The sequence below is a fragment of the Pararge aegeria genome, chromosome 9 (genome assembly GCF_905163445.1).
Source record: "Pararge aegeria chromosome 9, ilParAegt1.1, whole genome shotgun sequence".
Taxonomy (NCBI): domain Eukaryota; kingdom Metazoa; phylum Arthropoda; class Insecta; order Lepidoptera; family Nymphalidae; genus Pararge; species Pararge aegeria.
Genome location: NC_053188.1, coordinates 11,347,822 through 11,464,731, shown reverse-complemented (window position 1 = coordinate 11,464,731; position 116,910 = coordinate 11,347,822). Strand labels below are relative to the sequence as shown.

General features: G+C 35.3%; 1 protein-coding gene across 4 annotated transcripts; it reads right to left on the bottom strand.

Annotated features, from left to right (window-relative positions):
• Window positions 1–2,489: 2,489 nt before the first annotated feature.
• On the bottom strand, window positions 2,490–114,239 carry LOC120626479 (forkhead box protein O). Of its 4 annotated transcripts, XM_039894005.1 has the most exons (10): window positions 113,213–114,239; window positions 109,258–109,463; window positions 28,697–28,879; window positions 28,110–28,210; window positions 26,918–27,169; window positions 26,281–26,495; window positions 25,194–25,387; window positions 23,614–24,152; window positions 12,650–12,804; window positions 2,490–5,702 (listed from the first exon to the last, which is right to left on the bottom strand). In XM_039894005.1, exons 1-8 carry the CDS (start codon window positions 113,439–113,441, stop codon window positions 23,970–23,972), a joined length of 1,563 nt encoding a protein of 520 aa, XP_039749939.1. In that variant the 5' UTR covers window positions 113,442–114,239; the 3' UTR covers window positions 2,490–5,702; window positions 12,650–12,804; window positions 23,614–23,969. The 4 variants fall into 4 exon arrangements, with proteins under 4 accessions (XP_039749939.1, XP_039749938.1, XP_039749941.1 ...); XM_039894004.1 differs by lacking the exon at window positions 12,650–12,804; XM_039894007.1 differs by lacking the exon at window positions 12,650–12,804 and having other exon boundaries at window positions 26,918–27,166; window positions 113,213–114,238.
• Window positions 114,240–116,910: the final 2,671 nt, after the last annotated feature.

The following is a 116,910-nucleotide window of genomic DNA, read 5'->3' as shown; positions in this document are numbered from 1 at the left end:
AAGGAAGGTTCAAAACTTGCGAAAAAGGATGGAAATAATACTGCTGATGAAATTTTGAAAACAATATCAAATTTAATACATAAATAATATTTATGTATTTCTACATACATGTTTTCATCTATATATTTACATTTAAACACATAATTTTCCTATCTTAACTAATTCTTTGACATTTTGTATTAAAATCGTTACATTAAAATTAAGCAACCAAAAAGAAAGTGACGTCGTTAACATAATAATGAAAACATATAAAACTTTAACATTTTACAAAATAAATTAGGTACTAGATGTCTGAGGGGTTTATTGGCCCCAATCTTAACGTATCCTATTCGCTTAAACAATTAAAAGCACTGTTTAGGTTTCTAATGGTTTTTATAATAACAAAATTACTCAAAATTTCATCGATTATTTTGAATAGATATGGCTGTCAAATGGTAACATATTTAAATAAAACAAAATTTTGAAATGTGTCTAGGGGCTAGGTAGATAATAATTTTCAAACTGCAGATCAAGGCCCATTTATATCAAACTAAACAAGAATCCTATAATAGATAAGAAGCTTCAAAGTATTATGAAGCTGACAGAAAATAGAACTAAAAAAAACTTCATAGTGGTACCTAAGTAGGTCATACCGATAGGTACCATAAAAAAATAAAATAATAAATCTTCTCGTAAACAGATATAAATTCGGAAGCGTTTTAAAAATAAATATCTAGAAAATAAGTCAGTAACATAAAAGATATGAACGGACCTACATGTGCAACTTTTCATAAAATATGTACGAATTCATAGTTTCATGATGAACATGAAAATTAAAGTTGGTCGTACATTAACCGAGCCATAAGCCACCGTCGTCTGATTTTTTTAGGTTTGTGTATTCCGTGCCAATAGAGACATCTTTATTGAATGGAAATGAAATGGCTTATGCTTCAGGTGGTATCAACTTGCTAATAATATTTTATATTCAATCTATCCGTAAATTATAACAAAAACGAATTTTTTGCAGTAAAATAATTCTTACAATTGTCAACAAAATATCACAACTCACTGACAAATTACCAATAATTAAGTATTAAGGAGTTTAAATTTCCAACTAGAAAACTTAACAAAATATACAACGTCTTATTTAGACATCTATATAAATAGCTTTGTCACTAAACTGGTATAGAGTCAATTATTTTGTCTAAAAGTTTGCTCAGTGTTTTATTATTTCTTTGTTCATCAAAAAGAGTGCTTAGGTACATACAACAATTATCTAATCCTTAGGTAAATGTTCGACAAATACCTATCGAATTCCTTACGAAAAGCTTAAGACTAAAAAGCACGAAGACATTGTGCATCTACCGACCTACTAGTGACTTTTGTTTGCGCAACTGTTTTGTCTTCTACTATGAGCCCTGCACGGCTAGCATCAGGAGGAGATAAAAACAATATCTCCAAATTATATCCACTGATCGGGGATACGTTTTACTTGTTCACCTGCCAAAGCACGGCACGGGAAAAAGAAGAATTTTTTGTTCGAAAACTCAACGGTTGCGGAGACAAAAGTTGCTCTTGTGCGTCCTTATATCCAAATTTGAACATAGACGGCCCATGCTAATTGACCACAAGGCTTGACATCCCTTGCTTGCTTATAAAGTAGGTTTTAACTTAATATTAAACAATGTTAACAACCATATGATATTTATAATTAACTAACTTCATTTCTACTATGCGATACCTACCGCCAAAATTGGCTGGTCATTCTGTACGTCGTACTTGTCGATCCGGTAAGCACAGAGCTGGATCTAAAGCACCTATTGAGTCTAGGGTAGGGTCTATATCCCTCTTTCCTTAGACAGAGAAGGCGTATTCACAGCAGTCGGATAAACTAATTAGATCCCTCGATATTCATTCATAAGGCTAAATAGGAAATAGGTAGGTAAATAAAAACTTTTAAGATAATCTTTGATATTGATATCGTAACTTCTGTTCGTTATTGGAATCTGTGACGTAAAATTGGACACCTCTGGGTACAGGAACTTTAAAAATTTATGCCCGTTTTCACATACGGCGATCAAGGAAATGCTTAAGTAACGCCTAATCAACGAAGATTCTTAGGCATACATGTACCTTTCACCAATCGATTTTCACTAGCCAACATATATAACTCAACTTGTCTCTGGTTCTTGCCACAAGGTGTTGTATTTTGTGTTTTTATTATCATATTTTTCATTATCCGTGTGAATTTAAGGTTGGTGTGTACGAGTTTCTTAACTTTTTTTACGATTTACCGAATCGGTGTAGTTGGCGCCAAACATCGTTAGTTACATAAGCGTTTTTTTTTCTCGGAATCACCGAGATCACTAGGCATCAGATTAGGGCTATTCCTAGGTTTAGTGAAAACGGGCATGACTTGCGTTAATATTTAATATCAGTAACCTAAAAGAATAATTAATTGCGTAGTAACTAATACGGGCGCGTTATTTTAAATTGTATGTTAGTTAAAAAAAGCAACGCAAGGGTTTAACTGATGCCACTTTTTTAACTTGCCGATGCTTGTGGGTATCAAGGAGACTTCTGCAGAATTAAGAACATAAAAAAACCTGATTCGGCCATTACTGCATGCAGTGCATTATATCCAAAAACAGAGAAAACGCCCCGCGCGCATATAACTTCAAATCTGTTTATCAACATTGTCTTTGTTATAATACGTAGATCTAGGGTACCAAGTCATAGTTCTGATCCATTACCAGATCAACTTGTGTACAGACTACAGGTACAATTATTTCAACACGACCATTAACTTTTATTTTACCATTAAACAATATTAGATACAAATTAATTATATACATAAACCAACGAGTAGGTTACATAATTACACGTTTCTTTTGGCAATGGTTATTACGAATATAAAAATTTAAGAAAACAAAATTACGACGAAGGTGACTTTAAGTCAGCTAAGAAAAAAATATAAAAAGCTATGGATTTACTACCTACTTTGAGGTGTCTTTACAGACCGACTGCATGCGAGCTGCTTACTACGCAGCCGCAATATAAAAGCAGTTCATCTGTATAGACTATAATATTTTATATAAAAATAAAAACAATATTATATCATGCACACGATGTCCCAATATTTTTTCTAATTTATTTATCTATATTTATATATATAGATAGCATTTAAAAATGGTTACAGCACACCGCAATGCCACTTCGTAATTTAATAGCAAGTAAGTTTTACGAATTTTAGTTAACATAATGACTTAAAAGCACGCTTTTTAGAATGGTTTCGGAGTACATTATCTTATTATAGCACCAATATCAGCTGCATATATAATATGTGAGTAATATTAGAATGTAAAATATGGTTTACATATGCGGATCTATGCCCTAACCCTCCAAAACATGCAATCGTATCACACTCTTCAACAGTTATTTGTGAGATTTTGTCAGTTCTAGTGTGTCGAATTCCACGTGCTTTACGATTGCAATATTATAGAGAATTTGTGCTTTTGTGAGATATAAAATATAAAATTTAAGATACGCAACAATGGAGTTACGACGCAAAATCAATTAATGTTTTCTTAAAGTTCGTAGGTATATGGACGTCAAATATTACAAGAATTGACTTATTCACTAAATTGAACACTTAATGGATAAATATATCACAAACAGTACGCCTATTACGAGGTTTTTATGGAGTTCGATGTCGTGATCATTGCATAATAGGTAGGTACCTTAATTTTGTTAAAAAATTAACTTAGTATAAGTTGAATACGTTAGGCGCTAGCAGACCGTCCCGTATAAAACAGGTAGGAATCAGAGTTTACGAATTTTAAAATAAGAAGGTATTGTTCATATTCTGACTTTATTATATAAAAAAATTAGGTTTTAGAGATGTATAAAATCGTAGTAGGGGTACTATTTACTGACATAATTTACAAGTTAGCTCGCTTTGTCCGAGTAGTTTTATGGTTAGCCTTCGCATTTAACTATTAGTAACTACCTACTGTTCTTAGTTGACGAAGTAGCTTATTCGAAATATTTAACATCTGGGACTAGACATCTGACTATAAAGGATTTTGCTTATGCTCCATAAGATTGTTCTATAGATTTCAAAATGATGGTGCCGATTTTGGTTCATCTAAAAAATAACAATCAATTCAAATAAAATCGATTATTTGATTTCTAAGTGGGAATGACGTACCAAACAAGCGCATTCCTTGTGTAGGTAATACAAGGCATGCACAAGTTTTATATAATTTTTCGGGAATAGGGAGTGCACTGCAATAATTTACGACTTTAAAAATCACGGCTTGGCAATTAATTGTACATACCTAGTATACCTGACAACAAGCCGGTTTAATGCTGTACCTAAGATTGTGAAATTGCTTTTAAGCAATCGCACGATCTACCTGGCGCTGCGGTGAGCGCTATGATTTCAAGTTGGAAGTTCTGGGTTCCATTCCAGGCAGGGGCAATTTGGGAATTAATAATTTCTGAGTTTTCTCTGGTCTGGTCTGGGGGAGGCTTCGGTCGTGGCTAGTTACCACCCTACCGACGAAAACGTGCCGCTATGCGATTAAGCGATCGGGCGCGATGCCGCGTAGATACCGATAAGGGGTATGGGTTTAATGATACTCCCCAACAGGTAAGCTGGCTACCATCTTAGACTGCATCTTTACTTACCACGTTAGATTGCAGTCACGGGCTAACTTGTAATGGAATAGAATAAAAGAAGCCATCTTTTACACTAAACGCGCCCAGCTTTTCAAGATAACAGAATAAGATGACAGATGTCGACCAATTTAAGTATTTAACGACTGCAAGTTGCCGCGTTTCAAAAGATACAGCTTAAACTTGCAGGATTTATTGAGCAATGTGTAATTTTAATTAATTAAATTACCTACTGGCATTATATTTTAATTACACGGATACAACTATTACATTGAGTCTCTACTATTGAGTCGCTGCATTATAAGAAATTGTATGAGTAACAGTTTTCTTATATAAATAAATGTTGGCCTACTATTTATTTACTTAACAAAATGAGGGTAAAATAATTTTAAAACTAAAACTTCTCGTTTTACATAATTACGCAAGTTGTACTTGATGACATTTATACAAATATTTTACTCTAATTATAAACGATTTACTTTAATATAAATAACATTGGCCCGCACGAAATCGTTTAAGAGGCATTGAAGTACACTGATTTTTAGTTAATAGTTATATAAAATAATAATGGCAATTATAGGTACAGAGCCTTTGACTCCTTGGTTTAGTTAGGTACCTATATCTTACGACAATCATTCCAACATTGGGAATAAAATCAGTCTAAGTATACTGCACTCATTAATTTTAAATCTGTGTAGGTATACATAATTGCTTAATATATATTTTGCTGATTCATGAAAAGCTAGAAACAAAGTCCATTTAGCACTGCTTTGATATTTTTATCTAAACGCTTTCTTAAAAACATAATATGCGAGGTTACCAAATATTTGAATGTTTTTTTCCAAAAATCTCAAAATCTCAACATCGCACTTAATTTTTTCCATAAATAAAACTTTTTAAGAAGCAGTCTCTTTATTTGCAGTGTTGATTCGCACACTGCGGTCCAACGGACATTCTCGTGTTGAGAGAATTGAATCCGCTTTTCAACAACGAATGGTTCAATATAATTCCAAATCTTCAGCGAAGATATATCTTCTCTATATCTGAAACAAAAAAAAACATTGGTTAGAATATTCAAGCACCAATCTTCTGTATCTGTACATAACCTATATAAATACCTATAATTTACGTGTATGATCTATAGCCACCGTGCTACCATAAAAAAACCCTTTATTCTGAATGTTTTACTTAAATTTCATTTATATGCTTTCATATACTTTGATAGATAATGTTAATAAAGGTTAAAAGTTTAATAATTATGATTAATTACATTTGCTGTAAATTTTCAGTACGTCCTGTCGAGTTCGAACATGTAGTCACTAGACTAACCTATACCTATACCTTTGTAAAAATAAAATATACAACCTACGACGTATTTAGATGGTGAACTACTTAAAACTCCGGGTTCTACTTCTCCACCATCTATATCGTGACACCATCTATATTGAAGACTATGTACACGGTGACTTTTTTTTCGCCTAACAACAGTGACCTCTGTCCAATGGCTAGGTATAGCCCAATAGGGAAACAAAAAAATAACCAAATACGAAAGATAAATACAAAAACTGATAGATTGGTGTATAAGAAGGTTACAAAATCGAGTGTTAATGGCAAGATGCGGCGACGGTATAAATTCAATAAATTGCAGTCATTTAATGCAGTATCTGATCTAATCTACATATTGTCTGCGAAAGGTGCAGAAGTCATTTGTGGGATTGAGTATACGCTTTTATAATATGATTCCTAACGTAATTATTTTTGACCTACCAATGCATAAGTTTAAAGAATGTGTTAAAACACATTTATTCATCATCATCACAATGTTTTTTTCTCTCACAAGATAGAAAAATGAATTTTAAAATGTAAAATGTAAATTTTTGATATTGGAAAAGAGCAACTGCTGAGTTTCTTGCCGGGTTCTTCTCCGTAGAATCTGCCTTCCGAACCGGTGGTAGAGTAACTACACACAGACAGACTTCACGTTTCAAAAGTGCTTATATTAGGCCTATATTTTATTTCAAGTAATAAATTAATTTTTAATTTTGAATTTTTTTGAAGTAGAATTTAATTTGATCAGCTGATTATGAATTTCTAAATGCAGATATAAGTTTTTTTATTTTTATCACTATTGTAGTAAACTTCAATTATATTTTTGAGTAAATTTCTCTTGTAAAAAAGTGTACATAAAAATATAACATATTTAAAAAGAAAGTGGACTGTAATAAAATTAATATTAGAAGTAAAAATAAACTTGTAGTGCGATTTACGAGGCAATAGGCATAAAATTAGTAATTCATCCAAGGGTAATTGTATATTGTTTTATAACAAATTAGGTACCAGATGAAATATAAAATTAGGGTTATATGTATAATAAGAAAGCTTGAATTGCTCTAACTTCATAGCGAGACATTAACTCGACTGTAAGATGGCGATAACAAAAAAAAACCTGGCTAAGTTTGATGTGGGCTCTTCTTAGAACAGGGCGCGTTTGCAACCCTCCTAGCTTTCGTTTCAAGTTACCGAATGAAGCTATCACCATCACCTAACATTAGTGTTAACATGTTAAATGTATAAACGCTTCATAAGTGTATGTGACAAGGTCTACAAGAATAAAACATTTTTGAATTTGAGTTGAATTCGAATTTGAGTGAATAGTATAGCTACTATTAACAGTACAAACTTATAACGGTACAATTAACAGAGTAGTTTATATCTGACAAGTTTCATTTCATAGTAATCCCGATATAATTCTCACGCAGCGTCTGTGAGATGTGGATTATCAGCGTTTCTCGCAGAGTTTCTGCTGAGTTGGTTGAGTGTAAATCGTAACCTGCCCGCCACAGCGACGCCGAGTCTGCGCGCCCCTCACCCCTCGTCCCAGGTGACGACCTCATAGTGTTGGACTCGCTATCGATACCATTTAATATCGATAATACTAGGCATACCCCATATTAATAAACCAGGCATAACACTGGTCTAGTTATGTATTTTTTGTCACACTTAAACTGACAGCTCTTTCAAAGGTCAAGAGTGTGTAAAACACTGTGGACTAATTAAAGCTACTTTCGCGGTACTTTTCAAATATTGGAATAATATTACTCTAGATTCATCCTCGTCATCATATCTTTTACTGGACCACTACTGGGCAGAGTTCTCCTTCCACAGTGAGAAGGGATTAAGTCCACCACGCTGGCCCAGTGGACTCCACGTACCTTTCAGAACATTATGTAGAATTCTCAGGCATGCCGGTTTCCTCACGATTTTTTCCTTCACCATTGAAACAAGTAATATTTTAATTACTTAAAACACACGTAAGTTAGAAGTGCGTGCTGGGATTCGAACTCGGCCCCCCGAAAGTTAAGTCGAGCTCCTACCCACTGCGCTATAACCGCTTCTAACTATCATCGTTTCTCAGACTCAGTGTCTAGATTCAGACAGACTTAAAAATCTTGTTTTAATGTATCTTAATTGAAATTCCGTACATCAAAATTTTAATACCATATATAAGTGTGACAATTCGTGCTACTACATGTTAAATTAGAGCTTGTTTGTTACCAACAAACAATAAAAAAAAAAAGTTTAACAGAAACTATTAAAGGCTATTGATGCTAATAAATTGTGCAGACAAATACTACAATCTATAAACACGACTCAATTAAAAACTTATCGATATATTTTTCGATAAAATATTATTATAAAGTCGCATCCCCAACACTCGCGATAAATCTGTCGCATATTCAGCAATGTAACGGACTTTCTCCGTTCATTGCTCAGAATAAAGTGCGCGCTCTTAATATGTGATGTGGATAATTGGCTTTTCCCGAAATAAAACCGACATAAACCATGTCTAGGCGAAGGCTTAATGTATGATATTGCGAATGAAAGCAAGGTAGGTAAAACTTTGGTTAACTTTGCTCTTTTTGATTTGTCGACGACCATATACTTACTATATCAGCGGATAGTTCGGAGATCGATATTCCCTTATCTATAAATATCTGTATCCCACTGCTAGATACTGGCTTGCTCAAAGGAGAGATGGATAGATCTTGGAACATGTGAATACGGTTTGTTGGGATTTCACGATAATACAAGATCGAGGCTTGAGGGAGTATAATAGAGGACGGGCACCAGAGTCCTGTCTACTACTAAAAGCTATTGCAATAAGCAACCCGTTTGCCCAGCACGGTGTTTATGGGCAAACCCTCATGTTAGGAGAGGCCTTTTGTCCAGCAGTGGACTGCTATAGACTGTTGATGATGATGATGATGAATTATCACATTATGTTTGTGATATACTCGTAGTTCATAAAATTATACCAATATAGTTAACAATGTAATTTAGGTAATTTATAGCCTGACCTGAGATCGAATTAGAATATCCGAACTCTGAGCTATTCGAAATACCTTGACGGTAAAAAACGTTTAAATAGCTAACATAATTTTCCCGACATGAGAACAGAAATCATTTGAAACCCTGATTTAATAACCAAGATCTTTTGACAACGAGGCGAAGTCGGACCATATAAATGATTTAAATTATTGTTAAACTGTTTCTTGATGATTTCATTACGTTTTTTAAGTAAAACTTCTTAAGGCGCGACTAGGGAGTAACTCAGATTTTTTTCTGACGGAAGTAACTTTTACGTCAGACGTCTGTGTAGTTTCCGCTATTTAAAAATAATAATTTGGATTGGTTGTAAGTATTGTAAGTATATGTCATATACTCCACGCTTCTTAACTTATACGCCAGCTAGTGGCAAATATCATAATTAATAAGGATTACTTATTTCCAATATTTTCAAACGGATAAATTGTGAATAGCAAAGTGAATAAAAATTTTAGTTTAAAAAAAATTAAATTGCTAAGTTTTTTTTATTAATATCTAAATATACTTGTTTATTTATTACAATAGTAATTAAATTTAAACTTAAGTAAATTATTAATATATATTCTAACTATTGCGACATTCTATAATATTCAATGACAAAGACATGATTTGACATTGACTCTCATTTATTCTATTTTACAAATGAATATATTTTAAATCAAAATATGAAAGTGATATTAATGAATTTTAAATAGAATATAAAATGAAATAGTGAATATTAAATGAAATGGCGGAGTCCCAGGAACATTTTACTCTTTCATCAATAAATAATAATAAAAGTTTTTCTTCAATCGCGCGTAAAGGTTACACACACACACACTTTTTTCTTTTTTCTCAAATGTGTTAAAATTTAATCAATGTTCAATTCACGGAAATGTCACATATTACATACTTTACACACTATCGAAATGTACTACTGATTTAAATTAGATAATTTGATTGACGTTTAAATGGTTACTATTTATTTAATGATTAAATAGGTATATTAGAAATGTATAAAGATTCTGTGGGAATATTTTTAATGATTATTAATATTTCTTATGATATCCGATCATCTTCTCCGTACGTCAATATGTAAATTATTCTTAAAGATAAATAAATAATTCTTTAATTCCTAAAGATTGGAAAGAAAAAAGTAGGCCATAGGCATTTTGCATAAATTCCATAAATAGGTCTTTTCTCCGCCTTTTTATTCAGATTGTGTGACGATAAATCTATTACCGGAAGTCACGGGTTATAAAGCATAGGCGCCGTTGGTTATCGAGTGGTTCCGGTGAGGGGGCGTTGGCGTAAATTTATTCATACTGAAATGTCTCTTTACTCCCGCGTTATTTAGAACGCGCTTCCTTTATGGCGATTGCAAAAGGATTTAGATATAGTATTTGGGTCAAAGTTATAGTTTTGGTAAAATTTCTTAATTTTTCTTTTGTTCCACTACAAGTTAGCCCTTGAGTACAATCTCAACTGCTGAGTGATTATGCAGTCTAAGATGGTAACGAGCTTACCTGTATGGTTATTATTTTAAGTCCATAATCCAATTGATGAATCTAACGTAAGTTGTAGGTACCTAACTGAGTTTAATTTCGTTTACAACTCGTACTGAAGATTTTCTTCACTTTATATCATCTGCATACACTGTGCATATTCTCAGTGCATGCCACTGGCTACGAGTAATTTTTGTATAAGAAACTCATTAAAAGCACAAGTTCTAAAAGCATAACGAAATGCACGTTTTAAAATGACCACAGTGCTTATATAGTCTAAGGCACTCTAAGGAAATACTAGAAGTAACTCCTTTGTAGATAAAGAATATGGACCAAGTGAAAATAAAACTGTTTGCTATGATACTGGAGGTAATTTTCCCTGATATATTGTGACAATAACCGTTATTGCTCGCCAGCCCGCATTGTAGCATCTTGGTGGGTAAAGGCCCTTACTGTATCTGAGAATATGCTTGTAATGTCAGAATAGTCGTCGGAATAGTATTAGGATAATGATTAAAAATTTTACTGCAAAACCCTTTTAACTTCTATTAGGCGCCTATATCTAGTGGTGGTTCAGTAAAATCTTACTTCCGAACCAGTGGAATCACTAAAACAGAAATACTTGACCTTTCAAAAGTGAAGAACTTCACTAGCAAACGGCCTGAACTGCCAGCAGCAGCGTGGCGTGCATATAGTTTTTGACCAGGGTAGGCAGGAAGATGGCATAAAGTGGAAAGTAATGTCAAAAAAATTGGGTAGGCAGTGCTTTTAGGAATGTATGAAGTGCAAGCCAATTCCCACCAGACCTTTTTGGAATTAGGATTTTGAATTACACACCAGAAATTTGATTTTACAATAAATGTTGCATTTTTCTCGATTAAGTTGAGATCCGTTTTCTTAGTTATGGCAGAAAATATGCCGATAACAGTATTCTTCTAAGATTCGTTTCCGTAAGGTTTAATACACGTGATATAAAAGGGTTTATTTCCTGTTCCCTGTAAAAGTGTTTTCAAATATGTACGCGATATGGTAGTTTAGCCGACGAAAAGCGAGTCAGGTCGGCCTGAGAGGCGTGCGGTGTAAGTACCTGTTGCATGTAGGCGGAGCGTAACGCCCCACGCCCTGTTCGCATTTCGCCACGTGGACACTTTCACGAGCAACAAAGACGCTTTTCATGCATAACGCTATTAACAGGATGTGTTATACCAGAAACGTTAGTAACATTGGGGTCAACCATATTCATCGTAGGTCGGTAAGTAAGCAGTATTTGCAGAGCAGAACTTTGTAGTTGAAAGGCAGTCGGTTTATTTGTAGACAATATCTACCACCATCATCTTTTTTACAAGCTTTATAGCTTCATTAGTATGTTTGTATGTTTGTAACCGACTTCTTTGGACGCTATTTTGACCCACTTTAAACGGTCAGATTTCGTTCAAACTTTGTAGACATATCGAGGACCGATGAAAATACACTAATTTGAGAAGATTATTTTAATAAAAATGTTTAATAGTAATCGAATATCGGACGTTAATTATCGCATTACGACTAAAGCGTAGAACTTTGTAGATTGAATTTGAAGCATACCAATGAGCTTTTAGCATTTTATTTATTTCTTTCATATATAGCACGCAATATTTTTTAGCATGTGAACATGAAACCCCGTCAGTGCATTGCGATAACGTCAAAATTATTTCAAAACAGGTTTTTTATTTCATTTATTTGGTGTGTTCAGAACCGATAAATTTATTAATTTATAAAGATGTTAAAAAAATTTATAAATCCCATTTATTGTAACAGATTCCTTAGGAAAATTAATATTAAAAATTGTTAAGTGACTTTAACAACACTGAACAATTAATTATTCATTGTAAAGTCAACATCTCCTGAGGATGCTCCGGTTTTGGAGCGAAACGTATAAGGATTGAAGAAATTGTAAATTACACCATACTCTTGCTTTTCGCGGAGTATAGTAAATTAAGCTTAATTTTCATAACATACTATCCGCAAAGTAACGCCTGCTTCTATCCAATATCTAACAGATTCCTATTTTAACGAAGATATAAAATTAAAATTAGAATATGCCAAGTGATGTCGTATGTGGCCACTAAGGATATACTAACGGATTATGGGGAGCAGCGACCTCAATGATTCTACTACCATCTACTGCAATCACTAACAAGTCTGCTCAGCGCGATGATTGATGATGATGAAGTCAACATTTCCTGGGGATGCTCCGGTGTCTGAGCGAAACATGTGGGAGTGGGATGCCGAAGATCTGTTTGGTGTGGAGCATAAAGATTGAAGAAATTAGGTCACGTATTTTTATGTTAATTAAAAATTATAGCATAAGTTGGTAAATGGGAGGAAAGTCTGCTACGATAATAGTATATCATAAAGTTTTCTTCTCATAACAATTACAAACAAAAATTAATATTTATAATAAATATAAGCCGTCTAACTGTTCACTTATGGGCATGGTACCCAAAATGCTGGCGCTATTGTCCCTTTACATAGCTAGACTTAGCCGTTGGGCTAAATAAGCGCCAGCTCTTGGGTCACCAGACGTAAGGATCAATTTTTGTGACACTATGTTAATAAAATTTTTCGTGTCCGAAGACCATGGCCCTAGAGTCTCAAACGCAACCGCCGCAAAAATGAAGTCATTACAAATAACGGAGTATATACGGCGCTTAAGCATTTGAGCAGATTCGGCAGCTGCTGCCGCTTTTTGGGACGTACTCGGCAAGTGAGAAGCTGCCAACGTATCAACGCAATTCGCATACCACACCAGCGCACGCTCCATCGACCACGGTACTATAGTCATACCGTCTGGTCTCTTGCCATCATCCCTGAACAAAACTGAATACTGATTCTCCTGCTTTACGCGGAGTATAGTATTTAATGACTAAATCATATCTTGTTTATTATGCCATAGTAACGCCATTTATTGATCTCTACCGAAAATTAATCCAAAACGTCTGCAAGCTAACTGGAGAGTTCTCGTGCTGTTCCAATCAAAAAAAAAATCAGTTACTTTTTTTAAATTGAAAACAAAACTAATATCAGTCGATAGAAACCTGATCTGTGTCCTGAGTACACTAACTAGCTATTGCAATATATGCAATCTAATTCGATATATACTCGTTTTTAAGTTCCTACTGATACAGTTTCTCGTCCCTCAAAATTAAGATTACCCAAATTTGTGTATCATTATCTAAACATTTGGCATATTTTAATATCATCAAATCGTAAGCAGTGAAGGCGTCAGTACAGGCGTAATCCAATTTGCCGCCGACACAACGGAAGATTTCGAATGCTGCGTTTACTAAATTAAGCAAACACCCTTAGGAGTTTTGTCATTTATTTCGTCACAGAACACAAATTACTTCGTAGATATTAAGATTACATTACGCTTGTCGAGAACATCAAACACAACCTACCTATAAGTATTGTTTAGCTGATGAGTGTTTTATGAAATTGAAATATTACCTACAGGAAAAACATTTTGTGACGTTAAAATAAAAACAAGAAATCCTCTCTCAACCTCTTCAAACAAGAATCAGACTAACTTTTACACCGAATAGTGTTGCTTCAATCAGCTTACCTATCCGTATCCCGAGTCAGTATAGAATTCACTATTTTATTAACCGTATTCGTAAACTCTAACCAATAAACCAACGGGGCACTGGATAGCGAGAAACCCCGATGCATATAATAATAAGAATATTAGATAGAGCGATATCCCAGCTTTAAAAGATGCCTAATTGTTAACAGAATAGGGTAATCCAATTTCATATAGAATATTCCATTACAATAATATCTTCATATTCTCTTAAGTATGCGCTTTTATAATAAATAATAATAAATATATATACCTACTAAGACAATACACACATCGCCATCTAGCCCCAAAGTAAGCGTTTCTTGTGTTATGGGTACTGAGATGACTGATGAATATTTTGATGAATATTATACATAAATACTTAATAGATAAACACCCAGACAATGAAAAATATTCATGTTCGTCACAAAAAAAAAATCGGGAGTGGGATTCGAACCCACGGCCTTGTCTCAGAAAGCAAGTTGCGGCGCCAATCGGCCGTCAATAATATATTTATTTTATTTATTTATTTAAACAATTTTATTGCATAATAAAGGAAACACACACAGGAACACTTACATTAACATTAATTATATGCAAAAGGCGGCCTTATCACTAACAGTGATTTCTTCCAGGCTACCTTAACTATTGGAATAAGGCAATGAGAGACGGGAAATCGCAATTATATATATAAAAAATATATATATACATAAATGTATATATGTCGTCAATGGTAGGTGCGGCTGCTTCCAGTGCCGAGCAGGCCAAGAGGCGTAAATATGAAAACCTGGATAGCAGCTTCATTTTTGTGCCTTTTGGAGTAGAGACATTGGGACCGTGGGGTCCGGAGGCAAGAGCCCTTTTCAAAGAATTATCGAAAAGGGTTATCGAGTCTACCGGTGATCCTAGAGCGGGCAGTTACCTTGGCCAACGAATTAGTTTGGCCATCCAAAGGGGCAATGCTGCCAGCATCTTAGGAACTGTGCCTCGCTGCGGTGGTTTCGAGGACGTTTTAGATTTTATTTACTTTTTAAATAGTTTATTTTAGGTTATAGTTATTGATTAATAAAAAATATATTTTAGAGTTAAAAGAAATACAAATACATAAATAATTAAATAAAATAATAAATGTAATAATATAATATATATAAATATGCATAAATACACACACATATACATATAATATTAACATGTTTATAGTGACAAATAGTGCCTCCTTACACGACTTTTAAAAATCGCAAGGGATTTAGAGCGCCGAATGTCATCAGGGAGTTCATTCCATAGCATTGCCGCTTTTATTGTAAAGGACTCCGAATAACTGCTAGAGTTACACTTCACCATTCTGAGCACATTTTCTCGGGTGGATCGCTGAGAGCCTTGGGATGTGCACGGGCCAAGAAAATTGAATCTTTCTTTAAGGTAGGGTGGTGTCCAAGGAAGAAAAAGAGTAGAGTAGAGGATAAATAATACATGCAGATTACGCCGATGCCTTATAGAAAGCCATTTTAGTTAGTTCCGATACACTGAAGTCTGAAATGTGATCAAATTTCCGGAGGCCAAATATAAATAAATATAATGACTGAAGAAGATTTTGCACTACTGCTTAGTGCATGGAAACAATGGATTCAAATTCATTTAGGTACAATTTTTTTTTATTAAATGAATAAAATGGTACGTTGGAAAAAAGATCAGATTATCCGCTGAATCTGTCTTCCAAACTTGTGGTTGTCGTTGCGAACGGACCAAGTTAACCTTGTAAAAGTTAGTATGTAATATATGTGCGTTACACGTCAACATCTCCATAAGTAACTGGTGCTTTCTTTTCCACAGACTAGAGTCGATTAATGAGTAGGACAATGTTATAAATTCAGTGCGTTTTTTACTTGGTCGTAACCGCCGTTGCTTGGCCGACTTGTTTAGTATTTTTTTTTCGGTAAGGCATGCTCCTGAATAAAGCGAAATTTAGTTATATCTGTTGCCAAATAGGCCAAAATAATATATATAAAATGCTCTTATTTCTTCTTCTTAATATTTTGGTGATTAAGGTATTTTAATAGCGTAGGTAAAGTTTAAAGCATTTAAATTATATAATTTTACAAATATCTACTTATAACAAAATTACGTCAATAAAATATACATCGGCTAAACTGGATAGGCAAGTCTTATTTAACGCCGGTCCAATTTATAAAAAGGCTATGGAAAACGCCGCGCGCATATAAATCTGTAATATTGACAGCCATAACTGCGTTGCCTTCATTTAAATAACCGATCAAAGTCGTTACTAAGCTGTCAAACAATAAAGAGCCAACTTGTTGGATATGCGGCTCTCATCCCTCAGACTTGGTTAGAATGCGAAACATAAGTCGCAACTTTTAAATAAACATCAACATGTAAAGTTGAGTGTAGGATGCAGCCTGATCGTGAACCTGATTGGCTTTCAGATTAAGATCTCGCAACTTTTAATAATGTAACTAAATTAAAAGTTTCCCAATAATAATAAGCTTGCGCAGAATATTTTAATATGCGAGAATTTTAGATAAGGATGTACCTACTTACGCCTGCTAGTTTTGTATCCCTTTACTCTACCTCTGACAGCCTAATATGAAAAATACATGATTGATAACAGATCACGAAAGTTTGATTTCCGAAACTTGTTTGTTATTGAGTTTATCTGTTTAGTAGAGACTATTATTGTCACAATAATAGGCGGGAAAATATTAGGCGGTGTGGGACAGATGTCCCATAGTCCCAATCTTTTATAGGAAAGAGGAATTTAGAGCGTCTCTCCACGCTGGACACTATTTCATATTTAATTTACAAACTATAGCCGAGAATATATAATAACTAAAATAGGCAAGACATAAGAGCTACCTTTTTATTTGTTGTTTGTGAAAGATTTTCGTTTTGTTTTGTGATTATTATCCTTAAGGAGTTTCGTGTTAGAGCGATTTAGTATTTCTAACGATTATATTAGGTACTCCGTAGTTAATTTTACACACAGATAACTTTTTGTAACATTCAAGTTCATCCCTATCTACAATCTATCACCATCAGTTGATTCATTATTTTTCATTAAAAAAATAATAATAATGAAAACATACGGATGTATAATTTCAGATTGCACGAGTTAAATATTAAAAGAAACTTAAGTAGAAGGGGACACTAAGGGAAGAGGAAATAAAAAGAGCAAAGGAGCGTTTTATTAAGTAGGGGGTATTGGGGGGTTTCCTAGAATATAATGAATAAATTCTGTATAAAGGCCCCCTCGTAACGCAATTGAAAACTTTTAACAAGTGCCGTGAAATCGTGTGTAAAGGTGGGGCCCTACCTAATTAAGCCGCTAGCCGACCGGAATACACGATGAGTTCAGAAATTTAAACGACGCTTTATGAAATCAGCTTGTTAATATAAAAAAGTATGTTGACCAATGTAATGATTTGCGTCACGATTTGCCACACTTTATACATAATTTTATAACAAATTACCGGATTAAATCCCTGTGATGTCGCTCCATAAGTTCAAAGTTTAAATAAAACATAAGCTTATAGAAAAATCCTATTAAAATATCAAGGATTACATGTATAATAAAAAAGTGGGGGTATGAATTGCTCTAACTTCATAGCTAAATATAACTGTGAGATTGGGATGGCAAAAAAAAACCAGGCTTAGTTTGATGTTGGCTCTTCCTTAGACCAGGGCGCGTCTGGAATCCTCCTAGCTTTAGTTTTAAGTTAATGAATGCAGTTATCACCATTACCTAACATGTTATATCTATGAACGCTTCACAAGTGCCTGTGATAAGTTCTGAATGAACAAAACATTTTTTAACTTTAGTTTGAAAGTGAGTGAGTGATTAAGATGTACGTTCATTCAATCAATCTGGTGAAATGGACAATCCATTTCATCAGATTGATTGAATGGATACCTAAATAGGTACAGCTAGTGGTTAATCAAAATTAACACTAAATATCACCCGATTTTTTAATAGTAATGAAAACCTGAAAACCAACTCATCAAGTTATTTAAATTATAATGACACAGGTTTGGTAAAAAAATATTCCAAGGCGGGCGATTAGCTAAACTATTTAATTGCTAACCACCGAACGCTCAACTGGCCGACGTTCCCCCCATTAACTTCTAGCTTTAAAAGTATTAAAAGATTAACAAAAAACCTGCTAAAGACGTATTCTTTGCAACCCTAAAAAACAAGTCATTAACGAAGCGGGTTTAATCTACCGTCGTATTCTGGATTTTTTCGTGATATTCCATTATTTGAAGGCGATCGCTCGACACCAAGCGGCGGGCACCGTTTACGCTGAAATGATATGATTAATTACTAAGGTTTCCCTCATTAGTGAACAAATAGGAGCATTCAGTGGTGAAATTGATTCACGGGTGCAGCTACCGAGCCACATTCAGTGGAGATCTAATTATAATTATTGTTCATACCAGTGCACAAATGACAAATGGCATCCACGGAAGTTAGGGGTGCATTGTTTGATTGTTTTAGGTAGAGAATCAATAGTGTTTATTTTTAATTAAACAATATACTATAACTTATTGTACGAATCTCGAGTTCTAAGGATATTAATTTTAGTCATCTATCGAATGATGCTATAAGATGTACAGGGTTGGAAGTTTTTACCAAAAGCAAGTCCCAAACTTAAAACGTAAATATTATGTTCATTTATATTTATTGAATCGATATAAGAATTATTTGTTATTATAATTACAGGGTAATATTACACATACGTAACATACGTTTAGTGTTTACCTAATTAAGTAAAGTTATATCTAATGAGATAAAGCCGTTTAAAACAACACCCTTCCGAAACAGCCACTATAACTGTATATTTGTTAATGTTTATTAAAGATAAAACTGCTCTTATTGGCTAGTATAAGGGTGGCCCTTAAATATTTTTTGATTTATAAATTATAGGGCTACCGACAAATGAAAATTTGACTGATTTTTATCCATCACAAAATACTTAGTTTTCTCGAAGCACGCCAAAAAATGAATTTTAAAGGCAAACTTTTGCTACTTTGGGTTGGATTATTGAAATTACATAAGGATATACAATAAAAAAATAAATTATAACCTACTTTAGCTTTTACAAAAAAGTGTTGCCTCGTTAAAGAAAACAAGCAATACTTAAGAAAATAGCAAAACAAAAACCAACCAAATGTTTCGAAAGAAAACTTTAAGAATCCTTACAGGTAATTCCGAGATTTTACAGTTCAAATGATTTTGTAACTGCTTTGAACTTATTTAAGTTTTACCTACGCGATAATACTGCTTTAAATAACTGTATCACGCCGGTTAAAATAACCCCCACTACTAAATGAGAAGTTTTCTGGATCTAATTAAAACTCATTACATAGCTTGTCTCAGAGTTAAATACCTAAAAACGTTAAATACCTACAAACCATAGAAGTTATTCATTGTAAAGTCAACATCTCCTGAGGATGCTGCGGTTTCGGAGGGAAACGTGCGTAGAGGGTACATTGCCGAAGATCTGTTTGGTGTGGAATGTAAGGATTGAAGAAATTATAAATTACACCATACAGATTCTGCTGCTTTTCGCGGACTATAGCAAATTAAGCTTAATTTTCATACTACACAAATTTTAAATTTAATATTTCTGAAAATTAACAATTCTTTACTCCAATTATTATAAACGTTTTTGTATGGTATTATATTCAAATTGCATGTTTTTTTTAAATTATTTATTCAACACTTCGCAGTGTATGCAAGAAACACGCAACGTGCCGCTGTGTTCCTCAATCAATCTGAGGCGTAGGTGTTAAGCCAGAAAACAGGCATCAACAGCATTTTGGAGAAGAAATAGTTAAAATCGGTCAAAGTCTCTCGGAGTCTGTTCGGTACAGACAAACAAAAAATATCTTTATAATAGTAGTATAAATATATATATAGTAAATCTTTACTGAGGATGTATACTAACGACTACTATATTCAAGAGTGGTACCGTGGATCTATTTATTATTCATTCAGAACCCAATATAATTTGCACTCTACGTCTATAGCAAGGTAAAGGTCAGGACTGACTATGTATTTTTTGCTGTATTACAACGTTTTCGAAAATAGAAGGTGCAGAAATTATATATTTTCGCCATGATTTGTTACGTGAAACTTCTTTTCTTGATTTCTGAAATCAAGTTCAAAACTTATGGGTCCGCGTGATTGACTTTTTGGATAGATTATATTTTTTTACGCGTTTTAAATTACGCGTCACCGACTTTTTCAATTGTTTTCAGTTCCCACTTCTATCGGCAGCCCTTATAACCGAATTATGTTTTTTTATATTCCGCTTCTCCTAAAGTTCTTGTTTAAAGTAGCAAACTAAAAATGTTATTTATTAAACCTTTTTTATATTCTTGTGCATCGGTTCATTCGTTCGGGTTATACGATGCCATAAACACACACACACACACAAACACATCAAACTCACAGCCAGAGCGGTTACACTTATCATTGATTTAATGTGGTAGGTCCTAATTTATAAGCTTACTCACTCTTATAGCAGCACCCTTTTTTTTGCTTCTAGGGTTATTAACGCAACATAGGCAGTCTAATGTGTGTACTACGCTTTTTAAACTATGTTGGTCGATGTTCGTCTCCACCGCGCCAGGAGCTAACATTCGCGACCCGTTTATCTCTTTTTTTTTTCTTTTTCTTACACACATTTGCTCATAAATTAAGGAGATCGCGTGTCATAATCCACGTACAAAGAGATGGAGCAAAAAGTGAAGCATTTTTCTGTAATACGACCGGCATAAAATGGAATGGGAGACAGCGTGAGCGTAAATTTTTGTATATTTTCTACGAGGATTTTCTTACTTTTACCCGATTATCTAAAGCGAAAATACAAGTTGCGAAGGTCTGTGGGTTATGTTTTTTGATCGAAAGCCAATCCGTACTGGGCTAGCGTGGGGGACTACGGCCTTCTCATTGTGTTGGAAGAGACCCGTGCCCTGTAGTGGGCCGGTAATGGGTTGATATCATATGATAATGATAATAGTATGTAAAGACAGGTAGGTAAAAATACTAATAAAACTTATAATAATAATAGTATGTAGTTTAAAACTACATTGCTTTACCATCATTATCACATTACATTACATTGCACAAGTCTCCTCCCTTCAACCATCAAAGAGTAAAATGTATTGGAAAATATTATAAAAGACTGGAAAGTAAAATGCAAGTTTCAAATTTTCTTATCTCGGTCTTAAATACTCGAAAACGGGGTCAGATTACCGTCCGTTGTTTTCACGAAACAAGTTAGTTATAGTTGATACCGGGTCTGAGTTATTGGACACTCAACCGGAAAACTTTTGGAGGATTAACGCTGATATTACAGGAATTTATTGCATTTCTATTGTACGTTAACGTTCTCATAGTTACTTTAAAAATGTATGTGAACGCTTTATATATTATTAGACATGATACTGTAATTTAAAAAAGGTTTTCATAAAAGACATTTTTTTAATTTTAAAAATGTTTTTTTTTAATTATTTTATGTCAGCTAACGCCGTATGGTGGAGGACGACAGATCAGAATAAGATTGTCCCTCCCGTTGGGAGACGCTTTCTGGCTAAAATAAACAAACCAAAACACAAATAAAAATAACTACACAAAGATAGGTCCCTAATCTGACCGGTGGAATTAATTTACTTTCCGAAAATTATTATGCTTAATAATAATGCTGTATAAAAGATTTTCTGTCGCCTCTCCACAGAAAACTGACGAGTCGGGTTTATGTACTTTTAATTTATTCCATTAAAAAATACCATTAAACAGAAGATATGTTAATCTCAAAAACTGCCATGAAAAATTATTAAAATTGTACATCATATAAAATAAATTATGAACTGCATTTTTTCCACATAACTTGCCTTTGGACTTAATTCTTAATAAAGCTCAATAAGGGTTATTTTATTACAAACTTCTGTTGACGCTCATTTAATATATGTGTTAAACCGTAGGCGGCAATCTGCCGCTGTCCAGAGCAGACCTGTACCGAATTTCATCAGTCGCTGGTGTCTAAAAAGATCGCAGTACGTACACGGATGGATGAGATTAAATTGATTCACATTCACGTACATGCAGTACGTGAATGTGAATCAATTTGAAAGATATTTACCTATTTATGGTTGTAACCTGAAGGTGACCTTCGAAGCCTTCCTCTGGTTGGTACTGGAACTTCTAGATATAAAGTGCTGGGTATATCTAGTTTGAACACACTTTTAAAGTTACAATGAGACCCTACCTGGGGATTCTTTTGAAATTTAAGATGGCCGCTGTGTAAAGTTGACAATTTAAAAATATTGATGTAGTTTTCGAAGTATACAAGTGTATAAGACCGAATATGATATAATTTTTGAATACCAAGATGGCTGCCGGGCCAAATGGTCAATTTAACAATATGGGTGTCATTTTCAAGGTTTATTGGGTGTATAAGAACGAATATTCTAATAATTTTGAAATCCAAGAAAGCCACCTGGTCAGATTATAAATTTAACAACATGGGTGTCATTTTCAAGGATTGTATGTAAATAAGGTATTGTATTGTCCTCCTCCTCAAAAGCCTCCGCGTAAGTCGGTTGACTTAAAAAAAAGGAGGAGGTCAATTTAACTGTATTTTATTATCTATAAGTATACTCTGCTAATTATTAACCGATTTTGATGGTTTTTTTTTTTGGTACATTATACCTTAGAGGTGAAAACATTTTTTTACATAAAAAGCCGACTTTGTTTAAAAGCAAGAAATAAACATTTTTAGGTCGGTGCCAAGAAAAATTTAGAAAATGACTAGGGACTTTCCTTCTTATGAACGTATTTACCGTAGGAAACCGTATACACAGTATATGTAGACTGAGTCATTTTACATTTTACTTGGTACAAACTTTAAAATGTTGTAGAAAATATTTATTTCTTACTTTTTAGTTGTTCAACAAAGGCAGTATTTTTGTTTGAAATAATTTTCTTTTTTCTTTTAGTGGGGTTTTTGTCAAAATGTTTTTTTTATCATAATCTCAGTCATAGGATGTCCACTGTTGGACATATTAGGTCTTTTGTAGGAATTTAAACACGCTACAGTTACAATTCGTCCAGCTTTAGCAATAAGATAGTAATAAATATTAACAACCATGTTTCGAATCATCGGACAACACGCACTGTTTGGTTTTTTTTGTGTTCAGTATAAAAAAAAAAATTCTAATCGATAGATCGGAATCCTGTACAGGAAAAAAAACTTCACGTTTATTTAAGATCCCTAAACGGATGAAGAGTTTCATAACTTAATGCTATTTTTCACTATCAAATAATATAATGGAGTTTAATGCTTTATTTTTGAATTTAATGTGTCTTGTTTTTAAGTTAAGCAACTTTTTTAGAGTCAATGTATAAATTGAATAATCTTATTAGCTTAAATCAAGAATGATGATGAACTTCATGATAATTACCTTTTCTAGCCATTCAAAAACTCCATCCTCATGCCCCCTCTCGGTCCTTAGAACTGATAAATAAACTACTTGAATATCACAAGCTTCCACCTAGCTTAATACTAAAGCCTACACTAACACAATTGACACTTTAACAACGATCGGTAACGTTCCGCTTAGCACTAACACTAAATACAATTTTAATATTAACATCGTAAAGAAAAATAACATCTGCAGTGGTAGTCAAAGTACAGCAAGTAACTTGAACAGATTCTGTTTGCGTCATATTTAAATTATTTATATAACATAAAATAAACACTGAATTATGACGGCTAATGTTTAAACGCGCACGTAAGTAGTTGATTGTAAACTACGGTTCAGTGGACCCAAGAGGGGGCTGCGGAGTAAGGTGTGTGTGGAGTCCCACCACCAGAGAGAGTGGTGGGGACAGGTGGGGCTGGGGCCACGAACTGGTTCTCTGCTTCTGCCGCCATCGAGGTGTTCTGTTGTTGGAAATTGAAGTCCAAAGCGCCGCCCATGCTGAGTTCGTGGTTGATTACCTACAGAATTTTTTTTTATTTATCAAACTAAGTCAATTATTAATAATAATAATGGGCAGTTACATAAATATATAAAACACTATTTAGAAATATTAAAAGCTATTTTAAGTTTTGAAAAAAAGGAAAAAATTTCATTCTCACTAAACACAGTTAAATGAAAAATATGCAATTTCCTTCCCACCCATTACAGTATAACATGGGCATTGTTTTGGTATTGAAAAGCACATACAATTAATTGGTCCAGTAGTCTGAGGACAATGCCAACAGACTTAGATACAAACAAACAGACAAATGAATTTACTCGTTTCAGGAACTTTTAGTGGACCAAACAAAATTTAAAAATAAGCAAATAACAAAAAGAACATTGAAGCAAAGAGTCGGTCACACAAATAGGACCAAAATAGGTTTATTTTTTTCTAAGTCAGAGTTGCAGATATTAGTTTATTAGAATATTATTCCTTACAAAAATAATTATTTATCTAGACGACGTTACGAAGAAGATCTTGGACCTTTCTAGCAGGCTATGTTGACATACAGTTTAGTTAAATTAAAGTATCGAGCGTCTGTGACTACTAATAAATTAATATAGCTAAGGTACCAGCGCGATTTATACTAAAATAAAACTTTTTGTGGCAACCCGGAACTGACGCGGATGAAATAAGAGACGAAAAAAAATCTTCTTTTTATAGTTTTAAAAGATGGGACACCTTCTTACGTCACAATCGCCTTTATGAACGCAGTGTTTTAGCCTTGTTTCCCGGGCGCCTTCTATGTCATTTGGGGATGTGGACTGGCTCTCTAGGTCACCTGACTTGGTTTTTACACGACAACACCCCTACTTTAAACTAGCCTAAGGATGCAATAAGAGCATTTTTACGGTAGCATTCTGGACGAACTAGCTACAGACTTGTGAAGACCACATGCTCCAGCTACTTTTGAAATGAAATGACACTTTGAAATGTCCTGGGTAAAATAGAAAAACATATTTTCTATTTTTGGCACTATTCTCATAACCCGACCTGTAATTAAAATGTAACTTACGTCATCCACATTACAATCAAAACCGTGTTCCAATGTTTCTATATTCAAGTTCAAGTCTTCTGCGAGTCCCGGGTTTAGAGCACCCATAATTTGGCCCATCACCGTAGTGGGCACCATAGCCCCAGTTTGCACCATTAAGCCCCCGTTCAGTAACCCAGCATCTGATGTCGCCACCATTTCCATTTGGCTGCTTTCTGCATACACAAAAAGAAATACTGAAAACATATAATAATAAATAATATAGGATACTAAAATCAATGTCTATTATTTTTGACAATATCAGTGGTTTATCCACTGGTCAATTTATAGGATTTTAAATTTGATCCCACCTGGAAATCATACATAGTCTCAAATTAAAGTACGCAGTATCGTAGTAAGTAAGCACTAACGTTACAAAGTTATTGCAGTTTACAAAACCCTTAGGTACCTACCAGATCAGTATCTAAGCGTAAGATCCCAGGGCGTCATTGTTGTTTGCTTGGTTAGATTATTTAAAAATATACTACGACAATACACACATCGCCATCTAGCACCAAAGTAAGCGTAGCGTGGGGGTACTAAGATGACCGTTACATTTTTTTATGAATAATATACATAGACACTATATGTATATTATTTATAATATACATACGTAGCAAAATGGTATAGGTTCGGACTCCAAAAGATGACCATGCCGTTTTTAATCAAATAATGAAAAGTTCGTGAAGGTCACACTATGTTGTAAATAACACTCTTTCAATATTATTATATTTAAAAAAGTTTTATTTAATTTTATTACTAATTAGTAATATATTATATATATTTTTTTTTAATATACTACAACTATACACACATCGCCATCTAGCAATGTAAGCTTAGCTTGTGTTATGGGTATTAAGATAGCTGACTAATTTCCAGTTCTGGGAATCGAACACACAGCCTTGGACTCAGAAAGAAGGGTCGCCGTCCACTGCTTGTGCCCAATCGACCGTCACTAAAATAAGAAAATTTAAAAGTATTATCCTACTATTAAGGTCAGTGAATAATCTTCTAAGATTTTTAAATGATACTTACCTACTTACAATAATTGTGACTAAAAGCAACTTACCGGTTTGCATAATATCAGCAGGGTCTGCAGGCGGTGGTGGTCGAACGAAATGATTAAGTGCGTGCTGGTGTGGGTGCGCTGGGTGAGCTGGGTGCGCCGGGTGCGCGGGAAACAGTGACGGGCAGTTGCACCCACCATGCGGATGTCGAGGACACGACCCATACGAATAACGGTAATTCCCAGTCGCTGTAGATGACGATGTAGTTGGAACGTACCTACCAATGGAATAAAACACTCTTAAAGACATACCTAACTACTAAACTATTTCATAGCTGAGCTACGTATGAGACCATAGTCTTAAATTTAAAATTCTACTCGCATCTAAATCAAATCAAGCTTTCTAGTGCTAGGCATTTACTTTGGTAATGGTATTGTGTAATAGGTAGCAACTATTCAAAATGATTTTAACTAGAGCAAAGATATTAAAATTTATTTTCGCGCTTTAATTTCGCGTTATAAAAATACGTCTACCGTAAACTAAGTGATCTTAGTAATTATTCATTATAACTTATCAACTGCTGCAGATAGAATAATGTCTAGAAGTTTCTCCTACCACTGGACATTAAAAATGTAAACGGGATATCTGGATTTCATACCTAACAATCCAAATCTTAAACATAAACTTATAAAGTCTTACGTATTTAAGTATGGATCTGCTCCATGTAGCTTCATTGAGTCTGCAAGTGTTCCAGCTAACACGTCGTCTTGAGTATTAGGGTATTCGGTTTGGCAATAGTCATTGCTCGGAGTATAATCCCCTGCAGGGGTATAATCGGAGGCCCAATCCGGTTGCGAGGGCATTAGGGACTGGATCGGTGACAGTCGACCGCACGACGAAGCGTTGGATGAAGTCCTCTGACGGAAGTCCGGAGATAACTGTAAAATGCTGCTACGGAAAAGCGAACAAGCGTCAAAAAAATAATTAATAACTGAAATATCGACATAACATATGACCATGAATATCAGCAAAGATAAAACAATCCGATAAAATAATCGTGTCATGGCCACTGATTTATCGATACTTGAGTGGCAAATAATGAAAATCCTTAGCAGAAATAAAACTCAGCTAGGACCTAGTTCTATCTAAGAATAATCCTATGTATATACTATAAAGTAAAATGGCATGCAAATCTAATGCCTCTATCGCGGCCCGCTAACATGAATGCCAAATGAAGCGATCATCATAACAGCTAAAACGGTCAGAAAAGAGACATTTTCGGCAAAAATGATTTGACGAGAATTGTTAAGGTCTTCCGTTTGAACGGCAAACATTCAGCCCAAAAAATAACCGATATAAATGTCAATTACGTCCGTAATTTTGACAGATATTCGGCAATAAAACCGTTGAATATTGGAGGAATGACGAGATTCAGCATCCGCATAACTCCTCATCTAATGGTCGTGAATGATTTAAAACCTTTTATCGTAAAGTAACAGTGTTCCTATAACTCATTTTTATTAGCGTGGTCAACGCTGCTTTATATCGAACGTAGTAGTTTTTGTTGTAAAGTGGATTTCACGCCATAAATTGTATCAGAGGACGTAAATATTAGGTGCACTAGGATATTTGGCAGAATCCACAATTGCATTACTCCGTTCTCGTAAAGGTGAATTATTATATGTTTAAAGTCGGATTACTATCGCAGTTCACGGTCTTGTCCGCTAACATAATTGGCATAAACATAAAACATATCATATCTTGACACATCTGTAGATTATAATTTAAAGCATTTACACTAGATAAAATAAAACAGAAAAGTTTAAAATTTCTATTAATAACTATAGCGCGACCTATGCACCTACTCAGGGTAATACGGAGGATTTTTTACCTGTGTATTGGAGAATCGGGAAACATATCGAGACTTTCGGATATTGAACTACTGGGGCTTGGAGTAGTGTCAGCTGTTATTCCATTTCTTAAGGCTTCAGGCTGTTGAAATATTAAGATAGTGTTTAATAAAGCGAAATATTTAAATAACACCTTCGAAGAACTCCATACGATAAGGAATTAAAACTACGAAAATATCATAATGTTGGAATCCATACATGAAGATAATCTTATATAAATTGAAGTAAAAATATATATTGGATAAATGTTTCACATTAAAATATATCGTTTACTACTTTGGAGATATCTGAATCATTCCAATTTTAACTAAAGCTTCGGGCCTTTCAAATAGCTTACAAAGTTGTGTCTGTATAAAATGCTTTCGTTGTTACTGGGCAGGTTATGAAGATCTACATCTAGAATAAAATAAAAATATTTAGAATTTTTCTACAGAAGGTAGAAAACGCCTTATTTATAATCTCTCGCTTTACTATAAAATGTTTTTGTAGGTTTGATCAGCTGAAACTGCCAGGTTAAGCAAAATGTTAAGTTAAATTAAGAGTTAAGTTATGGCTAATATTAAAATACCTTCTTTTTAATACGGCCTCTTCGTTTTTCAGACTTGGACGTCTCCATGGATGAAGCTCGGCGTCTCACTGACTTGCCCGGCTTCGCGTCCGGGTTAATCATCCACCACGAGGACTTGCCAGTCCCCTCATTCTGGACTCTCATAAACCGGTTGTGAAGAGACAGGTTGTGCCGGATTGAATTCTGTAACAAACAAATGACCATGAGAAGATTGTCAACTTACTCAACTTACGAATTCTTCATAACAAATTGTTATAATTAGTTGTAACCATGAACTCTCTACTCATAAATTTAAGGTAACTAAAAGGAAAGGTCACGTCAATTTTGACACCTTTTGGGTGAGATGTCTAGTAACATTCTTAATTCAACAATCATTTATTTCATTTTGTTAGTCCTTCTTTAGAAGAATCTTTGAATGTCAATTATGTCTGCTTTTAGTGACGCTATCACCAATTCGAGAGGGCAGAATATGTTATCGAGGAAAAACCTGCTAAAAACTCAGGTGCTACTATTTTCTACATAAACGTACAATTTACTAAAAATTATTTTGCCTCGTCTGAGATTAAATTAAATCCGATTGCTTCCAAGAAACCTAATCGTAACTGACGTCGTAAAGAGTGGTTAGGACTCTGTCAGGATTTCAAAGTCTTAAAAAGAATAAAATCTCTAAACACTATTAAACTGCAATCTAAAGGTTAAACTATATTAAGTAATCTGAACTATCGAATATGGAGGTATTTGATGCGTTCAAGATATCGATATTTCTAATAATCAAATTAAAAATCAAAATTGTGTGAAACTCGTTAAGTAATATCGTATAGTCAAATACTTAACAAATGTACTATAATTGTTGACTTAACAATTATTCATTGTAAAGTCAACATCTCTCGAAATTATAAATTACACCATACAGATTCTCCTGTTGTTCGCGGTATTAAGTATAGCAAATTAAGCTTAATTTTCATACAATACAAACCAAATGTCTACGAGTATTATAGGTCAATAGTTCGTTATTTCAATTTAAACCAGTGGATTGCCAAAGTATTATAGCTATAACCGCAAAAAAATCTATTTTAATTCCAACTCAAAGTTAGTGCAATAACGTGTCCTATCTCACACCGGTAATAAAATCCCACAACTTTTTCCGTTTGAGGAATAAAAGCAACCACAGCAACGAATGAAGTTTAGCAATAAAAGAGACCATAAATAATTTCTGCGTGCCCTGTGAGAACTGCCACTTTCTCGTATCGTTCATTTCCATGTAAAGTTTTGACAACCCCTGGCGCAGTGGTATTTGGTGGCTCTTTCTCAAAGATAGACGTAAAAGAAGCCGCAAGTATTATTTTCCAGATACCACCATCATAATCATCCCATCAACCACAGGATGTCCATTGCTGGACATAGGTTTATTAATATTCACTCGCTGCGATTTTGTACCGCTTGTATCCAGCTTATAGCTGCCGCTCGTTTTATGTCATCCACCGAGTGGGTGGTCTACCAACACTGCACTGTACATTGCGAAGTCGGAATTCGAGTACATTGGGACCCCAACGTCCATCGGTTTTACGAGCTATGTGCGCCGCCCATTTCCACTTCTGCTTCGCGACTCCTTCAGCTATTTTGATAACTCTGGTCCCGAACGCTGCCCATCCGAGTTAAGTTCGGCGATTTAACTCTTTCTCGAAATTGGACCTACCTAACCATGTTTCCTCAATTTCGAGTGAACTTCTTTTTATAATAATGCTCATTCGCAGACCCACCTGTAGATAAACTCTGCTGAGGTCATCAAGCAATGTTTTGAGACCTTCCGATATCCATACTTGTATTATAATTATGCATGTGTGTCTGTTTGTTTGTTTGTTACCTATGTTCGGCTATAGCGCTTCAAGCATCCTCCGATATACACAGGCGCAGCCGCAGGTTCAGCTAGCTATTATTTGCGATTTTAAAATGAACGAGCGATTTTCCGAGATATCGTGTCTGCGTACAATTTGTAATACGCAAAGTATAAAAAACCATTGACTAAAATAAACCAAATACCTCTATAGTATTTCATTAATATCATAATGATCTTGTTTTGAACATTTAATACAATCCCCGAACCCTCGTATCATCCCTACAGGGAAGTAACTCACTGATCTTCACGAGCCCACCTTATAAGTTTTAATTTTCCAACCTTTTAAAACGTGGTCTGGGGAAGATTTGCGAAATAAATAGTATATCATGTTATTCCCTATGTTATCATCTGCCCGCCGATAAAAGTAGATCAAATATAGGCGTTTCAGAGATCAGTCAGAATAAACAGAACAAGAAAGATAAACCAAATTTTTATGTTTTGACTTTGACAGATATGAATAGGTATGTCGATTTTCATTTTAGTGATACACAATAGGTACATGTAATACTTTTATTAAATTATGCTTGCAGGATGGTTTTAAAATTGCTGTCAATGACAATATTATAGATAGTGCTGTCAGATTTGTATTTTCCTGATAAAACAAAAAAGAAAGATATTGATTGTGCATTGTAAAGCCCCTAATGAAAAAGCTCCGGTTTTGGAACGAAACTTAATTTGAGAGTGCATTTAGAAGATCTGTGAGGTGTATTGTGGTTATTAGATTAAAAAAGTTAAAATTGAAGACATGCCAGCTCTTCGCGGGTTATAGCAAATTAAGCTTAATGTTCACAGTACCATGGAATTCAAATAAGGAAGGCAGAATCGACCGAGATGACGATAAGAAACTTGCTCTTTTCTAATATCAATGAATTACAATTTAACATTCATTTCATATTTAGCTAATTGTTTAAAAGAAATCAAGCAGGCAAGGCAGATCCAAAATTACCTTAGGAATCATATTAAAGAAACATAATATACTTACTTAATTACATAAATGCTTTCAAGTTTTTCATGCAGTTGCCACTAGTTTATGTCAGTTTTATGTTAGTGAATCTAAATTAACAAATCGCTAAGATAATTATGCGTGACCTATGCGTGATTTCAGATTGTGCGGTAATTTTAGTTTTGATATTCAATTACAATGTATTTTATTGCCCTTGTGTATAAATCTACTAAATGCGGACAAGTGTCGCGATTTATCAAGCGTGAAAACAGGCGCAACAAATGGCCTGTCGACACTGATGGATTTGTCGCCAGAAGCCCTTACCAAGAATTTTCACAACTATAATTGGAACATTTGTATTAAGGTAATCACGTAATAATTTATGTTGTAACGCAGAATTTTTGAAGAAATTTCTGTTTCTTTTTTTTCTGTATTTGTTTATGGAGTCAGCTAGAGACAACTGTTCTATAAGATTGCAGCATATTCCTATAGAAAGTTTATATTGTTTAATGTGATACTGAATCGTTGAATCGGGAATAAATCATGTATATTTCGATATTTTAAAATGACTGTTTGTACGACATACCTTGACGCCCAAAATGGAAGATTATACTTAATAAAAAACAGAACGTTAACAATATGCAAATAGCACTGCTGATCAAACCAAAAGTAATGAAACACACGAGCTTGAAGTTATCGTAGCCGTCACACTTGCTTGAATAGTGGGTTAACTGTAGCACGAGGCGTTCCAATTGAGCACACAAAAATAGTATTTTGCAAATCCTTAAATAAAACTCCCATATGTATACATATCCCACATGTTATAGGCGGTGATAGCCTAGTGGTAAATGTCATTTAGTTCAAACTGCGGGACGCATGTTTTATTTTCCGGGGTTATGTGCGTTTTTAATTTAAGTAATCAAAATATATCCCGCTATAACGGTGAAGAAAAACATCGCGAAGAAACCTGCATGCTTAAGAGTGCTCCATGCTATCCACAGATATCCACTAATCTGCAATTGGCGAGCGTGGTCGGGCTACAACGGCCTTAAAGTAATTTAAAAATAATCAATAATAGGTCGATAGGTTAATAGCAGCTTTCGGCAATATAAACTTTTTTTGGTTTTTCTTAAATTAGCAGTTTTCAGTTCTTTTTAACTGCTTTAAAATTCGGCACCTAAGCTAAACTTTAACACAATTTTAAACAATTATTACTTCAGGGACTTTTTTACGCACCTATAAATTGTAATGCTCACGATTCAAAAGACGGAGACAAAATTCGTACGAGATCTTATTTAGAAATTTGTGTACGGTAGGATCTTTGGCGCCACATCGACCCTTATGGGGTGAATTAACCGTCTCCGACGACGTCCCCTTTAATGCTCCACAGACTTAAATTTTGTCGAATTTCCATGCTATAATATCGTGTTACGCAATCTTCGAAATCAATGGCTCATGATTTCCGTAGTTTATTGTCATTGCGTGGTTTGACACTCGCAAAATTTTAGTATAATAGGTTATATATTTTTTTAACCTAAGCTAAATCAGCATGATTCTCAGTCTACTAACGTCCCACTGCTGGGCTCAGGTCTTTTTTTTAATACAGGCAAAAAGCCTGACGTATACCATTCCGTTGGGAGAAACGGAGTAGTTATTTAGGACTTGCACCCACTAAATACTCTGTCTCTCCCTCGACAGACCTACGAGTTTGAGTACTGGATTCACTTGCGTATTCACCGCACTCTCTGCTGGGCACAGGTCTCCTCCCTCATACACGTAGGTAAGAGGGTTTAAAAGCATAGACGACGTTACTGCAATAGGAGTTCGCCGGCTTTGACGATTATCCTGGACTTTACGTGCACCCTGAGGCATGGTGGACACTGTTAATTTCGTAGCACCGGCCTTGTTTGTACTTTATAAAAAAATGTACCACTAACTTTTGACCCGATTACAGTACCTCACAATCCTTAGGTTAACATGCTTGTACCAATTTAGTCTACCATCACACCTGGAAAGAAATGATGCAGCAATGTGGCGCGCTTGCCTACCTATAAGATGTCTATCACCTTTATTTTAAAGAGCCTTACCAATCTCTGTGGTAAAAGATTGCAGAAACTTTCTATGTCTCAAAGTTATAGGATAAAAAGGTGATGCAGGGACTAGATTATAGTCGTCGTTCTAGAAGTAATAGTTCGCACAAAAAAATTTAATCTGAAACAGCAGTTCCTGAAATTAGCGCGTTAAACCAAGCAAACTCAAAATTTTTATAACACGGCCCTGTGCCCACTTCATCGGGCGTTAAATATTTGTACTCGTGATTAAATTATGAATTTGGTTCGGAAAGCAAAACTTTTGCATTTTTAATAGGTATATATAGTAAGGAACTAAGTATTTCATATCTCTTGCTGGTTAAGTAACCTGTGTTGCGTAGCAAGAAATATAGCGCCCTGGCTCTCTAATCTCTAATCTTGTAAACTTAAGTCTAAACACACTTGTTGCCACAGCTTGTGACACAAAACTGTGACGCAAACTTGAAAAAATCTCAAATCTATCCACCAACTAATTTTCCAGTATTGCGAAGGCAATAATTTTTTTATAACAATAGATAAACATTACCATAACAAATCTACCACCATACATGCTAAATGTACTTACGTGTAAATTGCTAAATGCTCGCTTCCCCCTTATTTTAAATCGGTTGATAGTTATTTCGAAATAGGTTGCAGGTAAAACGTTATTTTAAAATAAATTTATTTCAAGGTTTTATTCGATTCCAGGCGTGGAATATTTCATGAAACAACAGTGGAAGAAAAATGATTTAAACGGCAGTGTATTGAATAATGCAAGGAAAACTACGCAATACAGTGGATGACAGACCTTCAAAATTCATTGAAATATATACAGCACTTAATAATGTCACTCCTCTATTAATGCGATTTCTTTTTACTCCTTGGGTTTGTAATTGGATCACTGAGGGCACTAACGCTCCTTTCAAAATCGGCCGAGGTTTGAGGTTTGTTTTGAGGCCGAATTTGGTGCATTTATTTTTTCCCATTTTTGTTTCATTACCGTTGCCTGTGCAGCGTTTCATTAAAAACTAATAATAATTTTTAATTAACAATTGAGCTATACCGTGCTTTTTTCTTACAAATGAATGTAGAATTCATGCCAAAGATATCTGCGTTTTAAACTTCTTGTTATCTATGATAAATTCAACAAATTTAGTAATGTGGTATTTTTATATTATTCCGTATAATATTTACCAGTAAATCTACACTATATTATATTTTGGTTTATCTTATTTTCAAAGCGGTTCTGATACGATTTCCACTCATAATGCGTCGCATTCAAATAAATGCGCATACGAAAATGTAACGCGCATATAAGATGAACTGAATATGGGTTGTGCAAGATACTCGTAGGTATATTACGCCTCGTTTTATTGGTAATTCACACAGTAGAGATGGACTAATACTATTTATATTTTTGTGTATAAGAGCTGCATTACAATAATTATGTCTAGTATGACATTACAACTTCCTTTTACCATATATCCCAAAAAATTAAATAAAAAACCGGCCAACTTTAGAAGGAAAGGTATAATTACCCCTCCCTCTAAAGTACACCAATAGTAAATAACGTAATAGGTAAATAAGCTTTTGACCTTAACCATGTTCACCGAACATCAATTTAACTGTTCCTTCATTGACTAAGTATATCTTTCTGGTTCATGAGTGGTTGTAGGCTTGAAACAATCCACTTTATTAAAATATCATCATCATAACACAGATCTCTTCCCACAATGGGTTTAGTTAGTCCACCACGCTGGCCCATTGCGAATTGGTGAACTTCACACGCCTTTGAGAACGTTATGGATAACTCTCAGGTATGCAGGTTTACTCACGATGTTTTCCTTCACCGTTTAAATCAAGTGATATTTAAATTATAACACATTATTAATTTAATGAATGTATTAAAATCGCTGCATAGGCAACGGTAATGAAACAAAAATGGGAAAATGAAAAAAAAAAATCTCTAAAATTCGTTAAAATCTTTGTAAAATCAGTAGAAATGCATCAAATCGCAGGTTTCTGCACTATGTTTTCTTTTACCGTTAAAGTACGTTATATTTTAATTACTTCGTAACTTCGAAAAGTTAGAGGTGCGTGATGCGATTCGAACTCAGCCTCCGAACGTGAAGACGAAATCCAAACCCCGAACGCCGCGTGCGTGCGGGGCAGAACAACTATACAGTGTGCCGTATACACAACAACAACGAAGGTATCCTTATCCCTACTAGTAGTATATATACTAGTATACAAAGTGTTACTTAATAACGAAATACGATTGAAGGGTGCATAAGTATATTTCATAAGGAATTACCCTGTAAAAATATTAAATCGAAAGAAGTTTATTTATTTTTCCATACAATCGAATTCAAAACTTTATAATTTATTACTTATGACAACCCTATTGAAGATAAAAGACCGACACGGGCATAGTACCTACGCTACGCGACGCGAAGTCAGTAAGAACTACGGAAGTGGTTAACTTAAAAACTATTAGGTTTGCGGTTTCACAGATAAGTCTCAGAGATACTACATAATGTACCTCTAATGCTTGTGAAGTATTATTTCAGTTTTCATTTACATGTTGTTTATAGTATTGTATATATACTAGTATATTAAAATATAATTTATTGGAATTAAAACATAATCTAAAGCGGTTTTAGCATCCCAGTAATCCGAAGTGTGAAGTCAAACAATAAATAATTCAAATCTGTGAAGCACGATAATGTAATAGGGAAGGGAGCAAGGTGGGGGGAGTAATAGACGTGACAGCATTGAAAATTCTGAATAAAACCTACCACCGCGTCAACCGACACTGACAAATTCAATTATTCGACTTACTGAAACGTTAGCAAGATGTCTTTTCCAAAAGGCGATAACTAAGTATAAACAAATTCACTTAAACCTAGCACGGCAAAGTTTAACCTAATAAAACATTGAAATTTTCGTAATTTGATTGAATTGATGTCGGAATCCGTGGCGACCTGATTTGAATACGTCATTCCAAATCATTTCACGTTGACCTTTCACTGATAATCTTATAGCTTAATTGGGACCTTTAAATTTACGTTGATTTTGAGCCCGTTACGATTTTGAATAACTAATGCTAAGACACAGATTTTGCCAACCTACTGTGTTTGATTCCAGGCAGGGGCTATTTGGGAATTTATGATGTAATTATTTTGTCTGGTTCAGAGGATCCTGGTCTTGAGGTTTTGGACGTCATTAAGTATAAACGTACCGAAAAAAAACGCCACTAAGCGATTTAACTTTCCGGTACGATTTCCGCGTAGTAATCGTTTAGGGGTACGGGCTAATCCGCTACCACTTTAGACTGCATCAACACTTACAACAATTAGATGGTCAGGAAAACAAGAGAATAAAGACACTCACAATTGACGTTTATTTCACGTCAAAATTCAAAACACAATAATATCCTTACATTCGCGCTCCGCCCTTTTATATCGTTGAATGAGTAAGATTATTGACAGTTGTCAATAATCTTTCTATTTCATTACAATCATATGTACGAGTATATTGTTACTGTGTAAATAATAGTTATAAATCATTTTATTAATGTTATCAATTAAATATCACTTTTACATAACCATTAAAATATATTTATAATTATTAAAAATTGATCACGTGTTTGATACTATATTGAAATTAAAATAAATACAATATTTTTATAGTTTAGGGAATTATGAAGTAATTTATTATAACTTATTTACACAGTTTCTTTTACAACCAGGTGAGAACGCAGTCATCAGCTAACACACATCTATGTAATAAATGAATTTAATAGCAGTAAAGCAATTTGTGCCAAAGCTCGTCCGGGAAAATAGCTATGCTTATTTCTGCCGCCAATCGGCTTGATGCAATGCTTTGACCCGTTCTGACGGGCCTGGTTGCCGGTGTTATTAAAGGAACATGAGGGTTAACGTCTCAGGTTGATGGACACAGGGCGGCACATTATAGGACGTGTTCCTTGCATGCCCTGCAAAGTCTTGCTCTGGTTATTTCCACTTACCATCAGTTGGGCCACCTGCTTGGTCCGTCAAAAATTACTTAACGACTAAGTACTATACTGTACTATAATATCGGATGAAATCTATGAAGGTTTCATCCGATATTTTGACGGCCGATTGGCGCAGTTTGCAGCGATCCTGCTTTCTGAGTCCAAGGCCGTGGGTTCCCACAACTGGAAAAATGTTCGTGTGATGAGCATGAATGTTTTTCAGTGTCTGGGTGTTTATATGTATATTCTAAGTATTTATGTATATTATTTATATAAAATATTCAACAGTCATCTTAGTACCCATAACACAAGCTACGCTTACTTTGGGGCTAGGTGGCGATGTGTGTATTGTCGTAGTATATTTATTTATTTATTTATATTTATATGAAAAATTCACTAGCAAAGACTTTAGAAACCTGTGGAACCCTCTTAGCTTTAGTTTTAAGTTACCGAATCACCATATAACCATCACTAACATTAGTGTAATATGTTAAATGTATGAACGCTTCATAAGTGCCTGTAATAAGGTCTACATGAATAAAACATTTTTGAATTTGAATTTGAGGCCCCAAAACTTCTTGAAAACAACAATATAGATGAAAACTAAAAAGGAAAAACCTTTTGTGCTTGTGGGGATTTAACAGTCAGTGCAATTATGATAAGCACAGTGAGCGTACGTGGGCTTCGTAATTGATAATGTGATCACATGAACAAAGGGAACCTAAAATTAATGTGAGAGGAATGTGTGAAATTATTGTACTATATCCTAGTTGCAAGTTGTAGCTAAATGTACGTAGAAATTTAAGTCAAGATTAAGTTACACATTTGCAATTTTGTTAGCTCATTAGCTATTTCGTAATAGGTAATAAAGCATCACACAGCTGGTTTATGGTAGACAAAAAAAAACCAATAAAAAGAAAACAAAATCTCTATGAGCGGTAGGGAACAGGAACGCGAAGTTGGCGTGTGCCCAGGTCTAAATCTGACAGTCGCCGCTCTTGACCCCGCTTAAGATACTCCACAGTGTGCCAATATGCGTTATATTATTGTTTATGATTTAAATATGATTCCAAAGATTATTTTATAACGATTTTCTTTCGTTTCGATACAAGCACTTTTTAATATTGGGATAAAAAACTGATTATTAGTGTGTTTGTTGGTTTGTTCTGCTTTAACGGAGCAACACGCATGGGTCGGAGAGGAACATAGGCATGTATTTTTATGCCGAAAAATTATGAATTTCCAATTGCCAAAGAGCGATTCTATTAATTGATTATTTAACACAGCGTAGCGTAACTCACCTGATTTAAGGTCTTTGAATAAGAAACGGGTATCAGATATTAAAAAAAAAAGAATGCTCTATTTGATAGTTTTCCTTCTTCAGTTTCTTAGTGGCACTTTTAGTGGTAACTTTTAGTGGCATACGGTACGGTACACACGGAATCAGTATTAAGGGTCAGTGCGTGGGTGCTCAATGGGTCCCGATTTCTGCCAGGGAATTTTTTTATCGCAAGATATTTACCCCTGTTGACCAGCATTGCTCAGAACGAAGTGTGGTGTGGTGTTTTTTTTAATAAATAGCTCTATATATTGCTTATAGTTTGCTCAAAAGAGCATTATTTACGTAAAAAAAATTAATATACTATATTCTTAGTTGCTAATATAAAGTATAAAATAGATAGATATAAGAATTTCATTTCGTTTAATTACTTTGAACTATGTACGAAGTACATGAAGAAGTGCAGTACATAAGTATTCAAAAATTGCACTAAGCAACTTTAATAAAAGAAATAATATGTGCGTTAAATTGCATTGAAATGGACGCTTTTTAGAAGGTTCAATGAACAAAAGATGACTGTATAAAATTTACTTTATGTAAGATTCATTGTGAGGCAATGACGTTGTGGAATTAAAACATTTCATTCTCGCTGTAATAACTATCGATGCCTAAGTGATGACGAAAATTTCCTTAAAACTCGAGGGGAGATGTATTTTTCTTGAAGCGGAACGCAAACACCTTTTCAATCCTTCAATGGGCTCGACAAGACGGTGGGAAGAGCACGACCAACTAGCGGTAGCACTTGCTTAATGGTATTGTGTAAGACAGAAAAAATATCGGGATCGTCTTACAATGCCGGTGCGAATGGTGTTTGGATGAAGCAAGATTAATCGTCCGCTCAGAAGAAGTATTCGCGGCCGACACCTTCGGCGGTTCTACAAAAATTAATCATTTTAACGCGGTATTGTCGTGCCTTCTGCCGCGAGAAAACTGCTCCCTAATTAAATTACAATTAGGACACTGCTAGACAGATTACGTTCAAAAATTTCTTAACGTTTTCAGCATAAAGATTACATAGTGGAACTTAAAAATGTGAAGGTTTTTATTAATGAGATATTCGGTAAAAAAATATTTCAGAATAAATACGTATAGCGTGTATATTTTGCGTGTTAGTGAGATGCGTAGTTATTGTTTAATTTTAAATTGTATTCTTTATTAAGAACAGAAACGATGCTTTCAATGACAGAGGAAGAGAGGAAGCTAATAAAGTTGACTAAGTGCGACCTTTTAAAAATAAAATTGGTATAATTATTATAATCACCATCGTGATGATGGTGATTATAATCAACCTTTTACAGGACCACTACAGAGCACGGGTCTCCTCCCACAATGAGAAGGGTTTAAGGCCGGATAGGTTCCGATTGGTGGACACCACACACCTTTGAGAACAGGTTCCCTCACGATGTTTTCCTTCACCGTTGAAGCAAGTGATATTTTACTAAAAACGCACATAACTAAGAAAAATTAAGGTGCGTGCTATTTGAACTCGGGCCCTCGAAAGTGAAATCGAACTTCTACCCAATGCGCTGTCGCCGCTTCATCATTATTATTATACAATACAAGAAACCAAACCCCAGACCCCAGACCCCAATTCTTACTAATATTGCAAATATGAAGAAGTAAGTTTGTTAGGAGAGTTAGTTGAAAGGATGGAGAGTACATAGGCTTAGTACTTTTTATCTCAGTAAACCGAATGATTTCCACGGGATTTGTAGAGACCGCAATTAACATTGACGAATTTCGCGGGCAACCGCTCGTTGTAAATAGGCTTTTACTTGCTCATCGAGAATTTGTATCATTTAGTATCCGTGCGATTTCATTGACATGCCATGTAATCGCATGATGACATTCCCTAAATTACAATGGAATCAGAACGTCATGACAAGTATTCAGCTTGACAGGACATAGAAAAGAATTACGCAAAGCTTTCAGAAAGTGCGATGTAATCTCGGCTGTCGTTTCCATAAACTTAATGGCGAAGTATCACAAAACTTACATATCGCTGTTATAACAACCTAACTTGGCATATTTGTTACTCCCTCAGTCAGCATATTCGCGTCGAATGACCGCCAATTTATGTGAAAACTTCCACACCGTTCGGAGCATGACCTATCTATTAGTTTTTACTCGTCAAATACATCGCGCTATCTGTACAGAAGAATTTCTTAGGTAAATATGCCAGGTTAAAGTTTTAACGTAAAAGTTTATGGTTTCCAAAAGCTATATGTCAATTCCTCGATTGAAATATGGCGACAGATTTTCGTGGAATGGGTGGCAGGCGACGCCACTGTTTCCGCACTCGGTGACGTGATGCATCGTGTAAGCTTGCATTTAAATTCGGGGGTGTTCGTATTTCAAACGTCAGTTTTGCGTTATGTTCTGAAACGTTCGGTAAATTTCATCTGGACGAGTTTCATCGTGACTAGTGACTAGACTGCATCATGACTGTAGGCCAGTCACTTCGTCACCTACACTTGATTCAGGATTATGCTGGAAACACATTTTTAATACCTGAATTGTCGTCGTATTGAACTACCTCATTGGTTAGCTTGTTTACAAATGACGAAATCCTGGGTGTTAGATTTCCGAGTCGGCCGGTTGTTGCTAGGAATAGAAGTTTCAAATCAATTGCAGTATCAGCATGGGTTTAGGACATTGGCGTTTGCACAGCCGTTCGTCTCGTTAAGTCGGCGGTTCAGTTTATTGTCACTTGTCACGTGCCGTAGTGATATTAATCGTTAACTAACTGACCCATGCAGTTTCACCCGCATAAACAACGGGACGCAGTGTACTACTAAGTCTATAACCTTCCTCAATAAATCAGCTACCTACCTAAGGTACACGTACGATTTTTTACAGATACAGTCATACGGATTGTGAATCACTATCATCATCAACCCATTACCGGCCTACTACAGAGCACGGGTCTCTTCTCTCCGGGAGTAGGGTAAAGGCCGTGATTATCACGCTGGACAAGTGCGAATTGATAGACTTCACACGCCGTGCCGTTGAGAAAATTATGGAGAACTCTCAGGCATGCAGGTTTTCTCACCGTTGTTTTCATTCACCGTTTAAAACAAGTGACATTTAAATTGTTTGAATTAAAAACGCACATAACTCAAAAAAGTCAGTGGTGCATGCCGGGGCTCTAACTCGGTCTCGTCGAATGAAAAGCCTAAGCCTTACCCACTAGGCTATCACCGCTTCGATGCAACTTGTTTTAACACGTTGGATTTACGTGGTGTATTTATCCTCCAAAACCTATTCTCCTACGAGACCCAGCATTAGGACTTTAGAGAGTAGAAGATAGTTATGTACTGGCTCTTGGATCTTCTTCACATTTGCTAAGCCCGGATAACACAAATCACACCATGCGTATTCAAGTTTGAGCGTTACAAGTGGCCTTGTCCGTAAATCCCCTATTGGTGAAATAGGTAAAGTTGCCATGGGTAGTATAATAACGAATGCGAGCGATATGTCTCAATAAATAAAGCTAGAAGGTGGCCGTGCCTTGCGAAACGCCATGAGGATCAGTAAAATATTCCACTTAGAGAATTGCTGCCTGCGAATTGCCGTAATTATCATACGGCTACTCGGGTGACGGGCATTCCGTACTTTAGCTGATAGGAGCTACTGTGCCCGAGGTAATATAATATGCGTAGATTTAAAATTGCCACACTGCATATCTTCTAAAATTAATTATTGTTCATGCCAATGTAAATTCCGCTGTATTCCAGTTGTATGGTTATTTCTTTTATTCCACTACAAGTTTACCCTTGGCGACAATCTCACCTGATGCACTTACCATCAGGTTTGCAGTCAGAGATGGCTAACCTGTTTTGGAGTATGGTAGTTATATTAAAACCATACTCTTATCGGTTTCTAGGCGACATCGTACCGGAAAGCTTAATTGCTTAGCGGCAGGTATTAGTCGGTAGGGTGATAACTAGCAACTAGTCTTCCAGAAAACCAGACCAGAGTAGATTCAGAAATTATAAATTCCCAAACTTTTTTTTTATATACTACTCGTAGATAGACTTGCGTCTTCAATGATGTAAAGCAATGATACGGTCTAAGTTAGGGCGCGCTTGTCTAGAAAATTCCTTTTGACTCTTGCCTTGTAGGGAATCGACCTCCGTATCTCCAACTTAAAACCACAGTTCTCACCGCTGCGCCAAGGAGGTCGTCAAAAGTTATATATATTGAGTTGTTTTTATATCCTTATCCTTGTACCCCTTTCCAGCCACCCACAAAAGTATTTCCCAAACTAGATCTGTAACGATTAATTATATCTTAATATAAGAGTGATGTTAAAAATCGATAGCCTAAAGGATACGACTTTGGCGTCCCTATCGGGAAAATTGAGTTTGATCCTCGTCACACAACTCTATCTTTCAGAGTTATGTCCGTGTTAAATTAATGGAATTAAATATAACATGATTTAAAGGTGGAACTTCGTGAAAAATCATGCACGCCTGAGAGTTCTCTATAAACTCAAAGGCGTGAGAAGTCTTCCGATCCGCCCTTGGCCAGCGTGGTGGAGTACGGTCCTCATATTATGAAGGAGACTGATGACCTAAGTAAATTACAACCCAAACTAATTGTACTTGATTATTTGAAATAGCATTTATATGTGTGTGCGTGCAAACGTACATAGGAGCATAACCTTTTTGCGGTTGCCATAGCTATCCGTGACTCCAATGACTCCGGTTGTTTTATTAAGCAGGTGCAGATATTTGCCTACAGATATCAATGGTCTTAGGAAAAAGTTGTTAAACAAAAGTTTTTGTTTTTATTAAAATGATAGAAGAAAATCTAACTAACTTAGTGTTGTCTAGTGTACGCTGATATGGCCTATATTTGCGGTTACACTTATTTTAAAGCTGGCATATGTCGTTTGACTTGTGAAATCCAATTCAGATTTTTAGTGGCACATAGCTGAGTTCTAAAAGGTACCTCGCTATAGAGCATTTTGCTATAGCAGTGATATTCTTACTGAAAATTGGACCAAAACCAAAACCTGTCTGCTTTCAGTGACTACCACCATGCAGAAAGCAGATTCTAGTGAAAAGAAGCCAGCAAAAAACACATCTATTACTCTTTTCCAAAATCTTCTTAAAATTATACATTAATTTTTCTATCTTGTAAGAGTTAGAAAAATAAATTTAGCTAAACATTTCGAACTTTGCCACTTAGAACCTTGAGTTAGGCTCTGGACGGATTCCTATTCACATACCTACAGTTTATGGCGTAGTGAAACTAAGCGTTCGCAAGGAATATAGCAGCGTACGCGATCGACGACACTTTATCAATACGAGAACATGATAATTCCATGGTACATATTCGCACATGTTGAAATGTACGATCTGTGTCGTTAGGTAGGCGTCCGCGCGTCGCGTCGGCAGGTATGTCGGTGGCGCCACATGGGCTTCTGCCAGATTAATGGATCATTGCCCCCCACCCCACCGCCCGCAGATGCGAAACTACTGTTCGACGACATACCTCCTTCCTCCGCAAGATATATGCTCTCCCACTTAACACTCAGATAACAAACGTGCAAAATCTACATTCGGAACGAATTGATAATAAAACATTGACCTACTGAAGTGGCGATAACGGATCGAGTAAAACGACCTTCAATCCCGACAAGTAGCGAACTTACATTTATGCTCGATAAAACACTTCGAAACGGCTCCTCGTAAATCACGAAGGCATCGAAAGTTAGCAGCCGAGCACTTAAACTTTAACGGACAATAATAACTGTCGATGAAAAAAAAGATACGGGCGCGGCAACTGGGGATAAAAAGTAATGTGGCTATAGTGTCGGCGAAGGGCTAGGTTAGTGAGTGGGTAAGTTTTGAGGGATGCCGTAATGAGGCCCGCGGGACAATCGATAAATTTGAATGTTCTCCGGCGCCGCCCAGCAACTTGCAACTTTTTTCGGTAGCGGGGGAAAGCGCGCCGTAGCGACGCCATCTCGCTAAAGTCCTTGTGACACTGGCAGAGAAGCGGCAGCTTTAAATGCTTGCTACATGCTTATACCTATATGATAGCTGTTTTACGGTGTGACACATTAATTGTAGCTTAAAAGATATAAATGTATTTTTACTACAAAGTAAAAGCACTTTTTTCACTGCTCTCCTCCTTTTTATTTAAGAGACATTTTTAGCTAAGAATCTTCATGCTGGTCTAAGCGTGTTGGTGGAAAGGCAGTTTAAACATTAGCTGTGATTTAAATAGCAAAACAAAACAACCAATGCAATATGTATTGGTTTTTATAGAAAGAGAAAATCTTAACATTATTTTGGGTTTCATTAACATTATTAACATTATTTAGCACTGGGAACTAGCTTATTATTTTTGATGCATCCGCTTATGAGCCAAAATTGTAATAAACTAAATTCCGTGTGGGAGTTCTCCCTTTTATATAACGAAACTAGTATTGCGAGATATATAAAGCTAAAGATTTATTTAAGTGTGCGCGGTGCTCAATACTAAACAGGTAAGATAGTAGAAAACCAGGAAGTGATAATCTTAAAAGTTAGATTGACATAGTTCTGTCATACATAAAACGGTCGCAAAGTTACAATGTCAGAGGATTATGCTGATTTATATGTAGGTAAAAATAAGCGGTTCTTAAAGTGTGGTGTTAGTTTATTTGCGATAGACTCGACTCGATTAGTTGGCAGCGTAACGTAGACCCAGTACTGCAAATGGATGGGTGATTGACTTTGGCCTTCACCGTTCTACCGTGCCTCGGAAAGCACTTCAAGCCATTTCAAAATCTAATTAACAACCTTCGGGCATAGCCGTGGGCCTTAGCTCTATTTTATCTATGCTAACGCTACTGTGTCAGGGACCCGTCCCTACGAGCTGGTGTTTGGCTTCAAAAAGAAACAGACCATAGAGCATTAGAGCGAGATTACGCCATCAAATAATTTGTTTGGTAGTCGTGGTTTTTGATTCTATAGGAAACTAGCTTTTTCCCGTGACTTCGTTTCGTTTCGTAGTTCGTTTTTTATTAAAAAAGATATGTTATATTTTTTTAAATCTTTGCGAATGTTATGATTAAATACTCATTAGTCCAAGTATTATATGCTGTGGAAATTTTAATCTATTTATGAAAAACTACTACACTGGGACCATTTCAGTGTTCAGCTGAAGGGCCGAGGCGAAATAAGATATCTATAATAAGGTATATTATGGTTCGATAAATGAAGGGCTGTACACAGCCATTATTCGCTATATGGCTCAGTCTAATTATCTGATATTACTGTGGGAATAACCCGCTCTCCGGGGACCTTACGGACAAAAAGAAAATATAATCACTTTTTTACAGTGTCGTACTACGTGGAAAATTTATAACGTGGTTAGAAACCAATTTTTTTATATGGATACTAATTATTTTAACAAAACTAAACTAGCCAGGATGGTTGTTTGGCTGGTTGTACTTAAACTAACTATTAGGTATCAGCACACCCGTGTTTACAATGCTGGTGACCCTGAGCCCGTACCTTGATATGTCCAAAAAGAGCTTCAGTATACTAATATAAATACAACCGCAATACTTTAAAGAACGGAAATGGAGGCTTACTCACATTCCATAATTTACCTGCCAAGGTACCTTTAAAAATAGTACGTACCTGACAGATTTAGACTTGTCCATGAATATGGAATTTTCTTGACTAATAATGTTGTCCAAGATAGAACTCTTTAAGATGCAAGAAGTTCCTATACATAGTGCCCACAAAACGAGAATAATAAAATCATATCAATACTTCTACAAGATGATTTTAGAAGTACGTATAGATTTTATATATATAGGTAAATATCGGTGCGGCATGGAACAAAATTCAATTCTCTTTAAATAGAGATTCTAAACAACTAATATAGTTAAAAAACAAGTAACGTCTACAAATAGAGTTAAAAAATACTTCAGATTATTGTACAAAAAATCTCAATGACCACTAGTAATAAGAAAAAAATTTTTTTACGAGGATGGACATGGGTACAATTACTATTTTTGTATTGGGTAGGTTATAGTTTCAGTTTAATTTCGCCCAAATTTCGTGTACATTTTTACCATTCCTTCAATTAATAAATTTTGATGTCAGACTCAAAATCTATGTCTATAGCTTTTAAATTTGATAGAAACCAATCGCTTTCGTACCAAACGATTACATCAGTAGATGGAACAAGGGTAAACTTGGACGTACGTATCTAGAAATGGTCGTGGAAAACTTAGCACTCACAATAAATTAAAAGTTCCCTTCAAAGGAGAATGGATTAAAAGTAGTTCGCAAACTACGGCCCTGAATGGTAGGGAAACTTTCAATTTTTATGACAAATTAAATTAGAAAGAGTTATGCGTCCCAGTCCAATATATAAAATTAGAAATGGGCCAATCATGGTGCAGTTAAAGATAGAAAATAGAAGACAATACCTACTTGTATTGTTATTTTTACAATTTTTCTTAAGCTAATTTCTTCAGCATATTTTCAGCTTCCGTGACATTATATAATATCTCTGGTAAAGAGTTAACATACGGGGTGTCATTTATTAATAAATTATAAGCAAAATTATACCAAATTTAAGAAAATTTATATTTGTATATATATTATATTATAGTAGGTATAGTGTATATTGAAATTTATTGCTATAGTTGTACTTCTCAAGCAGATTTATAAAGGCATCATAAATGCATTTGTTAAAGTGATAACTGATTAGGGTACCTCGCACAAGTTACATTAGCTGCCAGTGAATTAGTATAATTAATATTTTAATTGAGTTTGTAGTTAGAATGTTGCGTAGAGATAGCGTGCACCCTGTATAAGGAAATAAGATATTATCTTGTTAATAAAATTAAAATAAAATGATTGAGGCATTAAGGTTTTATCTCTGGAAAGCACCAGAGGACCCTTCCCGCGAGATTGAAAAAAAATAAACTATGTTGCAATCCGCAACAGCAAAACCGATCTTGGGAAAATAGCTAAAAGCCTTAAACCCTAAAAACAGACATAGGAATAGGATACTTTTAGCACGGAAAATGAACGGATCTCAACATCAGACCATCCACCCTGACCCGTCACATATTGCTACTTTAAAAAAAAAAATTTTAGCTGTGATAGCCCAGTGGGGTAGGAGCTCGACTTCACTTTCAGGGGCCGAATTCGAATCCTAGCACGCATCTCTTTTCTGGGTTATGTGCGATTTAAGTAATTAGAAATATCACTTGCTTCAACGGTGAAGGAAAACATCGTGAGGAAACTTGCATGCCTGAGAGTTCTCCATAATGTGTGTGGAGACCACCGATCCGCACTCGGCCAGTGTGGCGCACTACGGCCTTAACCCCTACTCATTGTGACAGGAGCCCGTTACCTGTAGTGGGCCGGTAATGGGTTGATATGATGATGATGAGGATGATTAAAAAAAAAAAGTAAAAAAATTGTACGATGATCAAGACATCAGTGCTCCTCTGCAGTATGTGGAATTGCGTATTAAAATAAAGGTCTAAATTGTAGCAAAATTAAGCTAATCAGTAGGTATATACACATGCTGAAGTCGGTATCAGTAAAAAAAACAGTGAATCAGTACGTTATTTCGTTCCTTTGCAAGAGGTTCAGTGTCCATAGTGTCCGCCTGAAATTCCGAATCCCATTATCGATAGCGATCTCGCGACATCGGTGGACAATAAAACGGTACCATCATATCTAAAACTTTGTCCCATAATGAAGCGTATGGGGCGAATGGTTTACGACAAACGCCGTTGGATCTTTATTGGTAGCGCACCAATTTAGATAAAAGGAAAGAGCTTTCTCTCTGAAACATCAGAGATAGGAGTCTTAACTATCGCCAAGTTAGCGGTAGTTAATCCGCTGGGCTCCCAGATAAATCAACAGTCGAAAGCGATAAATTCGGACCGCTCACGGTAATAGGTGAAAACTATTAGGTCCGAAGGTAATTTAGGTGTTGCGCGGAAAAAATATGAAGGCCCGGCAAGGTGAGATCTCGGTTAGAGTAATTGGAGAATACGATGCCAGGATGTTTTTCTTTTCTATCGGTAGTAACTACTTAGGGGGTATTTGTTGGCACATTTAAATACATATGTGAGTGTATGAGGTAGTATAAGCTGAACTCCGCGATTCATACGCGTTAACGTATAGTGTAGGACGTAAACTTCCCTCCCGCACTCAGGTGGCATCTACTGCACAGCTGCATATATTAATATATGATATGTAATAAAGGATATAGCAGCTTGGTTGCGCATTTAACTAGCTGAATTTACATGAATATTTAAAATTAAAGCCTCATTATTACATATAAAATAAAACCTATATTACTTTTGGATTAAATAGCTGTCTAATAGTGACAAAAATATACGAATTCATATTAAATCTTTATTTGCGTGATTGCAGGTTAACAAATTTGATCTTATACTAAAACATAACAAGTTACGTGCTACAATCTGCCATTCTATGGCATGCAAATTATAATAACACCTTAATTATAAAATTATTTTTCCACGATACTGAACCGATATTAATATTTTTTATAGTTTATCTATTACAAACAAATAAACGAATTTTTGCGAGATATATATTGCAGTCTACTTTAGACTGGTAGGATGGACTTGGAATTACAAACCTAAAGTTTTTCCAAGTAAGAAGTAACTTTATTACAAATATGTACAAATAAGTGAAAGAAGAAGGTAATTCTGTAATAATGATTCATTAAATATTATTCATTTAAGAGTTCTATACCAAGGTATAAAAGTAAAGCTTTAGCAAGTTTGTATCCGCAAAACTCAAAAAATTATTTGATTGATTTAACTCGAAGCTTGACTTGAAATTTTTAACAATGTTGCATTTCTTTCAAGAGGGTGTTATGTTTACATGTTTACGTTTCATAAAATCCCCACCCTTCATTCGGAAAAGGGGAATTATAAGCGTTTCTCGAGGTTTACATTAATTAATACAGTCTCGTTCGTCTGTTCGTTAGCGTGCTCGCCTAAAGGTCATGAGGTCCTATTATTTTGTTTGGTCAGGAATTTTTTAACACCAGCCCGCAGTTTTGGATTTGGCATTTTCCACCTCCCTGCCTCAAAGAGCACGTTAAGCTGGTAGTCCTGGTCATATAAACCAATTTGATAATAATCATTAAATCCGCCAAACCCGCATTAGAGCGCAAAGCGGGTCTATGGTCTAAATCTCTCTACTTTCTATTCCGAGAGGATCACTTAGCCCAGCAGTGTGACAAGCTGACGATAATGAGGTTGCTGGATGCCGCACTACTGACTTTGCAAGCAATTTGTTGGTGATGAAAAATATCGTGAGGAAACCTGCATGCCTGAGAGTTCTCCATAATGTTCTCAACGGGGTGTGAAGTCCACCAATCAGCAGCCAGCCTTGGCCAGCGTGGTAGACTACGGTCTTACCCCTTCTGGCTCTGAGAGATAATGAGTTGATGATTATGATGATGACCCGTACTGTACAGTTAATTAAATGCATATTAAAGGTTGATTGATCATGACTCAGTTTCATACGATAAGAACAGCAAGTGCCTAGGCATTAAACAAATAAATTATTATAATATTTGTTAATTAAATTAGATATACGAGTAGATAAGGTGCAAAAAAATATAATCATATAGTAGAATAAGTTTAATGAATTCTACTTTTAGAGTTTCCTTATATTTAATGATTAGGTGTGCCCTGCGGTTTCGCCTGCACAAATAACGGAAGGCAGCGTATTGTTACACAGTCTACAAGCTTCCTCAATAAATCAGATACCAAGCGTAAAGATTTTAACAATCGTTCTGGCAATTTTATACAGATAAAGATATAAAAGATATAATTTAACATACATATATAAAAGATAGCAATGCAGCGCAGCTACTTTCTAACATGGGCTATATCGGTTTTTGGTCTTGGAAGTTTAATCATCCGCTATTTAAAACATTAAATCACGTAAACATTGCCTGCCAATCGCAAATGACCGCCCCAAGGACCCACGATCCACGGACGATAGCGCTGGATAAGCGACGTTGACCGAAGTCACTAAATGGAAGGGTCCCCGAATTTGGAAGTTTGAAAGAGAATTTTGTATCCATCAGTCTCAGCTCCCATCACCAACAAAGAATAGTGGGCCCTAATCGTTAAATAAAGAATCACAATGGCAATTTAAGTTGATGAAGAAAACTTCTTAGATTTTTTATTCAGTCCTAGCAGTAGGTATAGTCCTCATAAATGTGGCAATACATTATGTATACCCCGTTAAGCCTCAAATGAAATTACTGCTGCCTGCTGAGAAGTTCTTTACTATTATTCCAATCATATACATCAGATTCACGATATTTGGGCAGAACTAAACCGATACTACAAAAAAAAAATATTGCTGTGCTGAATTTGGGGATAAAAAGTATCATACCTCGTAGTGTAAACCTGAATCATGAAAAGTTTCATTTGAATTCATTCAGTCGTTTCAGCGTGGGGTGCGATAGAATACAGACATACACGCAAAAATGAAAATAAAAATACAGTTTTAGCTTCATTATCAAATAAATAATGCCCTCCGAAACATTCTAAATATCTTCAATTTACGATAATTCGACCCGTTACTTTATTATAATTAGGTATAGATGAGTAGATACATAGGTATCAAAAGAAATGTTTCATTGTGTTGAGTCTTAAAATACATCATTATGCTATGGTTATTTTGACGTGCTTATTTGAACTTTTTGTATGAGAAATGATTACAATCGGGAGCCTTGAGTTTCTCGATAATTGGTACTCAACCACGTGTTGGCTTTTCGCGTCGTTCAATTACACCGTACGAATGTCTTCTACCTACCTATACCCCTTCGTATAATAAAAACTTTTTACACATACTTAATCTAAACTATACTATAATTCGACCCGTTACTTTATTATAAGTAGGTATAGATGAGTAGATACATAGGTATTATATCGCATCATTTCCTTATAATAAAATTACAATAATTTAGTTGAACGTAGGTACGATGCAATTAATAGTAGATTACGTAGTACGGAATACCTAATTCGAATAAACTCGTTTAGATATGATCACACATCCATAGTAATAATTAGACATATTTTTTACGGCATTTTTGTCATGTTCGTATTCGGCCGAATAATTACCGAATATTAAAATTATTATTAATATTAAAAAAAATTTAAAAGCATACAATGCGAGCCTCCTCATGTCCCGTGGTTCTGCGAGGTAAGATTGAAGCGCCAACAAGTTGTGATGGCATTGAGACTGCGTGCTGGACATGTTCCCCTAAACAAATTTGGATATCTTATGAAAAGGGTCAGTTCACCTAAGTGTGAAATTTGTGATATAGACGAAGATGTCTTGCATTTGTTGGGGGAGTGTGTTCGGAATAGGCCAATGAGAGACCAATTAATATGTAAATTTAAAGTAAATCTTCATGATGTGGGGATTTGGCAAAGTATCCTGGCGGCGCCTTATTCAGAGGTAGCCAGAATGCTATTAGATTTTAAGTTAAGATAAGAGAAAGGAAGTATAAATTTTTGTAAAGGGAACGATGGGGCTGACATTCTTATTGTTAAGGAAAGTCCCGAATAAATAAAGAATTAAAAAAAAAAATATTAAAAAAAATCAAAAAGTCAAAATTCATTTATTTCGAGTAGGCCTAATATAAGCACTTTTGAAACGTCAACTCTGTCTGTGTGTAGTGACCTACCACCGGTTCGGAAGGCAGATTCTACCAAGAAGAAGCCGGCAAGAAACTCAGCAGTTGCTCTTTTCCAACAATTTACATTTTACATTTTAAAATTCATTTTTCTATCTTGTGAGAGATGAAAGCGGAGCCGGATGCTTCCAAGCAACCTTGTCATTAAGAAATTAATCAATTGTATAGGACTCGCTGTAATAAATGTGTTGTAACACATTCTTTAAACTATTGCATTGGTAGGTCCAAAATTACTTTAGGAGTCATGTTATAAAAGTGTATACTCAATCCCACAAATGACTTCTGCACCTTTCGCAGACGATATGCAGATGTCACTTATTGACGACCATTTCTTGTAAGTCGACTGTTTATATCCACTTTTTGTTAATATAGACTAACTACTAACTAGCGGACCCGCGCGACTTCGTCCGCGAATGAGTCAACTTCAAAAAGTAGTCGTATGTTGTCGCGGAATGTTTCATAGAACTTAAAGAAACAATTCCGATAAACTTACTACATATTTCCGTCGTTCGGCGTTTACCGTCCATGCATCGCACGCATCGGAATCTCTCAAAAAGGATATTTTTTGATTCACGTGATTTATGTTTATATATTGACCGTACAGCTCTTTTCTGCAATATGAATATAGTTTCAAAATTAGCAGCTTTGCTCCATAATAAGATCCAGTAAGACATCACACTATGAAAGTACGCAAAGTAAACAAGTGTTGCTGTTTCAACGTCAGTAATCTGTCTAATTTTCCTGACGGACAAAAAAAACATTTTATTGAACAGTAACGTTAACAAATTACTAAAGTGTGGTTTTTCCTGAAATTTGTACATAGTTTTTTGTAAATGAAAGAACACTACTTTTTGTACCAAGTATTTATTGACAAAATAAAAAAGATTAATTTTGACAATCAATTTAAATAAAATTTTAATCAAATAAACTTCTCCGTTTTTCTTACAAATGATAAAATAAACTAAATTTAATTTCTCTGAAATTGTCAATTTTTAAGAACACTGCTTTGAGTAACAACTTTTTTCGGAAAATAATTTCCCATTCGGTTCAGTATATTTTGGACCCAATTATCGGCTGAACATTCGTATTCGGTTGAACCTACATTCGGCCCATCTCTAGTAATTATATTATTACGGTAGTATATGTATTTTGAAAAACATTAGATAGAAATTTGTTTTTATCAAAAAAGTATAATGAATTGTGAGGCGCCATTAAAATTAAATATAGCAAAAATACTGAAAGCAAAAAAATATTGTGACAACAAAGTGTTATCAAAAGAAATGTTTCATTCTGTTGAGTCTTAAAATACATCATTATAGTATGGTTATTTTGACGTGCTTATTTGAACTTTTTGTATGAGAAATGATTACAATCGGGAGCCTTGAGTTTCTCGATAATTGGTACTCAACCACGTGTTGGCTTTTCGCTTCGTTCAATCACACGGCCTACACCGTACGAATGTATTCCATACCCTTCGTATAATAACAAACTTTCTACACATACTTAATCTAAACTATATAGTAAATTCGCTTGCCCTCACCGACGTCCCCGGCGCAGTGCTGTAGTCTTAAGTGCCAGGTCCCGGCTTCTATTGATATGCCCAGCGGGGGCAAAAAGACTATTTATAATTTCTGAATTTTCTCTGGTCCGTTCTGGGAGCCTTGCCCTAGAGCTATGGCTAGTTACCACCCTATCGTCAAAGACGTGCCGGTACGATGCCGTGTATAAAATCTTAGAGGTATGGGTTAATGTAACTGTCATTCCTCTAATAGGTAAGCCCGCTACAATCTTCGAGTGTATCACCACTGAACCTGATGTATCACGTGACCATCAGAATAAAAAAATATAAAGATACCATATTATTATTATTATTACCACTGGACTGGCGCGTGGCGCATTAACACATACGGCAACTTCGAAATACGAAGTAATAGTATACTCTCGAACTAACATTAGTGTTTTGTCATTCAAATTTTAGCTCACAACACAACAGCTTCACAACTTATAGCGCCAAAATGGCGTTAAGTGTGAATTTGTGGTGTGGTGTTCTAAACTAAAACAAAAAACAACATTTACTAAACTAATTTATAAATGATTGGGTAAAAGGATCGAAAGATCTACAAACATTTCCACGCGGATTTAGCCAAATCGACGTCTCCTTTCTTAGCTTGTTATCTCATATCCTAAAAGTTTAAAACGCAGGAGCCATCGAAACGGAAACTTATTAACTCGATGTGATTGCCGCGTGGAAAATGCTCCACGGTAAAATGTTACAGGGAGGTAAAACTTCGCCAAACTACAAAAAGAAACCGAGCTAAGTTTAAAAAGAACGCTAAATGCAGTCAGTACTTTAACAACGATAAAGGTACGATCACACGAACTTGCGACGCGCGTCTGAAAATCTTTTTAAGGTATATCTGATTTAAATTTTTTATTAAGTTTATCGAGGTTCTGCTACTTTTGAATCGGACCAAGTTTTCCTTCCATAAGTTCTATGAAATTTTAGTGCAGCATTCGGTAGTTTCAATAACTTACTGCAAAGTTTACACAATCACCATTGCGTTTGATATGGGGTCGCCGTTATACCTGTTTCTAACTAACTGAAACTTGGCAAAATATTGCATTTAGTTTTATCATGTTCATTCAGGTAAAAGCGAGCGGTTTTTATACCTACTTATTCTTTATTAAACTTTCAAATCAGAGTTTCCGGTTCTACTTTATTACAATTTCGTCCTATGCGGAAATGCAATCAATATAATATTATTAAGATTATAAGTATTTTTTTATCCACCCAAGGTTTTCCCCTTAGGGAGGTACTGATATATCGTGGCTGGGGATGTAATTTATTTATAACTATGTAGCCCTAGATATAGTCTGTCTATTTGTGTGAAATTTTTCAATCAAATCTGTTCAGACATTTAAGCGGGATTGCGCAACAACTATTTTACTTACGCATCGAAACATATGGACAAACTTTAACACAATCCTTATTACTATTATAAATACGATAGTGTCATTGTTTATTTGTTTGTTTGTCCTTCCGTCACGCACTAACTACCTACTTTTTAACACAGCAAAACAAAAGGTTCCCACGTTATTTGTAAACGCGGGCTTTAAAGGTTTTTTTATAGTATTATTAGTTTAAGGTAGGTTAAAGGTGTGATTAATAACATCATCATCAACCCATTACCAGCCCACTACAGGGCACAGGTCTCAGAATAAGAAGGGTTGAGAGGCCCTAGTATACTCGTATCACGCTAGCCATGTGCGGATTATTAGACTTCACACGCCGTTGAGGACATTATAGAGAACTCTCAGGAATGCAGGCTTCCTCACGATGTTTTCCTTCACCGTAAAAAGCAAATGATATTTAAATTGCTTAAATTAAAACGCACATAACTCCGAAAAGTAAGTGGTGCGTGGCCGGGATTCGAACTCGGTCTCCACGAATGGAAAGCCGAAGCCCACTAGGCCATCACAGCTTCATGATTAATATAATATCAAGATATTACGCACTGCAGGCGAACCGTTAGCAATTTATCCCTAGGGCCCTAGGTACTAATGTAATCGATATTTTTTATTAGACCTTTACTATTAAGAAGAAAGATTTTATTGTTTGTACCGAATAATGAATGGTCTCTTGATGCTATCGGCCGATTTTCAGAATTCTTTTACCAATAGAAAATTAAGTTTTCAGAAACCTATAGTTTCAGCATAGATTATAATTATTTTTTTCGGTTTCTCACTTATGATGTATACATCCGATAAAGAAACCACTTAAAAGAAACGAATATTATAATTTTCATAACACTATGACATTAATAATTTTACCCAGATTGCAATAATGTAACCCAAATAGGCAAAATTTTGCCTATATATCTTTTTTTGGCGCGCGCTGTAAAGACTATTCATGATAGGTACATTTAACTATGTACTAGACGATTAAAGTACCTACTCATTATTACCTATAACAAATACATGAGGCCCTAAATATCTAACTATCATAGTTAAGCCACAATAGAAGTTTTCAAAGGCGGCCAATGGAAAATAATTATAATATTACGTTCAGAGCTTACGTTACGTTGACGCGGGAAACAGCTAATAACTTTGTATTATTAATAATTTTGAATACGAAATATGCTACGAAAACAGGGTAAAAACCGTCCATTCTCCGACCCATATACCTACTGAGATAGTTTATCATAAATAAATAAATATACTACAACAATACAAACACGGCCATCTAGCCCCAAAGTAAGCGTAGCTTGTGTTATGGGTACTGAGATGACTGATGAATATACACCCAGACACTGAAAAACATTCATGTTCTTCACACAAAGATTTTCCAGTTGTGGAAATCGAACCCACGGCCTTTGACCCAGAATATAGTATTTAGTCTAAAGGTTAGTTTGTGAATTTGACAAAATACAAGCAGTAGGTAGGGACAAACCATCAGACACACTTTCACATTTATTATACAGGGTTAACGAAAATATGCCCGAAAACAACTTTTGTTTTACGACTGTTCACGATAGAGTAGTGGTTCGATGTTGCAGTAACAAGTAGAGTATCTCAATATTTAACAAACTAAGGAGCTAATTAAAAGTCGTAGAACAAAAGTTGTTAGTATTAATGTACCTAAGTGTAATGTTTTTTTTTTTAAACAACTACAAGCTGAGAGCTTTCTAGTATTTTTTATTTAACCCTGTCTAAAGTAAAGATATATTGTGACTGCAAATAACTAGAATTACTTGTGCTTCAAATCTTCGATTGGCTTTAGCCAAGACGAAAAAGACCCACACGCTTTACATCACTCCCACAATTCGTAGCGAATCTTTTTAAATATAATTCCACTGCCTTTTTTGTGAGGACACCGCATTCAACCTTACAGATGAATGTTTGATGCAAATGACTAGCTTCGCGCTGCATGTTGCATGAGCGCATACAACATGCAGCGCGAAGCGTTAAGCGTACATTACAACGTCTCTTATGTTAATTGTGGAAATTATCCGTACGTCGGTCATTTTCAAAGCTTTCCGCTTCCACGCCATGAATTATTAAAACATTCGATTAAATATCTTTACGAAACACCCAGGTAATTTTGTACAATGACAAATTCGTGCTAGACTGTGTTCCACCTGATGCTTGTACCGACCAGGGTATGCAATAAGCAGGGGGGCCAGGCTGGGTAATCCCCTCGTATGTATTTGTCTACGTCCGGAGAGATGAGCAGCGTCAGTGCAATGCAATCAGGTTACATTGTCAATATTTTTTTAAAATTTTTTTAAAAAAGCTGCTGACTCAACGTTGGAATATGGAGACGTAGGAATGTAATATCTTCTGAATTCAGGTACGTCCTGATTTAAGACTATCGGAGAGAGTTCGTTCATGGGGAACTAGAAAATCGTTCAGGTATAAAACTGGTTTGGTTAAAACTGGTGACGCGGTTTCTCTTCTCAAAAGCATACGCCAAAATATTAGGGCTCATCAGTGCTCTCTTTGTCTTAACGCTTTGAGTTCTACATCCGCTTCAGTACGTAGCTGGTTAACCATGCGAGTTTCAGCATAAACCCTTCGATATGCACAATTATGACACGAGGCAGAAAACCAGTCCGGAATGTAGCCAGCTAAATAGTTAGTGTTGTGCTCCGGTGACTTTAAGTCATATTTAGTTGCACGCTATTGGACACTGAACGCCTTGCGACCACACTGGTGCCAGTAAAGGGCTCTGCGTAAGGTTTTTGAAATCCTTCCGCGGTCCCCGATTTAAGGTAGCACACCGTGCATGCCAACCGCTACCTCCTGTATTTGGGAAACCATGCGCTAGAAGTGTAGTGCATTTGAGATGCTTGCTCATTTAAACGTACCTACACATCATCATCAACCTGGAATGACGGACAGGGGAAATAATCACCAGAATATTATAAAAAACAAAAGGAATTTAAAAGAATAATACATTTTAAGCGTTAGCAACGTAATATGTGATACGAACGTACATATAAGATAATTAAAACATATTAATTAGAGTAACAATAATAGTTCCTATAACAGGCCAATTATCGTGCAGAAGGAAAAGCGACAAATTGATAAAACTACACTTGTTATAAGTAAGTTAGAATTCAAATTGTTAGGGTACATTCATATTTATCTCGGAAATTGATAGGTTATTTCAGTTCTAACTAGGATAATTTGACTATAGGGTTGTGTGGTAGGTTTCTACTACTAATCAACAAATTTCTTGGACTACTGCGGGTCAGTATTTCTAACAGCAGTGATCATAGATCCATCTACCGAATTCATTTTCCGACTCTTTGGCACCCTTTTATTGCACTGCACAGCTAATTGACACTGTTAAATAAAAAAGATATATGAGAAACGATTTCAATTTGATGAATTTTGTAGAATTTGTACCTTCGTAGACAGTTTAAAACGACAGAAGCAGCAACAAACGACCTTGACTTGCTGAAATCCTGATCTATTGTATAAATAGGACCTTTACACGTTGCCAACGATAAATATGTAGCGAGGTGCCCTTAGGATCTTTTTATTATTACTAATTGCAGCGCCACCTACCTTTTATTTCCAAACTATATTATTCGCGGCCGGGCTGCCTGCGGCAATTTTATTGCTTTTTGCATTTCTATACCCGTCGCACCTTCTAAGCGATTGGTTCATTTTGAATAATTTAACAGGAATTTTGTGTATAATCAAAATTATTACTTGTAAACTATTTATTTGGATAAGGATTAATATCATGACAGGAAAGTCACCATCTTTCGATTGTACCCGTGTTTTGAATTACAAAACAGTTCTAGTAAAAAAACAGTTATTGTGACTTAACCAAACAGTTAGACATAGCCTCGCGGATATTTTGGTAGATAATTATGATTACTTTAAACATGTAGTACACTATTTTTATGTATGATCAATCATTTTTGCAGCGTACGCCAGTAAAGCTCCAAGTGGGGATGACATCTTTAGAAAACATCGTTATATTACAGCCAATTTACAGAAAACCATATTAAAATATACACTAAAACTTTCCTCATGAGTCACTTTGTTCATTAGTGAAAACCGTATGAAAATTTCGCGCCCAGGCAGACAAACAGACGCGGCGGGGGGACTTTGTTTTATGATATGTAAAGAAGATAGAGAAGCTATATAGAGTGAACTTAGGAAGATATATTGAAAGCAAACAGATAAATTTGCAATTACTGCGGGCCCATTTTAATCAACATTGTTTACCCTTATCTGTCAATATTTAAAAATATAATCATAGAACAGAAAAAAATAAATTATAATTGGTCATGGGAGATTGTAATTTATTTCATTTTTTAAGCAGATAAAACACAGCCATTATGTGACGTCATTATGGCCTGGTTGGTTAGGTTTCCTCGGTAATTTTTGATACAAATCTGACTATATTGTATGTCTCTGCCAAATATCAGCCAAATCGGTTGGCGTAAAAGCATATCCATCCATCAATCCTCACAAATTTTCGCATTTATAATATTAGTAAGATGATACACATGCATTCGATCGCTGTCCCATACGCCTTGCGGCTTGCTGTTATCTGTTAAGAGTTATGTCCTTTATCTCCGTCCATTTCATTTAATAATTAGGTCCCCATAAAAATTAGACAAAACAGGCTTGATAGTATACACTTTGAAATAAAAAAATAATTATTAAAATCGGTTCAATTTTAACGGAGCTATAAAGTAAAATTGATAAAAAATTTCATCCCATTTCCCGAGGGAAACCTATTGTTTATCGAAATAAAAAGTATCCTATATGTTAACCCGGAATATCAGCTACCACTATACCAACTTTTATTTAAATCCGTTCAGTAGTTTTCACGTGATGGCCGGACTGACTGACAGACTGACAGACCGACTGACAGACTGACAGACAAACAGACAGACTGACAAAAATTAAATAAATATCTGTTTTGGATTCAATATCGATTATAAAACATGCCCCGGTCAAAATTTTCAAAATATATTAACAGAAATCTTTCACTTACAGTTTTATTATAAATATAGGTATATATAGATAATAACTAGCTGTTGCCCGCGACTTCGCCCGCGTTATTTTAGGATTTTAAAGAATCGCGTAGGAACAGTTGGATTTTACCAGGCTTAAAATTTTGCAATGTCTTTCTCCAGGATGCACGCTATATCCATGTTAAATTTCTCAAGTTTTGCTTCTAATTCGTTTGAAAATAACACTTTTCTAACAATCCAGAAACTGTAGGCCAGTAAATAGGCATGCGGGCAATCTTCATAATCAAGAGATGGTGACTTATAAGCAGCACCAAAAAAGTGGTTTAGCAACATTGACTTAAGTCAAAAATATGTCAAATTTGGTGACTAAAATTTGAAGATTGAAGGAGAATTTAGCTTACATCGATTTAAGCTTCTTAACCAAAGACGAATCGTAAACCTTTAATTACAAGTCAAAATCGTACTCTTTGTTGTTTCGTATGCAGAATGGTAACCAAGAAAATTCCTACCATTTTACTATGAAGTGTTAGTGGTCACGCTCTCACACCTACACGTGGCATGTGTGTACATATAAAGCAACGTGAAGTCTTAAGTCAGTGGGTTTCTGCTGTCTTCTGAGTGGTTATGCTTTCTTAGTCATTACACTTCATTAAGTACAAATACACCCTCCAAAATGCAGGTCTCTAGGACAAGCGGTTTATGCTGGGTGTATTTATCAGTCGGACAGGAGTTTAAATTTATATTTTTACTAGCCGTTTCCCGCCCGCTACGCTGGGCGAATTGAAAAAGGAAATAAATTACATTTTATGTTTCATTTTTATTTATTTTTTTCATATTTTTGTTATTCTCCTTTTTTTTTATTTTTGTATGAACATAAATAGGCCCCGCGGATAGAACTGTAAGCATCGATATTGTTTAGACTTACTCAAATTCCAAATTCCATCGATTTAGCCTGTATCTTTCATCCAGGTGATTTTTCTCACTAATATTCATTGTAACTTTCAATGTGCAATCATTATAACATTTCCGTGCCTTTCTTCCAAAAATTAATAATAATTGACATGAAGAAAAAAATTTGAAATGAGCATTGAAAGTTTAAGTTAAAGTCATTGCAAGTCTCATATGTGAAGTTGAAATCTGTCTAGGTTCAAGTGCGACGAATTTTCTGTTAACTAAAATTTTCTCCGTGACATCAATTTTTTATAGAAAATTAATTGTGCATGTTTTTTATGAATTCTATTGGAATAAGTAACTAAATTTCTTTTCCACATCTCATGTGCTTGGAAAATGCATTCATTTTAATCTGTTACATTTCCGCGATCCCGCAATAAAAGAATTCGTCGGTTATGTAGTCTGCAAAAGTAAAATGAATGTAAAATTCTTAGTCCGTTGATTGGATAGCTACATGTAAAGTTAAGTTTTTGAAACCTCTCAATGACTTTTTCTCCGCTGCCAAAAAGACGATTGTTGTAAGGAAATACACGAATATCCCTACATACACGAAGATCCCCACCAAATTTGGAGTCTGTAGAAGTTACAGGTTAGAAATAAAAATTTTAGATTTTAACACCCACCCCCGCAATTCCTGTCGGAAGTAGACTTTATTGAAATCCATTTTGAGATGTTCTTTATGTGAACAATAAAAGATTCCTACCATATTTAGAATTTTTAGAAGCTATATTTCGAAATTGAAATTTTTTATTGTTAACACCCACCCCCGCGAACCTTATTGGAGGTGATTCATTGTAAAATCCGCTCGAAGATCATTTTTATATTACATATAGAACACTCTCACTAAATTTGGAGTCTATAGGAGCTATCGCTTGGAAATTGAAAATTTTCATTGTTAACGCCCCCGCAATCTTCTTTGGGGTGGGATATCGTAAAATTTGTTCATAAATCATTTTTACATCACTTATAGAAAATTCCTACAAAATTTGGAGCTTGTAGGAGCTTTAGCTGGAAAATTAAAAATATTAATTGTTAATACCCACCCCCGCAACCCCCTGTGGGGTGAGCTATCGTAAAATTCGTTCATAGCCTATTTCTACACCTCTTACAGAAGATTCCTACCAAATTTGAAGTCTATAGGAGCTATAGTTTAAAAACGGGAATTGTTCATTGTTAACGCCCCCGCAATCCCCTTTGGGGAATGAATTTCTTAAAATCTATTCATAGCTGACCTCTACATAGCAAAAGTAATATTCCTACCAAGTTTCACGTTTCTAAGTCTTATGGTTCCCGAGATTTCGTGGTGAGTGACTATACAGATGGGAATTCTTCGATTATCATCGAAATTTTTAACTTTTTATCGGGCTTTTTTAAAATTTTCTTACATACAAAACTTTCTCCTGACAATTCTGAAGATAAAAAAAAAGCCCAATTGGTCCAGCCGTTCTCCACTACCGTGAGTAGATTCTTAGCTGAATGTAAAAAACCATAATCCGTTTAATACACTCTGTTGAAATCCATGAAAACAAAAGAATCAAGAGAAAATGCTTATCTTTTGTTTTTATTAGCGGGATAAATGTTCATAAAAGTAAAACAGCAATAAAAAAATGAAGGAATATTGGAATTCAAAAAATAGATAGCCATAAACCATCTAGGAAAAATTTCGCATCGAATGGTGGTAGTTTCATGTCGATACGATCAGTGGTTTAGGCGTGATTGAGCCTCAAACGAAGACCATTTTCATTATATATATATAGATATAGCGAGCTATTTCTTTTCGAAATCTCATTAAGACAAAAAAAACAGCAATCCAAACTTTCGTAATCAACATTGTCAATCGTAAACGCCACCACCTCAGGTTGCATGTTACCTATCATATGTTTCAGTCTCTATCACAATTTACTGCTAAAAATCTAGAGATGAGTGATCTTAAAGCAGCACCAAAAATAGTCGTTTAAGCTTCTTAAGCAACACTAAAGTCCGTAAATGGATGGTTGATCAAATTTTGAGGTTTGTAGGAGAATTTCTACAATTTTTTATGAAGTTGTCACACCCTCATATAATATGTGGAATGTATGTACATATAAAGCAACTTTATGTTTTAGGTTGTATGGCTAATGATATTCATCAGATCTTCACCAAACCAACTGATGACCTTTTCAATAAACAAAGATTTATCAAAATCAGTCATCTTTCATCCCTTATCCCGCACGATATTGTTTCGTGCGATAAAAATAATTTTAAGGTTAACCAGAAGTATCAGCTATAGCTATACTAAATAGCATTTAAATCCGTTCAGTAGTTTCCGCATAATGCGCTAACAGACAGACAGATAGACAGGCAGACAAAAATTAAAGAGAATTAAAGTTTGTGTTCTTTATCGATATTTAACTTTCCCCTAATTAATTTTCCCAAAAATATTAAATGTAGTACAGACAGTTTTATTATAAGTATTAAGCCCTCCATTTCAACCTCTTAGGGGTGGAATTTCAAAGTATCCTTTCCCAATGGATACCTACACTCTTATCATCATGAAGAAAACACCCTCCAAAATTCATGTTTCCAGGACCAGCGGTTAAGGCTGTGCGTTGATTTTTTCGGCGTATTTTAATCCTTATTTGACCCTCTTTGGGTAGAGATTCCAAAAGCTGTGGCACATATATTTCTTTATTTAATTTAAGAGCCGAAATACAAAGTTTAATGGCAATAACTGAAAAAAATGATAAGAGTTTCATACAATCTTTAAACCCCTATTAAATCCCCTTAGGAGTGCGTTTACGAAAATTCCTTTCTTAATGCACGATTACGTCATGACAGAAACCTACTGTCCAAATTCTAACCCCAGCGTATAGGTTGTACGTTGATATCAGTATAATAAAAGAAACTACCTATTTCAATTAGTGCAACTTGAGAATGTAACGGCTCAGATCGCTCTGCTTATAGTTTTGAGGACTGAGTCCAATGGTCAGTAACCTAAAAATATTAAATAGAGTAGTCGACAGCCTTTACTGTGATGTTGGTAATGGAAAACTACATACTACTAGCGAATTATCGAAGTAATATATCATAAGAACAATGACCTACCTGCTGAAAATTTCTTAAAAATCCAAACTAATTAAAAAACTAGTTGGTTTTTTCAGGTTCCTCCTTCACGTAGCAGGCGGAGTCAAATCTACAATTGCTCTGCTTTTAACTTAAACGGGCATTTCAAATTAGTAATAATCGACTATAAAGCAAAAATATAAATTGCGCGAACATTTTTCGCGCGCCAAGTGGACACACTATAATAAAAAATTAATAAAGGATATATTTTAGTTTTTTCTGTTTAATAAACAGAAAAAACTAAAATATATCATTATGAATTGTAAATAATTTGATAAAATTAAACGGTCATTTACCATAATTAAGAAGGTACAAGATATATTATATGCGGTGTTAAACAAAGGATAAGTATTAACCTGTTAAATAAAAAAAAATGTGTGAGCCGTCACGGGGCGCCTGGCAGATGTGAAACATCGAAATTGTTTCCTGTAAGTTATTGCAGATATTACATAATGAAAAGATTTAAAAGCATTACAAATTTGTTCCTCAAATAAAAAAAAAATACAACCAAATGGATAAACACTCCTTTTTGTAAGTCGGTTAATAATGACTGTTTTATTACAAAATTAATATTCATTTTTATTCTTACATACGAAATACAAAAATTCAATCATGTAGCGTGGCGAAGCGTCGCCACGCCAAGAATCATCGGGTCATCTCAAAGAAAACACAGATGATATAATGCTGTACTATATAACACCCGTGTTTAATATCTTGGATTACAAATCTAATAAAAACGAGGTCTCGTAAAATTTATGGGGAAAAAAGCGAAATAAAAACTTTCTTTTTATCTTTCTACCGATTATAATTTATACGACTTTTACGATTTAAGTTGTATTTATGTCAACTTCTAACATAAATTATATGTACATAAGCAAGTAGGAGATTCGGTTTTACCATAAATTGAAGGGAACGGTTGTCATAAGTACGTTGATGTGATAAACGGTAGGTGTCGAAGCTGGATTGGTTCAGAATGTGAGTGCAAAATCCTTTGCACATCAAAGGATAGGTTTTATGGCTTCTGCGGTATAATGTCCTCGAGTAGGGTTTACAGTTATGCTTATACCATTTTGATTCTCCTAGCACAGCGGTGGATGTTATTTATTTACTAAAGGTCCAGGGAATTAAGCGGCACGGTTTTATTGGATCAGGGGTTTCTTTGCAAAGTCCTCTGCATCTTTAGTACACAGTTCTTAATTATTATCAGTCTTCTGATTATTGGCATAACATTGTATATAGATGAGTTTGTTATAAAGTCAACATCTCCTGAGTATGCTCAGGTTCCATAAGTATCGAAACGTGCTTAGAGAACATGATTTTCAGGATAAGTATTTGTAGTGTTTTTTTTATTCCTCAAAGTAGTTGTATTTTGCCTAAGAATAATTAGTACCATTTATAAAATACAATTTTATAAAATTTCTGTTCGTAGGTGTTAATAATATTGGAGATACTTGTAATCATAAAATTAATTTGTTTTGATGCTCATAAAAAATCGAAACTATCACTAAGGCCCTTGATAAAGTTAGCATTCGTTTTACTTACAAATGTTGGATAACGTATTGACATAGGTATAAGTACCTACCTACTTAACATAAGGGTGTAATGAATAATAATATTAATGGCAATTATTTCATCGCGGTATTAATACTGCCTCGTCACTGTGTAAGTACGAGTATCTTTTATTTCCTCATTATTGTATTGTAATAGAATTTACCATTTATTAAATAAACTTTGGCGCAATTCAACACAGTGCGAGACCGGTTCCAAAGGCCCTTATGAACTACCTAGTCGACAACCTTCAATGGTTTTTGTTGACATCAAAAAAGTTTCCGCTTATGCCATTCCCTAAATCATTGTGAAGGTAATTCCGTCTTTTTATACAAAAAAAGGCATTTAATTCACTAAAATAAAGTGGCAATGCGCTTTGGAATTATTAAAATCGAGTTCGTGTTGACTGTTGATTTGAATAAAAGTCTGATTTCGAAGTTACCTTATTATTTATAAATAGCATATTTACAACTAATTTATGCTATATAAAGTATTTAAATAAAGTTGAATATATTTGGGTCTTATTAAATAAGCAAAAATAAAGCTAAAAAAATTGTTCCTTTGGTTTGACTGTAAAGTATAGAAAAGGCACCATTCATCAAACCATTCTCCTCGTCACTATGGAACATCGATCAGTCTACAACAAAATCGTGTCGAATTTCTTTTAAGATAATATTAATATAAATGCGAAAGTGATTGTTCCGTTTATACAATCGAGTGTTTGTTCATACTTTACTCCCTAATTAAGGCATCGTCTTGATTTTTGGCATAGATTTAATTTAAAGAACGGAGAGTTAAATAGTTTACTTTTTATCCAAGGAAAACAAACGGTTCCCACTGTATTTGCGGTATTTGTAAAAGACCGTAACAAACACGGACGAAGAACATGGACAACAACTAGTATGTAATATTATATCCATGTTAACGCGTGTCCATCCTCCACGCGTTAACTAAGCAACCAGTCGACTTGATTTTGGGCATTTACTTAGTTGAAAGGACGACGAGTAACATAGGCTCATGGAAAAATATCAAATTCCCCGGGGTAGTTTACTATTAAACAATACGCATTTATAATATCAGCAGGATGGTACGCATGCATTCATTCGATCGTTGTACCATATGCCTTGCGTCTTGCTAGTATCTGTGAAGAGTTATGTCCTTTATCTCCGACGATGTTCATCAGATCTTCTTTAAAGTTAGACAATACATGCATATAACGGAGCTATGAAGTAAAATTGATAAATTTTTCATTAAGTTTCCCCGGAGGAAACATTTTTTATCGAGTTAAAAAGTATCCTATATGCTGATCCGGAATACCAGCTACCACTATACCAATTTATTTAAATCCGTTCAGTAGTTTTCACGTGATGCCTGGACAGACAGACAGACGGTCAAAAATTAAATAATAATCTGTTTTGGACTCAATATCGATTATAAAGCATCCCCCGATCAAAATTTTCAAAATATATTAAATGTACAGAAATCTTCCAGTTTTATTATAAGTATAGGTAGATTAAATTATATTTGGTTATTTAACAGTTACAATACTAGTTATATTGTGGTGTACCGTAAGAGCTATCAATTTAGTTAATGATTTGTGAAGTAATATCGAGCACATCTTTCGTATAACTCAATAAGCGATGAATTTCATGCCCACTTTCATTACGCCTTAGTAATAGTAAAATTGATGAATATTTTCCGTTGCACTTTTTAATATTCCACGCTCGAACTCCTTAACGATTTCCTATAAGCGTTGGAGTTAATCAGATTTTTTAGATTCACCAGATTGCATGTAACCCCAACGCTGGAACCGGAAAAATGGAATATAATTTTTACCGAGCATCGCGTCGTTTTTATTTCTTCACTGCACGTTGAAAGCAAATTGAATTTTTTAGTACCCCTCACTGCACTAATTCGACTAAAGACTATCCTCTCAACGGGTATCCGCAGTATGAGTTTTAACATCAATTAATATTCTAATAATTTAGGTTCATTCAGTGTAGCTTTTATGAGAATACAAGCTGTTGCCTTGGGTCTTCGTCCGTAATTATTAGGGTTTTGACAAATCCCGAGGGAACCGTTTGTTTTCCGAGGATGAAAAGTAGCCTTCATACTCTACATCTCTTCAACTAACTCTATGCCAAAGTGCTTTGTTAGGAGTAAAGACAAACAAACCCACTTTCGCATTTATAATATTAGTAAGGATCAGGATTGAAGTACTATATTTAATATATATATATATATATATATATATACTATATTTATATATGTTTTATTTTGAGTAAATTTCTAGTGAACCCGCTGATAATATTATATCATAGGTAATAAAAAAAACCTGTTTTCTTGAACACTGGCAAGTTGGCTCAGTGACCTTAGTGTAACTTTTCATACAGTTACACGTCAGCTGTTCAAAGTAGTCGCCTAGTGGTCAAAATTCAATCATAATTAATTTAAATTAAAGTTTGAACATTATTGCTTCTGTTGTAAAAGATTATACTTCTTTTATCACAGATTTCGCACAGGCTTCATTGTTAATTTCTTATGTCACTACTGAAAAATAGTATATATGCGTGTGTGCCAAATACAAGGTTGTGTGTGTAAAGTTGTCTATTGATTTAATGTATTTTTCAGCATGATAAAAAAATAGCATTCTGCACTCCTCTGTATAGATTTGGTGGAAGTGTGGAAAATTTAATACTCTTCCGTCGTTTTTGCTTCACGTTTTAATCTGACGGTCGATTGGCGCATGGGCAGCACGCAACCCTGCTTTCTGAGTCCAAGGCTGTGGCTTCGATTCCTACAATAAGAAAGGCGTGTAAAGTCCGCCAAGAGCCTTCTTAGACCAGGGCGCGTTTGGAACCCTCCTCCTAGCTTTCGTTTTAAGTTAACGAATGCAGTTATCACCATCACTAACATTAGTGTTACATGTTAAATGTATGAACGCTTCTTAAGTGCCTGTGATAAGGTCTACATGAATAAAACATTTTTGAATTTGAATTGTTTGAATTTAATGTAACACTAACTTACAAACCTTTTATTAAAATATGGCAACTGGAAACTTTAAGACCATACACAATTGTAATACAGTTTTCTTAGCCAATTAGCTTAAGGTCACATTATGTATTACCTATTCACCATCATGTTATATGATATAGGATCGTGGAGGAGCACACGTCTCAAGTATAGATTGAAATTAACGTTTTTAGTGTAATCGCTGCTAGACAATATGCGATAAAAAATAATCATTGTTAATAACATACCTATCGCCGATAAACTTCAAAATAACCTGCTGTATCCCACGCAGATACTATTAAATTCGTAAGTAAATATAACTAAGGTATAGTTATAGTAAATGATGATGTAGTCTAAGATGGTAGCGGGCTAACCTGTTAGGGATTATGGTAATTATACACCTAATCGGTTTCTACGCGACATCGCACCGGAATACTTAATCGCTTTGTCGGTAGCGTGGTAGCTAGCCACGGCCAAAGCCCACCAGTCTCCAGACCAGGGCAAATTCAGAAATTATAACTTCCAAAATTGACCCTGCCGGTAATCGAACCTGGGACATCCTACTTACATTCACAGCACGCACCATTGCGCCAGGGAGGCCCACAAAAACTTAACATACTACATAATATAAGTAAATAAATTATTTTAGCGCTGATTAGTGTGAAATAATATTTTTCACAAAAAATTTAAGTACATAACTTGCTGTAAATAAATATTTTTAAAAGCCCTAAAGCCTTACAGATTGTTTTGTATTAAATTAAAGCCCTACAATTACCTGCCTAATACCTACTTTATTATTTTAATGATCCACTATGTGTGTGGTAAGTACACCATAAGAGAAAAAAGATGTCAGATCGTCAATGTTTTTTTACGCCCGATAAAATTGAGAGTATGTGTGGTTATCACTGACTATAACGTTGGTTTTTTTCTTACTGTTGATGTTGGTAGATCATGGTTGTCCATGGCTACTAGGTAGGTGCAGAACAGTTCCGGCACAACACCTTGGAGTGGGGAAGTCTTTACAATAGATCTGTGCCCAGCAATGCACGTCTATCTAATTATGACGATGATGGAACTTCAAAATATAGACAAGATTTTACACTAACCAAGTAGGCATTATTTTTTGAATTTTCCTACTAGATGACGCTACAGTCGCTGTAAGACTGATGTTGAAGGCATATCCTAATTTCGGCATCAACGTTATGAGAGCCGTAGCCTAATTGGAGAAAGCGCTCAGGCCGTGATTGCCAGAGAGTCACAGGTTCAAATCCTGTCGGTTACGAAAATTTTTATTTTATAAAATTCAGAAGAAAGATCGATTTCATTAGTAATAAGGTACTTTAGAGTAAATAATAGCTACATAAGGACCTGATTCAGTAATTCTATGCGGGCTATCTTTTATTCTCACCCTGTGTTCCTCTCTATCGGGCAACTTTTAGTTGGATTACCTGTAACAATTGCACAAAAAAATAATTAGAAATCAAGGTTACTTATAAAATATAATAAGAATTTTAAATATGCAAAAATTTACGAAGAAAACTAAATTTCAGCAATATGGTAAAATAATAAAAAAATGCTGTTAACCGCTATATGTTTTTTTTAACCTGTAGGAACCAGCAGTTTTTTCGGAATAAAAGAAATTATAAGTCTATTTCCAAGATGCAAGTTACCTCTGTGCAAAATAACGCCTAATCGGCCAAGCTGTGGAGCCGGGTAGAGGTAAGTACTCGTAGAGCAATATTTTAAATATTCCAGGAAAGTTATCAAGGTGCTTTTTGAGGATAAAATGTATCCTATGACCCATCTTCAAGGTTTTATACAATACGTGTGTGTCGAGCAAAACAGGTAGCATATGAGCAAACAGATACACTTTTATAAAATGGTATGGATTAAAAACACGATAGCAGTGCGTACTTGTGCGTGTTATATTATTAACAACAACATAATTAAGTAAAAACTTGCCTAGAAAGCACATTCCTAATGCAAAAAGCCTCATTCAAATCGGTCCATCCAACAAAGTGGCAGCAATCCTTTCGATTAGATCTAAAGAACCCATAACCTTAAAAAAGTCAAGGTAGCCGCCTCCAAAACCGACGATGACGAGACGAAAAAAGAAACGACGATGTGAACGTGTGTGAAATATTGTTTTATTATTAGGTACCAACCTATCTAGGACCATAACCTCTTTGCTATCGCTTAAGTGGTTTACATTTAGCTGCTTGTATGGTTGTCACCGCGTATTTTTAATGACAACTTTGTAAAGTTATTACAGCAAAAGTATTGATTACAGGAAAACGTGGTGTAACTAAAGTTTTTTATTACTATGTATGAGTATATTATTATTACTATATTGGAATAGGCTTAGTACCCCTTTTCCAACTGTATCATCGGTCACAAAAATGTAAAAATTAATACAATAAACACGGTTGTAATAATTAAGTGTGTTTAGGTTCATGACATTACGTCACCAGGAAAAAGGGCTTTTAATACTTCGATCGGTCCCGTGGTTGGTGAAGGCCACAATACGTTAATGACTTCCGTGTCGACTTCCATCTACATACCTAATGTAGGCCGTGATTATTTGCTGAGCTGCAAGCGCCTACGTACAATAAATGTCCTTAAATTGTCGCTGTTAACCTATGTCACCTACAGGTTCAAATTGCATTCAGCAATTCCCTTCTCCTTTTTCCAAGTAGTTAAGGTTTGCAGTCAGTTTATATTTCGCCTTGTCTTTACGAGGGTAAAAAGCTAAAATGTCAGCATGGAATAATAAAATTATAATACAAGCTTAAGAAAAACAAAAAAAAAAAAAAAATTGTCAAAGAAAACTAAACATGTATTTCATTAGGTTCTCATTGCTTACTAATTAGAAATTAACTGTTTTTTTTTTGAAGCGGTAATAGCTCTTATTTCTAGCATTTTATAGTTTTTTACTTCGATTTCACTTTCGGGGACCGAGTTCGTATCCCAGCATGCACCTCTAATTTTTCTAATTTGTTTGCGTTTTAAGGAAATATCACTTGCTTTAACGGTGAACGAAAACATCGTGAGGAAACCTGCATGCCTAAGAGTTCTTCTTAACGTTCTCAAAAATGTGCGAAGTCCATCAATCCACACTGTGCCAGCGTGGTGGACTACGGCCTTAAACCCTTCTCATTCTTGGAGGAGACCCGCAGGGTGTTTATGTAACTTTTCGTCACTTTTCCATACAATAAATAAACAAAAGTGACGATTGACAGCAGTGATTGCAAGATTTACGCCTGCCGCATTGCTGTCGCTAGATACGTAATCAGTAATCACCCTGCCGTGCCCTTTAGTTGCCGGTATGATGATTATGACAAGGTTTATTATTTATTTCAAGTGATGATGATGAATATTGACGATTGAAATTAACCTTTTAATTTTGAAATTATTTTCTATGTCAAATGCTCAATTTGCCGTTTATTTATAAGAGATTAGTAGGTAGGTCATTGTTATTTATAGCCTCGCGCAATTTTATTGACGGGAAAATTTAATCAGCTTCGATAGCTTCAGGCTTTTTCTATAAATAACATGATAAGAGGCTATAATCCTATTAGAATAACAACAAAATATATATAGCCTGCCTTTCGCTTAATTTTTTGTTTTCTTTAGGTGTAAGACAATTTTTATATTTATCAAATTATATAACATCAAAAAATGAGGCAGGCGCGTAACCATTTTCAGCCGGACCCAAATCCAACCTAACACCTCGTTATCATGCTAAACCTAGATTATTATTACGAACGATGAAATAAATGCCTCGGTGTGTTATAAACTTATGTAACAATTTAGTCTGAGTGATTAGAGTACGCTGAGTATCTACTCGTAGATAGGTATGTAAAAAGGCGCGAAGCTAACAGTGGCAAGGCCGTGGATACACGTGGCGGCGCGGCGCCTGTTGCTACCGCCTGCCCCCCGCGCGAACCGTCAGCGCCTTCACCCCCGCACTGGCCAAACACTGCGATGTTGCCGCTCTTACAACGCGTGCACATAAAGTTCCTTCGAAAAGAACGAAATCTATATACAATTTTACTAAACTATAATATAAATATACCTAAACATTTTCATTATCATTCTAACCTGCATCTTGGCTGCCTGGCAAAGATGGCTTTTAAGCGATAAGACTGCCAATGTTACACCTGCTTTTGTTGTTTGTTTATTCATCATATTTACAGAATTAAAAACATACAGAATCCTCATTCAGCCATTATTGTATGCAGAGCATTGTGTCCAAAAACAGTGAAACCGCCTAGCGCACGTCTCACTTTACACCTGTGTGTTGCTAGCTCACAAACGTTTTCCCATTTTATAGTAAACGTTTCAGAACATCAGAGGTAAAATAATTACTGTCAAATGCTAAATTGTATGAAGTGACTAACCCTTAGTTCGAGAAACTCTACTAATGTGGAGTGGTTCTTGATGCTTCAATAATTCCGTGATTGTATTTGATTGTGTTTCTTAGTGTATAAAAAAAGTTGATAATTGATTGTGAGATGGCGACAACAAAAAAAATCGTTTAAGTTTACTGTCGTTGGTACTGTGTGGTGTGTTTACTGCTCTAATCTTAAACGGCGCGTCCTAGCTTCAGTTTTATGAATGCGGATGTACTTAATACTTCACCGTAATACGAATACTGTATGAACACTTCTTAAGTGACAGGCCTTCATAAAAAAATACACAATACAATTGACAATTTTTGAATTTGAAATGGACCTTCTTTGCTTCTACGGCTAGTACGATCCACGATATCGGTTACCGGTACTTTAAATAGAGAAGGTATAGGGGTAGGTACTCATAAATAACTGATTTCGTGAACTGTTTGTAAAATAAGTAAGTCGAAATCTTTATAAACTGTTTTATAAAGATTTCGACTTTATAATCTTTAATTAATCAACAAAAACTAAATCAAAAGTAGGTACAAGATAAATCAAAGTTTTATATTATTATTAAATGAATTTGCAGGTAGTATTAAAAAAACCAGGCCGTCACACTTAGGTACACGTATGAACGTAATAACTTAGTTCAGATTTTAATAATTATATGCATTACAGAACCGATTTTAATGATACTTTAACTGTTACTTCATTTGCTGCGTTTGAAGTCAATTTAAGGCCCCAAAAAAGAATGGTCTCAATCCAATAAATAGTTTCGGAGAAATGCCTGGAACATTCTTTTTAATCATAATATTTTTTATAACATTAGTAGGACGACGAAGAGATACAGTAAACACGATTTGAAATTTACAAAATTCAGTGACCTTTATTTTGTTATGTAAATTAACTGAACTGCCCGAATTTAATTTTGTTGGTGTAATTTGTCTGCCATATTATATTTCTGGTGATGTTATTTATGTAGGTAGGTATTTCTTGAAAATAAGTCATTACTCATTACATTAAATCAAAATTAACTGAAAAGAAACGATGCATTTGGTTCTCTTCTAAACCTAATAGCTTTATAATGTGGTTTTATTGTTCTTCACTAGATGGCGCCAGTAAAGACTTACATTGCATTACTGGGATTCCGATGCGTGCAATGTGACGGTAAACGTTACGTCAAAACGATCGAAGTGAGTAGTTAGTATGATTGATCCTCTTTAAAATTATAAAAAACAGTCCGCGAAAACATATGACTATCTTTTAAAATTGACTCATAGGTTACGCGGACGAAGTATGCAGATATTATATAGTGATAGAGCAAAATTCGTCAAACACGTGTAAGGTTAATAGGTACCTACCAAATACTAACCTACATACAACAGGAAGTCACAAAAAATCTAAAGAATATTTGATCGCACTGTCTACATCATTTGAATTATTTTACATAGGCAAGAAAATTGGGCACCGCACAAAAGCATCAAATATTTTCCACATAAATTTTATTTTATTAACATTCATAAAAGAGTCGTTGTTTACTTTTGGATGGGTAAATTTTAAAAACGGTAAACCGTGTTAGCAGCACCTCCTAGTCGGTAACTACTAGGACGATGCTGATGCCTCCCACCAGACAAATTAAATAATAAAATAGACAACTGTATGAATCAATGAAGATAATCATTTCCTAAATTCATACAATTACTTCATTAAGAAAATTAAGGGATATAATTCCGTAATTTTTAGTGCAACCTAAATATTAAACTCCATGATGCGCAGACCAGGCTCACGGAATACTTTAAAATAGCACTGAAGATGATGTTGATGATTCTATGATTTAATATGCTATTGATTAATAGACCGACCAAGCAGATGACTGTAACTGGAAAGCCATGCCTGTAAATATAGCAACACTTCGCAGTACATGCAAGGAACGCGTTCTAAAAAGGCCACCGTGTGTCTGTCAACCTGAGGCGTAGGCATTAAGCCTCATGTGCCTGTAATTTTACCAGAAACCACGGCATTCAGACCAGAACACAACAATTCTGCTTTGCGGCTGAAATAAGCATGTCAGTAGTAGGTACTCTCCCTTACAAGCCTTATCACAAAAAGCTCTACTACTTCCAAGTATTTTAATTATAATTATATTTAGTTTTGACCTCTTGCTTGTGTTATTGTTTTTATGCAATCTATAACTTGCACATATAAACTTCCTATCTGACTTATACTGGCCTTTTATAACACCAATCGATAATTGTGATTGAACAACGATAAATGGAGACTGATAGATACCCCGTGACTTTGATAAGCCGACGCCGAAGTGCTTTAAGTAAATTTATACATTTACTTGAATCCACGAGGCTGTGCAATCTAGAATACCTAATCTAGAATTAGTCTTGAAAGTACCAAGTATTCGATATTCGTATGGTTGTTGAGGTTGCAATTTACATATGTAGGTGTATCATCATATTCATATTAAGCCATATTGGATATCCATGGATGCCCATGTCCCACTTGTGGGCCACAGCACTCAAAGAAGAGATAGATAGAGTTTTGCCCACCAAGCTTCTCCAAAGTGAATTGTGAAAAGGCTTACGGAAACAGAGCATCATAACTCCTATTACGGGTTAGGCAAACAAGCAGTACTACAAATAATATTTAAAATATAAACAGATAGACGTCCACTGCTTAATATCTTCCCCTTCCTTTGTAAGGATTTAAATACACGGTATTAAATGCTTGCGCCTAGTGAATCCCTCTAACACTTGTTCGATATCAAGTCTGTCCATGTCTGTTTGTGTGTTTTTTACTAACAAACTAACAACTTTACCAAGGCTGAGTTTTCAATGTGGGGTCGCCATTCCAGTACATTGGGAATTCAGCGCCCAAGCTATTTATTATTATTATTTACAATAGTCTAAGCAACTTTCGCTGATACGCTATCATGCTTTGCTATATCAGTTATGTGCTTTTTGTTCTTGTTATGTGTGTCCAGTCCATTCTAATTCGGTGATACTGCAGTCACTACATCATCAAACCAGGCAGTCCACATTGCTGATAAATTTACTTGAAAGGATTGGATGACGCCTGCTGAAATCCAAGTTTAAGACCATAGCCTATTAGTCTGGGTTACTCTTTTCGAAAAATATTTGGTATGTTTTCTTTATGTTTTCCTTCCCTTTCTCATCTTCGCTTCGCAACACGTCGAGTTGTGTCAATAATTCGGTTTTGTCTACGCTGTCGTCCTCACAAAAAGAGCAATAACTATGTTTCGGGTTCCACAGACTTTCATACACATACACATTTTTTAATTGTTTATCGCGAATCTGGTTTCTTTACTAAGCTGAACTGCAATATCCAAGGCTCTGGTTTAAATGATTTACTAATCAAGATCGGCATACCTTTGGTTATGAACCAAAAATTTCATACTATTATTTAATGACAGAAATGGAACAAGTTCTATGAACCGGTTTCTGAACCCTGGTTCTCATAAGGAGCGCACAAAATTACTTCATTTCTGATTTGATTAGAAAAGTTACTCCGAGTATAGTCCTCCTCTGTACACCGTCTGCTGAGAGCGAAACTACGGAACTGTATTTGCTAAAAATAGTTGACATGTGAAAAATCACGCCCGCCCATTTTGAAGGAGTAATCGCGTTTCACGGTACGAGTATGTCATGCGTTAATGCGAGGTGTCAAAGTTCAGCAATGTCCACATCAGCTTACTTATGGTACCAAAATAAGTTAATAACATAATGGAAGTACATTTATCTACTTTGGCATTACTGTGTTCCAATTATGAATTTATATCGAAATTTTGGGCCGAATCTTCTGAGCAAGGGCACAGAAAAACAAAGGTTGATTGATACCTTTACAGACCTTTCTACAACAGTTAGTTTTTCTTAAAACGCGTCACTATACAACTGCATTGCTGCATATCTGACTCAGTCATTGGTAGCGGGTATCATATTAAAACCTTACTAATTTTTAAATTTTGGTTTGACTTTCAATCTATTTATAAGTGACACCAAAAATGTTGCAATATAAAGGGACTCGCGCTTTGCATAAACCAATTGATTAAGGTTTATTAATAGTAAATGATTAATAAACCTAAATCAACCGGTTTATGCCCTTTAACTAAAGCCTAGCCTGGTCTAAAAAAATGTTAGTTAAATTTTAAAATAACCATCTAAACGTCCTACCGCTTCAGATTACTCGTATGCACCGCAGCGCGCAGCAAATCACAAAAAGAACTGAAATTCAATTCGATTGAGTGAAATAAAATAAGAAAAGGTTTCTTTGTTTAACCAGGAAAAAACGAAACCGAAACCTTCACCGAAATGTTTCCAATGCAGGAGTGACGAATATGGCCAAAACCGGTTGGAAAATGTTTCCGTTTTCCGAGCCTGGGCTATAGGTACAAGTTAACCCCGCCAGGAACGCTTCTATGCTGACTGCATTCTGCACAACCAGGCCGAAGAATAATAAAGCTAAAATCAAGACTGATCATTTCGCTAAAATGACGCACTCCGAAAACAAAAGTAGTATCTTTCGCATATCAATTTAAACGCATGGAAAAACACATGTCATTAGCTACGAGTATGTTACTGCTATCTCCTAGATGTCAGCCGGTTCCTATCTGGCAAATCAACAGATGTTTTACATAGTGACCATCCTACAGTGCTCTTATTGTAAAGTTTGCATTTAATCAACGCAAATTACTTTAGCGTAAGCGAAAACAATTTTTAACCCCCGACACAAACTGATTTTTTTTTTATATTAATTTAAATTTTATGTTAATTTGTTTTTTTTGGCCAAAGAATTAGTTTGGCAATGACATTTGGTATGCATCGCTGAGGACGTTTTGAAGACGTTTTAGATTTTATTTAGTTTAATTTTGGTACATAGGTTATTTTTGTTTATAAATAGGTATATTAAGTAAAAAATTAAAAAAAACGGCCGATTGGCGTAATACGTGGCAACCCTTAGTCCAAGGCTCGATTCCCACAGCTGGAAAATATTTGTGTGCTGAACATCAATGTTTTTCAGTGTCTAGGTGTTTTTATATTATACAAAAAAGAAAATCTTTACTCAAAATAAGGTGTTCCGTCACTTTTATTCCTTTTTCACACGAACTGTTTACTACCAAGTACCGTAAGTAGGCTCCCAATTCTTAACTGACGATAACTTTTTGACGACTGACAGAATCATTAAAGAAATATACTGATAGCTAACTAGGAAAATCGTCGATGGCAAGATCGATGGTCTATTTCTAAATATGTATGAACAATAAATACCTTTAAGCTAATCGATTGCAATCAAATGTGACTATCGCGTGATCAACCGCTATCAGGAAAGATAAAATTTTTGATAGGTAGGTTCTTGAACAACCCCATTTTAACCCTGATTGGATGTATTTAGGACTTTGGACGGACGTAAAGCCTAAAACCCTTCTCTCGATCTCTCTCTCTCGAGATCTCTAGAGTCTATGATTAGCAAAAATTTCAAATTGAAATATCAGTCTTCTACTTCTACAAACTAGAAGACAGCCTTATGGTTTTGATGTTGACATAGGTATTCTTTACGAGCACCAAGCCAAGTCCGACTTCAACTCTCTTTGGGAATCTTTTACTTGGAGGAATCGCATCAAAAGGGTAGTGTTTTAATTCCCTTTTAACCGCAAAATCAGTCTCTATGATCATCCGCATAAAATGTATCCGGACCATTTCAGAAAAGTTTTTCTTAAAATGTTTGTTAACCAGATATAAAGCAGGTGGCCCACCTTTTGGAAAGTGAAGAACCATAACTAAGAAGGGCAAGCAAGGAATACATTCTGCAACGTCCCGCCCTGAGTCCATCAACCTGAGGCGTAAGTGTTAAACCTCATGTGCCTGCAATAACACCGGTTACCATACTGAGACCAGAACACAACGTTGAAACAACTCTGCCTTGCTGCAGAAGTAAGCATGGCGACATTCTGGGAACCATTCCCGGGATGTGTCTTCTTTTTCTTTATTATTTTGCTTATTATTACATGATTGTATTCAGCCAGTAGGTAGGTTTAATCAAACGTTATAATGCAATTAATAATTTCATTACAACTGTTATCATACGTTACCTTTGACTTTGCTATCATACTACCTTGATCCTAACCTATTTTATTTATTAATAGCTGTTACCAGCGACTTCGTCCGCATTTATTTTTTAAGCATCCTAGAGGAGTTTATTTGAGGGTTATGTTGCGGTAGTAAAATAGTAGCTGGATGAAAAAAACAACTTTGGGAGCTTAAAGGAGAACTTACGGTTTTTAGCTTATATCACCAACAACAAATCGTTAAATTAAGAGTGTAACGGTCTCCACATTACCGAACTAAATGGTGCCACAAACTATATAAACAATTACAAAAAGTTTACTATATATACAACTTCCAAAGATGAATGTTCGGACCTCGGTCCCCGAGCAAGATCACCCGCTCGGAGGAAGATCTTCCTATTGTTACGGTCGAGTGTATCACCGATTTTTTTAACTCTTACACAAAGAACAAAGAGTTACTACAAAGAGTTAAAAAAATCGGTTGTGACTTTTACAAATAACTTTTACATTTAAGCTTTAAAGAATACTGTTTTGTTGAAAATGAATTTTATAGTAAAAATTTTGCTACTTTGAGCCATTACATACGAGTATATTTGCTTTTGAGATTAGTAGCAGGCTGAACGCAAGTTTGCATGTCGCTGCGGATGCAGGTCCGCCTTGGTCTGGCCTTAGCTTGAGTACGGATATGGACACACAGACAGATAACAAAACCCTGAAATCCATATTTTTGAAAGTAAGTGCACTATTCAATAAGTTTTCTTTTTCTTGCCGAATACATACAAGGCATTTAAGGTCGCACAAAAATTAATTAAGCAGATATGTGCCTCCTCGGTGCAATAGTTAGCATGATCAGCTATGGATTACGAGGTACGTTTGATTTCCGTGTAGGGGAAAAAAATTTAGTCTACCTAGAATTTTTCTTGGAAATTCACTTCACTTTCCTGCTCGGTGTTAAGAAATATGCCTCTTAAAACACCTTAAGCCGTCAGTTCCGGCTTTAAACACCTACATTTGTGGTGGTAATCGTTAAAGTACGCAATTGAGGTGAGGAGTAGGTTACTCCTACTCTCTGGCCGAGAGCCCTTACTCAAAATCTAAATCGAATAATAGATACAAGTTTTATCGGGTGATCGGATTCTGCTACGAGATCTATAAAAACATTGTTGAACCAATTATTGTATCACTCGTCACAGAGTGTTGAATAAATAAGTATGGAAACGAACATATGATATTCAGCCCAGGAAAGTTACATTTATTGCGGGATTTAAAAACCGGAAGACAGCTAAAAGCAAGCTAACATCAGCAAGCATGTTAAATAGCTGGCATGGTTTGGCAGATAATTTGGTGGCTATTTACGTAATGTCATAAATCTGACAAGATACAGACAGCTCGCGGCAGGTACTAGGTGCATACAATGTGTAAATGAAAACTAGATTAATACTTCTCAGGCTTTATAGGTGCATTATGTACTGTGTCTGAGACTTATCTGTGGAACCGAAAACCTAATAGTTTTTGAGTAAACTACTTTTTACTGAAAGAATTCAGTTCAATAAAGATACAGCCCTAACATCACATGCAAAATTAAAATCATCATCCTGTCACTTTATAAGGTACGCGTCGCGTTGTGTAGGTACTATGCGCGTGTCGTTTTATCTTTAATAGGGTTGTTATAAGAAAACACTTAGAATGTTTTGAATTAGTTTTATATGGAAAAATAAATATGCTTCTGTTGATTTAATATTTTTTATAAGGGTGATTCCTTATGAAATATACTTCTGCATCCTTCAATACTATTTCGTAATTCTGTTGTATACGTAAAGTTACACCTCGGACCAATTAGTGCTTTTCACTCTCTATAATGTAAGCCGTTCCTGACGCAACTTATAACACTGTTACTTATGAATGCATTCCAAGGTCACTACGAAAGTGTAAAGCATGTTATTATAGGTACTTATTTTTAAACATTTCCTACTATTTAATAATGTGTTAATATCTCTTACCACGCATATCTTTATTAACTTTCAATATTTATAATAATAAAATTTTTAACTGATTTGGCGGCACGTTTTGTTAATATAATGGTTAATAAATAGCAGACGCCAGTGCCTAGATCAGCCCAGAATAAATTCAGTAGTTATATATTCCCAGATTTCCCCTACCCGAAACTTCTCACTCATAAGAACACCGCACGCACCACTGTGCCATGGAGGTGGTACAAAACGAGCTTTCGCATTTTGCAGCGGGCCCATTATATTCTTTGAAATGAACATCATTTTTAGTTACTTAATTGATGAAATTCTTGAAAAGAACAAAAAATATTACTTTTTGCTAGCAAACTATTGGAACAAATAGATTAGGGTGAACACGTAAATAATTGTGGAAAAGTACCAGCTGTCAGGTTTCCTAAGACGGTACAGAATCGAGCTAATGCGCATGCGTGCACGGGCACTTGTTGATTTTACGTAAGCCCCTCTACAGGGGCGAAGGTTACTTGAATTCTTATCACTTCATTGTTATCAAACTACGGAATATTTAAAAGTTAGTAGAGCCACACTAATATTAAACATTTGTAATGCGAAAGTGTTTTTTCGTTTGTATCATCTGTTCGGCTTTACCTTTGCATTTATCTTAATTGGAAATTTGGCCCATAGATAGCTTTCATCCTGGAAATGGAAATAGAGCTTTATATAGCTATAGGGACAGTCTGAAGTGATTAAACCTAAATTAGTGTTTTCTTATAACTTTTCCTAAGATGTGTACAAAAAGAAAATTTTACAAAAAAACCGGCTTTGTTTATCATCTAAAAAGCAAGAAATAAAATATTTTCTATAAAACTCGGTGCCAAGTACATACAAAATTACTAGGTGATTTCCTTGTTAACTATATAAAAGGGGAATAATATTCAAATCGCTATAGGTATAATCTTTGAAGAGTTCTTTTGATTTCTCCAATAGATCTAAACCAAATTGGATTGGGATCACTTTGGTATATAGTGGCGTGCATAGATGGTATGTACAGGGCATGCAGATGATATAAAATGATGAAAATCTCCAGTATGCGTCATAAAAGACTTAAGGATAGGCGTTGTAACAGTTATAAATCGCCTTACCCTAAGTATTTATAGCCCGTACTGGAGATTATCTTCATTTTATATCATCTGCACGCTGTGCATACCCTCTATGCATGCCACTGTTGATATAACATACCAAACAAAAAAAGAATCATCAAAATCGGTTTATAATTATCGGAGTAACAAATATACAAATAAAAAATATGCATGTATATACTTACTTATTTTAAGTCGGTGGAAAAAGCGTGCGTTCATTCATTCTATAGCCATATAGCCTACTTCGTTTAATTTAGTTTCAATGTGCTTGAGTGCATAGAAATAAGTTTGTTAGGACATCAAATTACAAATTCTTGATTCCTATTTTCTCTACTATAATATGCATTTTCACGACACAAAAACCTTTCTCTTAAATTACATATTGCTGTATAAACATCAGTTGCGTAGTTTTAAAGATCTAAGCGTACAAGCACGGGGAGCAATTTTCTTTCATACTACGTTAAGAAAACGATTTTTACGGGATTCTCGAATCGTGGAAACAGCCCGTACTATAAAACGATACAACATATTATTGTTTATTCCGTTAACTGTTATCTATTACATAATCAAACTATTGAATAGTTGTATTGGCATCATGTGCTAAACCTGTAATTGAAAAACATACATAGTGCATGTTATAATAAGATTATTTTATAATCCGTGCATGTAGGTTGTTGGTATAAATATATGAACAAATAATTAGGAGGGTTTAGGTCGTTGCCCTTCAGGATTGGTAGACTTCACACATCTTTGAGAACATTAACGTTCCTCACGATGTTTTCCTTCACTGTTAAAGCAAGTTACATTTTACTTTACCAAAACTATAATGTTATAAACGTTAAAGTGTGTCTGTTTGTGACCTATACGCCGCAGCCACAGCGTAGGATTCTAATGCCGTAAAAGAACCTGGGCAGCGTGGGATTTAAATATATGGCCTGTTTTATACAACGTGTAAATGAAAACTAAAATAATACTTTACAGGATTTAGAGGTGCATTATGTACTGTCCGTAAGACTTATCTGTTCAACCGAAAACCTAATAGTTTTTTTAAAACACCACTGCCATAGTTTATACTGGAAAAATTAAAATCACTCCGCACGGCAGGAGACAATTATCTCCTCGGGGAAAGGATAAAAATTTATCTTCTCCGACAAGTCTCAGAGAACTGGCGCACAAATGGAAATAATATCCATATAATATGTGTAATAAATAAAAAACGGGCGTCAACTTCTCCGATGTCCATGTTCCCGTGCTTTAGCACGTGTTCACGTTAATTATATCCCTTGTCAGGGGATATAACCGGGGGATATAATTTTTGTATCCTGCCTGTGGTAACCCTGCTGGGAATTTAACCTAATACATGCTAACCATTACCCAAACCATTCGGCGGCAACCGTTAGATACCTACGCAGTATCCATAAAACATCAAATAGTACTTGAACGCAGCTGTACGGTTCAACGACCTCAGCACCTATCTTTTTTATAAAGAGCAAAGCGAGAAAATAGCGCGCGATAACCGCTTTCCTGCTCTTCACCAAGTAAGTGCAAGTACCTATACAACGGTAAACGAACCGTCAAATAGCCCATAAACCGGCTCAGTGTTAATTTTCAAGGGCATCACGTTATATGCAGGTAGATAAATTGTATTATTATACAACGTGTAAATTAAAACCGAAATAATACTTCACAGGCTTTACAGGTATTTGTTTGTATGGCCTTCATAACGTACCATTCACAGAGAAACGGATTGTGATGTGATTTTTTGCATAGAGATAGTTAATGGGCCGGAGAGTGACAAAGGCTACTTTTAAACCGCTAAAGCTTAAGTAGCCTAGGAAGATATGCTTACGCTAAAATTTTGTTCTTTAATCACAAAGCAACAGAGCATCAGATTGACGTGATTTTTGGCAGTTTATGAGCTACTACATTTATAATATTATTCAGTAAAAAGTATAGAGCTAGTTTTGAGTAAAATTTAATGCACCATTTTGTGGCGACGGCCAACTTGGACCGATTTTCATCAAACAAAGCTGAAAATACTTTCGACTAATTAGCCTTTCAAACAAAAAAAAAAACAAAATCAAAATCGGTTTATCCGTTCGGGAGCTACGATGCCACAGACAGACACAGATATTATTTGGTAAAGTAAGGTTATTTTACATTGCTATTACATTCTAATGCTATTTTTTATTTTAATTATATTTGGTTTTGATAACATCACACCCTACGTCTGAAATCTCTATTCTGAAAATGCGATTTGGCAGTAAGCTGGTTCTATCACAATTAGAAATTCAGTATTTGGTTAAATTGACATGATATATTCTATATATACAGAAAGTTAAACCAATGCATCCCTTATATTTGAATAGTTGTAGTTAAAACATTAATGATATTAATTTATCTTAAATAAAATAAGCGATACTATCCAACATGCTTCGAACAGTAATCAGAAGCCAACGCAAACGTTTGCTTAGCGACCGTGAACCCTGCGCAAGAGCATTCCATCGTAAACTGTGACATTTTACTGACATTGCGCTTCTATTACTTGTCTGGCATTTGTAACGCTCAACAACCTTGTACAGAACTCGCTTTAACAGGGAGAACTGCCCTATAAATTTGTACGTATTATATGCTACCTAATATTATCATACATTTTTGAGATTTTCTTTTTCTGCTTCTCACTTACATACGTCTACGTATTTTATGTATAATTTAAACTAGCAGTGGTTCGGACTTCTGCTGCTTACTTTTTGTTATTGCACGCCTCATAAGCGAAACGGTTACTGTCACTTTACGCACACCGAGTGATTCTCCAACTTATAATGTCACTTTTTTATTCTTTATTCCTTTTAATAAGTGAATATAAATAGACAAATGTTGAGAAATAACACTATTTTTAACACATGATATTTTTAAATGTCTTTTTATTATTTAAACTAATTAAAAAATTGTTTAATAAAGTTCTGTCTTGGACGTCCGTGTGTCTGTATGTGCGGATCCCCTATCCTGTGGTAACGATAACGAGCTAAATACTTCACTTATCGAGTTGTTTTTTTTTATATGCTTCAGTATTTTGAGGAATAGAAGCCTATTACTTTTCACGGTATAATTAGATGTACTTTAAATATTATTTACAAATAATCTCAATTTTATTGTAATAAAGGAGATTATGAGACGTGCACACATTTGGATTTTCCAACTATTTGTAAGTATGTAAACTTATATAACCTATACTGCAACCTTGGGGTTGTTTTAATTATTAAAAACTATGCAGACTTTAATGCTCTTACCTACTCCAAATAACATAGAACTTTCGTACTACCTTCCAAACCTCGTTTCATACAAGGGTAGATTTTAAAGAAATTCCCTTTAAGCAGATATTAACATCGTTATGGATTTTCATGTTCCTAACATTGATTTTTTTTTTATTTTGTGCCTATTTTTAAAGTAAATTGGTATGATAATAACCAGGATACTTGGTATCCCGCCCGCCCGGTATTATCTTAGACTGCATCATCACTTTTTTTGTCAGATTAAGTTTACATGATGCTTTGTCAATGCTACGAGTATGTGCATCTTGTCATTGACGTGCATATCAGACCATGTTTTTGTGTGCGTGCTATGTTTAAAAAACGTATAATATGCATGTTGTTAGTGCTCTTAATAAATAAATAAAAATATAAATCACTTACCACCAGGTGATTGAGATTTCGGTCAGGGGCTTGTCGTTGTTAAGCAGCTATCGCATTTATAATATTACATTAACAACTGATTTATAAGAAAAAGTATAAAATATGATATGAATAATGTTTATTAATTTTATAGTGGTCATCCGCTATCTATGATTAGGTACTGTTAATAAAATAGGCCACAACAGTTCATCTCAGCGTTGTCCAATTAATTGTCCGTGCTATGATCTTTCCTATATTCGTGTAAGGACTAGAAACAAAGACCATTAAGGCGATAGAAAAGCAAAGAATAGATCGAAAGTGAAAGAGTGAAATGAGAAATGTTTGGATTCCTCGGACAGCCTAGCGCACAAACGCCTCTATCTTAAATATCGTGTGTCTATCACAGCTAAGGGTAAAAACTGACTTTCTTATATACTACAATGCCTGCTTTTTTTTTTCGGAATGAGAGTTTAGAAAAACTTATTAGAAAAGCTGAAAGACCTCAAGTGCAAATTTTACACCCTTGCAGGGCTTGAACGGGCGGGAGATAAAAATTATATCCCCTGGTTTTATCCCCTGACAAGGGATATAATTAACGTGCCCACCTGCTAAATCACTGGAACATGGAATAGGAGAAGTTTACCCCCTTTTATTAATACATATTAGTATTATTCTATCATTTATTATTTTTCTTTTTTTTTTTAAATGATTAACAATGCTTAAGAATAAATTAAAAAACACTATTAAAAATTTATAAAAAAAAAAACTTACACTCTCCGCTTGCGGGGCTTTTGAATGCCCAAGCAACCGGTGGTCAGGGCTCCAGAGTGAGAAACCTCCTCACAATACTAATGAATATTATATATAATATTATATTATTAATTACTTATTATTATTATTATTATTCTCTATCATTTATTGATTTTCATTTTTTTTTAATTCTTAACAAAGCTTACACACACAAAAAACACTATTAAAAATTTATAAGAATTAAAAAAAAAACACCCTCCGCTTACGGGGCTTTTGGATGCCCAAGCAACCGGCGGTCAGGACGCGTATTGTGAGGAACCTCCTCACAATACGCGCCGTTTCAAGGACTACTGCCTTCTGTATCCGACCCTTGATCCAACAACCAAGCGAAAGCTTCTTAAGGTCGAAGCTTTTCGCGAGAAGACCATTGACACGACGATCGGAACAATAACTGTATTACTATTATTTTTATTATTATTAATTTATATCCTCTCCCCGGAGATATAATTGTCTCCTGCCCATGCTAGTCGTGCTGCTCTAGCCTGGCTTCGAATAGAAGCCAGTGCAAGCAACTGGTACCCATGGGGTTGCAATTTCACCCAGACAACGATCTTCAGCAATGCAGGAGCGAGTAGCGAATAGGGAGAGTAATTGCTATAGTGCAAATTTATCCTAGTAAACTCGGGCTTGTTGGTTCGGTCAAGTGGCTGATTCATCTTCACGAGAATCGACATGTGCTTGGAAACTCAAATGTATCTATAGCTAGTACGAGCATACGTTAATGTTCAACCCAGCATGGTTGTACTAGCTGCCTGCGTTAGGTCTGTCTGTTTAGATACCAGGTTCAGAAGCGACAATTTCAATAGAACTGATCGCATTTTTAATTTTACCACGCATTCTTACCCAATAAAAATATTGATAAGTTGCAGGATTTACTTATTAAAACGTACAACGATAGTGCATTAAAATCTTGCACCACTAGAGCGTACAGGTGTGAACCAAAATAGATAATACCAGTTTAACAATGCTTGGCAGTGCTTTTACACTTCTATGAAATGCATGTTACTAGATTGCATACCACATGGTCTTAAAATCAAAGTACGCATTAATTGCGCATTGTTACGCTTTATTCACGCTTGCTAATACGTAAAATAAATCCACATAAATAATTCCAAGTAAATTTTTTAGCAGCACAATTGCGTCATTCAATAACGTTTTCCTTAAATTTCAGTTGGACGTTGGATAAAGAGTTCAGTGCGGTTTTCCTGGCGTGCAGAGGAGTGATCGTTGCGGAGCTGACGTTGACGTAATTTGAAATTGAGAAAATAATCAGGTTATGTGTTGTATTCAATGTACATAATTATTACACTGGTAGGAACTTACCTACTTATACTATATTGGCATATTATAATTAGAATTAGATAGTACCGTGGAAGTAGTTCCCTTCCGATATTTAAGAGTCATCTGAAGGACTACTACCTCTTTTTGAGTGATGGAATTTTAAGTAGAATCTTTATATTATTTCTTTTAAATTATGTGTTAAAATCTACTTATATATATATATATTATGTATTTTTTATATTTATATATTATGTATATTTTATATTTATATATTACGTATATTTATTTAAATATGTATTCGTATCTTTACATTTTGGTATTTATGTATCAACACTCTTGGCACAATCCCGTTATCTTGATGTAAGTCCTATCTACAAAGGTTGCCTGTAAGAGATTGCTTGCAGCAATAAGGCCGCCTTTGCATGTCTACATTGTGTACTGTATACTCGTTACTTTTTTTTTCCTGTATCTTTTACGTGCAATAAAGTGTTTCTTCTTCTTCTTCTTCTAAGATAATAATCAATGATCCGCGTGCCCGTGAGAGAGGCTTTTAGGCCTTTAGGCCTTTAGTTGTGGACTGTCATAGGCTATTGATGACTAATAATAAAGCTGAAGATTTTGTTTGAACAAACTATTTTATATATGTAAGATTTAGTGGCCTATTTTTCGGAAAGCATAGGCTGTTTAACGTTAAAGTCCCTTAAGAGTCGACCGACGGGCAATGAAATGGCTGGTCAGGGAATTAAAGATTGTATTTTATAAAATACAATGGTAGGTATTTTTTTTTAAGTATGCACCGCCTGCAGTCTGTTTTCCTCATGTTGTCCTAATCCTAAGGTTGCCTAGCAGAGCCGCCTTTTGTATTCTGCTTCTGTCTTCTTTTTTTTTTCTTCAACTTTTTGTGGTGTGTAAATAAAGATTATAAATAATGGCGAACTCCCAAACAAAAATTTGTTGAATTGTTTTCCCTACGACTACTTATACCTCATAAATATTTTGTCTATGTTATGTACATAGACAAAATATTTATGAGGTATAGCACCTAAGCCTGCACTTGTTTAAGAGTTATAAATTATGAGTGACCATATAACTTACAATAACTTATAATAGATGATAAGTATCTCGTCTACCTAAGTCGAATACGTGGTGCCTCCCAAGGACTACAGCCTTTCAACTTTAAAATATTAACATAATACTACGAATTATGCATAGTCAGTACATAACTATATACTTTATGCATAAACTTATGATATGCTTAAGTAGCTAGTTGTACTGGTTTCTGATTTCCTAGCCGCAATACAAATATATAGTGGCATTATACTTATTAACAACGTAGTCAACTTTTTTTTTATAGCACCGAGCTAATAAAGCTGTGATAGGTTAGGACTTCGGCTTCACTTTTTGGGCCGAGTTCGAATCCCAGCACCTCTAATTTTTTTAAGTTATGTGCATTTTAAGCAATTAAAACATCGTAAGAAACCAGCATGCCTGAGAGTTCTCATGTTGAGATGTTCTCAAAGGCGTGCTAAGCCCACTAATGCACACTGGGCCAGCGAGGTGGTACTGGCCCGGTAATGAATTTAAGTGATAATGATCATGATGATCCAACTTACCAGGTGTTGTGCTGAATTTTACAGGTATAACCTATTATATACATTATATTATAATTTTTTTATAAAATTTTGCGAACACAACTTAAAATGCGGTAATGGCACCCTTTTGTCTCTTGCTTGAGGTTAAAAAAATGTTATTTTTTTAAATAAATCAAGGAAAACATACGTTGTCAGTTTACATAAAATATATTGTTTCAGGCTCAGTTAGCCGTTAATAGTTAGCAAATGCTATTATTTCCTTCATATAGCGGAAGCGATTTCTGAGTGTATTGTGAGGCTGATACAGAAAATATGGAGTAAATAATGATGAAGAATAACGTTTCGTTAGTAAAATCCATTTTTTTCTGTGATATTACGTACACACACGTGGCAGTTGAAAGCCGTGGCACGGCGAAATGTATATAAGAAAGCATCATGTCGTATTCATAACTAAAAGGGTTAATTTAGATGAATCGATCTGCCGGGGCGGGCAAATACCGCCTATATAATATTTCACATAAACTTTACTGAACTGAAGCTTTTACAGGTCGTCTTATTTGGTGAGTGTGCTCGGGAACGTCCTAACCTTGTTCCTCCAGCACTATTCTTTCACAGAACAGCGACACGCCGTGAACGGTGGCACCCTTATGTGGTTGACATACAGGCAACACGCAAAAAGCCCTTTTCATCTACGTTTCTGATACGTACCGCTAAAGTTAAGAACTCTTCCGGTTTCGGCGTTTCCTGATTCATACAACTTGGATGCTGAAGGCATCAAAATAATAACATCAAAAGATTAATCGAGAAAAGAAGCATTTTTTTTCAAAATAAGAAATGATATTTTTATGTTTAATTATACATGACACTATCCAATGGATCCAATATCAGTAAATTAAAAGTATGTTGGGTAACGCAAGACGAGAGTTGGTCCCTGGGACGGTCATTTGGAGTTGGCAATGTGGTGGTGTGATCGATGGTTTCAAATAGTGGGTAAATAAAGCTATAAGCCAGAATAGATATATAAATAGCCCACACCACTGAGGTGTGGGCGTTTGTTTAAATATGTTAATATAAGTTCCATCGCTCAATTTTATAAATTTTATAAATTTTTTGATTTGATAAATTTTAACTACAAAGGTTTAAAAAAATGTCTTGGTGCTAATGGAAAGATATGAACGTAAATTACTAAAAAAATCAGAAACTTTCATATAAATTTTCATCCCCTATTTGATGCCTGGAGATGGAATTTTTGAAATATGTGAAACACGTATTTCTTTTTTTTTAATCGAAAACCTAAAATCAAAGTTTCATGGAATTACCTTGAAAATAAATTGATAAATGAAGGATATTATTATAATACGTTGGGGAAAGTCTTTTCGCCATTATAGTATGCATTAACTTGTAATAAAATCTCTTTGGCTATTTGTACGTGGCTGGTTTTGGTATCATGAAAAGTTTAAAATTTTAAAGAATTATTTTCTTCACAATAATTTTCCGAGAATTAATATACTTGGGGCTTAACAATGCCATGCTGGGTAAGTTTTGCAATTCTTCTATAGTAATATATAATTATAAAATAATATCAGCAAGTTGATTGCAAAAGTATTCTTGGTATTAATTACTTAACGCTGTTATTTTATTTATTCGTAGGTTTATTTCGTAGATTCATCCTAAGATTCAGTGTTTAGTACTTTAAATAACAAATCTAAAATCAAGCGTAGAAGCATAGTTACATTAAAATTTCCTTGTAACATAATTAAGTATATTGTTGCCTATCAAACAATAGAAGCCTGTAGAAACTAGCTTGTAGGTGCCCCTCTTGCTTTTGCTTCCTAGAAACCTGAACTGGCAGTCCTTACAGTCTATTCATAATAATTAAGGTCCTGTTATATGGATATTTGAGGGACTACGGTGGGATAATAAGTTGCCTTGCCTTTGGATTACCTGTTAGCAGAGAATTGCATCTGCGGCTGGCATAACACTGAAACCTCTGACTGCCTGAAATTCGATACTGGCTTACCACAAAAGGAGAGTGCGGTACCGAAGTACAGTCGAGTTAAGAATGGCCTAGTTAGAATAAGCATCGCATCAATAATGCGATGCTTAATGACCTCAGCAGAGTTTCTCAACAGGTGGGCCTTCGTATGAACATGAGCAAGACGAAATTATGTCTAACGCTCATGTTCCGCTCCACCCAATAATTATACCTAGGACACACGATCCAGCTAGGTAGGTCCAATTTCGAGAAAGAGGTAAACCGCCGAATCCAACTCGGATGGATGGGCAGGGTTCGGAAAACTTAGTGACATCTTCTCGTCCAAAATCCCCAGTGCCTGAAGACTAAATAAAGTCTTCGAACAGACATGGTCGCTAACTATGGGCCTCATAAGAAGGCTCAGAATCACTCAGCGGGCGATGGAGAGAGCTATGTTAGCTACTCCTATCATAGCCCTCTCCAACGCCCGCTATATATATATATATATATTATATCTCTACGTGATCAAATCAGAAATAAGGAGATCCGAAGAAGAACTAGAGTTACCGACATAGCGAGTCGCGAAGCTGAAGTAGCAATAGGCGGGGCACATAGTTCGGAGAACCGATGGACGTTGGGGTCTTGAGGTGCTGGAATGGCAATCCCACACCGGTAAACGCAGCGTAGGTCGGCCCCCAACGAGGTGGACAGATGACATCAGGCGAGTAGATGGGAGCCGCTGGATAATGATGATGATGATAGTTATTAAAATATTTATTAAAATAACTGATAAGTGGAACCTATTACCGCGTTTAGATCGGTATTAGTATTTAACAATGTTGCCTGAATTAATTATAATCAATAATAATAGGAGTTATGTATAGACCTGTTGTGTACGAAGCAAGTGTAAACTGATTATAAATAGTTTAATAAGTCGCAATAGAACAGGATTGGGCGGCGACTTGGCGCAGCAGGAGCAGGCGGTGACGCAATGGTGACGTGAAATGACGCCGCTTGCATCGCGTTGTCAGTGGAGTAAACAATTTAGTGTTTGTAAACACGGCGCTCGCCGCAACGTAAATAAAGCCACGCTGTTTAGATGTCAATGGTGTTGCGTTCTTGGAAAAGGAGTTTCGCACTGTGCACCGCGAAAACGTAACATGTTGCGTCAGTTACGTAATGGCTTCTAAGGACCATTGATACTGCGCGCCTGTGTTTCGGATGCTCTGCTTGATACTCCGTCATGCGAAACCTACTGAACGGATTTTAATGAAACTTTACATTAGTGCAGCTTACACATAAAAATTACATATAATTTACAAATATATTGCAAAAATATAATCCTACTATATATTATAAATGTGCAAAAACGGCTGAATGGATTTTGATGAAATTTGGCATGCATGTAGCCTTTGACATGGAAAAGAACAAAGGCTACCTTTTATCCCGGGAAATAAGAGAGTTCACGTGGGAATAAAAACCCTAAATCCACGCAAACGTAGTCGCCGGTATCAGCTAGTCTAACAATAAAAGTCAAGTAAGTCAGAATAAACACTGCCATCTAAGAGCTACGAATATTTTGGTGTCGGCTGCATAAACCGTTAGAGTTAGGCTAAGATAATTAAGGTAAACCCACTTTAGGGTTTACCTTTTAAATGGAAGCTTTTATAACCAAAATACATTTGAACTGGTACGGCATTGACAATGCACATTTTATAATCATAATATGATAATTCTTCTCAAAATAAATACTTTTATCACTTCTTGCAAAATGAAATACTTTTCTAAAAGTTTTTGAGTAAACCACTGTCATAGTTTTAAATCAGGTAGGTACCTTCAGCCCTAATACGCATGAAAAAATTGAAATCAAGTGACTTCGGCCATAATATTACGTACGCGTCGCGTCGTGTAGCTTAGGCACTATGCCCGGGTCATTCTTTTATCATTAACAAATACAGCTTGTCATAAGTTAACTCTTAGAATGTTTTGAATTAGTTTGTATGGAAATATAAAAGTGCTCTTTTTGATTAAATATTTTCACAGGGTGTTTCCTTTTGAAATATACTGATGCACACTTCAACAGTATTTCGTAATTCGGTTACACGTTGTATAAAAGTATCTTTGTATATTTCCATTCGTAAATTCCCATGGACATAGAAATTATTATCAGACCGCAAAGCGTGGCTGGGGTACTGCTAATTAAGTATAACAATCCATTTATTAATCCAAAAAATCTCAAATGTGTCCTTTTCTTCGATATCGATAAGTTGAATACTTGCGGTATGTGACATTGAGACCTACTATTTACGCCGCTATATTCGCCCGTCTATGAGACATTACAACCGGTTCTAGTCACATTTAGATATCCAATGAAGCATTGTTTCAATGATATTGCCCTGAGTAATTCAAAAAAGCCGTATCTTTAATATCCAGTAGCCTAAATACAACATTTTGTTGCTCGCAATCGAGTCGTTTTATCCCGCAGAAGACCAATTGCTTTTGAGATATAAAGATATCTTGAAAGTTAGTTAACCCGGCGCTATAAGCATATCAAATTGTACTCAAGGCCATTCAGTAGTTTTCGCGCAGTGCGTGAACTGACAAACACACAGACAAAAATCATTTAACCTGTTAAGTTAAAGTAAAATAAATTGTAGTAAAGTTTAAAAAAATATTAAATGTAGAACAGACAATTTTACTATAAGTAATCAACCCATTCCTGTCTCGTGGGGGTGGATTTTCAAAATATTTTTTCGTAGTGGACACCTATACTATATTTAAAATAATGCACTCTTCAAAATACTTGTCTCTAGGGCCAGTTGTTTATGTTGTGTATTTATTTCTCAATTTATACACAAAGGTCACACCATAACAGAAACCTAACGTCGAAAATTCCAAGTTTCTAACCCCAGCGGTTTAGGCTGTGTGTTGATACTTCAGTCAGATAGGACTTATTAATATAAGTATATACTCGTAGGTACATATAATAAAACTTTTAAAGAACGAATTGACGTCAAATTTATCCTTCACATAGATCATGCTTGATAATTTTTAATGTCCATGAACATTTCGTATAAATTAAACGATTCGCAGTACCATTTAAATGATACTCAGTAGTCCAACGAAGTTGGTAAAATTAGTTCAATATTCTAGATCGCACGTTTTAAATATAGAATTGGCCAAGAATGACACTACGATAAGATTGAAAATTGATGTTTCCATTTTATTTCATCTACCTACACCCTGTTCGAACACTCTATGCACGTCTCTGTTACAAATAGATGTGCAGGAAGCTCGGAAATCGTCGATCTTGCTGTTAGCAAGATTAAGGTAATTACTATTGCTCATCGCTAATTAAGGTCGGGGACCTATAACTATAATTATCTGAGGGCAGATTAAGTAACATAGATGTAATTCGTATTGGCTGGCATCTTGACGCTTATGAATATATCTATGGATACGGGAGAGAAATTAAAACGATTATGTTATTAAATTTTAATTTAAAAGAAAACTTTATATACATGAATTAAATAAAAAATTTTAAACGTAGTATTCGTTTTATGTCTGGTAAGCTAAGTCGAGTTAAGATAGATCTCTCGCCAATAAATAAATATTTTTCGAATCCGGGCTGGCAAGTGCCTATACAGAATTGATATTATAATATATAAGACTCATTTCGTAACAATTTAAAATCGAATGTATGAGCTCTAATAGTCGAATATGTTAAATAATACACAAACGACGCAAAATATAATAATAAATTAATGAGAAGGTAAAAGTAAATAAAATGGAAACTAAATATTTGCAAATTTATTTTAAAGTCAGTTTATATAAAAAAATTACAAAAAAAATTTTAACGTTATTCAAGAGTAGGTTTCTCATTAGATAATAAGATAATCGAGTAAACATTTAAACTATTATGTTTTATTAAATGACGACGATGTGCTTTAAAGTGAGACATGAGTTTTTGTAACCGGTTTTACTAGTTTCAATGGATGGAAGACTCGTGGAAATTTTTGATTCACTCGGTGTTTCAAGTTGCACGTTTGTAACGACTGGTTGATTCATATGCCAGTTAAAATATTAGACGAGTTTCTGTGGTTTGCTGGTTTCTAAGATACAACGCAGGCTACGTATTATTATTATATCTACCTACTAATACAATTTAGGCTTCGACTCCAGAGTCACCTAGCGGTATGCGCTGATGCAGTCGAAGATGGTAGCGAGCCAAACTGTAGGGGTATGGCAGTTATATCCTAATCGGTTTCTACTAATCTTGTAAGTCTTTGTCGGTAAGTTGGTGATTAAATTCAGAATTGTGTAAGACTATGTAAAAAGGCATATACTAAAGTACCTACTGGACGTGTTTTTTACAAAAGATAATAAAATCTTATATTTCGAAAAAAGGCGGGCGGTCAAGGTTTTTCTTAAAAGCTAGTTTATTCATACGATAAAGGTATAAGTATTGTAAAGCGCATAGGAGCAAAAAGGAGGATTTAAGCTCTTCATAATAATATTATGAAGCAGTGTGACATCAATTGATGATACAAGCTGGGGAAGTACAGCATAACGCTAAAGCATAATATGACAAATATCCCTGGATTAAACCGCCTCACTAGGAAGGTACACTAGAATTCTAAATCAGTAAATACGCAGAATTTTCATATTTCTGATATAGGCATTTTCGAATACCCCCAGCGCTGAATCGTGGGAGTCATGCCACTAAATCCAATACATTTTTTATTCATGAAACGATTGACGTTTGTATGTTAATTCTAAGGTCCCGGCCCGATAGATGAAATATTGAATTATTGCTTAAAGTAGAGATGGATATAGGAGGTCTGCTTGATATTAATCCAAGAGGCTGGCTGGGTTTCAAATAACGCAGGCCTGTGACAAACAAGACGTATAAATCAATCTGGGCAAGGTGGCGTGCCCTGCAGCCTCTATTGCAGTCGCCCCCTCAAATATTCCTATTGGTATATCAAAAGTAGAACAAATTTGTATCGGCAAATTTATGGCCAAGGTTACCAAACTCGTTACGGTTCCAGGTGGAACGATATTTTATGCAAAAAAAACTCATTTGATTTATAGTTTTTCGAGTTGAAGTTTTAAGAAGTGGCCCTTATTTGGGGAAGCCAAGAGGTCGCAAGTAAACAGAATTCACTATTAAATGTAAGTCCTCTATTTTTGGTTTTTTGATAAATCGTGGTATTGCCGAGTAAGTAGGTATATGTAAATAGCTTATAGCTTATAGCTTGAGGTCAATGTTTTACGAGTAAATTGTATTAAAAAAAGGAAGATTAATTTAGGTTATTTACCAAAAACAAATACTACAAGGAATTTGTTAATAATGATTCCATGTAAACCACATGCCAATAGGTTTAAAAATTATTTTCGCTCATAAACGATATTTAGTCCGGTTAACCCGTAAATACCCATTTTTGAGACACACGTTGCATTAGATACATTTAATAATAACAAAACATAAGAAGTATGAAATCAAAGATAAAAATCATTAAAAACTGAATTGAGAAAGATACCTACTATAAATTTTAAAAGAGACTCACTTTTGATATCTTAAACATAATAATTATCAAACCAAATCAAAGAGCCCAAACACGTATTGTCGAGGAGTTGGGTAGCCTAAAGACTGTTCTGGTCGTAGCATCGGGTCAAGGTTACCACATTACAGCACTGTTAGGGTTACTCAGTGTAACAAATTTCAAGGTTCAGGTGTAACATCATTGCTTTCTATCAGAGTCTGATGCGAAAGTTTATCGGTAAATAAAGCCAATATTAATTGTTCGTATGATTGCATGTATGTTTATTCGTGTGTGTTTAATAGTGGTAACATTTGTTTTGTGTAGAATGTTGATGTGTGATTTTAAGGAAATTTTTCAGACACTTGGATTAAAACAGGACAGTTCTTACCCGTTTTTAGTGCCGCACCAAAATAGCAATCTCACTTTGGTTTCAAGTGCAGATGGAAACTAGTAAAAAAACTAAATAAATTAAGAAGGCGGCTTCAAGAAATGTTATGGGGTACGTCTACCGTCTGGTTTCAAAAATATCTAAACTCTATTATTATAAACGAAATAACCAAAACTTTCCGAAGTCCCTAAGCCAATTGGGTCGATATCGTTTATACAAACGTTACCAAGGCCACTGTCCAGTGATCCACGCGATCGTACCTACTAAATCGAATCAATTGATTATGCACGATGAACTATTATTAACTTGGAATGTAGTCATCTGTTACTTCTAATTATCTTGCATTTTAGTAAAAAGTTAATGATTTCGGTATCTTATAAACTTGACTATAATTGTTTAATATGAAACATCTAACTTGGATATTTTAATACTCTTAAAGGGTTCCGTAGCCGCATTTCAATTTCAATTTAAGCCTCACCTGTCACTTATGAAAATTGATTACTGACATTTCAGGAAAAAAATACTATATTGTTTATTACAATAGGAGTACCTTAACCAGTATTAGAAGGAACTATAATGAAACGATATTAAATAGTACTGACATATTATACCGAAATCGCGCATTGTCAATCGTGGGCCACCGCTACTTTCATAATATGTTAAGATATGATTTGTATAAGTAGTTGATCGTTTCTGCTAGATTTTAACCGAACTTTTCTAGTACCTCTAGCAATTGCACACTATAATTCCTCGATTTTATATAAACTACACGAAATGATATGGGTAATAACTATCTCTTAAATCTGCTTTCAATATCGTATTAACATCATTCACCGACGATGATGACGAAGGCGTTACGATTACACTTAGATAGAATTATTTAAACTGTAACTTGAACACTATCTACATACTCATTTATACTCCCAACCGACGTATGTTGATTCTAATAAATAATTTTCTATGAACGGCATCATACAAACTTTTAGCTCTACCGGGACGTTTAGATTAAGGTCAAAGAAAATACTATACTTGAATTTGTAAATTATAAAATTTGACTCGACTCGTTCATTGCGTGGCGCTATCCAGTTGCAATTTTATAAATGTGCCACTACCACCGTAATACAAAAGAAATAATAGAAGTTTAGTGAGTCCCGTCGTGACCACGATCCATGCAACTGGGTCGAAATGTCGACAAATTCAAAATATTATCGTGGTATGTACCCGTTGAACTATATTTAAAACATAGATGTTTTATAATAAGAAGAGAACAATATTTTATTTAACAGATTGGTCACCCCACCCTATTTACAATATTTGTACCCTAATTAAAATATTTTTATTTCAAATCAACGATTCCACTTTCTTTGTTGTTGAGGCTACGTTCCTTGGCTTCTATTTTTGTGTAAATTGTTTGTGAACGTAAATTGAACGTACTTGTTGTATTATCAGGTCCGAATAGTTACTTATTGCTTAAGACCGTCTTTTTTGTTCGGATCAGATAGGATACTTTCTTAATGTCCGTACTTGGGCCACAGATATTCAAATTCAAAACTTCTTTATTCATGTAGGCCTATCACAGGCACTTATTAAGCATACATACAGTATGTTTACAAAATTTCAAGGGGATGGTGATAACTTCGTTCGCCAATTTAAACCTAAAGTTACGAGGGTTCCAAACGCGCCCAGGTCTAAAAAGAGCCAACAACAAACTTAGCCGGATTTTTTTTTTGTTATCATTATCTCACAGTAAATTTATATTACGCTTTGAAGTTCACACCCAAGCTTTTTCATCGTTTAAGTAATCGTTAACATTATAATAGGATTTTTCTCGTTTTCTATTGATAATTGAAGAATCATCTCTATAGGAATTAGGAATAGAGATCATTTTTATGTGTATTTTAAGTGACCAAGGCTTTTTTTCTATAATAATTGGTAGAGGTATAGTAATTATGCCGCCGGTCGAAAACCTATTTTTAACCATGCTATGCGCAAATGCTTAGATTTGGGTTTCTTGTATCTGCGGAATCCTGAAAACATAAATTCGACTAACAATATAACAATTTATGAAATAGCCGAATTTGATTAGCAGCCACAAATCCAATTTCAGCCATTTCATTACAATAAAAAGTTGTCTACTTAAATTTCAATCAAAATTTCGTCAACGAGTAAAAACCAAAAGTAGGTAGGTACTTAATCGCGTATTGCAACAATAAAAATTTAATGCATCTACCATTGAATTAAGAACAGCCATTATTGCATACAGTGCATTGTGTCCAAAAACAGTGAAAATTGTTTTGAAAAGTGAGAACTCACATCTCACTTTACACCCGCGGAATGTTGCTAGCTCACAAACTTTTTCCCATTTGATGGTAAACCTTTGAACACTAGAGGTAAAATAATTACTGTCAACTGCTAAATCGTATGAAGTAACTACACGTTTGTTCGAGAAACACTACCAAAGTGGAGCGGTTTTTGGTACTTTAATATTGGTCGTGTTCACGGCTTCTGTATTTTCCTAATTCTGTGGCACCTACCTGCTGCAATATAATATCGAACCTAAATACCATAACGAACTTTTTCAATTAAGTGTATCTCTCAAAATAACTTTTGTTTAGTATATAACTTCTGTACTAAATGTAAATGACCAATTGTTATGAATTAAAAAGTATTTTACTGCTTTATTTTGTCAATTTTAGGGCAATTTGAGAATTTATAATTTTATAATTTTCTCTGGTCTGGTCTGGCTTTGGCCGTGGCTAGTTACCACCCTACCGACAAAGACGTGCCGCTAAGCGATTTCGTGTTCCGGTGCGATGTCGCGTAGAAACCGATTAGGGGTACGACTATCATATTCCCTAACAGTCTAAGATGGTAGCTCGCATCATATCTTACCACTGAGTGAGAATGCAGTCAAGGGCTAACTTGCAGTGGAATCGAGAAAATATATATAGATAATTATTTGAATTTTATCCGAAATTGGTAGAAACGCTAAGGCTAAAAGACAACTTATTCTTCACGTTTACGTATTTAAAAGAAAATTGTATAAAACATTTTATTTGAATAGGAATTAATACTGCGATCCTAATGAAGCCCACCTTTGTTTCTAGCGGCAATGTAATAGAATTTTAAAACACAAAAGCTGCTTATATATATGCTTAAATATGATAGTTAGATATATTTCCTCGCGGACTTTTTTGTAGGTAATAATGAGTACTTTAATAATGCAGTACACGAATTTTTTATGTGTTATCAATAGTTTTCACAGTGCAAGCAGAATAATGAATTTTAAAGGCCAACTTTTTCTACTTTGGGTTTCATTATTATTTATTGTAATATGGATCTCCAATTTGTTTGGAAATAAAATAAGTTACTAACTTACTTCGTGATAGTTTAGCTTTCTTTTGGCGAAGAAATGGTTACAATCGGTCCAGTACTTTCGGAGCCTATTGGGTACAATCAAACAAACAAACAAAAATATTTCCTCCTTATAAGATTAAGTATAGAAGTATAGATAAGCTAAAGTAAGTTATATAAGAACGATACTAGAACTTTCTTCTGTATTTTAGTTTAAAATTATTAGGTATGAATGAGCGCTTAGATAATAATTCCGTTATCTCATAAAATGTACCTATACATGTCTGTTCAAATACAACACTAACGTTATCAATATCAACCGAGCTGTTAGGTGGCTTTTGTAAATCAAAGTAACCTCAATTACATATTAAGAAAGGTCTCAACAGGAATTTTCCTATGATTAGAGCGACATATTATATTACCTATAGGTATCTCGATACGTTTCGGTTACGGAAGACGTACACCGTAGAAACAATATTATATTCCATTGATGTAATGAACAACAATATAAATATTGTAGAAATAATCATTTTCTACTACGTAGTCTATATTATAGGTTTATTATTACATAGTTAGGTCATAGTGGAGGGCCTAAATTTTTAAATCCCTCTCTCCTTTGATAAAGGAGGCCTGTGGCCAGCATGGGGACATTAACATGCTGAGGAAGGAAAAAACGGCTCCATTCTTTATTTTTTAGAAAATACATATATGTAAAGGAACTAAGCTTATTCAAGACTACCTATGAGACTGAGAAGGTGTGCTAACGGTTCCGTTTAACGGTAGTGTCTATTTGTTATTCAATGGAACCAAATGCGATAGCAATACATCGAATACAAATTGTAGTCCAATCCATAAACAAACATTGTCTCTAATAAAGTTATGTTGTCCTATTTATTATCCCCCTGCTAAATCCACAGGGTTATAAGTCTTGCCTGTCTGTGTGTGAGAGTGATGTGTGTACGCGCGTGTGTGTGTGTGTGTGTGTGTGTGTGTATGTGTGTGTGTGTGTGTGTGTGTGTACTTATTTGTTAATGTATTAACATTTCTATGAGTGAGCAGAGACAATTAAAATTATTTAATAATTTAGCATCAACGTAAAATGCAAGATTGCGAGTTGAAGTTCGTGCAGACGACTAGCGAGCGAATATAAACAACTTCAGACTTTTTTTGCTTTATAAGTGAGAGTTTATTATTGATTGAGTTCAAAAAAGTGCATTTTACTGGTTTGTTTTCTTATAAATTCAAGTAAATTTCATTATATATGAGCTCAAATTGAGTGCATGTGTTTTTGTGGCGCGCTTAGGTGTATTCAAATATTAAGTCGCGAACAAAAGGTAAACTATTTGAAAAAGGAAATAGCTCTCATCTTCACCGGACTTGTGCATTTCTCAGGCTAGTTAAAACCATAAAAGAAAATATAATGTATATACAACTCGTTGGGTTGTTGGATGCTTCCTTTCTAATAAATTGTATTGTTGGTATTGCATTTTTTTTTTCCAATGTAAAGAATGCTCAAACGCGTCTGGTTAGTATGACTTAATAGCTTTTCTTAAATATAGTTCAACGGGTACATACCACGATAATATTTTGGATTTGTCGATATTTCGACCCAGTTGCATGGATCGTGGTCACGACGGGACTGCGTAGGTACGAGATGTCAAGTTGGATGTCTGATTGTGAATAATTTGACTACCCGCTTTCGTGTTCGTTTCTCTAAATAAACAATTGAAATACCGACATTTCAATTGTTTATTTAGAGAAACAATTGAGGTGCTGTTTTTTTTTTTAATTAGCATAGAATTTTCTTTATGCTACCAATTATTATTAATCGAAATTTCCAATTATAATTCGCGTGTTAACCTTCATCAAAGTGTTTTACAAAGATAAGTTGATATTGTTTGTCACAACAAGAACGGTAACTTTTAGAGGTCAAAGCAAGTCAAAATAGTCTTGTAGGTAACTGAGCTTTTTCTAATTCAAGACCCTAGGAACCCCACTGTGAAATGAATATATTGAAAGTCGGGGGTTTTTTAAATTTTGAATTCATACACTTTTAACAGTCTTTAAGTACTCAATAATTTTGATGATTAATTTATTTGTATCATTTTAATTTAATTTTATGTGCAAGTGCAAGTGCATTGCAAAAGTTTATTGATTGGAAGAGGTGTTAAAAATTGCCGCACAAAATGCATTTCGAGGGTAGGTAGTTAAGATCATAAAAAAGGAGTAGAAAACTACAGTGCCTCAAGAGAATCTGGGTCCTGATGAAGATCATTGCAAAAATCATTAAGGTCATTGCAAAAGTTTAGTAAACAGTATCCTATTATTCGGTTCGGTTTCAAATAATGTTTGGAAGACCCGAAATTGATAAGCACGTGTCTGGTCTGTGTCATTCATTCACCTTACCGATCGCAAAGACCTGTCTCTTTCGAAGAATACTGAGCTGAGATATGGCAGAAGGTGACACACGATATCAACACGTCGCTAATTACTTAAACATACAATGACACGGTTTGTGAGCGATGAATTATAAACTGTGTTACAAAACAGTAAAGACTATTGTCGTTTAACGCCCTGCAGGCGCCGGAATGGGTATTGTGTGTAAACATTAATCAATGCCACGGGTACCTTTGCGAAGGTTACCAAGTTCTAAGTCCGAGATGATCATAATTGTAAAATATCTAATCTCTTGGTTAATATATTTTGATCGTACAGCTCTTTTCTGTAGTATAAATATACTTTTCATATCTGCAGCTTTTCCCCACACATTCAATTGTAATTCCCCAAATGTGTAGTCCAGTAACAGTACCTAGCAAAGATACGCCTTTTTGTATGATTCTAGGCAACTATAGTCTCTAAGGCATCTTTCTTCGTCATAGCTTGGTATCGAGATCGGTGAATTAATTATAACGTTATTTATTCTGATTTACATTCCATTGCTGCGAGAGTTAACATTATAATTTAAATATTATTTTCCGTATCTGTAATGGATGCATCTGGTGTAGCGTTTCCATCGACAGTTATGACGTGGGTGGAGCGTGTAATAGTGTTTTACTATCATTTATATCGGTCGTGTCGCGGCTCGGATTGAGATAACGAGTGCCACTGCGCAGTTTGACAAATATTCTAACAATTTCTTTGAAACAGCTTTACAAATATTGTTTGCAATATTATCTTCCTGTTCCCTTCGGTATCAATTATCATTATCTACTTCCCCATTAGTATTACTAGACGTAACGCACACGCAGCAATAGTGCAAAAGGTTGTTGTGAAATTTTGCATAGAAAGATTCAGTTTATGGGCTGGAGAATGGCTACTCGGGTATATTACTATCCCGGATAATTTCATGGTTCCTATGCGATAGATCTTATATAATAATTGTAAATGTATAATGTTCAACCTCTTTACACCAAAACTAGCGGACGATTTCATTCGACAGTTTCTCTTACTTTGTAAACCCGACTACCACGAAAAGTTCTTTTCGGTTTTCAGGTTAATATAGCCTATGACACTCACAAATAATGTGGCTTTATATTGGTGAAAGAATTTTCAAAATTGGTTCAGTAGATCCCGAGTAGGGTTCATTCCCGGGAATTCTCGAGCCGAGAATTACCGGGAAATCGTTGGGCTTTGTTCCCGGGAAATCGTTGGGCTTTGTTCCCGGGAAATCAAGCTCGAGAAAAGTCGAGAACTCGAGAAATCATGTTTCGTTATAGATATTAACGTTTTCTTTCATGTTGATTTTTTGTTTAGTTTAATAGAAGCTATTTTTGTTTATAAGTTCTAAATAACCAGCCAAAAATGGTGCTGTCATTATAATTATAAGTTTAAATAATATTATTTCTGTATTTTTTTTTTAAAGTTAATTAGCTTATTAAGATTAATATTTTTGAATATAATCAATAAAAGTTTTATGATTAATTTGATACTTTTATTTGAGAGAAAAACCACTGAATTTGTTGACGTTATTGGAACCAAATAATATGAGAAAACGTACGTGAATGTAAATTTCTCGACAACCCGAGAAGACTCCAGAAATTAGCCTCGAGAATTCTCGAGACCCGAGAAATTGAAAAGCTCGAGTAATCATGAACCCTAATCCCGAGATTAACCCGGTCAGTGTAACAAATTCGCAAACTTTACCTCTTTATAATATTAGTATAGAAGTATAGATCGCTTTACAGACATTGGTTATCATTTCGTATATCTTAGTGAAAACTCTATACAGTTATTTATGTTAAAGTATTGTAAAAAGCGCTATTAACACTGTGACACCCCATCGGCATAGAACCCTTCTTCAACTAGTCGTATCTATACAAATATTATAAAGTGGAATTTTTTTTTTCAAATAAACCAACATATATAGAATAGGCACCGAAAGTACTCGACCGATTTTAACCATTGCTTCGATAGAAGAAAGCTAAACTAGCACGTAGTAATAAAGGCTATAATTTATAGTGAAAAAAATTGCAGATCCTTAAGAAAAGTACATTAATGTAAGCCAAAGTAGCCAAGTGTTGCCTTTCAAATCCATTACTATAATAGAATATAATTTTTATTAATACATAACTATAACCTAAAATAAACTATTTGAAAACTAAATAAAATCTAAAACGTCCTCGAAACCACAGAGGCAAACGCGAGGCACAGTTCCTAAGATGCTGGCAGCATTGCCCCTCTGGATGGCCAAACTAATTCGTTGGCCAAGGTAACTGCCCGCTCTAGGATCACCGGTAGACTCGATAACCCTTTTCGATAATTCTTTGAAAAGGGCTCTTGCCTCCGGACCCCACGGTCCCAAAGTCTCTACTACAAAAGGCACAAAAATGAAGCTGCTATCCAGGTTTTCATATTTACGCCTCTTGGACTGCTCTGCACTGGAAGCAGCGGCACCTACCATTGACGAAGTAGCCTGGATGTGTGATGCAGCTAGGGTATCAACACAAGTTGCATCCCACAGAAGTGACCTTCCAAGCCTCCAAGGTATGAGCGTCATACCATCAGGTCTCTTGCCATCGCTCCGCGCCAAACCAATAGGTTCTAATACAGCTGGTACGTGAGCGGTAGCTAGAGAACGTCGGATGATGTCTTTGATGGTGCTATGGCGAGAGAAGCGACCAGCGCTTCTTGAACAGGAGAGTCCATGGTGACCGTAGGTGTCAACGCTGTCACCGCAGTGGCATCGATGAGGCTGAATTATAGAGGCGCCAAGCCTAAGACCAATCACCACCGATAGAGTGGTGTGGTCTAACATAGTGCCCAGGTTAGCTGAAGGGAGAGCATTTAGCCAGTAGCCGGACTCCTTAGCAGAGAGAGCGAGAAGACGAGCACGGTCTCTTTTAGATGGCATTTGGTCTAAAAGTGTGTCAAAAGTTTTTTTGCAAATAATGTCGTCCCACTGTCTCTGTGAAGAAAAAGAAACCGGCCAAATACTGGGACTAAGAGCAGACCAACTATTTCTTGCCTCTGCCAAGTATGACACTTCTATGGAACCCAAAGAATTGGATATAATTTTTTGAAAAAGAGTGTGTGTACTGTACACAGAGGAAAGAAAAGCTGGCAGCGAAACACTTGAAATTTTGCGAATTCCAAGACCGCCACACCCTATCGGAAGTGAGGCCTGGGTCCATGCCTGATTACTTATGGGACAATTTAAAATATTAACAAGAATATCTTTTATAAAAGTATCCAATTTTTCCATTAAAAAATTAAATTTCCAAAGAGGTGAGCATCTAAGAAAATACGTAAATTTTGGAACAAATAAACAAAAGCGAATAATAGTTAGAGCCATATGTGGATTAATTTCGAAAAGACGATCGGAAGTGTTGCTAAATTGGGAAATTAAATCGTCAATAAACTGTGGGACTGACGTTTCCAGTATAGGTGCCCCTAGGAGACGAAGTGATTTATCATTTAAAACTTTGATGCCGGGAGCCAAGTTATTAAATTGTTCTAAAATGTGCTGTTTCGATTCATCCGAAAATGAATTTGGAATAAATATTTCACATTTATCAAAGTTAAGCTATTATATTTAAACTATTGGTAATACTTGTTGCAAATTTTACTGAATTATGCAGCGTTAATATTTTTGGTGACGGAAAGTACCTTGAGTTATTAAATAGTTTTTCAAAAACTTTAGGTCGATCTACACTTTCATCACGTAGAGATTTTTTAACTGCTTTAAATTGAACTAATATTTGAAACTCGTTTACGTTTCTTTCATAAAATATATGCTATACTCGTAATATAAGTTTAATAGTTGGCAGCATTGGCCCCGGAAATAGCTGATTGCCAGATTTACAGGGTCTAACAGAGAATTGGATACTAGTTGTTGCCCGAGAATTCCCTAATTCGTTCTTCGTAGTATTCGTTTTAATTTAAAGAATTGGCAAATTTATCCCCATCACCTTTTAACAGGTTTAGTATAGGGATACTTAAATATGGCTTACTAAAAGGTTATTTGAAATTTTGGATAGAAGAAAACGTTACTTTGCGTAAGTCGTAATATACGATGAACATTAAGCTTAATCTGCTATAACATCTAGACACCGTAAGTAATTGGTTAGTACTATGTGAAATGTATTTTTATAAATAACAACCCTACAACTAGATATACTCCGAAATACAATCTCGCTCTGCACGCTTCATAACGCACAATTCTTTTTTTTTGTGCGTTTGAAGGGCTGGAAAAAACTATTGCTTCTGATGATCTTAAGTTAAATAGGACGAATGATATTCAGCACAGCCAATGGCTAATTAGTAGACAAATGATTCATTAAAAAAGTTTCAAGCAGTTCATTCGCAGCTTTCGCGGAAAAATGCCGGATCGCTACACTACAGGGTCATCCAAATAAATAGGATATTTCAAATATTTATTTACACTATAGAGTGGATAAAACATGCTACTTAATTAACGAGTTGTACTTAAAGGTTTCGTTTACGAAGCAATGTAAGTAAATGTCGCTTCATTATTTCATGTGGAATTCAACCAATTCCATTCGGTATATTTAGTTAACTAATCTAAGCTATATTTACAGTATTTGTTTGAATGAAGATGAAGTAAGTACACTTTTCATTGAAGTTTGCGCAAAAGCAAAAAAAGCAGTTTTGGGTCGCTTACGTGGGTTAGTATTCTGTTTCCGAACATGAATGTAACTAAATAAATAAAATAAAATATATGCTATTTTAATTTAAGTATAGTCAAATAAATCACTGGTTCCGATGTCTTGACTTTTGATTGAGGTTATTCTTCCCATTTTAAGTCGATAAGCATTATATTTGATAAAACAAATAAATTAATTTCTCAACATAACACAGAAATAAATTGGTTCAATGGACGCAATGAAACTTAATAATTTTAACATCGCATTAAAATCGTGTTTTATTGATCTGGGTCCTGGGACAGTGTGTGGAAATCTTTCGATACATAATTTTCCAGAGTTTTCTTATTATACCAAATTATTTTTGATTAAAAAGGTTTGTCTGAAAATAACTTTTTGATGTATCTGAAGCTATCATTACTTTGTCGTAGGTTTAACTACGGTGGTACCTTTTCCAGGACCCTGATTTTCTATGACTTTAGAATTAAAATAGACTGCGCCAAAATGTACGTAGGCTTAGATGAAAATACTTATATCTATAGGCTTGAGATAAAGAACACGAAATAAGTACTTAAGGTGAGGGTAGGTACTCCACTTCTATCATATTAAATCACAAAATAATTTTATATGAACTTACCTTCCATCCAGCAGAGGAATTACTGTCCCCTTTATCCTTAAAATATGGCACGTTCTGGACCATCCACTCGTAAATTTGGGACAGAGTTAGTCTATTATCTTGAGAGGAGGTTATAGCTTGAGTAATGAGATCAGCATAGGAAAGATTGCCCCAGGCGTTACGCCTGGATGAGTTTTTCTTCGCCACCAAAGGCATAGGCGGGGCACCTGTAAAATAGATAATGCATATGTTTAGGGCTATAAGATTATATGAGCTCACCGAGACGCAGAGCAGTCTTACACAATATTTATCCAGCTTCATATCTACATAACTATAATAACACTGTAACGGGTCGAATTCTGTACATTGAAGATATTTTTTTTTTTTTTTGGTGGGTATTCTATATAGTCGATACTGAAGGCGATAAAGTTATTTTCTTTGATTTTTTGGCCAAGCTACCTCCATGTGTGTACCATGGCCGCGCGTCACGCTGAAACTACTAAATGAATTCAAATGAAACTTTCCGCGATTTGAGGTCATACTACGAGGTAGGACAAAGGATACTTTTTAATTCAGCTCATTTTCTTTGGGAGAGGGGCTGAAAGTGTTTGATGATTTATCACCATAACTGTGAAAAGTTGATTAATTAGTTTTGTACTGGATGGGAAATATTATCTGAGGACAGAACTCCTCAGCAGAAAGGGGCAAACGTCTCATTTAAGGCTTAGCGATAGTGAAAACATTAAGAGTTGCCCCACTAGATATTTTCTTTATTAACCTTTTGCATACGAACAATGCGATTTTGATTCTCCTTTTAACTGTGCTAAACCACAAATCATTTGATAGAGGGAATCAAAAGTAAGTATTTGAAAAAAAGCAATACGAGAGTAGGTCCCCGGGTCAGTCATTTGCGATTGGCGATGTTTACGTGATTGAAGGTTTCAAATATTGAATGGTTAAAGCTCCAAGAGCAAGACTAGGTAGATTTTTCACCAGCACTTCAGTCTTTTGTTTAAATATATATATAGAAATACTTCTTGTACTTAATACCATAGGGTTACGCTTAGTATCTGAGGTATGTGTAAACTAGATTGCAGTGCACTGCGTCCCGTAATTTACGCTGGCAAAGCCGCAAGGGACATCTAGTTAAAAAAAAAACTCAGTATAAGTGCGTACTTTTTATATTTTATATTATGTGCGCATATTATTTATATAATACTTATATTATTGCGGTGTTGTGCTACTTTATCTAATGCATCTACAGATAACTCTTATGATATCTGTTGATGATATTAACAGATTTTGTTTCTGACTTTTTAACTTTCCTTTCTTATCGGTATATTATGAATGATTGATTAGCATACCAAAAGCCAAAAAATAAGGATAAGAAAATGAAATAGGTGACCTTCCTCAAAAAACATTTTCATTTCTTACATACTCTCATAGTACTTAAATATTGCTCTTGAAACCTTACCCATTTTGATAACATATTCATATCCCTGTTACACACAATGTTAGAACAGGAAATCTCAACTGTGTAGCTACACACACCGGCATATTTAGCGGAACACAAAAAAAAGGTTTAATATCAGTATCATTTAAGGTTGCTGGCTGGTTTGTACGTCATTTAATTTCAAAATAAATATTTTAAAATTAAGAAAACAACTGAACATCACATTTTACGCAATTGCTTTAATTTTATTCAAATATACCTTATCTAGAGCGAACTTCGAGTATTTCTTCCTTCTGAGTTTGATTTAAAATTTTATTGAAATACTGTTTTTTGTTAGTTTCTTTTAATCTTTCTGGAGTTGAGGACTGAATTATGTCTGACTTAGCCCTAACGGAGATTGCCAGGGCACTCGAAATGCGAAGAAATGGTCAAACCTGAGTCCAGAGATCTTCCTCGACAAATTTTAACGATCGGGGTATCAACGGTTCAGGAAGACCGGTACTTATGTGAGAAGGCAGAAAAAGACGCACTTCGAGTAGGGATGATCGTTTCATTCGGCTTCGTGTACGTAGGTACGTTTGACGTCCGTTCAAGTCCGACATGAGCTAGAAGCAGTGCGGGGTGTAACCGTAAGTGAGCGTACGGTACGAAGAAGGTTCGAAGAAGCTGGTTTGGGTTTCTTAGTGCCCGCCAAGGATCAAAGGCTCGAGGTAAATCGTCGTAGAAACAGGTTAATTTTTGAACAGTTAGGAACATCGACTTTGGAACGCGGACCAATGGAGTAAGGTATTGTTAAGTAATGAGTGCAGAATTCTCTTAAATCAAATTGACGGCAGGCCTAGAATATACAGACGCAAAGGAGAACGATACATTCAGATTAATTTTGACACTACAGTTGCAAACGGTGATGGATCAATAATGGTATGGGCGGGCACTTGTTTGGGAGCTCGCACAGACTTGGTAGTGATTGACAGAGTATTGAGGGAGGGAGTGTTGAGGGATTCTGACTGCAGACCGCTAGATCAGAGAAGTTTTAGAAGAAAATGTCGTACCGTTTGCCCCATATATCGGTGACGATTTTGTTTTTATGCAGGATAATGCTCGGCCGCATATAGCGCTCGGGTAACTCAAGCTTATCTTAATGATATGAATATCACTGTTATGAAGTGGCCGGCGAGATCACCGGATATGAATCTAAGAGAGCACGTTTGGAACTTGCTGAAAAGAATAGTTAAGTCCAGAATTACAGCTCCTGCCAACGTGGTTGAACTGCGAATCGCCGTAGTTGAAGAATGGCGGAGACCATCCCAGGAGACCATCGATAACATCATTCTCAGTATGCCTAGACGGGTAGAAACTTTAATTAGAGCACGTGGAGGAAATACGCGATATTAATCACCATTTTTCTAATTTAATTAATTGTTATTTTAATATTAATTTTCACTTTTCCCGGTTACATGAAAAGTTCCATAATGTACCATTTTTCACAAATAGCCTTTACTCGCAAAATCTGTTCTTAATGTGATCTCATTTTAAGTAAAACAAATGAGACTTAAAATAACAAAAGAAGTGTAGTAAGTAGATTTTAAAATAAAACGATATTTTTTTAATTATGGACCTTTTTTGTGTTCCGCTAAACCAAAAATGGTGTGTTTAGTTGTTAAAATGATGTAGTTACGCTGCGACTCGACATAGTATTAAACTAACTTATAGTACAGTGAGAGGGATCGTAACTATATGTTCATCAAACCTACAATCCCTTCACACCGTATCATGTGAATTAAGGATATAATTGTTTGATTAAGACGATCTTTGCAAAAACAATAAGAAGTGATGTGCAAATTTACAAATCATCATATATACATATTAGGTAGTTAATATTTATCCTCATGGGATGGACGGTCAGACCATACGTTGGAAATAGTAATAAACTTAGAGCTAGTTTTTAAATTTAATTGCTTACAATTAACATATATTTATAAAGCTAGGTAGGTATGTCATTGTGTGATTACTTTGCATTTGTAAGTACCTATCTAAGTATTATAAGTTTCTATATATGTTATTTGACGCATTTATTTACGTAGGGTCAGGTGATGTTTTTAGAACCTTATATCATTCATTATATACCTACATCAATAATTGCATATGATTTAAAAAAAGTGTAATTCAGTAAATCGTATGTACCTAAGAGTGTAAGTGTGAAAGCTCATTCTATCAAGGTGTACGTACGGTTCACTATTTTTATTTGGGACAATAATAGTAACCTTCATATTATCTTTAATGGCAATTCGTCTCTTGTCTACTATCGTTTCAATTGTGCTAAATTATATTATTAGCAAATATTGAATAAATATCTAATTTAAAAATCACATAATACCTAGGTAGGTAGGTTTGTGTATTTATTAGTTACAACAAGTTTCAGCTCTGACGTTGTTATTAAACTGATTGTTTATGATTCCTGACAGGCTTTGTTATTGTTATTGTTTATGTTTTTTTTTGGGGTAAGATATAATATTTATTTACCAGAAAGGTTTTGATTTGAGTTCTTCTTGGAGCCAGAGTCTTCTGGTTCTATATAATTTTCGGGCCTTGGTAGCGGCCACGTGTTAGATCGAGCGCGAGTTTGAGGCTCAAAGCCGACATCTGCCAATTCACCCAGGGACTCCAACTCTCCCATGGCCCCCTCCAGTTCAGAGAGCGCAGTTTGCGACGACCATGGACTTGGATAACTAGCTCCTCTCGGTAAAGACATTTCTATTGCGTGTTGTCGCCGAGCCGTGGAATTTTTTGGTAGGTAGATCGCTCGCCGCGCTCAGCGGCGTGTGTTTACTACGCTTATTATCATTGCTGCTCCATGTTCACCGATTAGTTTTGTGATTTCTTTATATTTCCAGAACGTGGACAGACCCTGCCCGCGATCCGCAAAGGTTATCTAACTTCTTATCGCCTCGATACACGAAGACAATAACATGTGGCGTCCTGCTAACGTTCATAAACAGAGATGAGCGTGTGCCTATCTGCCGTCGGGCCGCTCCCTAGAGGCGATTTTCGCTAAATATAAGTGCGGAGCGAGGCGGGGGCGGGGCGTACACCACGTGAGCGACTACGCGCCGATTTTCCAATTCATCTCTGGCGGGCTCGAGGCGCGATAACCTTGTAACGTGGCTAAAAAGCGTATTGGTCTATGATTATCACTAACACCTACAATCCCAAGGACTGAGTATGTAGCGTTTCAAAGTTTGTCCGGCGACCGGTAAAACTTTTTTGACACTTGATAATAGCTATCACTGGGTTTGACACTCCGATAACACTGGGTAAACAAGCGTAGCTAAAAGATGGGACAGCCTTCCGATCAGCCGAGCTCGCAGTTCGACAGAAGCCCACGCGGTCGGCGAATATCGCAGCTGCGTAATAAGTAGCGTACGCGTGGAACAGCGATTCGTCCTCGGATGCGAGCGGTCGCAAGTACACTGACTGACGGGCGACGGCGTCGCGAGGCGCGGCGAGGCGACCGTGCGAATTCCACTCGCGGGCGCCGCCACCGCAGTTCTCGCGGGCTGCGGGGTGGAGGAGGGCGCTGATAGAGAAGTGACATGGCGAAGTGACGCCGCGTTTGACCACTTAGCTACATCTCACTCTCCAACCGCCGCGGTCGTCGCACTGATACAATATATGTGCGTAGCTAGAAGTACTAGAACACATTTTCGGAAAAAGACATTTTTGTGAGATAAGATAGTTACTTCAAAAATATGTGGCAATGTGGAAATCTGCTAAAATCTCTAAAATTAAATACGAGTTTTAACATTAAACAGTTCTAGATGAGTTTCCGGTTTTTTTTAATTGCTTAAAAAACTGACTTGACTGACTGCCATCCCATCACTATTTCTAAATTATTGTTCAGACTTCAGAGTCTGTCCAAAAGCGATAATACCAAAGGCACACAGTCAATATTACTGACAGACTGCTGATGTTACTAAAACACAACGACGTTAAAACGTAATTTTTCAAGATACCACCAGACCACACAGCAAAAATTACTAGAGCTTGGCTGGGATGAGATACTGCGTCCACCATAGTACCCTGAAATTTTACCTTGAGATTTCCACTTGTTTTGGTCACTGAAAAATTATTTAAGGCGATAATTTCTTAGTTAACGGGCTCATGACGCTAACTGCAGAATGGAAAAAAAATTAAGTTTTTTATCAAACGAAAGACCACATAAATTCAACATAAATTTTATTAAAATAGACTTTTGAAAAATGAGGATGTTGAAATATGCAGATGTTTTTCTGTTTCAGGTCCATGATTATCAGTCGCATAACCCCTACTGCAACAGATAATATTGGTCAGAGTGGCTGGGATGAGGCGCATCGGACACTAGGAAAGTCTTGGTTGCGCAACATCAAGCTTCAAGCAGTCCTGGTTGCGTGGAAACACTAGTATCAGTCCACACGAATTGATAGTAGTTTTTCCATGCGACTTCACACGTGTTTGAAGAGATATTGATAATATTGGTACTGACCAATATCAATATCCTCTCTCTCTTTTTGTGCCTCTCCACTACTGGAGGTTGGCCGTCAGCTCAGCGAACTTCTCGCGGTCTTGCGCCAAGCGAAACAATGTTTCCACCACAATGATACAGACAGGCATGAATGAAAAAAAACTTAAAGTTTGAGTTCAATATATAGTTACAGTATAGAATGCCCTCCCAAAAATTTTTTAAAATATCTTCAATGTACCTGCAGAATTTGACTAGTTACAGTTTTATAAGTATAGATTATCTTGGTAAACCTTCATAATAGATGTAACTAACAAAGCTATTTTGACTCTTAATTTAACGATTATGCTATTATTTGTTAATAATATGAGTTGAGACTCCGATGCCAAATACGCTTTCAAACTTCAGGCACCCATCCATTTACTCACTTGGGGCTTTTGACTAATAGTGGTGTTGCTACAAGGCTCTATATCTTTTAAATATTTGCAGTGTTTTGCGACAGAGACAGAGAATCAAAAGTTCAATAATTAAGTTAAAACTGGGGTAGGCTCCAGGGACGGATATTTGGTATTAGTAATGTTTTTGAGATATATGGTTTCAAATTGAAGCCAGAGAATAAATATATAATTTGTCCACACTTCAGTCCATATTTATTATGTGTACTTAATATCATAAAGCTGAAAGGTTTTTGTATGGTTGTATAATATTTGGAACTACCAGAACGATTCAAAAAATCTTCACGTGTCGCTGCGACCCGTACTAAACAACGCGGTTGAAATCGTAGGGAACAACGATTCACTACTATCGATGTCAGGGCACAACTATTTTAATACACGACTTAAGTATAAGTTGTGTTTTCGATTAATATCTGTTATTATATAAGTTATGGTTAGGGTTTTATTAATTATCTCCAATACTGTGTGCTGTTTGAGTGCTTTTAAGTTTGGACAAAATCTCCTTTCAGAATAAGATAGGATATAGCCCCCGCTGGCCAAGTGCGAATTCACTCTCAGGCCTGCAGATTCATGCAGCTTTCCTCACCAGTTTAACTTTGCCGTTAAAGCAAGTAACATTTAATTGCTTAAATAATTAAAAACGCACTGAAGTGAAAGAGGTGCGTGCCGGGATCGTGCTCGGTTCCCACGAAAATAACCGAAGTCTTACCCACTTCTATGTAAATAATATAAAGCGATGACAGCCTTCTCACCGCTTTATGTAATTTACATAGAAATGACATCCAAGGTCCATATTTCGACTGAAAACGGCAAAAACAAGAAAACTAGTACAGAATGCGCTTCACATTATGGCTTAATTAAATAATGAACACAAAATATGCTTGATTTATCTAATAAACTGTGGGAAATATAAATAAATATAATAATAAATACGGCGCTTTTATTTTTAATATTACTGTATAACTTGATGTTTTTATTTACGTCAGTGCCATCTATTCGAAACTAGTGGTACTATTTATGAAGAGTTGTCGTTTTACTAAGAAATTGTAATGCTGTCAACGAACACTAGTGGTGCCATCTTTGTAAAAAGGGGAAAAACCATTTCGAGAAGGTTTTGTAACAATAGCTTCCATCGCACCAGCATCCAGTTTCTCGAGAATTCAAGTAGATGGCGTTATAATTAAAGAAAAAATAAAAGGCGCGCGTCACAGGGGGATGAAATGTTCTGCGAATGGCTGAAATTGGGAAATGCCTCCGCGGATAAGACT

What these genes read in the sequence shown, in the direction of transcription:
- LOC120626479 (XM_039894005.1), bottom strand. Translation starts at nt 113,441, where the DNA reads ATGTCTTTACCGAGAGGAGCTAGTTATCCAAGTCCATGGTCGTCGCAA. An exon ending in ATTCCTCTGCTGGATGGAAG is followed by an intron (nt 28,880 to 109,257) that starts GTAAGTTCATAT and finishes TGTTTGTTACAG; the next exon opens with AATTCAATCCGGCACAACCT. An exon ending in TGCTGATATTATGCAAACCG is followed by an intron (nt 25,388 to 26,280) that starts GTAAGTTGCTTT and finishes TTGTGTATGCAG; the next exon opens with AAAGCAGCCAAATGGAAATG.